The sequence below is a fragment of the Periplaneta americana genome, chromosome 17, assembly GCF_040183065.1.
Source record: "Periplaneta americana isolate PAMFEO1 chromosome 17, P.americana_PAMFEO1_priV1, whole genome shotgun sequence".
Lineage (NCBI taxonomy): Eukaryota > Metazoa > Arthropoda > Insecta > Blattodea > Blattidae > Periplaneta > Periplaneta americana.
This window is the reverse complement of record NC_091133.1, coordinates 12,241,112-12,356,498: the sequence shown is the minus strand read 5'-3', so window position 1 is coordinate 12,356,498 and position 115,387 is coordinate 12,241,112. Positions and strand designations below refer to the sequence as shown.

The 115,387-nt window shown below is 34.3% G+C and overlaps 1 protein-coding gene across 5 annotated transcripts; it reads right to left on the bottom strand.

Moving 5' to 3' along the window:
* Positions 1-34,693: 34,693 nt before the first annotated feature.
* On the bottom strand, positions 34,694-103,585 carry LOC138692779 (zinc finger protein ZFP2-like). Of its 5 annotated transcripts, XM_069815983.1 has the most exons (14): positions 103,480-103,577; positions 94,895-96,396; positions 92,931-93,025; positions 90,917-91,054; positions 85,803-85,934; positions 77,350-77,432; positions 70,504-70,601; positions 68,812-68,949; positions 62,131-64,059; positions 58,283-58,375; positions 48,332-48,429; positions 46,648-46,758; positions 40,648-40,730; positions 34,694-37,310 (listed from the first exon to the last, which is right to left on the bottom strand). In XM_069815983.1, the coding sequence occupies exons 2-7, from the start codon at positions 95,301-95,303 to the stop codon at positions 70,565-70,567; spliced, it is 894 nt and encodes a 297-aa protein (XP_069672084.1). In that variant the 5' UTR covers positions 95,304-96,396; positions 103,480-103,577; the 3' UTR covers positions 34,694-37,310; positions 40,648-40,730; positions 46,648-46,758; positions 48,332-48,429; positions 58,283-58,375; positions 62,131-64,059; positions 68,812-68,949; positions 70,504-70,564. The 5 variants fall into 5 exon arrangements, with proteins under 5 accessions (XP_069672084.1, XP_069672086.1, XP_069672082.1 ...); XM_069815985.1 differs by lacking the exon at positions 94,895-96,396 and having other exon boundaries at positions 34,695-37,310; positions 103,480-103,585; XM_069815984.1 differs by lacking the exons at positions 34,694-37,310; positions 40,648-40,730; positions 46,648-46,758; positions 48,332-48,429; positions 62,131-64,059 and having other exon boundaries at positions 55,518-58,375.
* Between the last annotated feature and the right edge of the window lie 11,802 nt (positions 103,586-115,387).

Sequence of the window (115,387 nt, the reverse complement as noted above, 5' to 3'; positions counted from 1 at the left end):
CAAATAGATGATTAGTTATATTGTGCGATGTAACACAGCATAATATGATCAAAGGCACTTTCCGTTTCAACTCTTATTTTGTTTCGGAGAACTGGAAATCGTTGCTTCATTTGGCTAAAACATCTCTATAATCGCACGTTCTTTTGTTACCGGTATACATTTATTGTAGGCTCTTTCCTGTGGAGTGATGATAAAGTAATCAACCAAGGAGCAATTCTGTGGCTCCAAGGGTAAATGTGGTAGGCCTCTATGCCATTTCTTTCACTTTTCAAGAGCAAGCATGTACAGATATAGTTTGAACAACCATATAAAATCGTAGGAATCATGTTTCATAACAATGGATTAGACAACAAAATAAGAGAGATATACATGTTATCTTTTGTCACAATAAAGGTACGGTACCAGCAGGATGCACAACATACTGCAAAATCTCATTGTCAAAAAAAATTTAAATATTATCTTTTGTCTTGAAACCACAGAATTTCATATTCCATATCACCTAGAAGAAGTGCATTGGCATTATTGCCAATCATTACTCTACAAACATCCGAATTTCTCCATATAGGCTTAATATAAAAATAATTATCCACGCTTGTGAATTCTTCCTTGGCATTGCAGGTAGATCGTACATTAAGGCTGGCAACATTTTTTTTTTTTTTTTTGCTGAAATACTCATAGGCATGTTCATTTTTTAAAATAGAAATATTGGTACAATTCACAGCTTCAATGGCGTCAGGAAATGAGTACTTCCACTTCATTTTTGCTTCCTGTAACTCGTGGACAGTTGTTGGAAATTGAACGCAATTAAATGCTTTTAATTTCAAAGCATCTGCAACTTCCCAGCAGTTAGAATTTGTTTATAAAAGAAAGCTATAAGGATAATGACTGGGGTACATAGAAGGACATCATGTAAAAAAGATATTCCAAAATTTAGAAATCTTTACTGTACATTGTGAGTAGGTCTACACTCTTTCACTGAGTCCACACCTGTGGAGTAATGACTAGCGCGTCTGGCCGCGAAACCAGGTGGCCCGGGTTCGAATCTCGGTCGGGGCAAGTTACCTGGTTGAGGTTTTTTCCGAAGTTTTCCCTCAACCTAACTTGAGCAAATGCTGGGTAACATTCGATGCTGGACCCCGGACTCATTTCACTGGCATTATCACCTTCATCTCATTCAGATGCTGAATAACCTAAGCTGTTGATAAAGCGTCGTAAAATAACCTACTAAAAAACCATCGGAAATATCCATATTCTCTGGAATGCCCATTTGAAAATCTGGATCTCCCACATATGGTAAGAAAATTCTCATTTTTATTTCATTATCGAGAGCTCTTCCTCTTCTTTTGAATCTTGCAAGAAATGCCGCGCTAGCCACTGTACGTTCTCCTTCTTAAATTTGTACAAATCTTCGTAACTGTGTTTACAAGCTTCTCTGTGATGTTTATACCTTTTCTTCTGCGTTATATAACAATAATATAGTCCACACCTGTGGAGTAACGGTCAGCGCGTCTGGCTGCGAAACCAGGTGGCCCGGGTTCGAATCCCGGTCGGGGCAAGTTACCTGGTTGAGGTTTTTTCCGGGGTTTTCCCTCAACCCAATACGAGCAAATGCTGGGTATCTTTCGGTGCTGGACCCCGGCATTATCACCTTCATATCATTCAGACGCTAAATAACCTAGATGTTGATACAGCGTCGTAAAATAACCCAATAAAATAAAATAAAATAAACAATAATATACCTCGTCATTACGATTTAACTTCACTCAACCGCCATGAGTCACCTATTCAGTTAACTCAGAAAGTTGATAGTATAAACTCAATTATATGAGTGAGTAGTGACGTTTATTAATATCGAATAGTGACTTGTCTCTCGTCTGTTGCATCATCAAGAGTTGTTACTCAAGGATCAAAGGTCAGTGCCAGCCTGTGTGAGAGATAAGTATGTTTATTAATACACATGCGAGTTAGAACTCGGAATTGTCGAGTGATTAGTAACAACTCAACATTATTAATATCTCCCATTGGCTTTTAGGGAACCCGGAGGTTCATTGCCGCCCTCACATAAGCCCGCCATTGATCCCTATCCTGAGCAAGATTAATCCAGTCTTTACCATCATATCCCACCTCCCTCAAATCCATTTTAATATTATCTTCCCATCTACGTCTCGGCCTCCCCAAAGGTCTTTTTCCCGCCAGCCTCCCAACTAACACTCTATATGCATTTCTGGATTCGCCCATATGTGCTACATGCCCTCCCCATCTCAAGCGTCTGGATTTAATGTTCCTAATTATGTCAGGTGAAGAATATGATGCGTGCAGCTCTGCATTGTGTAACTTTCTCCATTCTCCTGTAACTTCATCCCTCTTAGCCCCAAATATTTTCCTAAGAACCTTATTCTCAAACACCCTTAATCTCTGTTCCTCTCTCAAAGTGAGAGTCCAAGCTTCACAACTATATAGAACAACCGGTAATATAACTGTTTTATAAATTCTAACTTTCAGAGTTTTTGACAGCAGACTAGATGACAAAAGCTTCTCAACCAAATAATAACAGACATTTCCCATATTTATTCTGCGTTTAATTTCCTCCTGAGTGTCATTTATATTTGTTACTGTTGCTCCAAGATATTTGAATTTTTCCACCTCTTCGAAGGATAAATCTCCAATTTTTATATTTCCATTTCGTACATTATTCTGGTCACGAGACATGATCATATATTTAGTCTTTTCGGGATTTACTTCCAACCCTATCTCTTTACTTGCTTCAAGTAGAATTTCCGTGTTTTCCCTAATCGTTTGTGGATTTTCTCCTAACATATTCACGTCATCCACATAGACAAGAAGCTGATGTAACCCGTTCAATTCCAAACCCTCTGTGTTATCCTGAACTTTCCTAATGGCAGATTCTAGAGCGAAGTTAAAAAGTAAAGGAAATAGTGCATCTCCCTGCTTTAGCCCGCAGTGAATTGGAAAAGCATCAGATAGAAACTGGCCTATACGGACTCTGCTGTAAGTTTCACTAAGACACATTTTAATTAATCGAACTAGTTTCTTGGGAATACCAAATTCAATAAGAATATTATATAAAACTTCTCTCTTAACCGAGTCATACGCCTTTTTGAAATCTATGAATAACTGATGTACTGTACCCTTATACTCCCATTTTTTTCTCAATATCTGTCGAATACAAAAAATCTGATCAATAGTCGATTATTACACCTAAAACCACACTGATGGTCCCCAATAATTTCATCTACATATGGAGTTAATCTTTTCGAAAGGATATTCGACAAAATTTTATACGACGTCAACAAAAGTGATATTCCTCGAAAGTTACTACAGTTAATCTTGTCCCCCTTCTTAAAAATAGGTACGATTATGGACTCCTTCCATTGTTCTGGTACTGTACAATTTCCTTTTCCCAAATTGCAAGTACAAGTTTATAAATTTCGCTAGATAATGCCCTTCCACCCTCTTGTATTAATTCTGCTGGAATTTGATCTATACTTGGAGACTTGTACTTTTTCAGATTTTCTATCGCAATTTCGACTTCAGAAAGTGTGGGTTCCGGTATAAATGGCTCAGCAGTTTGTATTTCAATTTCGTCCCAATCATTTCTATTTGGCCTATGTATATTTAGTAGTTGCCCAAAATAGTTTTTCCATCTGTTGGGGATTGAATGAGAGTCTGCAACACTTAGAAACATTTCCTGCGAATCCTGTGTCTCACGAGCAATACAGAGTAATTTTTGTCACTAAATACAACTTTAGCTGACATTTCACACATTAAATCAGAAATTTCCAATGAAAAAATGCAAGTAAATTAGATAATTTTGAGAAGAAGAAACAAAATTTGATTTTGTAGAATGAATTGCACAAGAGAAAAGGACAGAAGTTTTATAAAGTAAAACGGGCTGCACGTCTAAAATCCAGGAAGTTAGAGTATAAAGAGGCTATCTGCATGAATTTCCAAAAGAATTACCAGTTCCAAACATTTCAACTATTGAGGTCTATTATCGTCGACAGCTGCCCTTTTATTCTTGTAACATATATACACTGTCAACAGGAAAACATATATGACCAAAATATTTAAAGTAAAGACTCTGATGAAGTTTGCTCTAAGTTATGGCACCACTGTATGAATATTGTACCAAGCTGCGTTGGTGAACTCCGTATCTTCTACGATTCTTGTTCCGGACAAAATAGGAACTTTACGGTATTTATATTTTGTCATTATGTAGTACATACTAAGAAGAGATTGATGCCCAGTGGATCACATTTCCCACACTAGGCCACTCGTACCTGGAATGTGACAAAAACATGGGACTTGTCAATCAGAGAACAAGGTGTGAAGTACCCGATGACTGGAGGCAAGAGATTGCGAATCTAGGAGGAAACCAAACCATTCATCATTGTAAACTGTAAACAGCTACAAGGCAAAGTACAAGGAATAACAAATTTTGAAAAATGTTTGTTCTCCAACTGCTAGAGAATATTTCAGTCTTCCTCCCACCAATGACGAGTCACAAGAAGTCCATAACAGTGAATGAGACGATTTTATAGTTCAATATATTCATTCACAATGGAAAATTCAGTGCAATTAGATCAGTGTGTAGATTTGTTTTTCAATAATTGTTTGGAACAATGAACACTCAAAGATAAAAATAATTATAATGGGTCAACAATATTTATAACCTTTAAAAATAATACCCTACACGAAAGTAAACATGTGCTATATTGTTTGAAAATATTATGCCTGATTCTATTTCCAACAAATATTCAATTAAATTGTGACATTGTTCGTTCTTCCCGTTTATAAAAGGTAGCAAAGTAGACTTTTTGCAGTTTTGTATTGTTGTAATTCATAAAATCAAAACAATATTTTGTCACATATTTGCTTTATAATGCTACATTCTTGTGTGATAAAAAATAACGATAAGTTAACAATAAACTATAAGTTTCAAGTCCTCAAACTTTAAATTTCATTTATCTCAAAATTATTCTGAATGGACCTTGTTCGTTATTCCCGTGTACCCTTCAATTGTCTTTCGCTGGCCGCTTATGACTCGTCAAGAGCACAAAGCATTAAGTGAACAGTGAATCTATCCTACAGATGTCAGGTACATCAATGCCTATCGTTTACGTGCTATATCTCGAGAAAATTTAATAAGTCTGTATTTTAGCCTGCAGGTGTCAGCATCTCACTGTCAGAACGTTTACTTTATGTGGATGTGTGCACAGTGCTGCTACGAGAGTGTAGTTAGTGAATTACTATACTTCAGTGTCGGCATATAGCATAGTTTGGCTTTCAAAGACGTGCTGGCTGAATGTGATGGTGGTATGAATTTAAATATCTGTTTGGTGGTGTATATTATTTAAGAATAATATTTACTGGCATGTATTTATAGTAATCAATCTATGCGAATGGGATTACAGTATTGGTATAGGCTGTAGTGTATCAGTGTGTTGTGAATCAAAATACAGTATATTACTGAACACACGCTTTTGTAAATTGTTTTATGTATTAACTTTTAACAGACGTAAACAATGAACTCCGTTCAAGTAATTTTGAAGAGTAAAGAACTGGGTAAACTGGTTTCCCAGGAAAAATTGGAAATAAAAGATTAGGTTTCATTATTATTATTATTATTATTATTATTATTATTATTATTATTATTATTATTATTATATGCTGTTTTGAATTTATATACAGTTTTTTCGACAGTGAAACATTGGAATCATGACATTTCATATTAGGCTAAAAACGTACGATTTCAAATTCTCTTCGATTTTGGAACACAAAATTGTGAACACACAATATTTTATCACGAGCCGCCACTGCATAGAACATAGAGTCTACAAAATGATACAGACTTTCCATAATTTATTCTACATTTATATAAAATTCTCTTGTTTCTAAAATTGTATCGTTTGTAGTATTTCAAATTTGGAGTGATGTGTTAAGAAAAATGTGGAGTTTTTTTACTACAGTCTAGGGGTTTTTTTAAGCTTGTGCAGCGGTAAATGGAGTTCTGAGTTGGCAATACTGGCCACAGGGCACAGTTAAATTATGGTCACACGTCGCTACTTTTGCAGCGCTACTTTTATACTGCAGCTGCAAAAGTACGAGACGATAAAAGTCACCCTCGGCTCTCTTTTTGCGCATGCGCCATCGGTGTAGTATTTCCGCTTCCGGTGTGATGCTGGGCCTCGTTGTAACGAGACGATAAAAGTCACCCTCGGCTCTCTTTTTGCGCATGCGCCATCGGTGTAGTATTTCCGCTTCCGGTGTGATGCTGGGCCTCGTTGTAAACATAAAAATTGTTTTATTCACCGCATTCTAGATTCACCTTCGTCACGATCATACATTATTTACATTTCGGTGATACAAATTACGTAATTATAATAATAGTGCATTGATAGATTTCACAATTATTACTCCAGCTCCTGTTATCCAAGTCAAACGTTATTTTCGTATAATTGTATTCCAGAATATTTCCTCATAAGTCTTGATAGGCTATATGCATTAAGAGTTAATTTCTGGTGGTAGTATTGATATTAAACTTGGCTAACACAATATTCCATCTACAACTTCAGAGGGGCGGCAAGAACTAGCGCAGAGGTAGTTCTGGATATTTCACAGTGGCGTATACTGGTTAAAGGGTTTGGGCTACCGCTGACCCTATTATTACACAAAATATATCTAACAATTACTTTAATTTTAATTACTATGGTAAAACTAATAATACAAAATTATTACATTATGTTATATTATAAACTTTTTCTTTTGTAATTTCCTTGGGCTACCCCCGGTAGCCCGCAAAATATGCCCCTGATATTTCAACTGTAAACCAACTTACGAATCTCGTGATATGCAAATAAATATCACCAAACGTAGGTGCCAACTTCAGAGGGGCTACAAGTCACTTTGTGTCCAAATTTATAAAACCAGGGGCATCACATCCAGTAAAATTAAGAGCGATCTCAACCTTGTTAACAATTCGAAGAGATATTCCTATGTAAATAAAGCGGCGAAACTAGCGCTGAAGTAGTTCTGGTGATTTCGGAAGTGAAAATTGTTGAATTTATAAGGGTTTCTTTTTATGTAGATACAGTTGATCGTATATGCATCATAGACAAATATATGCATGGCGTAACAAAACCTTAAACTAACCAAATCTAACCTGTCACAGATTCGTATATGCAACATGTATATAAGCGGGGAACTACTTCAGCACTAGTTTAGCCAACAATTGAATTAATTTGTTTGAAAGATGAAGTAGGTTATAGGCCAAAGATTATTATTTGAACTCTATAGAGAGTAGTGGTTTGGTTCTACTGGAACATCTCGGAAAAAAGAAGATATATATTTTTTTATTATTACCGGTATAGACCTATATTCATTATTATTTATTATTCCACAGTTGAGTGACAAAATGGACAAGGAACCATCCAAAAGAACAAATCGGGACACCCTTAGAACAATAGCATTTTAAATAGCATGGTAAATTAGGAAACATACCACTAACTTTATGAGTTCCTGTAGGCCCTTTAGTTTTTATCCATCTAAATCACTGATAGAGGAGTCAGCTGTCGAACATGTTAGTAAAGCAATTCACAATGCCGCTATCTTTCCTGAATTTGAGATCGGTGAATCTTCACACATGCAACAGAGTGATTCCACTTCTCTATCCATGATCCACATTTTTGTAGTTCAGTTCAAATCTATGAACTATTGGGATCGAACAGTAATGGTCCTAAGTCTTACCAAGCGGAAATAACACAGAGCTAACAGTTAATTAACAGTGTATGGTAATTATGTAGTAATAATCGGCCAGGCCTCCATATTCTCGCAATAGAGGTCCAGGGCACCTTCGTTATCATATGTATTTTCTTTTATTAAATTTCGTTTGTATATGATTAACTTGTCATCCAGTATCCACTTTACACCCTGGATCTCTGTTGTAGTAAGATGATGGCCTGGCCGATATGACCTGTCGATGGTTTGTTTCTACACAATTATTAAAATATATGTATATACTTGGTAATGTATCTATCCTGGATCTCTATTACGGGAAGATGGCCTGGCTGATGATTACTACTTAATTACCCAAAATTTAAAACTAACCATTATCAACACTCGTTTTCAGGTTGATTTTTTTTTGTTATGATCGTCGTCGTAGGTGTGTGCTCGTTAAATGATTAGCAACGGCTATATAACTACTGATAATGGATAAATGCTTAATAAAGAAAATTGTCCCCACTGAAAGTGCAGTGAACGGGAATACAATGATAAATTGGGTTATATTAATGACAGTGAAACTAATGGCTCATTGTCGGGTGGCGATCAAAACCTTGTAATTCCAAAACTGGAAATTTTACAAGAGAAAGATATAATATTACTGATACGATATTATGTTCACGTGCTCTATTTTATGTACATGTCTTAAATATATGTTTAAATTCGACTGTTTACTAAATATGGTACTGCAATGTTTGCATACCACAGGCATTATTACAGAAGTTTGAAAACTAATCCATCAATCTCGAATGAAAGTAAAAGAAATCCAGTTCACAATTACTGCGGTAAATAAAACATTTTTATGCTTACAACGGGGCTCAGCGTCACACCGGAAGCGGAATTTCTTCACCGATAGCGCATGCGCAATAAAGGGAGCCGAGGGTGACTTTTATCGTCTCGTCTCGTTGTAAGCCAACGAGTTAGATACTATAGAGAGGACAAAGATCTCAGAAAGTTGAAGAAAATTGAACATTGGTCCGCCATGTTTCGGTTAGTCAAAATAAAGGGGCGTGGCTCGGATGTTGTAGGAAATGGCTGTGATGAAGTTAGTATTATTGTGAATTGAGTTACATATTAAGACTATGTTAATAAGTAAAAAGTAAAATACACACAAAACTTTACGTTTTATAACAGCTGTAGGCCTATGTTTTATTACTTTCACTAAATATAGCCCAGATATTAAATGACAAGCTATACTCGATGCAACCAAAGCAAAGCACCTAAAGACGGATGAATTTAATCGGCAGAAGAAAAATAAATAATTTTTTGACTTCGTCACAAATTTAATTACCTTACAGCTAGTCTAACCTAATATGAAATCATGTAATTCAGTGCTCACCAGGTGATTTCAAGAGAGACGACTTATGTAACTAATAGGAGTAAAATATAGTAAAGGTAGTGGCGAAAATTAAAAAAAATATCCAGTAATTAAGTTATTGAGAAAAATTCATTTGAAATTGGAATTAACACAGAGAACTTTTGAAAACTGAAATTATTAAAACTACAAATAATCTCTTAGCATGCAACATAATAATTAAAGAATGACACTAATAGAAAGTTACTCACGATCATATCTCACCACATTTATTGAAACGATAAGATACTTACGATTAACATTGTTATCAGAAACAACAGGACCCACAGCTAGGTACACTTCTTTTCGCGTGATGGAGACATCATGTAGTCTAATATAGTTTGAAACAAATATTGTCGCGTGATGGAGACATCGTGTAGTCTAATATAATTTGAAACAAGCATTGATCTCATACGTGTCTCGCAACTAAGCAGAGACTTTTGCAGAATAAAACTGTTCTTACATTATTTTGAACAATAATGACAAATTGTGTGTGATGCAAGTGCTATCTTTCCTCTTTGATAACAAAAAGAGCCCTAACGCATTAATAAAAAGAAAGTTGGAGTAGGCCCTATAAACACAATAAATACTAAACTCTTCATGGTACAAACTTATTAATACAGATATTTCGCTTATGCTGTCTGTCTTATCTTATAATTCTCTGCGGCAATGGTACCTGTATTGAGAGGGTTTAATTATCCAGCAACGAATATTATGATTTACGGTACATTTCATTTAAATCCGAGGGAATGAGACATTTTTGGAAATTTTAAAGTCTTAATTATTACTTTTTCATTTATAAATCAGCTTTTTACAAAACCTATAGCGAAATGTTTAAATTAAATATTGATGTATCTGAAAAATATAATACATGTACCAACTCGTTACAGTGTGCCTTTGATAAGCACTCCTTGCGGAGGCTGGCGGTACTATAGACGCCATGTTTTTTAGGGAACGATCCATAGTACTGTTGGCCTCCGCAGGGAGCGCTTATCAGAGGTCTTTAGCCTCTCTATAGTATCTAACTCGTTGCTAAAGACCTCTGATAAGCGCTCCCTGCGGAGGCCAACAGTACTATGGATCGTTCCCTAAAAAACATGGCGTCTATAGTACCGCCAGCCTCCGCAAGGAGTGCTTATCAAAGGCACACTGTAACGAGTTGGTACATGTATTATATTTTTCAGATACATCAATATTTAATTTAAACATTTCGCTATAGGTTTTGTAAAAAGCTGATTTATAAATGAAAAAGTAATAATTAAGACTTTAAAATTTCCAAAAATGTCTCATTCCCTCGGATTTAAATGAAATGTACCGTAAATCATAATATTCGTTGCTGGATAATTAAACCCTCTCAATACAGGTACCATTGCCGCAGAGAATTATAAGATAAGACAGACAGCATAAGCGAAATATCTGTATTAATAAGTTTGTACCATGAAGAGTTTAGTATTTATTGTGTTTATAGGGCCTACTCCAACTTTCTTTTTATTAATGCGTTAGGGCTCTTTTTGTTATCAAAGAGGAAAGATAGCACTTGCATCACACACAATTTGTCATTATTGTTCAAAATAATGTAAGAACAGTTTTATTCTGCAAAAGTCTCTGCTTAGTCGCGAGACACGTATGAGATCAATGCTTGTTTCAAATTATATTAGACTACACGATGTCTCCATCACGCGACAATATTTGTTTCAAACTATATTAGACTACATGATGTCTCCATCACGCGAAAAGAAGTGTACCTAGCTGTGGGTCCTGTTGTTTCTGATAACAATGTTAATCGTAAGTATCTTATCGTTTCAATAAATGTGGTGAGATATGATCGTGAGTAACTTTCTATTAGTGTCATTCTTTAATTATTATGTTGCATGCTAAGAGATTATTTGTAGTTTTAATAATTTCAGTTTTCAAAAGTTCTCTGTGTTAATTCCAATTTCAAATGAATTTTTCTCAATAACTTAATTACTGGATATTTTTTTTAATTTTCGCCACTACCTTTACTATATTTTACTCCTATTAGTTACATAAGTCGTCTCTCTTGAAATCACCTGGTGAGCACTGACTTACATGATTTCATATTAGGTTAGACTAGCTGTAAGGTAATTAAATTTGTGACGAAGTCAAAAAATTATTTATTTTTCTTCTGCCGATTAAATTCATCCGTCTTTAGGTGCTTTGCTTTGGTTGCATCGAGTATAGCTTGTCATTTAATATCTGGGCTATATTTAGTGAAAGTAATAAAACATAGGCCTACAGCTGTTATAAAACGTAAAGTTTTGTGTGTATTTTACTTTTTACTTATTAACATAGTCTTAATATGTAACTCAATTCACAATAATACTAACTTCATCACAGCCATTTCCTACAACATCCGAGCCACGCCCCTTTATTTTGACTAACCGAAACATGGCGGACCAATGTTCAATTTTCTTCAACTTTCTGAGATCTTTGTCCTCTCTATAGTATCTAACTCGTTGGTCTTTAGCCTCTCTATAGTATCTAACTCGTTGTTGTAAGCATAAAAATTGTTTTATTCACCGCATTCTAGATTCACCTTCGTCACGATCATATATTATTTACATTTCGGTGATACAAGTTACGCAATTATAATAATAGTGCATTGATAGATTTCACAATTATTACTCCAGACCCTGTTATCCAAGTCAAACGTTATTTTCGTATAATTGTATTCCAGAATATTTCCTCATAAGTCTTGATAGGCTATATGTATTAAGAGTTAATTTCTGGTGGTAGTATTGATATTAAACTTGGCTAACACAATATTCCGTCTACAACTTCAGAGGGGCGGCAAGAACTAGCGCTGAGGTAGTTCTGGATATTTCAACTGTAATCCAACCTACGAATCTCGTGATATGCAAATAAATATCACCAAACGTAGGTGCCAACTTCAGAGGGGCTGCAAGACACTTTGTGTCCAAATTTATAAAACCAGGGGCATCACATCCAGTAAAATTAAGAGTGATCTCAGCCTTGTTAACAATTCGAAGAGATATTCCTATGTAAATAAAGCGGCGAAACTAGCGCTGAAGTAGTTCTGGTGATTTCGGAAGTGAAAATTGTTGAATTTATAAGGGTTTCTTTTTATGTAGATACAGTTGATCGTATATGCATCATAGACAAATATATGCATGGCGTAACAAAACCCTAAACTAACCAAATCTAACCTGTCACAGATTCGTATATGCAACATGTATATAAGCGGGGAACTACTTCAGCACTAGTTTAGCCAAAAATTGAATTAATTTGTTTGAAAGATGAAGTAGGTTATAGGCCAAAGATTATTATTTGAACTCTATAGAGAGTAGTGGCTTGGTTCGACTGGAACATCTCGGAAAAAAGAAGATATATATTTTTTTTATTATTACCGGTATAGACCTATATTCATTATTATTTATTATTCCACAGTTGAGTAACAAAATGGACAAGGAACCATCCAAAAGAACAAATCGGGACACCCTTAGAACAATAGCATTTTAAATATCATGGTAAATTAGAAAATATACCACTAACTTTCTGAGTTCCTGTAGGCCCTAAATGTTTTTATCCATCTAAATCACTGATAGAGGAGGTCAGCTGTCGAACATGTTAGTAAAGCAATTCACAGTGCCGCTATCTTTCCTGAATTTGAGATCGGTGAATCTTCACACATGCAACAGAGTGACTCCACTTCTCTATCCATGATCCACATTTTTGTAGTTCAGTTCAAATCTATGAACTATTGGGATCGAACAGTAATGGTCCTAAGTCTTACCAAGCGGAAATAACACAGAGCTAACAGTTAATTAACAGTGTATGGTAATTATGTAGTAATAATCGGCCAGGCCTCCATATTCCCGCAATAGAGGTCCAGGGCACCGTCGTTATCATATGTATTTTCTTTTATTAAATTTCGTTTGTATATGATTAACTTGTCATCCAGTATCCACTTTACACTCTGGATCTCTGTTGTAGTAAGATGATGGCCTGGCCGATATGACCTGTCGATGGTTTGTTTCTACACAATTATTAAAATATATGTATATACTTGGTAATGTATCTATCCTAGATCTCTATTACGGGAAGATGGCCTGGCTGATGATTACTACTTAATTACCCAAAATTTAAAACTAACCATTATCAACACTCGTTTTTAGGTTGCTTTTTTTTTTTTTTGTTATGATCGTCGTCGTAGGTGTGTGCTCGTTAATTGATTAGCAACGGCTATATAACTAATGATAATGAATAAATGCTTAATAAAGAAAATTGTCCCCACTGAAAGTGCAGTGAACGGGAATACAATGATAAATTGGGTTATATCAATGATAGTGAAACTAATGGCTCATCGTCGGGTGGCGATCAAAACCTTGTAATTCCAAAACTGGAAATTTTACAAGAGAAAGATATAATATTACTGATACGATATCATGTTCACGTGCTCTATTTTATGTACATGTCTTAAATGTCTGTTTAAATTCGACTGTTTACTAAATATGGTACTGCAATGTTTGCATACCACAGGCATTATTACAGAAGTTTGAAAACTAATCCATCAATCTCGAATGAAAGTAAAAGAAATCCAGTTCACAATTAATGCGGTAAATAAAACATTTTTATGCTTACAACGGGGCTCAGCGTCACACCGGAAGCGGAATTTCTTCACCGATAGCGCATGCGCAATAAAGGGAGCCGAGGGTGACTTTTATCGTCTCGTTGCAAAAGTTGCGTGTCGTGTTCACACGCAAGCCAAAAGTAGTGTGCTGCACTCTACTTTTCGTTCTGCGCAACCCGAGTTCTGCAAAAGTTGCAACTGGAGGTTGCGAGTCTGTTCACACACAAGGCGCTACCAGAGCGGGTATTCTACACGCTCTGGCGCTACTTTTGCAGCCGCAGTCATGCTGCAGGTTCCTATCTCCGTGTTGACTTCTCAATATACATTTTGTGGTTATGTTCGCATTATTAAGAAACTCATGCGAAAGCTTCCTTATCTTTTATTTGCTTTTCTGTCGTATCTAGTATGCAGAAATTGACATTATTTTTACTATAAAGCTTTTAAAAACGCCTATATACTTAAATGATAACCAACAGTATATTCACGTAATCAATGTTGGCAACCCTCCTGTTTGGAACTACGCTAAGGAAAATTTAAAAAATGAATTATATCGTCAGCAATTATGCTCAGACTGTGTTGTGTATTTAATAACTGTTACAAATAATTTATTTTCATCACATTTAACATTAAAATATTTCCAAACAATAAAAGTATCATTGGCACATTTGGGTGGTAACACTGGTTGCAACCGCAGCAAAAGTTTCAACAAAACCGATATCAAAAATGCTGCGGCTGCAACCCTGAGAACCCTGTTCACACGTCGCTACTTTTAAGTTGCGCGCAGCATGGAAAAGTAGCGGGCAGCAGGTTCGGCAGCCGCTACTTTTCGGGTTGCACCGTTGTTCACACATCGCAGTACAAGAGTTGCGCAGTTTTTTGTACTGCAGCGCTGCAAAAGTAGCGACGTGTGACCATTAGTGATGGGCGAAGTTGTTCTTTTCCCGGAACAGTTCCGACTGTTTCGGTTCCGGAAAAATATTATGTTCCAAACAACAGTTCCGAAATATTACAGTTAAAAATATACAAGTTGAGATGTGTCTGAATCGTTCACTGATACGAGTTATCTCTTTGACTCTCGCTCCATTTGAGGAGTCGTTCAAAGGGCGGTACAGTACCCTCCCCCTTCCCCAAGCAGCTCGCACATGCGTTGGAGCCTGTTGGAGCACTCATCGCTCGGACTCTTAAAATACGTTATCGGCATGACATCATAGCACACATGCTTCTCAATAGATGACAATCCAATGCACATTCGAATCGGTTTGGAAACTTGCTGTGTATGCGGACAGAAGCTTCAAGCTTCATGTTTATTAGATAAACAGCTGTTGAATACAAGGTCAGAATGCAACACTAATTGGTATATAAAGTCATGTAGATACGGTAACCAACTCAAAAATTTAACATGCCATTTAAAACGTGTAGTATGTAATTTTTGATCTCCGTGTTACGTATTAAAAAAAAATTAAAATCATTAATTTTTCATAATAAAAATATATAACTACTGCATATATTGATATATTAGCATTAGTGAAACCTGAAACCCCACACTTAGTAAAATGTTAGAAACGCTCTATACCAAAGTGTAGTACTTTAAACTTCGCATCGCACCTCGCTCTGTGTCATTATATTACTTATGATCAGATCACACTACAAAGATTTCAATTTCCTTGCTACCTCATCCATCCACGTGAGAGTTCCAAGTTCCAACTTGTTCCAAGTACTACATAAAGAACGAGAACAGTGTAGCCGGAGCTGTCATGGTTCAACGGAACGGGTCCGACTGTTCTCTGTTGTCTCGGAGTCGGAACATGCCTTGCGCGGGCCCGCAACAGCTGGACAAGTGAGCAGCTCGGAGTCGGAACAGTGTTATTTCGGAGCTGGAAGTTCCGGCCTACTGTTCTTTTTTGCAACAGTTCCGAGACCGGAACAGTTCCAAAATAACTGTTGTGTTATTTTTTACCCATCTCTAGTGACCATACCTTCAGTCAGTCGAGCGAAAGGCGCGGAAGCAAGAGGGTTAGAGTTGGAATCTCTATCCACTACTGTTGCGCGGAAGTGTATTGTGTATTTTACGAAGAATACGTAAGTAAAAGACTATCAAACATATTTTTAATGAGTAAGAATATTCGTTTGAAAGATAATACATAGCATAGCTCTTCCTAAAGTTCGGCCAAACTGTCTCTCATCTAATACGGTACCGTATCCAATATTTTTTCGCTGGTACCTGACCAATTGATCAAGCATACGTGTGGAGATCTTTCCATTTAGGCTATTTGATTTTACTTCCTTAGTCAAATTGGAAGAAAACTGTCCAAATAATGTCCTTTTTCTTCCCCTATTTTGGTGATTTCCATTTATTTGATTTTACTTCCTTCGTCAAATTGGAAGAAAATTGTCCAAATTTTTAATTTGAAATCTTAGAAGTAATTACAGTGTATGGAAGTAATTGTTTATTAATTGTGTTTTTTTTTCTTTAAAATATATTGGAAGTAAGAAATACTCTAGATGAAATAAGGGATGCCCAAAATAAGTTTAATTTAATGCTGTTTTCTAAAGATTTTTTGTAGGAGATATACAACTTTTTCGTAAACATAACAGTATTAATTATAATATATTTACAACGGTGTGAGTTTTTTATTAAAATCTTAAGCTAAGTTCTTGTCATTTAAGTGTAATTTATGTCATCCGTGATATTACAGCAACATGAACGGAAAGGATCAGAACACTATATCTAGTAAAACACATTGAATTATAACTTAATATTTCCAAAGGTGGACTAGTGTCCGTATAACATTTCCATGGATTGGAAGAAACTGCTGTTCTACAAGCAGGAAGTTACCACCATATTGTCGTTATTCGAACCGTGCTTTCCAATAATCTCTTAGCTCTGTTGTACAGGAAGCATATTATATTTCTTCGTAAATATGTTTAAACTTTTTTCAATATTTTATATGTTTCAGACATTATTTTTACTACGTTAATTGATTTTAATAATAATTTTAGTAAACGCCTAAAGAAAACATAGGCAGAGTCCATATAGCCCAGTTTCTCTCCGAAGCATTTCCAGTTCACTGCGGGCTAAAGCAAGGAGATGCACTATCACCTTTACTTTTTTATTTTGCACTAGAATATGTCAGAAAAGTCCAGGATAACAGACGGGTCCACATCTGTGGAGTAACAGCACGTCTGGCCGCGAAACCAGGTGGCCCGGGTTGGATTCCCAGTTGGGGCAAGTTACCTGGTTGAGGTTTTTTTCCGGGGTTTTCCTTCAACCCATTACGAGAAAATGCTGGGTAACTATCGGTGCTGGACCCCGGACTCATTTCACTGGCATTATCATCTTCATCTCATTCAGACGCTAAATAGTAAAATAACATACTAAAATAAAAAATAAAATTACAGACGGGGTTTAGAATTGAATGGGTTATATAAACCGCTTGTTTATGTGGATGACGTGGAAAAAAATCCACAAACTATTAGGGAAAACACGAAAATTTTACTTGAAGCAAATACGGAGATAGGTTTGGAAGTAAATCCCAAAAATGCAAAGTATTTGATTATGTCTCGTGACCGGAACGTAGTATGAAATGCAAATATAAAAATTGTAAATTTATGCTTTTAAGAGATGGAAAATTCAAATACCTTGGAGCAACTGAAACAAATATAAATGACAAGCCACTGGTGTAGCTCAGTTGGCTAAGGTGCTTGCCCGCCGATTTGAAGTTGTGCTCGACTGCGGGTTCAATTTCCGCTTGGGCTGATTACCCGATTGGGTTTTCTCCGAGATTTTCCCAAATCGTAAGGCAAATGCCAGGTAATCTTTGGCGAATCTTCAGCCTCATCTCACCAAATATCATCTCACTATCACCAATACCATCGACGCTAAATAATCTCGCAGTTGAGACAGAGTCGTTAAATAACCAAATAAAATAAATGACGCTCGAGAGGAAATCAAACGCAGATTAAATATGGGAAATGCCTGCTATTATTCGGTTAGGAAGCTTTTGTCATCAAGTCTGCTTTAAAAAAATTTGGAAGTCAGACTTCATAAAACTGTTATATTACCAGTTGTTCTGTATAGTTGTGAAACTTGGACTCTCACTTTGAGATAGGAACAAAGGTTAAGGGTGTTTGAGAAAAATATTTGGGGCTAAGAGGGATGAAGTTACTAGAGAATGGGGAAAGTTACACAACGCAAAAATGAACATGTATTCTTCACCTAACATAGGAACATTAAATCGAGATGGGCAGGGCATGTAGCACGTATGGTTGAATCCGGAAATGCATGTAGAGTGTTAGTTGGGAGACCGGAGGGAAAAAAGCTTTGGGGAGGCCGAGATCTAGATGGGAGAATAATATTAAAATTGGTTTGAGGGTGTTGGGATGTGATGGTAGGGATAGGATGAGGTGAATTCCATGTGTGATTTACATGATAATGGGTGCGTATTTTAAGGAACAAAATATGATTCCTTGCTCCTTACGTGTTGATGTGCTTCAATCTTAGCACCGCAGTAGGCCTATTCCTGAATAGTTCCTCTTAATAATCATAAGAGAAAAGAGTGAGAATATATACATTAAAATTGATGGGCTTCTTGTTTATTAAATGTGACTTACATGACACGAAATGGATGAGGTAGAGCAAAGCTGCAAACGATAAAAATTCTGCAACATAATGTTGAACTGTTCTTACTGTTCTCCAACCAGGAGATCAACCGTGAAAGGAATGTGCTTACTATTGGAGCGAAGTAGATAGATAATATTAGAGTTATAACGTCAGTTTAAGAATCATGCGCTCTCCTGCATATGTTATTTCCTGTATGGAGAGATTAAAAAGCCAGGAGATTAACCGTGATCTAATTTTGTTTTTTTTAATTGGGTTATTTTACGACGCTGTATCAACATCTAGGTTATTTAGCGTCTGAATGATATGAAGGTGATAATGCCGGTGAAATGAGTCCGGGGTCCAGCACCGAAAGTTACCTAGCATTTGCTCGTATTGGGTTGAGGGAAAACCCCGGAAAAAACCTCAACCAGGTAACTTGCCCCGACCGGGATTCGAACCCGGGCCACCTGGTTTCGCGGCCAGACGCGCTGACCGTTACTCCACAGGTGTGGACTCTAATTTTGTAACTAGGGTAGTATAAAAATATGTAGGCTATATCAGTGTTATTGTTTGTGCTGTGATAGCTAGCCAATAGAGATACGAGTACCCACGTGTGTGACCTTATGACATCTTATGACATCAACATTCATTCACAGCATCACCCCGCTCCCTTTCATTCCCTGGAGACTTTCTCGTGGTTGGAGTACAGTATTTATTATAACACAAAACAGACTTTATTATTCCACACAGCTTTTATTTGACTCGTACTTGCTGTAAATTGTACAATACTAACTGGAATGTGACTTGCACAACAGCATCTTGTGACTTACACTACAGAATGCATCAAAACAAAAGAAGTTAGCTTATTCTGTGTAACAATTTAGACAATGTTGATTATTTTCTTGAGAATACAGAACAAAAATTGAACATTTAAGCAACATTATTTCAAATTTGGCAGAGGCTTCTTAAGTCTACAGGAAACGAATAATGTACCGGTAACATAATCTTTTTTCAGTTGTTGGTTCAGGAATCTTGAACTTAACCTGATCATTGTCTACATTGTTTATACCTGTGTTGCCAGCTACCTCGATATGCCAATTAAATATTTTAGTAACACTATTATTGCGCAGAAACTGAAGTCTAAGATGTCTATTCTTCACAGACAATCTGGCCAACAATATGGTGTGCTCTCGTATGTGCAACAGCTTCTAAATAGTGATTGCTTAACTGCCCATCAGGAGACTGTAATATTTTGTCTAGAACTTCTAATTTCTGCTACCATATTTTCATCTGAAACATAAATAGTATGTATGTGGGAACACATTATTTGACAGGCTATATCAAAATTCTGTGCACATTTTGGGTCAAGAATTGTGTTTTGGTGGCCTCTCTTCCACAAAGACCATCTGTTGGTCCGTTTCCATATGCAGTTGCTGAGCAAGTCTAATATCTGGCATGTTATGATGTGTGAGTGCACATAGAGAAAATGTTTGCTTAAAATGTTGGGCACTTTCGTCAGACCGGAAATGTAAATTTTTCAATTTAAATTCAGTATGCCCATTCTGGAAAAGTTTGAATACTGCTACAGCATACTTATCATGTTGCATATAATTAGAGAATATACGAGGCGCATCCAAAAAGCCAGTTTCCCGATTTTTCCCCTTGAAAGTAAACGTAATTAGCTGTGTCAATTGCGCATGCGTAACAGATCTATGACGTATCAATCATATGCCAGCCGGACAGGTCCCGCCTGGTGCCAGTAGCGTGGCAGCAGTAGTCCGAAATGGAAGCTCTTATTCCTTCTCCCGCCGCTTGCGAGGTTCGGTCGGTGATAAAGTTCTTTAATGCACAAAGCATTGCGCCAATTGAAATTCATCAGCAGCTCTGTCAGGTCTATGGGCCGAACATCACGAGTAAGCAGATGGTGCGTCGCTGGTGTAGGCAGTTTTCCGAAGGTCGTCAAAGTGTCCATGATGAAGAGCTAGTGGGCAACCGTCCCTCATCAATGATGATCGTGTTGAGCTGGTGTGGCAGTGCATCATGGAGAACCGTCGCTTCACGATTACGGAGCTGAGCAGCTATTTTCCGCAGATATCGCGATCCTTGTTGCATGAGATTGTCACTAAGCACCTGCTGTTCAAAAAAGTGTGTGCCAGGTGGGTGCCGAAAAACCTAACACCCGAAGACAAAATGCAACGTTTAGGAGCAGCACTGACATTTCTGCAACAGTATCACGATGACGGCAATGAGTTCCTCGACAGGATCGTCACGGGCGATGAGACTTGGATTTCGCACTTCACCCCGGAAACCAAGCAGCAGTCAATGCATTGGTGGCGTAGTGGATCTCCGGTCAGGACGAAATTCAAACAGACGCTGTCGGTACGGAAAGTGATGTGCACGGTGTTCTGGAACAGGAAGGGCATTCTGCTCATTGACTTCCTTCCAAGAGGTGAAACAGTGAATGCTGACCGTTACTGTGTAACGCTGCGAAAATTGCGATGTGCCATTCAAAACAAGAGCCGTGGAATGCTTACTGCAGGTGTTGTGCTCCTCCATGACAATGCTCGTCCACATACGGCTCGGCGCACAGCAGCTGTTTTGACGGAATTTGGCTGGGAGTTGTTTGATCATCCACCGTACAGTCCTGATCTTGCTCCCAGCGATTTTCACGTTTTCTTGCACCTCAAGAAATTCCTGTCCTCCGGTGAGCGTTTTGGCAACGACGAAGAGCTGAAGACGTCTGTCACACGCTGGTTCCATTCACAGGCGGCAGAGTTCTACGATAGAGGGATACAAAAGTTGATCCCAGAATACGACAAGTGTCTCAATTCTTATGGTGGCTATGTTGAAAAAATAGCTGAAACATTGCTGTACCTGTTGCCAATAAATGTTTTCCTGAAAGTGTTCTTTTTTTTTTTAAATAGGGAAACTTACTTTCTGGATGCGCCTCGTAACATAGGAAACTGATTGTATGGAATTCTTTCTATCTCTACAGTGTACAGACCTGGAAACAAAATTTGAGCCACCTCAATTTTCTAAGTTCCAGTTATAACATACTGTGCGTTCTCAGGTTTCTGGGTCTATACAAAGAACATGACGAGTTGAGCAAATTGTACTTCATCCTGATATTGAAATGAGTAAATTTCACAAAAATCCAAAATTATGTGTTATAAGCTTTCCTTCAGAAATATTTTCTTTTTGTGATTGAAAATTATCAGCTTGTTTCCTTTTGATAAAGATATGTCTAAAAAAAACTGGTAGTTTTCCTGCAACATATCTAACACAGCCCTGGGCACAAAGGGGAAGGGAAAAGAAAAGGAGATGCCCTTGCCCATGTCTTTTCCGCTTCACTGCTTTAGAAACGAACACATAGTAAAGCATTGTGCATCAGTGATGGATATTTTAGGTGACCAGCTAGAGCCGAAAACTATGATGTATGGCTTTACTCAGCAATGCTTGCCTTCATATTGGTCTGATACATAACTGACTGCCAGGGAATGTGGAGCGAGGAGCTATGAGTAGTCTGCAGTATCTCAATTCTCTTCACTGTCACAACTGCCTTGCATAAAGATGCAGGTCTCCTATATGCTTTTCTTGGAGATGATAAAGTATTATGTTGATTTTGCATTCTCTTAACTTCTTCACGGTACTTCCTGTGTTCGTCTTTTTTTCCCTGTGTTCTTCCTGCTTTTGATTGTCCAGTTTCAACATTTGTTTCTTTGTCGTCTTTTCTTTTGCTTCTTTGTTTCATTTGCCTTGAATTCCTCAAGCTTATTCAAAATTTTCAGCTTTTCTCTCTGTTTTCTCTTTCTTTTGGCTGCTGATTTAGCCATAATTCCTATAAGTCTCATTTATAAATAACTGAACCAATTTCAGAACAGAGTTTCACATACATAATTGTGACTTACACGACAGTGTTTGAAAATCATTTAATTAATAATGTGATAGTGTAATATAAACAAAATTTTGCCTACTTATTACTAATTTTTTATGAAGATACGAGTAATACGGATTTTTTCTACCACAACACCGCCAGGCAAAACGACTAGAAGAAATAAAAGAAGAAAAATTATTATTTCCACTAGGTACAGCTTAACATAACCTATGATAAATTGCAGTATATTTGTTATGATTTGTTACTTTCATATTAATTGCAATTTGTTTAAAATGATATTGACACACCATGATAAAAGATGAACTACCGGTACCGACCTGTTTTAGAACAAGCAAATTGATCCCTCTTATTTCATTCCAATAACTCTTCAAACTTTCAACATAAGTGAATGACCAACATTCTCCATTTTGAATGCTGCAGTGCTGCCAGATATAATGCCAAGTTGACACTGAAATTATCATTTCTTGAAAATACCATTCTTGGTCGATTTGAAAATTTGTATGAAATAGATATATTTTAAAATAAAATTTTGTGCTCTCATGGGTGTGTTCACATGGAAGTAAACATTAATCTTGCTCAGGATAGGGACTGAAGCAGGCTTTTGTGAGGGCAACAATGAATCTCTGGGTTCTCTAAAAGCCATTTGTAAGTACGTAAATCTTAAGTAATAAGTAAGTAAGTAATACCTAAAGGAGACAAGTAGTCGGATGTTGATCTGTGTGCAGAGCATATTACATGTGCAAGTTACTGTCACAGAGCTTATCAAGAGATGTTAGATTTAAATTTGTTTTGTCTTCTTTAAAGACTTCTGTGATTGGACATTATATGCATTGCATCACACACCAGCCTTAAGTATCTGATACAAGATGCATATGGGGGTGTGGTTAAATATAGGCTAGGCCTATAAGAAGTAGCAGTGCCGGTAATACTTTATAGTGCCTATAAATCTGGGCTCTAGTCATACAGGTTTCTTTTCAGTTGGCAGAAAAAAGAAATATATTGAAATTTATCTGAAAATAATATAGAGGCCTATTAGAGTAAATATAGGAAAACTTTTAATAACTGATTTAGGTTTTTTTAGGTCTAAAGTCCAATTAAAGTTTCATTTAGATTCAACGGAATTCATATTTATGACTCTTATGACCATGTTTCGAAAAACTATTGAAGAAACTCTGAATTTATAAGCAAGGGAAAAATTGGTATAAACGTTCCTGATTTCATAAAACGAGAAATAGAATGAAAGGAAATATATAACTTAACTACAAGTACGGTATAGGAAGTTACATTATTGAAAATTGGTAAGACGCAGCCTATTTTAATTTTATAAGCTTTTATTTTTATAGAGCTTTATTTTGTATTATGTAGTGTAACAGAAAGTGCTGTAATAAGCCAGTCTTTGAAAGTGAAATATGTTAGTTTCTTCAAATGTTAATATCTTGAGAAATATATTTATAATGGGCTGCTGAACAACTTAAGTAGTTCGGTTTATCTGGTCTTCCACGAAGAGAACGAAAATCCTCTTTGAAAGGATCTTAAATTCATTAAAACTTTGGCTGTATTTAAGCAATTGATTATTCAAAATCCCTTATATCCACTTTCATGAATTGAAGAATTTTGACAGTAACTGGTAGCAAATATAGGGAATTTTCAACTTAACGCCAAGTTTTAACAAACGTTTTGTTTTAAATTTAGTGGCTTTTTGAATTAAAACCACATAAATCATTTGAATTCATTCTTAGCAAGCAGTATGTGGGCATGACTCAATTATGAACAAAGTGGATTCAGATAAAAAAGTGGATCATTAGTCAGTCTTTCAGGCCTAGTGAAGTCACGATTTTGCAAATATTTATGACTGAAGTGTTTGAAAATTTCCTTTATTTTATATGGTTATGGCTTGCTTGTAGTAAAGTCAGTATTAGAGTACTATTGAATTGTGTCCTGTTCCTCCGTACAGACTGTTGGCGGTGCATTTTTTGAAAATAATATCTTTAACTAGCACTGCACATATTGGCGTGTAACTATTTGTGCCACTGCCTACTTTTTTGGCGATTATGATGCTGAATCGTGTTCTGAGGCTGGACACCCATAGTTTGGATTCCGTTGCCCTGTATGGTAGGTTAATATGAATGTGGAAGTAGCAAGATGAATGAAGATGACAGGAAAATGAATCTAGCATCTGGTGCCGAAAGTTGCTCTGCATTTGCTCTTAATCTGTGGAGGGAAAACCCTAACCAGGCAACTTGTCCCAACTAGGATTCGATCTTGGGCCCTCTAGTTTTCCAGTCCAGTGCTGACCACTACTGTCCAAAGTGATAGACTGAGAACATTTTTGTTTTTGGTTCTTTATTGTTTTTTACTGGTTGCTCTGTATGGTTGTGAAACTTGGACTCAACTTTGAGAGAGGAACGGAAATTAAGAGTATTTGAGAATAAGGTTCTTAGGAAAATATTTTGGACTAAGAGGGATGAAGTTACAGGAGAATGGAGAAAGTTACACAACGCAGAACTGCACGCATTGTATTCTTCACCTGACATAATTAGGAACATTAAATCCAGACGTTTGAGATGGGGAGGGCATGTAGCACGTATGGGCGAATCCAGAAATGCATATAGAGTGTTAGTTGGGAGGCTGGAGGAAGAAAGGCTTTTGGGGAGGCCGAGACGTAGGTGGGAGGATAATATAAAGATAGATTTGAGGAGATTGGATATGATGGTAGAGACTGGATTAATCTTGCTCAGGATAGGGACCGATGCAATGAACCTCAGGATTCTCTAAAAACTATAAGTAAGTGAGCTACTACGGACTTGATTGCTATGTAGTATGCAGCTTCGGATTATGACTTCTGATGTCATATCCGGCTGTTTACTCACATCTAGTTCATTTCAGCTGTAAATGTAGCTTTGGGACACGGCCATCGTCTGTTATATTAACCTTCAGCATTCGTAGATTCTGAAGCAAAGTACTGTATCATCAGCAAAGCATAAAATATCATATTGCGAGTTATATTTTAATTGGTGTTGCATGTATAATAATATTAAATAAAATAGGACTGAATAATGACGCTTGTAGTAGGCCCCATGATGATGTTTACCAAATTTGTGATATAGTTTAATAATAGGTACTATTTGTTATTAAAACAATGATATTTTGGATGATCAAATTTGGAATATTAATCTCCAATAACTTTTGTTGCAGGATATGAAGGTATATATTGTCATATGCAACCTCCATAGTGGCTGTGTTAGCACGATGAACTTGTAAGCTGGAGGCCTGGGTTCAAATTCCAGTCGATCCACCCTTACAAGTTGTCCAGGTGCTCTGGTTCTTCTGTGATATCCCAACAATTCTCAATCATAATCATCATGGAGATTGTGGCTGATATGTACACTGCTGCTCAAAAAGAACGAGCGCTTGTTGAAGTCCCAAATATTCCGCATTGCGCATGCGACGCTTTGTTCACAAGACAACGCTTATATAAGCAGCTTAATTCGCTTATTTGGTTCAGTAGTCTGACATGTGTTACAGATCAGACCGGATAGTGTATGCTGGATCTTCTGAAGAATGTAATATGAATCCAATAGAGATAAGTAACGTCAGTGTGTAATTTGTATATGAATAAGTACACACTGAGTTATCAAAGCTCTCATAGCGTAGATGGGCAAGACAAAAACCACTATAGAAGCTGGACTACATTGGCTTTCAGTCCGAATCCCTTGCAGTACCTTTTTTATAAACAGATTTCTCATAATTTTCACAAAGTTCTAGAATATTATAATAATTTTTTTCTGCAAAAGGCTATCTGTCTTCACATTATATTTAGGATAATGTGAATTTAATGACAGTAAACATGAACCAGGAAAAGTTCACTAGCAGACAATGGTCGATTTGTCACCTGTAAAGAAAAGGAAGGACTATGGTCTGTAACGCCATCCCTGCAGCTGTGCCTATGTAATGAGTAGAAACGAGAATTTCGTGCACTATAAAATCCAAAATATGCATGCATTCATGCGCTATCAAACTATGAAACATGCACGATCAAGCAAAAAATATTATTAAAATATGCACGTTCATTTTTATTCCAAATATCTTATTTCACTTACTTTTTGCATAGTTAACAATCTAACAACATTTCTAAATTGAGGTTCCTACGCTTGTCAGTCAATATGTTTCTGTAGGCAGAGAATGACCTCTCTACATCGCAAGAAGCTACAGGTGCAAACTTGAATGAACATATTTGTGACAGTGTCGGGTCAAATTCTTCATTCAAGTTTTCGCCACAAATAACCTTCTTCACTGAACAAAAGAATCCGTTGTCCGGGTTCGCATTTATGTCCAGTTTGTTTTCCGTCGCTAAACCCACTTCCCCAAAGGCATAACTGCTTGAAATTTTGTAGTACATTTTATCTGAAATTATAATAGACCTTATGGTCCCTAGGTACGATTTTAAAACGGACATCGTAATTTTATTAATTAATTTAAAGAAGTTTTGTATTTTTTACAAAGGACAACTGCCATTGAAAATAGTCGGAAAGAGAATAGTAGTCCTTACCCCTTTACTGCAACAATAGCAGAATATGACAACACCATCTAATCTAATAAAATCTTTTCCTTTAATCCACTGTGCAAAGAGTACACTTTTGGAACCTGTAATTGGAGGCATATTAGAACCACATTAACACACGCAAACAATAAACAAACACATTAACCACTTACGAGGTTCACACACTGCAAACAATAAACAAACACATTAACCACTTACGAGGTTCACACACTGCAAAAAATAAACAAACACATTAACCACTTACGAGGTTTACACACGCAAACAATAAACAAACACATTAACCACTTACGAGGTTCACACACTGCAAACAATAAACAAACACATTAACCACTTACGAGGTTCACACACTGCAAACAATAAACAAACACATTAACCACTTACGAGGTTCACACACTGCAAACAATAAACAAACATATTAACCACTTACGAGGTTCACACACTGCAAACAATAAACAAACACATTAACCACTTACGAGGTTCACACACGCAAACAATAAACAAACACATTAACCACTTACGAGGTTCACACACGCAAACAATAAACAAACACATTAACCACTTACGAGGTTCACACACTGCAAACAACAAACAAACACATTAACCACTTACGAGGTTCACACACTGCAAAAAATAAACAAACACATTAACCACTTACGAGGTTTACACACGCAAACAATAAACAAACACATTAACCAATTACGAGGTTCACACACTGCAAACAATAAACAAACACATTAACCACTTACGAGGTTCACACACTGCAAACAATAAACAAACACATTAACCACTTACGAGGTTCACACACTGCAAACAATAAACAAACATATTAACCACTTACGAGGTTCACACACTGCAAACAATAAACAAACACATTAACCACTTACGAGGTTCACACACGCAAACAATAAACAAACACATTAACCACTTACGAGGTTCACACACGCAAACAATAAACAAACACATTAACCACTTACGAGGTTCACACACGCAAACAATAAACAAACACATTAACCACTTACGAGGTTCACACACTGCAAACAATAAACAAACACATTAACCACTTACGAGGTTCACACACGCAAACAATAAACAAACACATTAACCACTTACGAGGTTCACACACTGCAAACAATAAACAAACACATTAACCACTTACGAGGTTCACACACGCAAACAATAAACAAACACATTAACCACTTACGAGGTTCACACACTGCAAACACAGTTTAGCGAATGGTTTCAGTTTTAGAAGAATCTAAATTTGCTACTAGTATTGGAAAAGGTGCTTTTGACCTATTTGTCGGCAGTTTCGTGAAACCCTCTATATTTTTCTCTACTATTCTCAAAATATGCAACTTAATAAATCCATTTATGACACGCAGTCTGTAGAGGGTCATGGGTAAAATGTTGTAAAAGTGAACTTCCGTCCAGGAAATGTCCTCTAACACCTTATTGTGAAAACTTAACGTTTATTTCATTTTTCAGTTATTTAGTTATTTTCTTTTCCTTCGCCAATCCTGATCCTGAAACTAAAACAAGGGACCTGAAAATCGAGAAACTGAGGTGTCCACTCAAAACCATTGAAACATGCATTTAAACTGAATGTAATGTATATTATATGCATTATTAAGCTAAAATTGGTTAAATATGCATTATGTATGTTTTAATCGTCAAAAAGGCCAAAATAAGCAAATACGCACGGAAAAAGTAGGGGAGACTGTTGTACCTTTAAACACTTTTCATATATATATATTTTAATTTTGGGAAATGAAATTTTTTTAAAGTGAAAAAATGCTTGAAATAATTATGGAAGATTCCTTTGCAACTTCCTGTATGTATTTTACTGTTTTACAGATCTATTAAGGATGGAAAAAATAAAAAAAGAAGGAATAGTAATGTGTTCAAAGGTAGAACAGGTTCACGTACTGTACCTTCTAACATAGCCTCTTGTGCCTTCGAACACATGGCATATAGGTGAGAATATAGCTATAAAAATTGACAATCATAATTATTTAAAATGTATTTGCCATCATAAACCAGAGCAGGCTTCTCTGATTGAGATGTTATTTCCTGCTTCAACAGCTTTCTTTGCGGCATTCGGATCAACTGGGGGCCTCTTAACTCCAGACTTACTTCGTGACATGATCTTAAAATAAAAGAAAGACAAAAACCGATAGCATCGTGTATCTTAGAACATGTTCCATGGTACAAGATGTTTTGTGTTCAAAGGTACAAGAGGGTGCACGTTTAAACAAATACAGACAAATACGGTCTTGGAATGTAAACGGTACAGGTTGTTAAGAAAAGCAGTGAACAGTTACGAAAAAATGAAGCAAAAATGCTTGGAAACTTAAAAATAGGCACTAATGTCGAAATAGGCATTTTTAGGCACTATAAAACCCTTTTATTTATACCTATATTTCCATGTAAATATTAAATCTCAAGCCCGTGTGTATCAAGAAAAAAATAGGTTTTTGCCTAAATTCCGCTCTCTTCATATGACCGTGATTCGGAAAACTATCTAAGCAATTATGAGTTTAGAAGGAAAAAGAGATAAAACCTGTAAATCCGGTCCCTAGTCATCATCATAGCCCGGATGTCCATACAAATCCAGGTTTCTGTATAAGCTTTGTTACAGTTCTCAAACTTACCGATGCCAATAGCTACTTTCTCCTGCATGTTTGCATGTGTTGGGGGTAGATTCATGCCTAATGTTTATTTTGAATGTTTTAAATTCAGTATTTAGACTTTTACATTGGGTATTATGCCTTTTTTTTCTGGGATTAGTGCATATCGTCACTGCGCCTCCAACATCCAGTATGTGACTTTAAAAAGATTTCGCAGTGCAGAAAGCACTGCCATTTCATCTTTTATCTTGTAATGACTGAATTATTATGCCGAAAGTAGCTTTGAAAATCGAGGGAATTAATGGCAATGCTTTTTTTCTTTCTCCTGCAAAATCTTGTTACAAATACAGAGCAGCGACGATATATTATGTTAACTTGCATAATAGTTCTTTTGTGGATGTTGCTTCGTAGAATTTGGTATTTCCACGTTATTTGTCTATTGAGAAAAAAAAAACAATAACTTGAAAGAAAGCTACCGGTAATGTAGTTTCGTGACATCGTATCTTTGAATTTTCCACTAAATTCATCCTTTGTTACACTGGAATTTCCAACCCTCAACTCTCGCTCGTTACAAACTGGAGGTCAAAGTACTAAAAGAAAAGGAGGCAGAAGCAGCTTGCTTGCAAACTGCAGTTATGTATACTTTTGTGTGGAATTTGTGAAGCTCCTCTTAGAACTGCAAGAAGAGATCATGTGTTAAAAATAGATTGAAGGAAAGGAATTTCTGAAGATGGACATCGATGTAGTTTATTGTGATTGTTGTAATAAAGATGTGCCGGAAGTACTTTTATATTTTGGGTGTGCAATAGCGTCGCGGTTAAGGCGTATCGCTGCAAAGTCAGGAGGTCGCAGATTCGATTCCCGATGTGGTCATAGTCATGCGGAAATGCAAAAAACTTGCAATTCAACCTCACTTTATCCCAAATTTCTTTGCTTATATATGCACCTGGCACTTCTTGTGACGTAGGAAGATAATTTTCTGTGTTCGAGAACGTTCTTCAAACACATGAGCTTAAGTGAAGAAAATCTGAGAAATTAATTGTAACACGCTGTTTCAAAATAAAGTTGAAGTGTAACATAATTTAGTGCTCAGTTTTTATAGTGCACATTTGTAATGTTTATTCGCTTCGTCGTGCCTGTTTTGTCATAAATGATAGTACAGGAATGCATGCATGTTTTAAGATTCGATAGTGCATGGAAATCCGGGCTCACTCATCACCATCCTCTTATCGTGGCCTCTTTTCGGAAGGTCGATTCTAAATATACAGAGTGATTTATATAGAACTGACACATTTCTTTCTTTAATTATTCCGTTGGAAATTCATTCAATGACCCAATTTTAGCACCAAATTAAGCAGAATGTTCTGGAGTTTCGATTCCTTGTCACTAGATGCGCAGATGTTTATGTTTTATTCCTATTGTTGGCAGCTGTTTTCGACGTTTTGTGTCAACGTGAAAATGTAGTACACATTAAATCAACGACTCTTCCTTGTGAAGCAATACTGGAATACGAATTCAATTACAGCTACTCAAAGGGCATACCGGAGAGAATTTGGTGTTCGCAATCCTCCCAAAAGAAACACAATACTGGGACTGGTAAACAAATTGGAAACAACTGGATATCTGGTGAGTGAAAAGGGCAAGCATCGTTCATCTAGGCTTCCCACGGTTGTTGTTGACGTAAGAGCACGACTGGAGCAGTCACCCAAAAAATCATTAAGACGTTTGTCGCAGGAGACATGGTACACCTACTCCAGTGGCGGCTCCTGCATATTTCTTAAGAGGAGGAAAGAAGTTAACAGCACGAAATGACACCTTCTTGAATGAACCATGCTACAAATTAGCCTACATGCATACATGTAAGACCAGATAGTGTTGGGGTTGGCCTTCCCTTCTGTATAACAATAATCTGTTCTTGTAAACTGAGTTTCCTAAATTGTCCAAAATATATTATGTTTTCACTTCCATTCATTGTTGAATAATTGCGCAAATTAACAATTACAAGGAAAATTCACAACCTCGTAGCATTTTTCGAGCACACTACAGCATCACACGTGTTGGAAGAGACTAGCTACTAACTCGTAACCGGAACCGTTTTACGGAAATGGGAATGGGAAATGATCTGAGGAAAGCGAGAACACCGCACCCACCCACGTGGTCTGTGTTGCCACATGTACATTTTACAAGTTCAGTATCACATGCTTTTGAAGAATGTCAGTTCTTGTAAAGTCATACTATCATTATTGTTCAAAGCTTCCGGTGGCCGATTAATTTTTTATGTTAAAAATGATGTAGTTTGGAGTACCTACTTTCAGTTTCAAGTATATTTTTACAAAACTGACAACTTGGCTGTTGCCCTGTCTAGTAAACAATGAACAGAAGTGAATTTCAGGGGCCAACTACGTAGAACTACTTCCTCTTTGTTTTACATAAACCTGACTTTTACTTTCAAATATCCACGAAAATTTCAAACCGTGAATAGTATCCTATATAAAGTGCAATGAATAATATTTTTGATTTATAATTAAAAAAAAACGTTTATATGGTGTCTTTCATAGCTTTGCGTTAAAACTGTTTTTGTTGTGTCTCCTCCTAGATGTGTTATAGTCTGGTTGAATGCAGCATCGTTAGATGGCAGCAGTAGCGAGCTTGCTGCACGACCAGTCGGTTTCTATTTCCCGCCCATGACAGATTCAGAGGAGGATCTCCTCCCTCTCCGTTCATTTACTTGCTTTAAAACTCTGCTTCTTTCTCTGGACGCTAGCGCGCTGTTGTCTATGTGTGTTAACTGCAGTAGAGGAGGAATGGAGTGCCTTTCCTCTACACAGACAATCTCGCATCTTTCTCACAGTTTTCTACAGCACATGAGCGCGCGTCGTTTAAAACTCGATCAACCGAGTTTTTCTTATAGCTGTGAACTTAAAAATTATCGAATCTTCCTCGAATTTCAAGGCGCATATTTTATTTGGTATTTACTTTCAAAGAAGAAAATGTGAGGAGGATGTTCCTCCCTTCCCTCCCCCGAGGAATCGCCACTGACCTACTCAATGTGTCAGAGAGCCTAAAGCCATATAGGGTTACGGTTGTTCATCAGCTACAGGAACCAGATAAGGATAAAAGATTGAATTATTGTCGTTGGTTTCAGACGTTCATTGTGCAAAATCCTGCCATATTGTCCATCACATGGTTCACAGATGAAGCATGGTTCCATTTATCCGGTTATGTGACGACCGAATAATTTCCAGGAACCTGTGGCCACCGAGTTCTCCGGATTTGACAACGCCGGACTTCTTTCTATGGGGTTACTTAAAAGACAGGGTTTACGCCACACGTCCCCAGACATTGGACGATCTGAAGCACAACATCACACAGGAGATTCAAGCTAACAACAGAGTCCTCCAATGAGTGGCCAGTAACATGGAACGACGTGTTGAGTTGTGCCTTATGCAGGATGGAGGAATTTTCAACATTTGCTATAGAGGTAAATAATCTCCCAAAATTCTTCTACATTTTAGGTATAATAAGTTGTCGCTAGCACAATTCGGTTTGAAACAATTAATGAAAGAAATGTGTCAGTTGTATATAAATCACTCTGTATCTCCTACTGTCTATGTGTTCTAGAGTTGCTGTATTAAAAACTGAAAATCCGGGACACTTCCTTTCATTTTTTAAAATATGCAAAATAATGGGGGAAAAGTACATCAATTAACGTCTTTATATCAGAGAGTGTAGCGAATATTAAACACCCGGAAAGTTCAGTTAACGTACTTGACAAAGAAGGCATATATGTTGTTATAATTAAATAAATAAAAGCTGTATTATTGAGGCGTTTCTGCTCCATTATTATCACATTGTGTCTGCGTATAGGAATATTTGGCTCAACTGCAGTATTTTTCCCGCTATGCTGTAACATCTGAAGGAGTGCCAACATATTTCTAGCGCTTTTTGCGCTACCAACCTTAACTCATCTGCCTCCACTGTAACGAAAATTGTTACTTATGCCAGATCTTCCTCTCGATAAAAACCTAATGCAGGTCGAGCAGAGAGTACAAGACGCGCAAAGAGTGTGAAATACTGCTGTCTTATTACAAAGATTGTATGAACTGTTCATCTATGGAACCGCCACCATAGGAACCAATTAAAGCCGAATTCGAGCCCCGAAAATATATAATTCATCATTATAGGTATAAAAAATTGCAGAAAAGTCCAAACCCATGTACACGCAATACTCCACTTCCGCGAAATTACAGTCTGTAGTTTGGATTCAGTGACGGCATTATATCCTGGGTTTGAGCACCGAAAATTTATAATTCTTTATTAGAGACATAAAAAATTGCAGGAAAAATCTAAAAACTTGTATAGACAATGCACATCTTCCGCCAAATTAGTCTCTTGTTTGGACAAAGTGACGGCAATATTTCCTGAGTTCGAATACCGAAAGTGTAGGCTATAATTGTTTATTCGAGGCATAAAAATTTCCAGGAAAAATTTAAATACTTGTATACACACACTGCTCGACTTCCGCCAAATTACAGTCTGTAGTTTGGACCCAATGACGGCATTATTTCCTGGGTAAACTTATAATTCTTCATTAGAGACATAATAATTGCAGGAAAAATTTAAAACTTATATACACAATGCACATCTTCCACCAAATTACAGCCTGTAGTTTGAACCCAATGGTATTATTCTCCGAGTTCGAGCCTCGAAAATTTATAATTTTTTATTAAAGGAATAAAAAATTTCAGGAAAAACTAAAACTTGTATACACAATGCAAATCTTCCGCCACATTACAGTCTGTAGTTTTAACCCTGAAAATGTATAATTGCTTATTGTAGTCCGTTAAATATCGGACTGTAGTTTGAACCTAGTGAGCGTGTTATCTCCTTAGTTCGAGCCCCTTAAAATTAAAATTCATTAATGTGGGTATGAAGGATTTACTGGAAAATCTAAATCTAAAAAAAAAAAAAAAAAAAACCTTACATATTGAACCCCTTCCACTAAATTTCAATCATCACTGTCTTCTCAGTCATTGTTTTATTCTCAGTCTTCTCTTTCCGTCATGAACTGAACTTTGAGACGAGACAGAGTGGACAAAGGGAAGGCAAAGGGCAGAGAAGGCACAAAAATGACTGAGTGAACTGAGTGTACAGAGAGTGGACTCAGAGTAGGCCTACAGAGAGTGGAATGAAAGTACAGGCAGTGGACTGAGAGGACAGAGAGTAGGCTGAGAGAATAGATGGAGCACTTTGGGGATAGCGAGGGAACTAAAAGAATAGAGAGGGACCAGAGAGTGGACTGAGAGAAGAGAGAGTGGACAGAGAGCACAGAGTGTGAACACAGAGGACAGAGTGAAGACCTTCGAACATAAAATACTTTAATGCTCGAAGGTGAAGACAGAGAGTGGACTGAGAGAACAGAGAGTGATCTGAGAGAACAGGGAAGGGACAGAGAGTAGACTGAGGTGACAGAGAGTGGTCTTTTGATATTTGTCACTTTATACCTAGGATAATGATGGAATATTGTTGGCACAGCATTTGGTTTTAATCGTCTAATTTTTCCATTAGATAGAATTAAACTCTATTCTTGTATATTGCTTTCTCTACAGTGTAAGCGAATTCAATTCACATTTGTTTCTACGAATGCCTCAAATGGTATTGCAATAACAGATACACTCAATGCAGTGATGATACTGAAGAATGTGTTAAAATCAACTGCCGGTATTTAACTTCGAATGACAGTCAAAATAATAAAAAAAATAATAAATAAAGCACTGTGAAAAATTGGAATGACATGTTGCAGGAAGGAACCAACCCACAAATAAATTTAATGTCTCAATAATTAAATAATTCCAAGGATCCATATTTTTTTAAGTAGGTTATTTTACGACGCTTTATCAACATCTAGGTTATTTAGCGTCTAAATGAGATGGTGATAATTTTTTTTATTTTAGTAGGTTATTTTACGACGCTTTATCAACATCTTAGGTTATTTAGCGTCTGAATGAGATGACGGTGATAATGCTGGTGGAATGAATCCGGGGACCAACACCGAAAGTTACCCAGCATTTGCTCATATTGGGTTGAGGGAAAACCCCGGAAAATACCTCAACCAGGTAACTTGCCCCTATCGGGAATCGAACCCGGGCCACCTGGTTTCGCGGCTAGACGTGCTAACCGTTACTCCACAAAGGATCTATATTCTGAACAAAGATAATGTAGCTACATATATTTATTACCTGTGAATTTATCTCTCCTGTTTAATTCTAAGGTGCATTTTTCTTAGTTTTTAGATATAATGTAGGTTGATTTCTTTCTTAAAAAATGTGGTCAAATTTACGAATATAAAGCAATAGGATAAATATTAATTGTTAATTTGTTATCGATTCACTTTATTTATTTCAATTTAGAGAAAATTTCCCAAAGTATACAGCATTTGAATATATTTTCATTGTTTGTGAGAACATGTATTCTGAGAAATCACAGTTCTGATAGACGTTACACACTGTCATCGAATCTAAATTTCTATCGGCCCGTGTGCGTGCGTACATGTATTGAGAGAGAGTCGCACCGTGAGAAACATTTTCCACAAGTATTGCATTTAAATGACTTTTCCCCAGAATGCGTGCGTAAATGTCTTCGGAGAGAGCTTGATTGTGAGAAAAAATTCCCACAAGTATCGCATTTAAATGGTTTTTCGCCCGTATGTGTACGTACATGAGTTCCGAGATGCGCCAATTTCGAAAAACATTCCCCACAAGCATCGCATGTGAATGGCTTTTCGCCCTTGTGAATGCGTACATGGGCTCTGAGATTTCCCGATTGTGAGAAACTTTTTCCACATACATCGCATTTGAATGGCTTTTCACCCGTGTGCGTACGTACATGCTTTCTGATACAACCCAAATCTGAGAATTGTTTCCCACAGGTATCGCATGTGAATAACTTGTCTCCGGTGTGGGAGCGTATATGTTTTATGAGAGAGCTGGATTCAGAGAAACTTTTACTACATGTATTACATTTGAATGGCTTTTCGCCAGTGTGAGTGCGTACATGGCCTGTCAGAGAGTTAGACTTTAAAAAACCTTTCCCACAGGTACAGCATTTGAACGGCTTTTCACCAGTATGCCAACGTAAATGATTTATCAGGGAGCTCGATCCTGAGAACCTTTTTGCACAGTAATCGCAATTCAAAGGCTTTTCGCCAGTGTGCATACGGACGTGGATTCTGAGAGTACCTCTTTGAGAGAAACACTTTCCACAGGTATCGCATTTGAATGGCTTGTTACCCGTATGGGTACGTACATGACTTTTCAGATAGCTCGAATCTGAGAAACTTTTTCCACAGGTATCGCAATTGAATGATTTTTCGCCGGTGTGCTTCGGTAATTGATTTGTGAGTAAGCTCCTATCCGTGAAACATTCTCCACAGGTACGGCATTTTAATTGATTTTCGCTCTTCTGCCTTTGTTCATGTATTTCGAAATGTCCCGTTTTTGGAAAATGTTTTCCACAGCTATCGCATTTGAATCGATTTTCGTCAGTAGCGTCTGTGCGTGTATGACTTGTGACATTTCCCGATTTTGGGAAACGTTTATCACGAGTATCGCTAACTTGCGTGCATACATGTATTGAGAGAGAGCCCGATCCTGAGAACAGTTTGCCGCAGTCATTACATTTGAATGTCGAATTGTCAGGGTGACTGCAGGACTGAGACAGCATATCGTTCTTTTTTGTACATAAGTTGCTGTAAATCTCTGATTGAGACGTACATTCGGAAAAAGGGTTCCCTGAGGAGACACAATTTTTTGTACTGATGTCTTTCTCATTTGGTGTTTGAATTCCGTCCGTGTCCAAAATCCTGTAATCAAAAAGATCACATTAATGAAAGTTGTGACCATCAAGGCAGGAAAAATAATTAAACTCACAAATTATGAACTGTAGTAAATTCATAAATTATAACCTGATATACAAGGACATCATTTTATTTTTACTTCAATTTTTATTGTACGTGAGTTTTTTAATGTACTTCACTCCCACCCCTCTACCAGTAAACTCCAAGCGTCCTCCACACAGAACCGAGGCCGCGTATGCACTACCGTAAAGAGGGATAACTTTGAACGCCGACGTGACTTTGAACCGTTGCTTACGAGATTATACAAGCTGGCGCATAGAGCTTGAAAAACGAGTCTGAAGTGGTTCCCTCGTAATGCCAATTCCGCCGCTCGGAGCGCTGTTCTGCCCTATATATTCATAGCAGAACACTTAAAAGACATTGACATTTGGGACATTTAAAGGACTCACCATTGCTTATTAAATGCTTCGTACAATATTTTATGGACAATAGACGTAATTTGCAAACTTCTACTCCTCAATTATATTACAATAAAAGACTGTCATTCTTGATATTAAAACATATTACATATAAACTGAGGGACTGTCTGCTCTGTACTTCAGTTCATACACCAAACATTTCCGGAAATAAATTAACTTGACATCTTACATATACGCACTATAGCCTACCCTTTTCACCTAATATTATTAATATTGTTATTAAATAAGATATTGCAACTAATTAAGGTACTGCAAGTTGAATATATACTGTTACTTCATATCCTAACATAAGTAGAGTTGCCACCATAGATGTAACACCTGAAATGAATATAAAATAAATTAATGTATTGGTAATGATACAAGAATAAAAAGAAATTAGGCTAGACATAACCTCACAAAATTACAAACACATTCTAAAACAAAACAAAAAAAAAAAAAAAACTTTACGTATCCGTATATAATAAAACTAGATATTCCAGATATAATTTGTTTCACACGATAACCACCTCAGCCTATTTCGGCAGCAGCCATTATTAGTTACAGTTTGAGGTGCATTACCTAATCTCATACTAACCTTGTTAAGTTCTCTAACCTAATTCACTGATAATTACGTAACAATACACAAGTCTAAAATACAGACAAATACACATTAATTACCTAATAGGTACAGCATGAAGATAATTCATTACTTTTGTCGGTATTTTCTAAAAGAGAAAGGGAAAACAGTAACAACATTATCTTCAATGTTTACATCACGTCGTTCACATTTTCATTAGGCCTATATCAGTAATGCTTGGTAAGTGAAACAATGCATGAAATTATTTTACATTTCGGGTCACATCATTCGAGAGTCGGAAAATGCAATTCGCCACTTTTAACATAGCATTGCTTGTTATATGAGAGAACTTTGACATTTACCTTAACCTATAAAGATACGACCTGTTGGTACCGAGTTCTTCACATAGCAAAACACAGACAATTTTCGAATATAACTTAGCTGAACAAACTTCAAATAACACTGTAATAAGCTTGGCATATTTATAATATTCGTACTCAATCAGTAATGCACAATTAATCGAACTATTTTTACGATGCACAATGCTTTGTAATGGTACTATTCATCATTTCATAGGGTAGAGAGGCGAACCTAGCGGCAGAAATTGTCATGACTCACAGAGACCTACTCTCGATCGTGCTATGCGCCAGCTTGTGTAATCCCGTAAGCAACGCTTTGAACAGTAATTTAGCGCCTTTCTAAATTAAATGCTGTACCCAATTGCGATAAAACTGTTTAAGTTGTCAATAAACTAGTTCAGTTCTTTCGCAATAGGGTACAGCATTTAATATAGAAAGGCGCTAAATTACTGTTCAAAGTCACCTCGGCGTTCAAAGTCACCCCACTTTACGGTACTGAGTTAGTGAGTATAGTGCATTCCAGAAAAATGTTCACGTTTTCCAGAGACGAAAGAACTTTCAATATTGATAAATATTTTCACACAGGTGCTGTCGTCCGTTTGCTTACGTCGCATCCCGATTTCCCCCACCTGCTTCTGTTCGCCCCTCTGTAAAGTCTAGTAGCTGGGCTGTCTTAGCTCTTTTCTGAAAACATTAATTTCCGTTAGGAATTGGACGTCTACGTAATATTATACAACTGTTTAAAATAACTTAAATAAAAGGGTCTTGTTAAGTAATTAACTGTCACGTGATTCCCGCCCCACTTGCTACGACCCTGCGACAAAACCACTTGAACGGACAGTAGATAGCATTTCTGAGTAATTTTATCTTTTCGGATCGGGCAGAAGTGAAGACTGAATGTACAATACATAAGGTACTCTTTTATAGAGTAGGTATAGAATTATTTCAACATGAGTTACTCGTACGAAGGACGAAACTCGTAATTGGAATTAGCCTATAGTGCGATAATATGCACAGTAGAACTGAAGCCTGTATCGAAATGAACGGCCACCATTTTCAAAAATGTGTTTAAATATCCATATTATGATTATTTTTCAATGTAACTTCATTCTTTATATTGTACGCTAATGAGCTGTAGTAGTACAATATACACTGCATAATTTATACGTCCGAATGGATAGCTCAATTCGTGAGTAAAAACACTAATTATTGATACAGTACTGTATTTTGATTAAACAAAAACCTAATGAAAATTATCAAACTCAAAATTGCGATATTTCCTAGTTTACATAAATGGATGAACTATTTTTCTTCCCTCCTATACCTAGTAAAGTGATTTGTATTTTACGCCAGTATCATCGAATTCCAGTCTTGGAAGGGGGAGCAAGCGGTGTTTCCGGTTCTAGACCTTTAATCCAAATATATAGCCAGGTTGATATTAAAAATGTTAGTAAAAATAAAATGATGTCCCTGTATAAGCATTTTGAATAAAATATCAGAGCAAGAATTCCATTCCTCTACTATGTGAAAATATTGCATACCTACAAGAATGCAAGTCAGATCGCAATATTAAAAATACACTTCGGCGAATATGACGTGCTCTTCATCAAACCAATTCTCGTGTTATAATATATTTAAGCGAATTCTTCCCCATCTAAAAGAGTGAAGAAGAACGAAACCTCCTGAAAGGCGGTAAATTTAAATTCTAAATATTTCAATATTTTTATACTGTTGAAAATAATTTTCAATGTTTATTCACAGCATGTTTTGTACTCACAATAACTCTGCAGTTCTCTATTGCATCACGAATGTTTCCACAGCCAACTGAGTAGGAATGATCCACAAAAGGAGACCTCGCTGTTATCTTGCTATACATTGTGGTAACACATTAGATTAAGGCTCTACGTCATCTAAACAGGGACAAAATGAATACATGCACTTATACTCACCTCTCACTCAAGACTTCAGATTTCACTGTCGTTACTTCCAGCATAGACTCCTCTTTTACTGTAGATATGCTAAATGTCTCTTCCTGCAAACAACACAACAATTTTTAACAAAATGATCTGCTCTCAATGAGGGCGACCATAAAGATCTAGAATAAAAGCACGACAGAATAATTTAGAAAGACAAAACGTTTAAATACAAGAATTGTTTAGTAAAACATCCAGAAAAATGCAAACCCAATAGAATCATCAATGGCCAAAATATAAATGGTAATGTAATATTTGGATTGAATCCTTAAAAGAATATCCAATAAAATTGTTTCAATTAAAAAAAAATGGGAGACAGAGTGCTTTTAAAACATTCCATGTGAATTTAGGAAGTGTGCCACACGCACCAAACAAAAGACCAGAGACACTCCACTGACTAGTGGGAAGGTTATATTTCTCACTTAAATATGGGATGCAGGACTCATAAATGGATTTCTTCTCCTCATCAACGTGTTGTGCCTGCAGTGCATCCCTCTCAAACCGGATTGTAGGATCAAGAACTATTCCCTTAGATTGAGTCCTGTGGATGGCTACAATAGAAAAGATGGTAAGAAATAAACGCAACATGTATCCTGAGTTATAGAGATTGAAGTAAAATATACGAGCAGGAATGAGAGCCACAAAATGGATGATAAAGATATGAAGACTTTCTTAAGGAATTATAGTAACAACCGATAATTTACAAAATGTACTTTTATCAGAAAAATGAAAATAATATGTTCAAAACTGGGAAGACTGCTAAGAGAAATAATTCCCTATCAATCACAAGAAAAAAGTTGAATAGGATGTCCCATGAAACAATAAAAGAAAATGCAATATAGTAATGGCAGAGCTTTCTCCAGTTACAAGTCGGAGGATGGGTAGGTTTGGCAACGTTGAGTGGAGGCGAGAGATTCTAAAGTGATATTGATGTAATTGTGGTTCCTCATTGCTGTCGTTGTACGTAACCTGTACTTTTTCAATATTACTTTATGCACAAAGCTTCAGATTCAGAGTACCGACGTAAATTATTACTTACTTATTTACTGGCTTTTAAGGAGCACCAAGGTTCATTGCCGCTCTCACATAAGCTCGCCATTGGTCCCTATCCTGAGCAAGATTAATCCAGTCTCTACTATCATATCACACCTACCTCAAACCCATTTTTATATTATCTTCCCATCTACGTCTCGGCCTCCCCAAAGGTTTTTTTCCCTCCGGCATCCCAACTAACACTCTACATGCATTTCTGGATTCGCCCATACGTGCTACATGCCCTGTTCTCTATTTTGCCAAAGACAAGAATCACAGTATAGACACAACATTTTTGCATTAATTCGTTCATCAACTGTTTTTATAGGGTGACAAGATTTTGTAAAATTCATTAACTCGTCGTTTACATAGCCCCAGAAGATAGTAAGAAGTAACATTTATTCCACTTTCATAAATTGTAAAACCAACGTAAGAATACCTTCTGCTATAAGACAGTAAATGTTATTTCATTCAAGTGTTTATGACTTCCTGTAGGTGAAAAGTCACACATATCGTCCATCAACATCGAATTTAGTTTGAACAACCTTGAATATTTGGACAGCAATATGCATCAACAGGCAAAGTGCCACTGTTTTAAAAATTAAGATTTTGATACCATCTGTCGTACTGGAGGATAAACTAAGTGTACGCACACTTTTGTAGCCCTTCCTTGAAATATGCTCCTTTTATTAAAGGAAAATATACGCGCCATTGCTCATATCCGAGATTGTAATGGCTATGCACCTAAATCTTTATAAATGCTGAATTAATCGGTATGTTCCTGGCGCTTACATTTGTTGATGCAGCTCGGACATACTTTCAATTGTGGAGTTCGTCACTTGGATAAGGTTGTCTAGAAGATCGTCAATCCTTTGTTAATTTTATAAGTACTGAAGTGTGATCAATGGAGTACAAATTTCTAAAGTAAAAATGATAAGCAGAGCACAAAATATTATATAAATGTTAATTAGGAATCTCCCTGGAACTAAAGAAATTCCAACACATTACAAGTATGTAACAATGCAATTATTACGTATAAATTGACATAACTTTCCGTTACGTTAGACACAGAATACGGATTGGGCCTACTTTGTTTACAGAGCAGAATGGGAAATGTGCACTGTTACCTGTGACATCTTATCATAATCGTTAATGCTATCAGTAGCAGATTTTAGGAGTATGTTCTCCCTCTCTAAACAACAAAAGAACTTTCTCTCATTCCACGATATACTATAATAGTTTTTAGCTCGTACATACGCACTGCTATGATAAGCCATGTATATATTTATTCACACTGCAAATGGGTATATATCCGGTGGCAGTGGTAACTAAGGCCGTGTCCCAAAGCTACATTTTCAGCTGAAGTGAACTAACTAAATAGCCGGATGTGACATCAGAAGTTATGATCCAAAGCTACTTAGTGCATAGTAATTCAGTCCGTACTTGTTCACTAAACAAACATGGATACCTCATTAACAATTGGGGTTATGAAATCTGAAAATGCTTTGGAAGTGAAATAAGTTAAATATAATGTAGAATAACACGTTAACTTTGAACATTGGCATTGTTAGTTCCTTCTGTACAATGTTTTAAACATTATTGCAATATATTAAGTCCTTATTTTTTCCACATAATTCGTAATGAAACTGCATTAGGACACTGCCTTCTTAATTTAGTGCCGCACCGTGATGTCATGGTTTTTAGAAAAATAATCTATGAAGAAGGCCGTGTTTCAAGCATACATTTCCAAAGCAAAGAGTTTGTATGTATTACAAACTCTTTGATCCAAAGCTCCCTAGTTTGTAGTTTACAAGTCATCTAGTTGCTAGTCACTAGTGTGTAGTATGGACTTGAGCTTTGAGACACGGCCTAATTACACTCAATAATGACAAATAATAATCACAATTAATAAAAAATACAATTAATAATAATAATAATAATAATAATAATAACAGAGAGAGTCCTAAATTAAATGAAGCACGATAACGTAAAATAACATTTAAAGTAAATCTAATTTGTATCTTAACCCTAAGTTCGAACTAAAACCCACGAGTATGATATGTTCATACCTGCACAAGTACCTTCCAGCACTACACTCATTTCGCTGTCAACTCATTCACTGCACTGGAACTACAACACATTTCACTGATTCTATCCTGATTTCACTAACACTCAAAACATTTCACTGTTCAAATACTTTGCATTGCCACTATAAGCTATAAAACTTCACTGACAGAAACACACTTCTGTTACACAATACACTTCACTGACACAACACACTTCTTTACTGATACAACACTCCAATAACAAAACATCAATTAGACCCTTTAAATAGTGTGTATAATATACTACCGTCTATTAGTAAAGTCCTTAAGCCTATTTTTAAATACATTTTTGGCTATTGGTAAAGCCTTTAGTAAGTCTGCAGGTAAAGCATTCCAGTCCCTGATCGTACAATTAAGAAAAGAAAACTTTCCAGTGTCCGTTCTCTGTCTTTCCCCAATTTATATGATGGTCGTTCCTTGAAGAGTAATTTGGCGGCTGCAACCTATTTTTTATTTCTCTCCAGGAAGACTCACCTTTGTACATTCTGAACACTGCGCATAATCGACTCCGCATTTTCCTGTCCCTAAGTGTGTCCCATTTTAATGTTGAATTAATACAACAATGCTTGAGTGCCCATTTTTTATCTTTTCCAATGTTTTAATATGCTCTAATCTGTAAGGATCCCAACATGCAGCACCATAATCCATTACTGGACGAACTAGTGATTTATATGCAATCTCTTTGGATTTACCAGATCCTTTTCTTAGTACCCTCATCACAAAGTGTAACTCTCTCCATGCTTTTCCCGCTGTGTCAGTAACATGTTCTGCCGACCCGAGATCGCTGCTTAATGTTATTCCTAGGTATTTACATTTGTTAACTTCCGGAATGGTTTCACTCCCTAGTGTAAACGATGTGATACACCAATGATATAATTCTATTCTAATCTGCCCACACCTATTGTTTTATGAGTTGATAAGTAGATAAGGTTAGGAAGGTAAGGAGAATAGAAGCTGATGTTGGATAGTGTGATAAGCTGTGTCAAGGTCCAGGTCATCAAATGACACACCAATGCAATACCCATGGCTGGATGAATACAATAAGAGATAACTGATAAGTCTACAGTAAAAATGAATGAGTTACGAGAGATACATATAACAACATCGTCTTTAGCACAAAATGCAGTCAATAAAATTACTTACGCATAATAAACCAAAATTGGCTCCTCACTGGAAATGTCACTGATGTTAAGATTTCGTGTTATTTAAGGAGTTAGGTACAGCTCACAGCAGTAAAATTTTGGAAATATTCAACATTTTTTTTCTTTATTACTGTATCTTGTACAATAATGAAAATTAGTATGTGTAAAATACTGTCCTGCTATATGATAAAAATATTATTACGACGTAAAAAAAATATATATAAAAAAATATTTTTTTAAAAATTCAAAATGGTGGAAGTTCACTGTGTTGTGATGAAGCGTTTCCCTCATAACTAAAAAAACTATCCAACATTCTTTGATGAAATTTTTTGTGTGTATTTATGCATGTCATATGTACAATATGATGCAAGATCATCCTCTACCTTTGATAGATTGTCTGATAAAAAACAAATTCATTTTAAAAATGGTCAAATATCAGCATTTTCTTCTAACAGGAAAAAAAAAAAAAAATTATTTACTAAGGAATGTAGTTCAAAGAGCACGATATTGTAAACATGAGCTTCAGCAATAAAATAAAAGAGAGAGAACATGAAAAAGTTAACAAGTCTATGAGTTATGAGGGAAACGCTTCATCACTGCACAGTGAACTGCCAGTGCTTTTGAATTTTGAAAAAAAAAAAAAAATAATAATAATAATAATTTTTTCAAATCGTTAAAACATTTTTCTCATATAACAGAAAGACAGTGTTTCACAGATACCAATTTTCATTATTGTACAAGACAAAGTAATGGAGGAAAAATGTGTTGAATATTGCTGTAAGCTGTACCTAACCCTTTAAAATTGATAGCAACACATTCTACTGTGATTATGTTTTGTTTAGTGGAAATGAAGAAAAATAGTGTGTACAGTTCGTTAGAACATAGTGTGGAAGTTGCGGAAAATACTATATCCTAAATTTGTTTATAAAATTGTTCACAATATTGTCTTACCCATATTATTGTTCCAATTACTTTGTATAAAGCTTATTGCACTATTGAAGTGTATTTGGGCATTAATTAATGTATTGTTTGTATACCTAACTATAATGCATCAATCATATACACGCCATTTCTCGACGCTTAAATGACTGATGTGCATCAATATGTGACACAGTAATATGCATCAACAATGTAAGTGCCGTATCTTGGCGCTTAACTGATTTATGCATAACTATAATGCGATCGTTTCTATTTCGACTAAGTGCAATATTGGAATATCGTCTATAACAGTGCGTATAACTCACTTTTATGCACATAGTATGAATCAGTACATGAAACATTATTATATGTGTGGTTATGAAGTCCGCAAGAATTAAATACATGTCTCAGGATTAAAAATGCTTCAAAATCTTCTAATGCGTTTTTTGTCGAAACTACAGAATATCGCATAGCTGGTTGATGCATAACGCCATCCATTTAAAAAATGGTAGAGATAGTAAAAAATAAATGCATATAATTGCTGACTTGGACCTACCTGTTCTTATTACAAGGGATGATGATCAATATGTGGGTGCACATAATTTCTTAGTACCTCATGGGTGTGCATCATATCATAATAAGAAACAAACACTGTGTTAATAATATTGAAGGTTCAATCAAGCACTGTTAAGCTTTGTTAGGATGTTGTTAGAAATAAACAGAACATGAGCTCAATGTCAAGAGAGTTAACAACAGAACAATTAATAAATATCACTCACCTCTGGTTCACACTTTATCACAGGAAACTTAGCTGAATCTGCACTGTCCTCAATTTTGACTTCCCATTTCAAGCAACAGCTGGAGTCCTTGTTCTCCACTGTTGTCCTTTCCTGTGGAATATACAGATATATAAAAAAGTCTAATTCTTACATTTTGTTGGAAGATTTAGTCTGATGCAGCCATTAGCTTAGAGGAGGGCCGGTCAACTAGAGCAAATATGAGCAAAGAGCACTGTGGACTCCAGCGAGTGGCAGTTAGAGTACGATGTTGACTCTGTTACGTCATCAAAGTGCATTCATACTTCTGACTGCAGTACGTACGACAGGACACTGAGATTGAACATAAGGAGATTCATTGCTCCACATAAATAAGAACCTGTTTAAAAGGAAAGACTAAAAAAAATCTTGTGAATCAACCAAATAAATGATATTTTCCAAAGTACTTTGAAAATGACTGATTTCAAATAATGGATGAGAGAATAAATATATTTTCTAATGGAAATTCAGAATATATTTACTGTATTTATTGTCTCTTGACATCCCTATATAAAACTATGTCAAATCCACCGCTTAAAATGTTCATCATCCTGTTTAATACACTCTTTCATCTGCTAGAAATTCTAAAATATCGTACTTTAAAGGAGATTGAGAAAATTTTCCTGGACTTCTACATTTACTGCTTGCTCTCACATATTCAAGGATATATAGGAGTCTTTGTTTGGTGAATACAACGGAATGGAATGCGACCCTTGAGTACCTACAAGACTATTGTATTCAGAGTATGTCCTTCTCGCTGGAAGTTTTAAATCGCACTGTCAATGAAGACTTTACGAAGAGGAAGCGAAAGCAGTAGACATTCCAAATCCTTCTCACAACGAAGCCCTTGCCATACTGTCTGTGATTTTTAGATTCATTAACGTTTCTAGTAGTCAAATTATTGATGTCACTTCCGATTTAAATCGCGTCAAAAATGCAATTATTCATAGTACTGGATCGAGTGCAAGACAGAAAACAACTTTTCACTTTTTTAATTAATTTATAAGATGTGTATTTGTTCTGACATTTTCTCAAATAAAATAAAATAAAATAACTTTTATTCTGCATTATTACACTATTTAATCCTTAAATTTCTCAAGCAAATGTTTATGCTGATTCATACATTTGCATTAAAATTTAAAAATCCAAAAATGACTCACTCTCGCTAACATGCAGTCCTGTTTAATATGCTATTTTTATGTGGTAACTTGAAGAGCGTCTTACTCAGGTTTCACTGTATATTATGTGGCTCAATTGAAGACATAAAGATATTTTGTTAACATCAGTTAAGATAGATTGGAGTAAACCCAGTTTTATGAAAAAGGAATGGCTACATTTTAATAATGAAACTGTATTAACCAATATAGTAAGAACTACAAATGAACAGATAATAAAATCCTGAAGGACATATATTTTGAAAGTCTGAGGTAAGCGAATCAAAGAAATAAACAAGTTAAAGATATGTCAAATAAGTTTCAAAATGTGGGTCATGTAATGTAAATATATATGTAGTAAATTTCACGTTTATAAATGAATGATAGCTAGATGAACGATGATCAACACTGTAACGCAATGTAACTAAATAAATGAAAATAAAAGTAAAATGTACAAATAAGGCAGTAGACAAGGGTGTAAAAAATGGTCTTACATCAGGTGAATGATTTTCCTCTTCTCTAATAACGTCATTGTATGACTGTATTGCTAGAGGATCGACTTTGGGTTCCATCTTGATGGTATCCATTACAACTGAAAGAACAATGTCAGAAAATTATTCGTCTGCTGTTAATATAGCCACCTTCATTATCTGTGAGAATTCTGACAATTTTGCAACTAGTGCCGTTACATAGTGTAAATTATATATAGCCTACACCCACATTAAAAAAGTAAAATGCATATTGTAAAATAAAATTGTGAATCACTGGAATCGAAATTAGATAATTCCCTATTAGAACTACACGAAATGTAAAAACTGATAATATTTACGGGTAAAAACTTATTGAAGATAAAGCGCACACCTGGCACCGAAAGAAATATTACACACTTTTATCACCGCCAATGTGCCAACTTTCAACACTTTTATCACAACCACAACACAGTTCAATTTTTACTCCTCTATATAATATATTATATGGAATTATCATTGCTTTAACACATTGATTAATGCACAAAACATACACTTAGCGAACTAAATGTAAATATGTAATTATGAAGAATGGAGACAGAGTCCTTGCCATCACATTCCACTTGTTTCACACGACCGCTCCTCACACACCATACACCAAGGAGGGCAACATTTGCAAACGAAATGATACTAAATGTGAGGAATGTTACTAGAGGTAGGTATGTAGTATTATGTGACAGGTTAGGTTAGGTTTGGTTAGGGATATCAACTTTCTGTTAGCTGACTCCTGCAAATACTTGAAAATTTACATTTGAGCCTAAATGGAAATACTGAAACGAAATAACCATAGAAGTGTATATACTGATCATCAATTATAATATTTAATAGCCACCTCAACTACAATACAGCAAAATGGAAATTTGAAACACTAGATATATAATAGGTTCATGTGGATGACGTGACTATGTTAGGAGAAAATCCACAAACTATTACGGAAAACACGGGAATTTTACTTGAAGCAAGTAAAGAGATAGATTTAGAAATAAATTCCGAAAAGATTATCTCTCGTGACCAGAATGTTGTACGAAATGTAAATATAAAAATTGGAAATATATCCTTTGAAGAGGTGGAAAAATTAAAATATCTTGAAGCAAAAGTAACAAATATAAATGATACTCGGGAGAAAATTAACCGCGGAATAAATGTGGGAAATGCGTGTCATTATTCGGTTGAGAAGCTTTTATCATCAAGTCTGCTCGCAAAAAAACTTAAAGTTAGAATTTATAAAACAATTACATTACCAGTTCTTATGTATGGTTATAAAACTTGGACTCTCACTTTGAGAGAGGAACAAAAGTTAAGGGTGTTTGAGAATAAGGTGTTTAGGAAAATATTTGGGGATAAGAGGGATGAAGTTACAGAAGAATGGATAAAGTTACATAACGCAGAACTGCATGCATTTTATTCTTCACCTAACATAATTAGGAACATTAAATCCAGACATTTGACATGGGCAGGGCATGTAGCACGAATGGGGGAATCCGGAAATGCATTAGTGTGTTAGTTGTGAGGCCGGAGGGAATAAGACCTTTGGTGGAGGCCGTGACGTAGATGGGAGGATAATATTAAAATGGAGGTGGGATGTGATGGTAGAGACTGGATTGATCTTGCTTAGGATAGGGACTGATGGCGGGCTTATGTGAGGGCAGCAATGAACCTACGAGTTCTTTGAAAACCATAAGTAAGATATATATTCATTTTCAATGAAGAAACAGTGGCAGGGCATGTAGCACGAATGGGCGAATCCGAAATTGCATATAGTGTGTTAGTTGGGAGGCCGGAGGGAATAAGACCTTTGGGGAGGCCGTGACGTAGATGGGAGGATAATATTAAAATGGAGGTGGCATGTCATGGTAGAGACTGGATTGATCTTAGGATAGGATAGGGACTGACGGCGGGCTTATGTGAGGGCAGCAATGAACCGACGAGTTCCTTGAAAGCCATAAGATATATATTAATTTTCAATGAAGAAACATTAGTTGCTCTTAAACCTGTATTTCTTTTCACGTTTTGCTGCAGAAAGGATACTAGGATTATCCTTATGAACCTGGACAATTTCAGAACATGACACTAGAAAGTTAACTTTTACTTGCAACTCGGCCTTGATCACATTTTCAGAGTTTGTTTCAGTTATCGGTCTTGATTGCCCCCGTGGTCAGTTTGTCAGCATGTTGGCTTCCAGATCTGGAGTTTCTGGGTTCGACTCTAAATTTTTCGTTAAGCAGAAAAATTACCTAGGTGTCCAGAGTCTGGAAATTTGTGTGTGCCGGGTTAATATTAACTTGCCAATCATCAAAGATACAATATATCAGGACTGTCGCTGGGCAGTAACCTGAACACATCAAGTTTCAGCGTCACATGGTTGTTCGGGCAGGATTAAAATTTTGCCCGGACCAAAAAAAACCTGAAACCTGGACGTTTGGCAACCCCTGCTTTGGTGTTTAGTATTATGTGAGAGGTTAGATTAGGTGTGAGAGACAGTCAAATCCTCCGGCAAATATCACATGTTTTTCATTCACGCAAGGTATGTATTTGGAGCGGGTTGGTTGGGCATACAGCTCTCTCAGTAATCACGTCCAATTTCCACTACCAGTATCCTATAACAGTAGAAATCCCAGGCATTTTTAAGGTATTTTATTTCTCTAGTGGCTAGGTATCTTACCTCTCTAACGTATTATTAGGAAAATGAAGCAGAATTTATGAAATTTCTCACAAATTCGCCATTCAGAAGGTAGATTAGGCCTATAATAATAGTGAAAAGTGTGTAAGATTAGAATGTAGAATATACGATTCCAGTAATGATACTATTATTGAACTTCTTTCACTATGATCAAGAGGGCCGTGACCACGAAAACCCGTGCGTTTTTTGTTTCTTAAGCGCTTCTATGCAGCGCTGCAGCAAAACACAAAACAAGAGTCGGAAAAAAAAAAAAAAAAAAGAACTCTATCTCCCCGCCAAGTGACTACAAATTTACAAAAATGCTGGAGAATTTACCATTGGCTGCTGATACTGTAGTAATAAATTTAACGTTGACAGAAAGGAACATGTTGAATCCTTTTGATTTCAATGATAATGATATGGAATTATTATTACTGCAAGATTTTAGCAACAATAAACGTTGCAAAAGACCAAAAGTGGATAGTTACGTCGAAAATACAATTTCATCTTATAGTGGATCAGATTTTGAAAGCCATTTCAGATTGAAAAGATCAGCAGAGGTATTATTATTATTGTTATTATTATTATTATTATTATTATTATTATTATTATTACTATTACTATTATTTCATCACTGCATTATTGAATTATTTATTTTTTGTGCAAGGGGTATCTCTTTTTTATGTATTTATTTATCCCGCATGTTTCATTCAGAGTGAATCTGGTTCAATCATGAACTTGAAAAATATAATGTATGCATTTTGAGCTGCTGTACCCACAAATTGAGAGAATAAATCGTGCGAAAAGAATGAGAGTGCAAATATTTTTCTTTTAATTCTTGTTCGCTGAAAGTCGGGATATTTATGCGTTCCGAGAATTATTTTCGGAACACTGGGACATATCTTGATTCCGATATGGTCGTAAAAAATCCTTGATGTGGCAACCCTAGACTATAGCATAATTTTGACCTATTACATACAATTTCATTTTATCTAAGGTCTAACACTCTATTCTTTCTTTATAGAACTTGCTGAACTTGATCTACCCTGTGCTTTCTAAGAAAGATGCAGCAGCCAGAAGGGAACCAGTCTCAGTAGAAAAGACTATGGTGATATCAAATGTATCTTTTCGTGACGTAGCAGACAGGTTTGGATTGGCAAAGGGTAATGCCCACAACAAATTTATGCAGTTCATATCTGAAGAGTTCGCGAGAAAAACGATCTCACATATCTGTTAAGGATTAGATAATGATCTAATTGAGTCTGTAACTGCAAGATGTAGTGCTGTTTCTATAGAAAATAAAGGAAAGGATTACTGTATTCGTGGTGATAATTCTCCTTTTTACCATTTTTCATAAGAAAAACATTAAATTTCGTAGTGATCCATTAAATTGGAGAATGACATCAACCTTAACAAAACTGTGACATTCATCGTTTTTCCCGCGAACTCTTCATCTGCTGTGCAATACCTGGCTCAAGATATATTTCATTTCCAAAAGGAAATAATGCTACAAGAGCAGTTAACAAATTTGAATCATTGAGGCCCAATAAACCATTTCCAGGTGTAATTGGATGCATAGATGGGACTCACATTCCAATACCAGCACCCAAATGTGACAAAGCGAGTTACTACAATGGAAAGGGATTTTATTCAATTCTGTTACAAGTTGTTTGTGATGCAGATAAGAATTTACTGACATTTTTTGTGACTGGTTCGACTAATGATGCCTGGATATGGAAGAGATCACCATTGTATGAAAAATTAAAAAGTGACGACCAGTTCCGTGCCACTGACTACCATTTGTTAGGTGATTGTGCCTACAAAGTGGAGACATTCATCCTCAGTCCATACAAGGATAATGGTCATTTGACACAACAAAAAAAAAAAAAAAGATTTAATTATAGGCTCTCTTGTGTTCGAGTAATTGTAGAGCAAGCTATAGGTCTATTGAAGAATAGATTCAGAAGGCTGAAATATTTAGATATGTCAAAGATGGATGCAATAGGAAAAGTTGTTTATGCGGCCTGTATTCTGCACAATTTTTGCAGAATTAGGTGATGAGCTACCAGAAGAGTCCATAGATCCAAAGGGTAGAAAGCTTTTGAAATTGCAGTTAAAAATATCTTCATACTATATTTTTCTGGTGGTTTAGAAGCCATGTATTGTTGCAATGGTCATCGTCCCCTGAATAGTACTACCGGTAGCTGTTTGTCAACTGTTAGATTGCTCCCTGGAAGATAATGAATACTTTGTATCTCTCATATGTCACAGATGGGTGCCAATTTGTCCTTTTTCCAAGAATTTCGTGAGTTTATACTTAAGAAATTTTGACCTGGAATGCTTGAAACAACATTTTTGCTTTTATCAGCTGAAAAACAGTTTTCCACGGATCCGTGGTTTATGAAAACTAGGTGTCTTTAGGCATGATTCATGGAATAATTGGCAACAATGAGTTCGTGATATCAACATTACTTTAATTAAAAGGGTGACTTTTATATTTGTACATAGTATAAGAAATAATACGAGTGTTGAGGCATAAGTCATGGCAACTATTATTTTTTTGTGATAGTGTGGGTTTGTTCGAGATAATAATAATAGATAGAGTAGGAATCTAACTTCTATGAACGACACAGGATCATGCTACTTGAAAGGACAGGGTATGAGTATATGCTACTTGAAGGGACAGTACAGATGCCTCAAACTAGGAAGCTGCCTGGAGAGGGGAAGTAGTACAGCTAATGGAGGGGGCCCACCTACACTCCGATACCCATGTATAGTCATATTATCTGAAAAGTTGACCTCTTGACAATGTATTCAAGATGCACCCTCCCTATAATATATTGGTCAGTATTTTAATACATAATAATTCGTTTAATGTTATTGGTGTTTATGATTTATTTTCTAATTGCAAAAATATATTCATTAGTATAATACAGTATATGATTGAATTAAATGTTTCATAATTCTTTTAGTTATATATACCCAAATTGTAGATTATAGCGTTGTCATTAAACTTCAATTTTTCACTTTAAATCAAGGAAAACAGATCACTTATCTGCATAATATGAACAAATCAATAAAAGGAAGACACAATTGAGTTTCTATTTAGCCATTCCAAAGGGATCTCCTTTACTCCCGATAAATCTCCATCTGAATCGCTGCTCACTTCTTTTATTTAATTAAGTTTTATATATTTATTTATTTATGTATTTACTGCTAGTAAGTTTCAAATGAATACAAGTTAATACAATGCAAAATAAAACCGAGAGTGATTAAATTAGATTGAAAAGTGTTAAATATCTAAATCCAACTATAAATCCAATACAAATTTGTTTCATTTCGTCTTCTTCTTCTTTAGACTTCCCACAAAAATGATTATTGTAACTGTCCACGGCTTGTTCTATTAGAGAATTATCTGCTTCACATATTCCTCTCCATATTTCACGAATTTTTCACATTTTTTCTTCAAAGATACTTCCGTGATTTCATTATTTTTTTTCCTTGTCACTGCTATGACGTCATCCATTTTGAATGTAGTGTTGTTTGCAACAATCCTAGTTAACGTCATCTTAGAAATTCCTATTGCTGCTGCCACTCTTTCCCGCATCTTCTTAACATCCATGAGAAATATCCCGGCTTCGCTTTCTTTTTTCTTGAATTCCGTCACATTATAAATCATCTCGCGAGTTTGACTATGTAGAACTTTGCCCAATAATGTACCACTCATTATAATAGAAGAAATACTTTATCACAAACGACAGTCACACATAGCCGCGTTCTTATACAGAATACAGCCTTCTCAACTGTTATTAGAACTGAGCTGTACCGTTCTAGTCCACAGTGCACAGCAGTAGGCGGACATTGGTAGGGGAGACGTGCTCTATGCGCCTGCGCGAACGAGACAGCTTGCTAGTTTGAGGCATCTGTATGTACGAAGGGTAAGCTAGTGATCAAACCTCCATAAACGACACAGCATCATGGTACTCATGTTTACATGGTAGTTGGAACAGCATTATGGTACACAAACTTTAAAAACCCATTGGGTAACATTCATTCTGTACAATGGTCGACTCACAACTGCTCTACGTGTTACTAGTTGCATCGCTCTCTGTGTGATAATCATATCACACTGTGATAATCATATCACACTGTGATCCCCATAGTGATGCGACCACATACTATGGATGTTATATGACATCTTGCGATACCCCATACATTGACTTAAGCCCCAACTCTCGTATAATTGATCAAGAATACAGTTTCATGTTAACACACATCACAATTTAATACTTAAACATAATGATCAATAAAAATTTACATTACTTTATATATGTTGCAAGGAATAGAGAAGTGAATTTCATAATCTCTCCTACTCAGTTCCCATCCTCACCTTCCCATGGTGCAACCTGTTTTTAACAACTGAAGCTCTGTGGATCAAGTCAGCTGTATTTCAGCATGCTGTCCTGCCATGGAATGCATAACCCCCCCCCCACCCAATATGTTTTTGTAGGCAGAGAATGACCTCTCTACATTGCAAGAAGTTATAAGTGCAAAGTTGAATAAACATTTTTCTATCATTTAGTTCTTTCTTTCTTTCTTTTCCTTCTTCACTCCTGATTCCTGAAGCCAAAATAAGGGGAATAAAATCGAGAAACTGAGATGTCCACTCAAAATCATTAAGACATGCATTTAAACTGAATATAATGTATATTATATGCATGATTAAGCTAAAAATTGCTTAAATATGCTCTATGGATATTTTTATCCCCAAAAAGACCAAAACATGCAAATATGCACGAAAAAAGTACACGTATTTAGGAGCTGAAAGTAATGAAATGGATAAGTACTAAGTTTGAGCTATGGCCTGTGTTCCTATAAAAACATCCATTTGCATGGAATTCTCGTCTCTATGAATTCCAACAGAAAAATACTAGCTGAAAGAAATGTGCTTTAAGATATTTAATACGAGTTTATTTTATTTTTATTCGCCAATACTTAAATGTTATATTTTGAGCCTTATACTTACATCCAAGCAACAGGTCTATTCTTCTTCAATAAATTGTAACAAAAAACTAAAAAGTATTTTGTTGTAATTCTTTGAATATTACTGTAGGAGATATAAAATACAGGCCATAATTTTTCTTTGCTTCTTGTAACCTATAAACTTACTCATATTAGTTATTTTCACCAAGATTTGTATTAAACTAAAACATTGTGTTATTAGCACAATCACCATCAGATTGTTCACTTTGAGTCATATGATGACTAACGTCACAATTCTCTGCTTCACCATGATCTGATTCCCCACCAATAATTACGTAATCATTTGGTATTTCATTCCTATTCTTGCCATTATTTTCACCACTACCATCATCGTCAGATTGTTCACTTTCAGTCATATGATCACTAAATTCACAGTTCTCTGCTTCATTGTGTCTAATTCTTCAAAAGGAATTACGTCATTATTTGATAAAAGGCCTACTTCATTCAGAAGTGTTCTCATCTTTGTTATTCATTGGACATTATAAAGTTCTGAATAAAATTACAAGTCTTGGAAAAAATCATCCACTTGTGAAAATAGCTCTTCAGCAATTAGATACGTGGCGTGTTAACAGCACTCCAGTCATTCAAATGACGCACTGAGAGTGAACAAGTGGAAATAAAGCTGACTTAACGGTTTCAGTAGCAACAATGATTCTTTTCAAGAAGGTAAGAGGCCCGCCAGCAATATAGACAACATTATTTTCAGAATCACTGATGATTTAGTAGCCGGGATGTTGTGGCCACCCCACACGCCTAGTTAAAGGTTAATGAAACCTGGTTATTTCCCAGATATGGTGTGGCATATAACTCTGAGATACCAGAGGATGGCACTTCTGTCTTGTATTGTGGCTATTTTTCAACAATATATTATATACCGGTAAGTCTATCTACATCAATATATTTTCGCTTGCTTAAGGTAGGACAACGACCTCCTTCCCATCATTTATACTCTTCAAAATATGTGACTGGTTTTCAGTCAATACATTAGTATTAAATTGTAAACTAACATAATTCAATTTAAATCCTGTCCAAACTCAACATCGCAAATTTCAAGTGCAATAATTAACAATAGATCCCTATTAGAAACAACAACAACCAAATTTCTTGGCTTAAAAATCGATAACGTGTTAAACTGGAAAAATCATATTAAAGAAATTACCCTCAAACTAAATTCATCATGTTTTGCTATTAGATCTATGCAAAAGATAATAAATACCAATATCTTAAAATCAATATACTTTGCATACTTCCACTCGGTAATGAGTTTTGGAAGAATAATCTGGGGAAATTCCACAGATAGTAAAAGTATATTCCTACTACAAAAAAAGAGTAATTATAATAACGGTAGGTGCTAAATCTAGGGAATCGTGTAGGATTATTTAAAAAAAAACTACAAATAATGCCCATGGCTTGACAGTATATTTTTTCATTAATAATCTTCCTCGTATGTAATCGTGAAAACTTTGTAACTAATTCAACAGTTCATAGCATAAATACACGTCAAAAAAATTACTTTCATACTCCATCGGCAAGTCTATCGTGCTATCAAAAAGTAGTGCTATATATAGCAGTAAAAATTTTTAATAGCCTCCTTATCGATATAAAAAATGAAACACAAAACAAATGTTTATTTAGGGCCAAATTAAAGAAGCGCCTAATTTCTCACGACTTCTATTCTGTAGGTGAAATCATGACATTCAACAATGCTTCATGAAATTGATACTGAAACTTTGTGTTGTACTAGTAGACTATATTGTAAACTTCGTCTGTATATATTTCATCCAGACTGTGACTATAAATTAATACTTTATAATAGTATTAAGTTTTTTGAGTTGTTCCATATTCTAGCTGTGAAGGTATGAAACCTTGTTAATAAATACTATACTACCGGTACTACGATACTACACTATTTTCTCAACTTGTAACTGCAGCTGCTTCAAATGGAAATTAATTGCAAGAATTATCAATTTCATGTCGTTCTGTTCAAATTTCAACAACTTCTCAGCCTGCAAAGTCTTGGTGTACCTGCCAGCTAACAAATTCTGCTCATCAATGGTTCCAAGTTCCGGAGGTCGATACTCCTGCCTTGCATGGTGCAGAGAGTTATTTTAGCAGTTATTTTCTTCGCTACTTTCATATTAGCTTCACTTGGCAGCAGTTGCAAACTCACTTTCTAAGATGGCAGATACTAGTTCTCAGGAAGTCTTTGGTCTTACCTTCATGTCTGGATACACTCTTTGGCCTGTACTCTTCCGAGCCAGCAGTGTGGTTTGTATGTGCAGATGAGGTTTTGGCGATGGTACGTCCACCTACAAATAGTGATTACTGAATGATATTCATCACGAAAGTCTCAGCACCACACAAGAGTGCACAGTGGTTCAAAAGTAAATCTAGCGGGACAAAATTAATAACTTCTCTCCTATCTTACAGATTTTTATGAAATTTTGTACAGCAGTTAAAGGTAGCATATCTTTTTTGCATACAAAGTCTCATTGTGTTTATATGAAAGAATTACCCCCATTACAAGGGGTGAATTTAGACAAAATTATCATCTTTTCTCCTACCCAACAGATTTTCATCAAACTTTACACAGTAGTTACAGGTAACCAGGGCCTGATTTAGGCAGCAGCCTTTGGTGCCTCTGCTGAGGGCCTCATGATACTGGGGGCTTCAAAATCCAGGAACAAGCCTTTTTTAAAATGAATTATGAAAAATGAAATAAACAACTCTGCCAACTCAAAATCAGAACTGATGAAATAAGTAATTATGTAACGAATTATTATTTTAGAAAACTCATAAAAAATCACTTATTATTTTAAGTTTAGAGTCATAATTATGTTGTGTCAGTAAAGTGTGTTGAGTAAGTCAAACGTGTTCCTGTCAGTGAAGCTTTATAGTTTATAGTGGCAGTGCAAAGTATTTGAACAGTGAAATGTTTTTGAAGTGTTAGTGAAATCAGGATAGAATCAGTGAAATGTGTCGTAGTTCCAGTGCAGTGAGTGAGTTGACAGGGAAATGAGTGTAGTGTTGAAAGGTACTTGTGCAGATATGAACATATCATACTCGTGGGTTTTAGTTCGAACATAGGTTTAAGGTACAAATTTGATTTACTTTAAATCTTATTTTAACTGATCGTGCTGCATTTAATTTAGGATGTTCCCTGTTGTTGTTGTTGTTATTATTATTAATTATTGTTAGTATTAATTATTAGTATTATTATTAATTGTATTTTTTATTAATTGTGTTTATTATTGTCTTTATTGAGTGTAATTAGTTACCACTGCCACCGGGTATATACCCATTGCAGTGTGAATAAATACGTACATAAGTTGATTGCAGAGTTTAACTTGTAAAAGTTGGCTACCATGTACAGTTTATGCAAGTTGTAACAGTAGGCATATTTAAATAATTAATCATGAATTCAGCACCCAAAGTCAACAACACTATCGGTTCTCATTGTGTTGAGTGTTAAATCAAGTGCTTAATGCTTCTGTTGCTTTGCAACTTATCTCATTTCTGTTGGTATAGGACCATTTATTGGTGTGTTTTGGTAGTGCAAAAGTGTTTTTTGGAATGTCTATAATTAAAAACGGAATTCCCAAGCAAATTTGAGTTAGTAGCCAATAAAAGAAAAAAGAAGGCTATTGAAATTCAAGAAGAAGAAAAACAACGCTGATCATTGAGTAAATATGTTAGTTCATGTCACTCTCAGTAACTCATTTACCAAGAGAGACCTCCAGTTTCAAAAAGTGAATGTTTTAACACAGACTAATGATGATTTTGTAATACAGAGACAATAATCCGTCACAGCTACTAATTTGTAGAGAACAAAGGTTTTTTTTTTTTTTTTTGCATTAGCCTAAACCAGAATTTAGGAAAAATGAACATTGCTTTCAAAGTCCTGAATTACTGCACTAAAGGAAACTAGGGATAGTAGGCCTACCAGTACTACAACTGGTGTAATCAGCTCTGACCCTATCATATGGCCACACATATCACTGATACCTTATGGGACCACTTTATTTTTAATCCTTCTCCTCAAAATAGAGAATTAATAAAACCCTCTGTGAAATAAGTACATGATGAAAGGTGACAGAAGTTAAATAAAATAAGATAAGCCTATTTATCATATATGAAAAAAAGAGGCCTCATAAAGAAAATTAAGCTCCGGGCCTCTGAATTTGTAAATCAGGCCCTGCAGGTAACATATTTGTTTTCCATAAAAACTCTCAGTATATTTGTGTACAAGAAACTACCCCATTATAGGGATGAATTTAGAGCAGACTGTGAATATTTCTCCTATCTAACAAAAAAATGTTATGGTTTATTTAACGACACTTGCAACTGCAGAGGTTATATCAGCGTCGCTGGATGTGCCGGAATTTTGTCCTGCAGGAGTTCTTTTACATGCCAGTAAATCAACTGACATGAGCCTGTCGCATTTAAGCACACTTAAATGCCATCGACCTGCCCCCGGGATCAAACCCGCAACCTTGGGCATAGAAGGCTAGCACTATACCAATTCGCCAACCAGGTCGACCCTATCTAACACATTTTCTTCAAATGTTATACAGTAGTTACAGGTAACATATTTCTTTTGTATATAAACCCTCATTACATTTGTGTGAAAGAAACTACTTCATTATAAGGAGTGAATTTAGACAAAATTAACAACTCTTCAACGTTGTAACAGATTTTCATTAAACTTTGTGCAGTAGTTACAGATAAATATTTGTTCTGTATACAAACTCTTATTACGTTTGTGTAAGAGAAACTATTCCACCACAGGGGGTGCATTTGTACAAAGTTAATAACTTGGCTTCTATATAACAGATTTTCATATATTAATGTGTTGTTGTTTATTGATTTCATATTATAATAAAATAACATTACTTGAGGAATATATCGTATTCGCGGCGAACATAATAATAGTAAATAACAATATTGTTTAATATTTATTATGGAAGCATTAAAACCCTGTTGTCAATTTATGGTAAGAAATTTAACTTTTACTGCAGAACTAATTCTGTAAAATCGACGCATAAAATTATTATAAATTAAGTTCAATTGTTTAATTAGTCACTATCTTTAAATTAACATCCTATTTAGTTCTTTTATTGGGGGTTTGGTCCATTTGTGCCTATTTGGTACAAAACCGCCCAATGTTTTCTTTTCGAATAACGCAAGTACTGGTTGCAGATTTTTTTTTTTAAATTAATTGTCTTGGAAGAAATGACAAATATCTTTAAATGGCGCAAGTCGCGCACTTTGCGGTTTAAAGACTCTTATAGGCCATACATTTCTTTGTAATATACTAAATTTTTATCCTTATGTTCCGATATACATTTTTTAAGGGCAGAGGGTTACGAACGTATACAAAAATTATGACAAAACATGTAATAACACTATTGATAATAGCCATACGTAAATTTTACCACTGAATCTTGAAAGAATGCTGAATTGAATGGCTTATAGTTCACTCAATTTAGATTATTAATTTGTCCTTTACAAGTTGTTTAATTGTTGCAACAAATCGAAAATATGCTTAAACATACGATCACATAGGTACATTTTCTTGGCAAACTAATGATGCCATTGGTCCAAAATTTGTACCAGATATTACATATTGCTTTGTGATAATGAAACTAAGTTTTTATTTTTATAACTTGAATATTAGTTTCATAATTTGATACATGCTGAAAAAATTATTTTTTTTTCCAAACTCTGTTTTAAAATACCACAAAACCGACAGTTCGTTTTCAAATGAAGTAAAAAGTGAGTTTCTTATAGTTGTATGTACATGTAAGATCTGACAAATTTTTTTTTTATTAATGGGCTCATTAGTTTACCAGAAATTTGTACCTATGTGACCTTAAGTTTCAGTGTATTTTCGATTTGTTGCAAAATTAAACAAATTATTTATGACAGATCTAAATTAAAATGAGCTCTATGTCGTCATTAAATTCAGCTTTCTTTCTAGATTCCGTATTATTTTAGATTACTGCAGTTTAAAGATCATGATATGGCGGCATATTTGGTGTGATAATGAATCATTTTTACTTACAGTTTCAAGGGTGACCAAAATTATTTTTGTTCCCCTGGATTCGTGTTTGCAACCACTGTGGAGTGTGGCGATTTCTTCGCTGTCTTGTAGACAAAAATTCATAATACATCATTTTGTTATGGCCCTTTTCGTGCACCACTTTACATTAATGGTAAGCGTTCAAACATGTTATTCACTGTTTATGTGTCCAGAAAAAACACTACGGTATATAGACAAGACATTAGATATAAACATTTCTATCCGAACACTTTACGTATACTTACAAGTTTTGATAGTACATTAATAAGTGATCAGTTGACACATGAAGTTTAATTGTAGGAGGAATTTGTGTGATCAATTGCTCCTAAGGAATTGTCCGACATAAAAGAAAAATATTACCATATAATATATTACTTTAGCGGTATCGTACCAGCGTAATGCAGTATAAAAATTATGGATTAGAACAATTTGACACACTTTTCACAAACTTCGCAATTCATGGCTTGTCGACCAGAATACTACCTTGCAGTGTTTTCATATGCTGTCGAGGTAAAAATCACTTTCAAGGAACAATGTATTCCAATAGTTCTTCGCCTGTATGCAAACATTCCTAAATATCTAGTGGCCAGGAAAGTTATTCACGGACATCGCATTTTAAGGCATAAGCAATATGCCTACTACTTCATAGCAAACAGGTTAAAAAAAATTTCAATCATCTTATTTGACTTTCTCGCCGGTGTGCTTCCGGGAATGTTTTCTTAAATGTCCCGATTGCGTGAAACATCTACCACATACATCGCATTTGAAAGGTTTTTCGCCTGTGTGCACTACAGAATGTTTGTTTAGACGTGAAGAAGAAGGGAAACACTTTTGACAGACATTACACTTGAATGGCTTCCCGACCAAGTGCAAGCGCAAATGCTCTTTGAAATGATGCGACCACGAAAAGCACATACCACATATTTCACACGTGAATGGCTTCTCGCCTGTATGAACGCGTGAATGTGTTCTTAAGTCTCCTGATCGCGAGAAACATCTACCACACAATTCGCATTTGAAAGGCTTGTCGCCTGTGTGCACTACAGCATGCCTCTTTAGACGTGAAGTAGACAAGAAACACTTTTGACAAAGACTACACTTGTATGGCTTCTCGCCCGAGTGCACGCGTTTATGATCTTTCAAATGATGCGACCACGAAAAACACATTTCACAGATATCACACCTAAATGGTTTCTCGCCTGTGTGAACGCGTAAATGTTTTTTCAAACTATCCGACCTGGAAAAACACATTTCACATTTTTCGCATTTGAATGGTTTCTCGCCCGTATGTGATCGTGCATGCATTCTGAGATTAGAATTCTGCGAGAAACTCTTTCCACAGATATCGCATTTAAATGTTCTCTCACCTGTATGCGTGGAAACATTTTGATTTAGTTCTGAAGGAATTGAGAAACTATTTTCACAGATGTCCCCCTTAAGTGTTTTCTCAGTAGTGTGTGTGGGAACATGTCGATTTAGTTTCGATAGAGTCGAGAAACTTTTGTCACAGATATCGCATTTGAATATTTTCCCACCTGTATGTGAGGGAACATGTCGATTTAGTTCCGAGTGAGTCGAGAAACTTTTGTCACAGATATCGCAATTAAATATTTTCTCGCCTGTATGTGTGCGATCATGTCGATATAGTTCAGAAGGAGTCGGAAAACACTTTCCACAGATGTCGCATTTAAATGGCTTCTCGCCTGTATGTTTGCGAGCATGTTGATATTCATGTGATGAACTGGAAAAACATTTTTCACAGAAACCGTTTTTCAATGGTCTTTGGCCAGTATGCATATGTAAATGGTTATTGATATCCTGTAACTCCGAGAAACAATTTCCACAGTTAATGCACTTCAATGGTTCCGGTATCATATCATCTTCTAATATGTCCACGTCACAGGAATCTTCCTGCAAACAGGCAAATAAAAGAGATGGCGGATCTGTAGGTGGAAACGTAGAGAACATACTAGTTTCTAAGCTGGAAACCAAACTGAAACTTATTTAAATACATACAGAATACATAGGGGGTTGTTTCATATCTTGAAGTTGGCACTCATGGAATTCTGCTCTTCTTTTCTGGAATTCCATTATTACTGTACTTGTTTCTTTAAAGCTAGACGATTGCACATAGCATAGGAATAATTTACTGTTATAGTTCTGTAATCCTCTACATATTAAGTCAATTCATATCGCACGTACTTCGATGCTCAACTATGAACTCCAAATCATGCAAATTATCTAGGAGTAAATGTGCATGTTTTTTTCATGTGGAAGACTTACTGCTAATCAGGTCAAAAATGACGATTAATTTTCCCAACATCAACGTTCTACATCAGTGTCCCGCAACCTTCTTTTACTCACGGCACACACTAGACAGGCCTAGACTCAACACTGCACACCAAAATGTTAATCCCCTCAAAAATATATGACGTGACTCTCCTAATATAATTACGTAATGTAATCAAATTTACTATTATTATTATTATTATTATTATTATTATTATTATTATTATTATTATTACTACTATTTTCATTATCATTATAAAACAGAAATCGACTCTTGCATTTATTGACAATTTATGAATTTTAATTCACTGTAGAAAGTACACACCTATTACCAATATTAAAGTAAATAACTCTACTCATACTTTCAATGGGATACTTGAACCTGCTTAGCTGCATACAGGTGGCTGATCCGAGGCGGAATTGTTGACAGTGCAAGCCTAATTTCTTCATCGATGGATTTGCATCTATGCCTCTTTAATGTTTTAATTTCGAGAAGCCCAGTTCACACATATATGTAGTTGAAAATGACAGTAACTTTTACTACTTCGTCCATCACAATTTTCAGAGGAGATGGCAAAGACTTAGCAACAATGACTTCGTGGTGAATGAGACAATGGTTGCTCTGTATGTTAGGATATACTTCACGTATCCTTTCATAGAAGCAGCTCCATCTTTAAAACGCTAACGCAATCCTCCGCTGTTAATTAATTACGGACCACATATTCATTAGTTCTGCGAAATATTTCTTCACTGGTTGCTCGCTCGGGCACTTCTTTGCACAAAAAAAAAAAAAAAAAAAAAATACAATTACATCCCCATCAATGTATCAGATGTAGGAAGGAAGTTGTGCGTGACCGCTAATATCGGTAGACTCGTCGATCTGGAGTGACAACTTCTGACTGTTCTCTATTTTCTCCTTCATAATGTCTTCGGTGTCACTGGAAATGTCACTAACTCAGGGGCTAATTGTGTCAGCAGAGAGAGGAATTTAATGTTAATTAATTTTTTTACAATAATATGGAAAAGTTCGCGTCACACCTTTCACCTTGTGGAAGCACACCAGTTGCGGAACACTATTCTACATCACAAATAGCACTGGACTTTCAACCTACACTTCAACATGGAAGTTTTACTTACTTCCTCACAAATGGCTTTTAAGGAACCTGGAGGTTCATTTCCACTCTCACATAAGTCCGCCATCAGTTCCTGTTCTGAGCAAGATTAATCCAGTCTCTACCATCATATCTCACGCCCCTTAAATCCAATTGAATATTATCCTCCGATCTACATCTTAGCCTCCCCAAAGTCTTTTTCCCTCTGGCCTCCCAACTAACACTCTATATTAATTTCTGGATTCGCCCATACGTGCTACATGCCCTGCCCATCTCAAACGTCTGGATTTAATATTCCTAAATATATGAGGAGAAGAATAGAAAGCGCGCAGTTTTATATTGTTTAATTTTCTTAATTCTCCTGTAATTTTATCCCTCTTAGCGCCAAATATTTTCCTAAGGACCTTGTTCTGGATCATTCTTAGTCTCTGTTCCTTTCTCAAAGTGAGAGTCCAAGCTTAACAATCGTAAAGAGGAACTGGTAATATAAATGTTTTATGAATTCTAATTTTCAGGTTTATTGAGAGAAGACTGGATGACAAAAGCTGAACCGAATAATAACAGGCATTTCACATATTTATTTATTCTGTATTTAATTTCCTCCCAAGTGTCATTTATATTTGTTATTGTTGCTCCAAGATATTTGAACTTTTTTACCTTTTCAAAGGTTACTTTTCCAATTTTTATATTTCCATTTTGCACTATGTTCTGGTGATGAGACATAACCATATAGTTTGTTTTTTCTGAGTTTACTTCCAAATCTATCTCTTTATTTGCTTCACTACACATATGGAATTTGATTAATGGTGCAACATGCCAAGTGAAAATTATGTCAGATAATTACATTACACTGTCGTAGTGACAGTGTCTGCCTGTGCCACATCATCTGCTTCATAGTTCATGGCAGACAGATTTAGAATGTTATTTTATGACGCTTTCAATTACAGAAGTTATTCAGCGTCGAAATTCAATCATATCGAGAATGGGAAACGAATTCTGTTCTGTAACTCTAATGTTTTAATGTGTTTCAAAAATAAGATATGTTACACACAGGTTATTGACGTTCTGGAGGATGTCGTACTATGGATTTTACCACCACTAAATATTAAGATGGTACATCAATTTATAGCGTTTTTGTCTCGCGTGTTGGTACTCTAGTTCCTATGAGTTTACTTTTCGATTTTTTATATGAAGTTGAATTGTTGTGCTTTAATTTAAACACTGCAGCATCTCGGCGACAATCACTGCCTGCAGAGGCATTCTAAGATGGACGAAAGGTTATGGGCATAAAAGGAGTGGAAAAATGTATTGATGGATGTAAATTGTATGAACCAATCGGTTGTTGACAAGAGAACGTGGACGAAACAAATTGTAGATAAAAAGTAGTGGACGAAAGGCCCGCAAACCCAATAATCTCATGCATAGTTAAGTTTCCCTGTACTGTATATCACAAAATCTTGAAAATATTTAAAGGTTTTCGAGAGAGTCACAAAATATTAGATACGCTAACCCATGTATGTTATAACTCGTGATTATTACACCATACATTCATATCATAAATTAAAAAAAAATAGTTACTCGAAAGAAGATTTCCAAAACATAACATGAACTCATCAGACTGCAGCATGAAAATTGTAAAATAAAAATTAAAAAATGTCGCTAAGCACTACATCTTCACACTGTTCCCAGAACATACCCTTAAAAAAAATAAATAAATAAGAGGTGAAAGTAATTTTTAAATATAGATATTAACATATCACTATAGTTGAAATATAGAGTTTATGAAAATAAAAGGAGTAAATATTTTTACATAGAAAATACTAAAGGCTCTGTCATATGCTGAAATACCCGTGCGTACAGAATCTTATGACTTATAGCTGTTATGACAGTCATTCCCAACTGGTGATGCGTTACGCAGCCCCATGGAGTATGTCGTGAAATTTTGGAATTGAAAAATACATTATATGCCATCCAGAAAGTCTCTTTACAATGCAATTTTTATTAACAACAAAGTCTTTGATAATTTTATTTTGAGACAGACTTTATGGATGAAACAATGCTCAGTTTAATTTTTTCTGTCTGGTGATAATTCGAATGAAAGTGAACACCTGAAACAATGCTTAGTAATTCGTTTACTCTTCCCACTTAGTAATAAACAAAGTTTAGAATCGTCAGAACATGTTGGTGAGTTTCAGTGTATACACGTGAGCAGGTGATAGTATGATTAGGCTATTTTATCAAAAATGCTCTATTTAGATTTTACCATTGACAAAATTTAATTCGAAAAAGATGATCTGAATCTAATTCTGGATTAGATGACAACAGTTCTAATTCAAATAATGTGAGTGAAAATTCCCTCCGGGGTTCACAAAAAAGCACCGCGTTTTGTAAATATAATGATGAATACTTGCAATATGGTCTTACGTGGCGTGGAGATGAATATAAACAAAATCCTGAGTGTCTTACATGCGGAAATATTTTTGTCAAATCAGTCGATGGTGCCGAATAACCTAAAAATACATTTAGAACTGCCGTTTTCAACATCATACTTGTGTGAATCAGCATTTTCTACTATAAAAATGGTGAAATCTAAACAAAGGAACAGACTGCTGCATCTTGAAGATGATTTACGTGTTGGTCTGTTAATCTTAAGGCCAAGTATAGATAAACTCTGTGCAATCCCTAAAGCACAGACTTCACATAATTTCAAATAGGTGAGTTTTCAAAAACGATAATAATCATTTATCAGTCATTCAGCATCATAGTTTGTGATTTTTGACACATACCTTCGTTTTTTTCTAATGCCACTCAAGTTGCTGCTTGCTTTTTTAGAACTTTCGATTGCGTATTAACATCGACCTATCTACAACACTGAAAGTTCGATGCTACATAGAAGTTAACAGTGCTTTTTTCAGGCGGAACGCGCTAGAACGGCGTTCCGGCACCTATTTGTTGGATTCTTCATCATGTGGGCTTACCCGAAATATGTGTGAATAACTATGTTTTTAATGTAAGTTTTCTTTGAATTCTGCTTAGACCTTGAAAGTCTTAGTTGGAGGAAAAGGAGGTTAAAAACGACAAAATTTCCGTGCAGTGACCAGTAATCATCTCCTCATCCGCTATAAAATATTCTACAAAGAGTTTCATAACCTTTTTCTTCAGAAGAAAAGCACTATTTTTGCTATTAAATAAAAACAAATGTGTTGCGATATCGTGGGCATTCAGTAAAGTGTGTCGTCAGTCGAAAAAGAACTCCACTTACCTCGTCTTTACAGTTTATTGTAACAAAATTAGTTGGCACTGCAGTTTCCTCAACTTTAATATCTGATGTGAGATCACAGTTGTTGTCCTCGCATTTCATTTTTATTCCAGGAACGTAGGGATCCAATAAAAGTCCATCCTGCAGAAGAGACATATAATGTATATATGTAAAACATAACATTAACATATTATGTTTCAGAAAGAGAAATTTTTCTTTTTCTGAAAGTGATTAACATATGCTCATGTATGTAACAGCGTCCAAATGACACTATAAAAGTTAAAAGTTACTTCTACACCGCACCTCTGAATGTTTTCTGTTCTGGATATTGTGAACATATATTAGAGCCATGGGCATGGGAAATATAAACTGTGACATGCGTCATCACATCGTAATCGATAAAGAGGTCAGTGAAAGATTGTTAGGAACGTGCTTGGATAACAAAATACACTGTCTTACAGTAGAAATAGCAAGGAAAAAGGAGTTGATACCATATACAGCGATAAGCGCTGTCAAGATTGCAGCGACATGGTTATAGTCCTAAAATTAAAAACCAATGCATATGGCTGGTATATACAGTATTCGATCACAGAGAAAAAACTATATATATGTACATATTATTAAGTAGGCCTACGTAATAATCGTATCTGTATTATTTTGTGTCATTTAAGGTGCATGATTGAGCAAATTAATTTTTTAATTTTGGAATAAAATATTATTAATTTCAATTAAACTTTATGTTAATTTACTACTTAACGAGTTTCAAGTTGTTTTGTACTATTTACGGTTCCATAATGTGGAATTTTATTTTAAAATTCAGAGATGTCAGTCAGTCACAGAATGAGGTCAGTCAGCAACACATCACTTTTTCGGCCATAACTCCATTATTAGTTGTGGTTTGGAGATCGTTTTCAACTTAAACTAAAGATTAACACTTCCTCTCCGAACAATACTTTGTAAAACTGTACAATGGCATTTCACAAAAATCTGTGGAGAACAATGTTCATCTGAAGAGAGGGTTGACATTTATGTCAGTCAGTTACACACTTTGGACGTAAATAAATAGTAAACGTTTTCTATTATAGATGTTTATTTTTATATGTACCTTAAGTGTACACTTTCCTCTATCAAATCCTGTGGTGACAGTCTAATTTCAACCCATTACACAATTTAGGCTGATATTTTGCTGTCAAAATGTACTGTAAATGTCAGTCAGTCACACGTGGAATTGCTCTATATTGTACAGAAGGTAGGTCCAATTTAAAATGGTGTTCTGTTTCAGTAAGAGATTACAGACACCTTCACAAAGACTCACCTCACTTTGTTATGATTTTGTTACACTGAAGCTGTAACTATACTCAATCGCAGCACAATGTAACTTTTCAATCTTACATACTATTTAATAAAAATAATCCAATAAATTATAAACAAAAGCATTACGTACTAGTAATATTTTAAGAGAGAGAAAAATAAAACAACGTAATACGAAACATGAAGAGAAACTTGGTAAACAACTCCAGATTGAATTTTTATGTCTACATACTGTAAATCTGCTACCTATAAATTAGGATATATATATATATATATATATATATATATATATATATATATATATATATAGGTCTAACCTTATGTCATATATATTGCGATTGAAGTCGAACATAGAAATGAGAGAACCAGTGACTTTCAATTTACCTCTGATAAGGGCTTCTTCTCATCTGTATCAGTGTTATCACTCCAATGTACAGCCAACGGGTCAACCTCGGGTTCCTTTTTGATCACTTCCATCACGACTGAAACAGAAATTTGATTGACACATCTGGACAAAGTAAGCTTAAGAAACAGAGTTATTCAGAGTGATTACAATATATAATATGTAGGCCTATTACAGGAACTTGGACTCTTACTTTGAGAGAGGAACAGAGATTAAGGGTGTATGAGAATAAGATTCTTAGGAAAATATTTGGGGCTAAGAGGGATGAAGTTACAGGAGAATGGAGAAAGTTACACAACACAGAGCTGCACGCATTGTATTCTTCACTTGACACAATTACGAACATTAAATCCAGACGTTTGAGATGGGCAGGGCATGTACCACGTATGGGCGAATCTGGAAATGCATATAAAGTGTTAGTTGGGAGGCCGGAGGGAATAAGACCTTTGAGGAGGGCGAAAAGTAGATGGAAGGATAATATTAAAATGAATTTGAGGGAGGTGGGATAGGATGGTAGGAAGTGGATTAATCTTGCCCAGGATAGGGATCAATGGCGGGCTTATGTGAAGGCGGTAATGAACCTCCAGGTTCCTTAAAAGCCATAAGTAAATAATGACTATTACAGGTAGCCTATATACTATTTCATTGGAAATTTTAAATTTGTTCTGAACTAATTAAATTTAAATTCCATTCAAAATATAGAATTCGTTTAGTATTAGTGAGTATGTCGCTATGAATTCGATTATGCACTTTTCTCATGTACAGAATAAGATCCCAATCTTGTCTAAACTCATTACGCAGATTCTAGTCCAGTCCACCCAGAAGACATTTCACCAGCAATATTCTCAATTTTATTTTCCTAAAATTAGAAACACTTATTATTAATTAAATTAGATAAGCAGACAGGTTTTGAATATAAGATAGAATTACGTCAAGGTTTTTAAAATAATGAAAATTGAAAATAGAGAATTAAGGCAGTTATTAATGTATTCAGATAGCTATATTATTTAGTAAAGGTTCAGAAGATAATTTTGACTTTATAAATTGCTTTACTAATATGTCTTAATTTCAATAATACTGCATTTATAATAAATTTAGTAGGCATTATAATAGTAATGAATTGATAATGAGTACATGAGACACAATAATGAAACTAAATTGAGGTTGATTATGTAAGCAACTTGTCAAGTTTGTTTTTAAGCAGGTATGCTGTAGTCTTCATTGAAGTTACGCAAACGTTTCTGCTGACAAGGAAATATTGTAAGAAATAAAGACAACCTACATATAGAATGTATCGAGTCAGCTAATTCAGGTTCATGACTTACAGTATGTCGACATCTGATCACCTAATTGGAATAATAAGTTATTATTAAAGTAAGACCTAAATAATTACAATTAAATTGTGAAAAGGATCAGATAAAATAAGGTTTAATGTCTTAATGGTTATCACGATTGGTTTAAACATGCACTAAAACCAGACGTAAGTGCAAGTTTGAACCAATAAATTATTGAGATTTGCGATAAAATAATAAGTCTAGGAAATTGTATATTTAGTATGTAGAACTACATTTGTTTATAGATCTTTTGTTATATTATTAAGTTTTGTACTTGTGAACTATATCAATAAATCAATATGTCAAATCTATTCTCAATTTTTGCTAAATTCACCCATTGCTATTCATCCAATGAAAATTCAACCACAGTAAGCTCATCAAGCAAGTCATTATTTCAAAACTGAATATATTGTCCACAGTAAAAGTTATTATGAAGTAGCCCTGCTGTCTGTTTTGTGGAATGCGGTACAGAATTTTGGTATATTAAATAGCGATGTTGTGGGCACAAGCACGCAGGTATTCTAATATCCGTCCCTGGTCTTTGAAGTCGTCGCACTTCGAAGTAATGGTCTGCAGTCTTTGGTTCTGGTTCTTATATTTCCGCTTCTGGAGTTGTGTAACAGTCTGCCAAACATCAAACTCATGGAAAACAACATTTCTGTATCATGCTCCTTCTCTTGAAGACATAATATTAACACAGTCTACTATATACAGTCGCGAAGCTTGAGGTGATTTTTTGCAAATCTCGTGATAAAGCGCTTCAAACGGTTAGCAACTAGAAACAATACACTGTCCATGGTCGACTTTGGACTGTGTCGTATTTCCATCGAATGCTAGCTCGTTGCGTATTTCACATTGATGCTTGTGAAATGTTCGTTATTGGTTGTAATGAAAATGTTAATGGCTAAAATACAATAATTGGAATAATAATATTTTACTAGAGACGTAGAAAAATTAAGTTTGTTTTAATGAAATTTATTGATCATGTTTTATTTTCAGTTCTAGTAGGATTATTATTGCTTAGGCCTACTTTTTTTTTTCAAAGGATATGTTTTTAATTATAGCTGTTAATTTTGTTCTTTTTTATTTGTTACTTTACTAGAGACGTAGAAAAAGTCTGTTACAATAAAATTTATTGATCACGTTTTATTTCCAATTCTGGTGTGATTATTATTGCTTAACCTCATCCCACTTTGTTAACTACGTAAGCCTACACTACACGTACCGGTACACGTAAGTTACTCCATTAATTCATATTTCCATTATTATTGTTGTAAAGGGAAATGCAAATTAATATTTATTGGTTTCATAGTTAATTATCGCTATAATCTTGAATGAGTGAAGCGATTATAGTAAATTTCAGTTCGTTTTGCACAAAAAAAATAATATTAACCTATTTCTTGCAGGTATTTTCGAGTTTATGGTGAAATTTAATATACTTCATTAAAATAATAAATTAACTTTATGCATTTAATATTTCAATAATGGAAGGAAGGTGTTAATTTTTCCAAAAGAACACAACGAAAGTGTAACATATTTTGTCGTCTACTAGGAGAGAGATCTGCGATGATGAGGCGATGGTAGCGATCCTGGTGGTGGGCAACTACCCATGTTTGCATTTTTACTACATATTGAGCTTCGTGACTATATAGTAGACTGTGATATTAACTTGTATAAGGAAGGATGTTTTAGTGACATAATGGTTTGAAACCGATTGTGCCACACTTCTGTAGCATTGTTCGTGTGAGGTTCATTGGATGTGACAGTATGGAATTGATTTCATAGTAGCAGAGGTAACAAGTCCCAACAGGAGGCTTATCCTAACACATGGCTGCACTCCGATCCTTATATATAATAAATTCACTGTTGGCAATCATTCTACTATAGAGAGATCAGTACGAGCTGTGAGGCTTGTGGCAGTAGCCTCTAAAGGCATGTCTACGATCTTGACTCGCAAACTTGAGGCGAGACCGATACACCCTGTATCGATTCACTACATCTCCATACGAAACGAAGGTAGTCTTCCGTTACAATATTACGTCGCTCTATATTGGTGTTGTCTGAAAGTGCCACGTTGTTGAGTTTAGTTTAATCAAAAGTGCATGCTTGTGTGTGTTACATAATAATTCCGCTTAAAATGGCTCATACTGATAGAAGATTGAGGTCTTTATAATAAATTACCCGGGTCAATTAAACACTTAAATGCTGACGGTAAATTAAAAAAAGAATTAAAGAAATTTCTTATGGATGGTTGTTTTTGTTCAGTACAAGAATATCTTGAATGTTAGTATTTACAGTTATTACATGTTAAGTTGTACAAATATATTTATTAATAGTAGATGATAAAGGTTTCATAGATAATTATTAATTCTAGGTTTATTGTGCGAAGATTTGACAATTTTAGTGGTAGTGCTCAATCATTTGTCAGTATTATACACCATGTTATATACAGTATGTAACTATCTTGTTCGTACAGTAATATTGTTATTAAAAACAGACAATTTTGTTAACGAAAATATAATTTATTTTAATACGTTAAATTAAAATATGAAAAAACAATATCTTCTCTTCAGGATGTAAAATAAACTTCATCAAAATTTTCAATTCACTATAGGCCTAAATAAACATACAAAATCAAAAAAATGTGCACATTTTATGCAACTTTTGTGTTCGTACATCTAATCATTTTGTAAATTTCAAAGTCTTAGTTGCCAACTATTACACAAAATTAATATCATGTAACACATCCTTTGGCTTTAATGACCTCCTCACATCTTCTTTTCATTGAAGAGACAAGTTTCTTGCAAACCTCAGGAGTGATATTCTGCCATTCTTCTGCCACTATTCTTCTGAGCTCCGGAATGGATGTTATCTTGCTATTTCGTACCCTTCTTTTCAAAATTGGCCACAAATATTCGATAGGATTTAATGTTCGATAGGATTTAAATCCGCTGATTGAGGTGGCGTTTTGAGTTGATGGGGAACATTCCATATCAGCCAGGTCTTGACGATCCCGGCGGTGTGTTTAGGGTCGTTATCATGTTGAAATATATAATTACCCTGGAAGCCCATTTTTTTTAGCACTTTCTTTTAAATTTGTCATAAGAATATTCTTGTACATCATTTTATCCATAATTCCATCAATGATGTGTATGTTTCCGACTCCAGAGGAAGACATACAAGCCCATATCATGATGGAACCACCTCCGTGTTTTACAGTAGAAATAGTATTTTCTTTCCTGATGGCAGAGTTTGCCTTCCTCCACACTCGGTTGCAACCATCTGAGCCGAAAAGATTTATCTTCGTCTCGTCGGACCATATTACACGATCCCAATAGTCCTCCTCTTTAGAAACGTGTTCGTTTGCAAATAGAAGTCTTTTTATTCTATTTGACTCACTAATAAAAGGTTTCTTACGTGGAACCCTGCCATGATACCCATGTTTCCACAATGCACGACGAATGGTCTGGTTGGACATTTCTTTTCCTATAGTGTCTTGTACTTGTGAACGCAGTTTTTCAACACAACCTAGGGTCATGTCGAATTTGTTGTACAATGTATCTTTCGTCCCTTTCATTTAATTTTTTTTCTTTTGGTTTTCGCCTCAAATTCTTCCAAGACCCTTCATATTTAAATTTGTTTACAAAATGCTGAACTGTTGAATGTGTATGTCCAACAATTTTACTTATTTCCCTTAAAGACTTACCTTTAAGGGCAAGTTGAACAATAACTTTCTTCAGATCTTCTGAAAGCTGCTTTCGCTTCGCCATCTCGTACAGTACTGTCATGCTTGCAAGGTAAAAATGTAAACAAGGGAAGCTACCACTCAGCAATAGCAAGCACGAACCGGTTAGCGTATTTTGAAACAGTGAGATAGGGCAAGACTTGTAAGTGTACGAACAGAAAAGTTGCATATCTAACACAACGAATAATGGAGATTTCTTTTTAAAATAACAACAAATGTTTTAAAGATACATTATAATTAAATATAATAGCGAATATTATGAATAAACTGCACACGGTTATATACGTGAAGAAGAAAACATAATTGTTATCTTATTTTACAGTTAAAACGGACATTATCACAAACATAGGGGCTGTACGAACAAGATTGTTATATACTGTATATTAACATTATTTTGTAAATGTGTATCAGTTTTAGAACTGTTTTTAGTATTAATTTGACGTGTCCAACATCATCCTGTATGATCATTAGGACGAAATAAAATACATACATACATACATACATACATACATTTGTAGAAATAAAAGAGAAACCTTTTTCAGTTTGGACATAAGAAACAAAATGTGCTTACAAAGATAGGAGATTGATGCCACATTTACATATTAAAGTAGTGGATGGAGGAAGACTAAATATAAAGGTTCAATTTTCATGGTATAATATTCTTGGCTAACAGGGTGCTCTAGAACAAATAAGTTACAATGTTTTAAATCTATTCTCTTTGGGGATGAAAATTAGTGATTGTCATCTTCTTGTGGGATCTGTATCACAAAAAAATGTTGAGGGAAAAGCCGACAAGCATCTGCTCTATAAAAAAAATACAAGGTAGGCAGATGTTTTCAGCCTACCCAGTATTTATATCTCAGCTTGGCCACTGGTAACAGTATAGTGAAATTTTTCCTACACTGCAGCCCAAAACTAGCTGTATTCGAACATAGAATTAACTTACGGTACCTCTACGGAATATTGAAATTAAAGTTTCTAAAATTAACTACACTTTAGAGATTTCCTTTCTTCCAGGTACAGATTGTAAGATACATAATTGTAGTGGATGAACAGTTTCCATTACGATCAAGTCGGCCGTGACCTCGGAATCCAATCGAAAAGTATGTAACACACAGAAGCCCAGATAGAAAAAAGGGACAAAATGATAAATTACAATACAAGCGATAGAGGATATATTTCCGATCACTGGATCAATAGGACAGCATTTATTGATTAGTACTTTATTGCTATGAGACTATTTCTTTATTAGGAAATGAATTTTTTTTCTTTAAATTTCGATTTATGTATTTCTTAGTACAGTTCCTCTTTTGCTAACAGCGCCATATCATCAGCAAAGCGTATGCACTTAATTTTTCTTCCCCTTACTATCACCACTGCCATGTTTTGGAAACAGATCTTCACTAAATCCTCCAAGATCATGTTGAACTGGATAGGTGACAAAGGACATTTTTGTCGTACTACTTTACTTTACTCCACTACCCACTGACATCTTCTGCTATAGGGTACGAACTGTCTTATTCTTTCATATAAAAATTACAGAATAGCATTGTCTCTTTTCAATCGACACTATTTTCTTCATGATCTAATATGACTATAGATTTTAGGAACTACTTCTATAATACAATCGATACAATTGCAAGTAATTATCGCCCATCTCCAGTATGAATGACTATGATGTGAATTAATGAGCCGAAATGAGTCTGAGGTCCAACGCCAAAAGTTACAAATCAGCACACTACACTTACCTCTCAGTCGACACCTCATCCTCCTCTGAAGATACTTCCTGTTTCTGCTGTTGCTGTACTTTGTCCAGATCGAAGGCATCTTCCTAAAAGTGATAATTAATGAATGAAGGTTAGTGCACCATCTGGTTTCCTATGTCAGGGACTTGATTTTAAATCCTAATAAGAAAAATAAAAATTTTTAGTAACGTTGTAACAGCTTTCATTCAGTATCGAACTAGGCCTAAGTGCATAATACTGGAGTGGAGGATAATTGGGTAGAAGTGCCAGCTGTTCACATATCCCACTTTTGAACTAATGTTACATCTTGAAAGCATTACTGTTAACTCTGATGGCCAGTTTGTCCAAGTAATGTTTAATTTTGCTTAACGAATGTTAAATTAACAGTCTGTTTATTTTTTTCGCTTTGTTAATTTATTTTCCATTTGTTCAACATAATTTTGTTTAAGATAACCAACACTTAACTATAACGTCTGTTAGCACTATTTTAACTACTCAACAGCAGTTGGTAATGATTCTACACATGTAAGACAAATTAATCTTTAAATTCTATATTATAGAGTGAGTCATGAAACTCGCATAAAATGACAACCTGTTATAGTAGGCCACGCTCCATAAACAAACAGTTGACAAAAGTTGTAGGTGACATGCTGAATAATAATTACAAAGTAAGGTTGTATTTCCTCATTGCTAATATGGATACGAAATACGAAAGAAATAAAATAACAGTCATGTATTTAAACAGTCCAAAGTATTTTTTAAATGTTATATTACCAGTCATATGCTAAACATTCCCTACAGAGAGACACAAAATATTAATTTCGCAACTTCTGTTCGAACAGCTGTGGAGACATCGGCCATATTTAACTAACTGTTAAATGAGTTAACTGCCCGAAATCCTACATTTAAAATTAACAAACTGTTAGCAATCTGTTAAACCAAACTGGTGTTGAAAAAATACAATTTTATTAATTAACAAATTGTTTAGAGTTTAATAGCCGTTAAATTTTCTAACAATACTTGGAAAAACCGGCCATGATACTTTTAGCAATGATTGTTATACATTATGTTGGTTTTTGATGGTTCAGGAATAATATAGAAGGGTTATGGCGAAGGTACATTTGGGGAGGGGGGGGGCTTGCCCTCGCTATAAGCCTCCGACTGTATCGTAAATGCAATGGATACAGTCTTCGCAGGTAGAGGAAGCATTGGCACACAAATATACAGGGTGCACTGCTTAAATGTACCTTAATCTCAATTGCATGTGACTGGTAAACGGTTGAAGATAGAAACCTACAGTACCGTTTGTATGAAAGAAAAATTCTTAAATAAAGTGTTCTACGAGGGGGATCCAGGAAATAACGACCGTTTTGTTGTAATAATTAAAAAAAAAATATTTATTTGAAAAAACAAAGTCTGTTACATAACTGAAGCTTCCTTTACTTCTCTACATAATCACCACCTACATTTAAACATTTGTCGTATCTGTTCACTAGCTTTAGAATTCCCGTGTTATACTCCTCTGCCGCCAGTTCATTAAGCCAGGTGTTCACTGTCTTCTTCAACTCTTCATCACTTCCAAAACGCGTACCACCCAGAAAGTCTTTCAGCTTAGTGAAAAGGTGAAAATCGCTAGGAGCAAGGTCTGGACTATAGGGTGGATGATCAAAGATTTCCCAACCGAATTGATCCAGCAATTCTCGAGTTGAAGCAGCAGTGTGCGAGCGGGCACAGATTTTGTGGTAGCCAAGATGTTGCGACACAATTTCACCAAGCAAAGAACGATAAATGTCAGGAAAGGCAATATGCAATTCGTCGAGTGATGTGCGCCTGTCTTGCAAGATTCTGTCGTTCACTTCAGTCTTCAGGTCTTCTGTGATGAGTGATGGGCGTCCGGGTCGAGTTTCATCGTGGACATTTGTTCGCCCATTGTTGAACATTTCGCACCATTTTCTCACATTTCTTTCATTCATTACAGTATCACCATACACTTCTTTCAATTGCCGGTAAATTTCTGCAGGTTTCAAATGTTGGGCATTGAAAAATCGAATCACACTCCTTACCTCACAGTCGGCGGGATTATCAATCACATCGTTCATTTTGAAGTAACACAAAATGCACAATGGCGACTTATTGCAACCAGTACTCACAACATTATGAGAACACATATTAAGGAAGCCAGTTGACCTTCAAACAAGGAAGGGGAGTCAGCTGCGCGGCAGGTATGCGCGAACGGTCTTATTTCCTGGATCCCCCTCGTATAATGTGAAGTATGTTAATTTTAGTTAATCGTGTTACAGTATTAAATAAGGATTTATAATTAATTATAGGTTGCAAGAAAGATAAAATGACTGAGGAGAATATGAGAGATTGTGTGTGTTGTGTGCTGAGAGACGCTATGCAACACCGTGCCATGTTGCAAGGTAATGCCAACATAGTAAGTGATACTGTAGTGAGTGACCTTAGGGGGACATTAGAAAAGAACACAGAAGTGATCAAGCAGAACATTCCCTCAAAGAAAAAAAGACAGAATAGCTAAATTAGAAGGCCAGGTACTAAAGAAAATAGACGACCTCAAGCAATATCAAAGATGTCAGTGTGTGCGAATTTTTGGTGTGCCTGAGAAAAACGACGATACTGTAAATAAAATAAGTGTCGACCTAAAGCTGGAGAACATTGACAGGAACCACAAGATAGAGGGGAGAATTGATGAAGCTACGCGTATTGTCATAGTTAAGTCTGCTAGCTACAGGAAGTGAAGCGAGGTCTTCAGAAACAAGAGGGGTCTGATGGGCAGTGGTTCGATGATCCGTGAAGACCTCACGTGGATACGATACAACCTGCTGCAACAGTTTGTCACCAGGTATGGCATTACCAATGTGTGGATTATGGACGGTGTAATACACATTTAAAGATAGATTTTTTTCCTATTTAAGTAGGTTATTTTACGACGCTGTGTCAACATCTCAGGTTATTTAGCGTCAGAATGAGATGAAGTTGATAATCCGGGTGAAATGAGTTTCGGGTCCAACACCGAAAGTTACTAAGTATTTGCTCAAATTGGGTTGAGGGAAAACCCGGAAAAAATCAACCAGGTAGCTTGTCTAGACCTCGATTCGAACCCAGGCCACCTGGTTTTTCAGCCAGACGCGCTAACCGTTACTCCACATGTGTGGACTTAAAGATGGAAGATTTAAGAGACACATTACCCGTGTTGGTGATATACTTAAAAGCATGAGTCACTGCCACATAAACTTTGAAAGAGGCATTCTTATTACAACTTATTCTATGATGAAGGTTGGGTAGAAGAGAGAAAAATTCTGTCCGGTACCAGGAATCGAACCCGGATTTTGAGCTCTACGTGCTGATACTTTATCCACTAAGCCACACTGAATTCTAGTTCCGATGACGGATTGAATCCTTCTCAGTTTAAATTATACAGTAAAACCTCGATAAGACGCGCCTGCTTATTACCCTATCCCGTGTAATACGCTTTTTTTTGTCCGGTCCCTGTACATTTCACATATAACGCCTTTATAAAATACCCCGTTTGTTGTGCTCAAGCCCCGCATAATACGCTGTTTTTGTGGAATATTTTCGATGTAATTTTCAGCAATGTACTGTAACAGCAATGAAACATCTTGGTCATTGAACTCACTGGTGCCATTAACCTGAAAAGTATTGGTATTCGACCCTTTACCTGTGCACTTAAACCTTCATACTTCATATCTTAGTATGCCCCACTCTTTTGTTACGCTCTCTTATTCAACTCCTTATCTGTGTGCTTAAAGCCTACATACAGTTACAATACTCCGCCGTCTTGCTAACCCTCTCTCTCAAACAGCATTCCTCACTCGGCCGTAATAAAATTCTGGAAATTTTTGCTGGGCAGTTTGTTGTCATTTTGTGTCTTGAAGTGTCTGTGAATGTGATTACAATGAGTGTTAAACGAAAAGCGCTTTCTGTGTCGGAAAAATTGAAAGTCTTATGAAAGTACGATGAGACCAGTACTCTTACTCAGAAACAACTCTCTGATTCATTAGGAATCCCATCATCGACATTAAGAACGATAATAAAAAATCGCGACTCAATCACTACAGCTGCGACGTCGGGAGGATGTAATCGCAGAAACTGAAGTGTTGTAAACATGAGGACTTGGAGAACACGCACACGGCAAACAACTATAAATGACTTTTTTTTTTCGAAAGAATTAAGTACAGTACATAATGTAAATGTCTTTGATGTAGAGTACAGTAATTACATAATGGAGTAATACAGTATTACCTTTCATTAATCATGTATTTCAATAAAGAAAAATGCTAATAGATACTGTATATAAGTCAAAATTAGTATACCCGCCTAAAACGTGGTTCCGGTTAATACACGTTTCACACCCGGTCCCTTGAACAGCGTCTTATTGGAGTTTTACTGTACCTCTGAGTTTCCCTTTGCTGGCCTACTCTCATATACTGTCTCACAGAATATGTGACTAAGTGGCCAGAATCCAACAGAATGAGCGCCGTCTTGAATCACAAAGTGATTACTTATGCTTATAATATTATTATGACGTATCATACCGAAGTACATATGATATTTCCGTGCAGGAATTCTGCATTACCATATGATGAAGGATGGATAGAACAAAGAAAAATTCTCTCTGGCACCAGGACTCGAACCCAGGTTTTCATCTCTATGTGCTGACGCTTTATTGTCTAAGCCACATTGGTAAAATTAGGTGCTTCATGCTATTTAGCAAAATGTGAAACCTCGCCAAAAATAATTGTATTATCATTGGAAGAATTTTCTTCAAAACTTAAGAGCCATATGGGTCATTCCATATCAAATCAACAAGGCGCTCAACCCGACCAACTCAGATTTCTTTCAAATTTTGAGGGTTTGTTTTACCTGCCGCTCTAACTAAAACTGCCGAGTTTCATATGTCCTGTGCTTTTCGTTTTCTGTCAGTGGCGTTTCAAACATGAAGAAAACTCACATTTTTGTAAGCACGCCACTTCAATTAAAATTATATATCTCAACAATGTCTCCAGATAAATTTACTAAAATTGGGTGATACATTCTTAATATGTGATAGTTTTTATTGCTTATATTGTTTTCTGCATGTATTCAATTACACTAAAAAAACATGGTGAAACAATTTTCATATATTCATATTTAAAAATGCGGGGGTTCTATTTTAAGGAAAAAAAATATATACTACGCCTCAATTAGTGATATAATGAACTGATAAGTTTCAACTTGGAATCATCATAGGTTGCAAAGATAAAAATTATTATGTCACTGCAAGTGTAAGCTAACATTATAAGTCGCGATAATTATGTCCCACACATTCGTTGTATTCAATTATATTTGATCATATTCTTGAATGTCGCTATGTAATTTAACATGTATTACATAATTCGAATTTTTAAAATTGTTACTTGAAATAAATTATTGTCATATGGATTTTGTTAAACCTGAAGTTCTGTAAGAAATGATTACGTTTCATTGCTGAGATGAAATAGCCTGATCATCTTTCCAGACAGGATGATGCGTTGTTTCAGCTGTATTTTAAAACTGCTTAGCAAGTATAATACCCATCCTAAACAGCAGGACTGTATGAAACTTGTGTTCCAGGCACTGCGGTGGATTTTGCAAATCAAAGAGCAAGCATTTTTTCCAGTATAGCTTTTTTCAGTCACATAAACGGTATTAATGTCTGGGAGATGATCCATTGTCCAGTCGTACAATTCCCTAGGTGCAGTTATTTGTTTATCGGATGGTCTCTGTAAATTAGCACATGCCGCAAACCTTTTAAGAGTCCCACCTACATCGCATGCTCTTTTGCCATGCGATATGCAAAAATAATGCAATTCTGTTGGAAATCCAAAATCTTCTTCATGTAATGTGAGGTTCAGGAAATTTTTTCCTATTTTTATACTGAGCAGAGAATCCTTCGGAGAAATACATAATTTTTGTGGTGAATTACAGATGTTAGTTTTAATGACTCCATTAGATATGTTTTAAACAGATGTACAGCTGTAGTGTCATATTTCGGGCAGTGTGAAATTATTACCAGATTTTTAATAGAGACTGTATCGGATGACGATTCGTTATAATATATTACGAAAGTATGAATGGTTGTCTGCACATTAGTCCTATGATATGACTGAATTTCATCTTGGATTACGAAATAATAGTTTTCAGCGAAGTCGCATAACACAACAAGCTGGCATGGCTGTAGAAATGATTTCATATCACGTAGAAACTTACTTTGTTCAGATGATATACATTTTTATTTTTTATTTTTTATCCAATGCCACCAGGTTGTTTTTTCGACATTTCTGGTCTTCTCTCCTGGCCGTGGCTTAGTTGTAACCCAGATATAAATGATAGATGATATAAATGAGTGAGTCAGTAAATCAAGTTTCTCCAAGAGACAGTCGAAAAATTTGTCTGTGTGTTTCATTATGGTCTCAAGCATTGATTGGTCAGTCGTTGTCCACTGCTTGTATGTCACTGATTCACTGAAGTTTTATATGAAACATTTCTCTAAACCCTCTCTTATTTTGAATGGTTCAGGACATTCTGCACATTTCCTGAACAAGCAATTTATATGAGGAGGATTGCACATCATAGTAGCCAAGAAATGTTGATAAGTTGGAAAGTATAAAGAAATATTTTCTAGAAATCCATGTAGACCTGAAACTTTAATAAATTGCTTCCGGCATAAGTTTTACATTCTGATAAGGACACAAACACAGACAGTATAGTTCCACTAACTCCAGCTAGAATACAATTTCTTGGTCAGGGTTAGAATTTTTAAACACTGCATATAATTAATTTCTGCTCATGTGATTTACTCCCTGATTCTTTAATCACAACAAATATTTCTTACCAGGCATCATTCTACTTATCTCGTCAGAACAGAATTCTTTAACTTTACCGGCAACAGCCACGAGCAAGGGTTTTCCAGGTTTCGGATTTAGTGAACACAAAATTCCCTTTCCCTTTGCCACAACTTTTGCTTTCCGAATTATGTATTCAAAAGCTGAAAGAAACTCTTTTTTTTATGTATTATTTACGCTCCAGCTTTTAGGTAGTAGTGTTAAAATGGTGATTTTCTCACTTTTACCTGAATTTTGAAAATTTTCCTGCAACTGAGACAAAATTTCAGAATCAGAAAGGTCCTGGTTCCTCGGCATCTTTAATATCGAAGACTTTATCTTTTACAATATTTTCAAATTTCTGTCTCTTATATTTCTCTTGTTGTAGACTTTCTTGTTTAATAAGGAACATACCTTGGCCAAAAAGACTTGTATTTAATGAACTTACATTTGCTGTAGAGTCGACGTATTCTTCATTACTAGAGTCATTATGAGGTTTCTGCGTAATAGCATCATATTATATTTTTATTTCTTTGCGACACATAGCGTACACTTTTTGTTCCTGTTTTAAATCAGGAAATACATGAAGCATCCACGATATAACACTTCTTAAATTTTTCCTCTAATTACAATGCCCTGATTTCTCGAAGGGATTGCAGCAAACATAGGCCTATAAATTAAAACGCGACTCTATTACATCGCACAAAACTAACACATACTACAAAAACTAACGACACTGCACTTGAAACAGATTGCACGTTTTGTATAAATTGAAGACTGTATAAACTGCCACTCATGGCGGCCTGACAGATCGATGACGCAGCTTATCAGACAAGTACGAACTCGTGCGCATGCAGTGTTGGTGTACGACTGGTTTAAGTGCTACAAACCAATACATTGATATATTTTTTTACTGATATTCCTGAAACGTTTCCAAAATGAAACTTACACCAAGGGGAGAATGCTCTTACCTCTATAACATATATTTTTCGCGAAATAATTTATGTCCCGCATTTATAGATATTCAATGTTAAAATGTGTTTCACGTGACTATTCAATAAAGAATTCATTACTTTGATTCAAACCTATTTTTATTGAAACATATGATCCATTAGCTTTAAAATAAGCCCAAGTTTAAGATTCTACCTCTATTAGAAGAGAAGTTATTAATTATTTTTGTTGACATAGTATGCGACATTTTTACATTTTTTCTTGTATTGACAGAATTGCTGTATGGATATCGTGCATTATTGAGGGCTCAAATTTTACATAATTAATTAACTTAAGGTTCTTTACCATCCCACCAAATTTAATGAAAATCTGAGGTGTTCGGGTTGAAAAGTCCACTTTTTTTGTGTTGATTTGACATGGAATGGCCCATATAGCACTTTAAATTTAGGCTATTCTGCAATACAGAAATAAGCAATAAATAGCAAGCAGACAGATTTACTGTCCTCACTGTAAACCAAAATTTGCAGTCAACACAGTTATACAAAGAAGGCTTCTGTGACGAAAGGAATGCAAGTTAAACATTGGAAAGAAGAACCAGCACACCCAATGAGCTCCACTCACCTCAGCTTCACACTTCACCACATTATTGGGCAATATAATTTCTTCAAATCTTATCTCTGAATTGTGTTCGTAGCTGTCGTCCACGCATTCCTCCTTTATGCTAGTCACATGCAGATCCAATAAATTAACTTCCTGCGGAACACAGAGACATCATGGATGAGTAATATATTACAATCTGATAGATGCTGATCACAAGTGTTACAGGTACACTCCGGGTCTGCATGCCAGTGCTTCAATACTAGGCCTACTTGCAACACAGAAGAGAACTTACGGAAATTATTGAAGGGAAAATACACAACAGATTTCAAAAGCAGCTTATGAAGGAGGAAAGGTAATATCCCACTTGTGAGATTCAATAAATTACAACCAAATCTGTAATGACGTACAGTTCATATTATACGATGGTTTATATACAATGACTGTAATGTTTTCTTATTCCATTTGGCTATGGTTGCCATATGTCCAGGTTTTTCCGAACATGCCATATTTTTTTAGAGTTCAATTTTTCGTTCACGCAGGTTTTTAGATTTTGGCTAATTGTTCGGGAGAAGTTGAAAATAAAAGGTTTCTGCGAATATCATGGATGTAAACTCAACCAGCATTTTATAGCTTATCAAATGTATATACTTACTTACTCATGGCTTACAAGGAACCCAGAGGTTCACTGCCGCCGTCACATAAGTTTGCTATATAAGGGGGAAAAAACAAGAATCTCAACTCCTGGATCTATTACCAAAAGCTGATGTCGAGAACTATAAACTTAATGCTTAGTATGTTGCGCATATGTTTGAAGACAGCAGATACTGGAAGAATAAACTGACAATGGCTATCATAATAATCATTGACGATCTCTCTCCCGAGCAAGGGAAATAAAAAAGATACACTGTTGTAACTCATGAAATAATCCTTCAATAGATGTTTTTTATTCTTGCACGTTTGCCTTTATTTAAAAAAAAGAGTCAGTAAGGCTATGGTACTATAATTCTGACGAAAGTGGATCTCTCGTGGCCATAGACGTGCTCTCGAATCTGCTGTAAGCATTTGTATGATAGCAAGTCCCAAAAGAGTCTCATACAAACGCCTGAAGAGGTAGCATATACAATCTGTCAACATTACCTGAAACTACCTCTACTGCATACAACATTTCTGGCATTACGATATGTGGACCTCCAGAAACAGATCACAATGTTTCATTCCACAGAAAAAAAAAATGTTATGTTTTATTTAACGACGCTCGCAACTGCAGAGGTTATATCAGCGTCGCCGGATGTGTCGGAATTTTGTCCCGCAGGAGTTCTTTTACATGCCAGTAAATCTACTGACATGAGCCTGTCTCATTTAAGCACACTTAAATGCCATCGACCTGGCCCACGATCGAACCCACAATCTTGGGCATAGAAGGCCAGCGCTATACCAACCCGCCAACCAGGTCGACTTCATTCCACAGATGCTACAGGAAAACAACATGGACATGGTGGTCCAGCAGGACTGTGCATCACTTCACAGAGTTAGTCAGTTAGTGGGGTTTAAAAAGAGAGCGTCAGCTACTGTGGCTATTTGCGCCATTATCTAAAATCTCCAGAAAACTGAAACACGATACAATAACCAGAATGCTTAAAAGAACTAAAAAGCATCGCCACTGTTAAAACGAGGTACACAAATGCAGTTTGAACTAGGTAATGCATAAAAATCATAAAAGTGAGCAGTTCTCGCGCCCTAGCTAGTATTTAAAAAGAAACAATAAAATAATAAAACAAATGCCACCCGAAATAAATTATCTGGTGCATTTCTAAAATACTCGGATGTAAAAGGTCTGAATGTCAAGTTTCTTAAAAACATATAGGCCTATTAAGCAACAAATGTAACCTCTGGATGTAAAGGGACCGGAGGATAACTAAAATGGGTCAATAAAAACTAAATCACCCTGTCAAGTCCTGTGTTCGATAAAAATCTCAGAACTGCACTTGTACAATTAAAATCATTTTCAAGAGCGTCACATAGAGTAGGCCAAATTCCATATTGCCGACAGACACAGTCATATTTTGTTCACATATGAGAACCAGACAGCTGTCGGAGAGTAAAAATATACAACTCATCCAATCTTCAGGGCAGTGATAACCAAAAGCTGTGTCGCGAAACATACCCCTGTCTCCACTCAAGCGTAACCATGACATCATATCACCACCCTCTGTTTACAGCCATCACTAAGATATAAGTAAAGACATTTATCAGCAGCGGACGTACGCATGTAATTTTAGAAGTGTGTAGGATTAGTACATTATGCAACGAACCTATAATGATAGTAATTAAGACGCAAGTATGTTTGTTTATGAAACGAGCGCAAGGGAGTTTCATAATTTTCATACGAGCGTCTTAATTACCATTAGAGGCCAGTTTCATACGACTTTTTATGCTCGACCATATTTATAACTTGAAATTATTCAGAAGTATCACTTTATTTGTTTCTGACTCAAGATCGGAAGTGACCTTGCGCATAGCTCGTGTGAGATGTGCGCAGACGCGAAAGTATTGATTTTTTTCGAGGAACAATAACGTCATTGACCTTGATGTAGAGAATAACATGAACTAATTTTGGTATAACCTGGATATTGATTTAGAATTGAAAAACGAGACGACAAATGGAATTTATTTGAATATTATTTACAATTAACGCTAATTATTATAGTAACAGAACATAACCTTCTGCGACAGTATTGGATTTCCAGCCTCCGTGACGTTTCCCTCGTTGTCTTTCCATTGCATATCCGAGAATAATCGAAAACCTGAACTTTAATGAATAGGTGTACTTTAATGAGGTCCATTAAAGGACTGCTACCAGGTGTATAATTACTACATTTCGGCATGGTCGAGCATAAAATATGTTCCGATGTCTTTTCGAAAACAGACAATAAGTAAAAACGTAATTTTAAGGAGCATGGAAGGAAAAGTATATATTTTGTGCAGATGGCAAAAATATGAGATACTTAATTTGTTGTAAAATTTTAAATGAAGTAAAAAAGAACAATGTATGTTGTCATTATTTTTCTTCTTATGAAACCTAGCACTCCCTTACCTGTAACTTGAATAATAAACGAACAATAAAAAGTAACGGCTTATATGTTTTAATCAGGGTAAAATACATCGACGTTTTTTTTTCGACGTATGTAGTGTAATTTGATCATTTCATTAATAAATAAACAATAAAAATATCGGCTTCTATTTTTAATCAGTGTAAAATACTTACACGTTTTTTTCTACATATGTGGTGTAATTTGAACATTTCATTAATAAATAAACAATAAAAAGTATCGGCTTCTATGTTTTAATCAGTGTAAAATACTTACACGATTTTTTTCTACGTATGTGGTGTAATTTGAACATTTCATTAATAAATAAACAATAAAAAGTATTGGCTTCTATGTTTTAATCAGTGCAAAATACTCACACGTTTTTTTTCTACGTATGTGGTGTAATTTGAACATTTCATTAATAAATAAACAATAAAAAGTAACGGCTTCTATGTTTTAATCAGTGTAAAATACTTCCACGTTTTTTTTCTATGTATGTAGTGTAATTTGAATATTTCATTAATAAATAAACAATAAAAAATATCGGCTTCTATGTCTTAAACGGAGTGAAATACTTCAACGTTCTTTTGAAGTATGTAGTGCAATTTACAACTTCGTGACCAGTCTGGTACGTTTTTCTAATTTCAAATATCTGCTGATGTAAAGTACACGCTCTTTCTATGGTAAATAAGAAAATAAATTTATTTTATTTTATTAATAATACAAAAATAATTAATAGGAGGATAAAAAATTAACATGTATAGTTAATAAATAGAAGAATATTATATTGCTTTCGTTTTTGGTCACAGTCCGTCTCTGCACTGTTATTCACTGCATTACCTGAAGAGATACCCACTCCACCCCTCTCCCTGCGATAGTGGTGTGCGGGTTGCAATTCTATTACGTCAGAATTTCGTGGTGTTTGGCAGCCACTGCTTTAGGGTAAAGTCAATAATGGAAACATTTTGTGATAGACATGAGGACATAATCGATACTAGTAGATTACCAGCAAGTACAGTATATGATTCAAATAAACTAACAGGATTAGTAAAATAATTAAGTTAAAAATTGTAAAAGGTAAAAAATATCTCTTTCGATGCAAACAAGATAATTAATATCATTTAGTAATCACTCAGCATCACAGTCTCTATGACAAAAGTGAGGTGAAAAAGAGTCACAAATGACAACAGGACGAAGAAATTGAATGAGAGCAACCAATACATTCGCTGGTCACCTGACTGTAGCAACCACATCATCCAATATTGTATTGTATTGTATTGTATTTATTAACATTCCATGGTATTCATACATGCTTACAGCTAGAATATGGAACAAGTCAAAAAACTTAATACTATTATAAAGTCTTAATTTATAGTCACAGTCTAGATGAAATATATACAGACGAGATTTACAATATAGTCTACTAGTGCAACACGAAGTTTTAGTATCAATTTCATGAAGTGTTATTGAATGTCATGAATTCACCTACAGAATAGAAGGCGTGAGAAATTAGGTACTTCTTTAATTTGGCCCTAAATAATTTCATGTTTTGAGTATGGAGTATGAAAGTCATTTTTTGACGTGTATTTATGCCATGAACTATTGAATTAGTTACAAAGTTTTCACGATTACATATGAGGAAGATTATTAATGAAGATATACTGACAAGCCATGGGCATTATTTATAGTTGTTTGAAAATAGCCCTACACGATTGCCTAGATTTGGCACCTACTATTATTCTAATTACTCTTTTATGTAATAGAAATATCCTGTTACTATCTGTGGAATTTCTCCAGAATATTATTCCAAAACTCATTACCGAGTGCAAGTATGCGAAGTATATTGTTTTTAAGGTATTGATTTTTACTATCTTTTGCATAGATCTAATAGCAAAACAAGCTGAATTTAGTTTGGGGGTAATTTCTTGAATATGATTTTTCCAATTTAACACATTATCGACTTTTAAGCCAAGAAATTTGGTTGTTGTTGTTTCTAAATAAAAGAGAAAGAACTACCGACCAACACACTTCATAAACTGCACTCACCTCAGCTTCACTCTTCAGCATGGGAAAGTCAACTGACGCTGAAGTTTCCTCAAATTGTATCTCTGATTTCACGTCATATCTGTGGTCTATACTTTCAGTTTTTATTTTAGTGACGTCCAAATCTAATAAATTCCCTTCCTGCAAATAAAAAAGAAAATAATTAAACAATACATCACATAAAAAGTTGTACTCGAAAATCCCGAGACTATTTATAAAGTCCGTCCACACTATTATTAATGGTGATGTCAACGAAAGCACGTGTGCCTATTCCAAAACCAATACTACATATGAAAAGCGTCGTAACACAGTACATAAGAGTAAAAGAAAAGATTTATTGCATGATATTTTGTTGGCGGAATGATGACAAGGATTCAAAATACAATATAAAGGTTAATGTTATTCTAAATATGTTATTACTGATTCAGTTTTAAATTATTTAATAGTTCACCTAAAAATCAATGGAAATAAGAAAACGTCCAAGATTTATGTTTATAATTGACTAGTGGCTTGTGCAGCAAATGCTGCAAACTATGTTCATTAGACTTTCAAATAACCATTTTCCAGATTTATTTGCAATGAAGAATGCCAGACATTCTGAAAGTTATTTGCTTCCATAATGATGAAACATACTCCCTCTGAATGGTTTTTTATGCCAAATACTTTTTCTTGAACCTATACACCTTCAGTTTTTGAGTTTCAACGCGGAAACACAAGTAACAATGCCAGGAGGACGATCAGTGGGTTTTTCATGTGGGAGTAAAGCAATAGCTATTTCAGGTCAGTGTGGATTGTAGGTGAAACTAAAAAAATGTCAGGTTTGTTATGCTTTCGAACAATAGACATAGCATCTTGGTATAGCTGCTGCATATTTCATTATCTACCTTGAAATGTAGAGAGTAAAATCATTTTATCCTGCTAAGAGATCTTGCTGAAATGATCGGAAGACTACGAAATCTTGTAGGCCTCTTATTTTATCACTAAGTAATACGTTTTGGTCTTTCCTTAGGAACTTTACTTTTTGCGCTCTCTCTACCAATGCTGACGAGAATCACGCATATAAATACCTACGCCATACCGCCATTGAATATATGAAAAAGATCCAACCCCACTTGATTAATAACTATATAAATATTTGACTTTTAATAAAAATATTATTATCTTACGTAAGTTTTATAGTTTTCAGTAATATAAACTATTATACTAAATAGCCGCAACTCAGTAAATTATAGAAATCAAGATCTAATTTAAGATATTCGTACTTATACAACCCCAAAACGTTTCACTTTCATGTCATCAAAATAGCATTAATATGTATAATTAATGAAAAATAGTCACAGCATGGCACTAGCTATAATAATATTTCATTTCTAAGGGTAATAATGTCATCAAACCACCTCAAGTTTTGTAGTTTTTAATATCCAATACACAGCTGTACTCAGAAAAGATACATCACAGAATCAGCCTGTAAATTATTTTTAGTAACTTCTGAAGTTTTTAATAACCAATTGAATTTGAGCTCTAAATATGTCAGCATTCTTGTAGATCATGGCCTACGAGTAATATTATTTATTGAAGTGTGTGTTTTGTTTTATTCTAAAACGCAGTTAGTTCTCAAAACTGACGACAGATGGATTTTGGAAAACAGGAAAGTGATGTAGGAAAAGTGACATTTCACTGAAAACTACTATTTTTCTGAAAAAAACTCTGAGTTCCAGGCTTCAAAATGAAGGGTCATTTATTAAAATGCGTTCAGCCGTTTTCCCGTAGTTTCCATTACCAGTTCAAATTATATATATAGATTTGCAGAAAATACGTAGTTATATGATTTTGTGAGAATATGTTTTATCTGAAATAAAATTGTGCTTTTACGCTTGAAACGTCACATTCAAAATTTTTAACTTTTCTTATTGTGTTTCATCACGTGCAAGAAAAATATTTAATTACAAATGTATCTGCGCCCTGGCTTTAAATGATACATTTAGAGAATAAGAAGTAATTGCTCTCAATATAGTACCTCAGATAAAGGCTCCTTCTCTTCTATTTCTGCGTTACTTGTGTGTATAGCCAGTGGATCGGACCCAGGTTCCATCTTGTTCACATCCATTACGACTGAAAAAGGAAATTAAGAATATTATATTAATATGCAGAAAGTGAGATATTTAGATAGAATTATTAGCTTGGCAATAATAACTGGATATCTGTGTAGTGTGTGTATTTATGTGGGAATGCGCCAGAAAACAAACAATTACCACAAATACAAACCAATGTGTACACGAGGACAGCTGAGCATGTAATTCTAGATGCTAGTTGGGTTAATTTTTATAGGTTATTTTCTGACGCTTCATCAACATCTCAGGTTATTTAGCGTCTGAATGAGAAGGTAATAATACTGGTGAAATGAGTTCGAGGTCCATCACCGAAAGTTACCCAGCATTTGCTCATATTGGGTAGAGGGAAAATCCCGGAAAAATCCTCAACCAGGTAACTTGCCTCGACAGGGATTCGAGCCTGGGCACCTGGTTTCGCGGTTAAACGCGCTAACCGTTATTCCTTAGGTGTGGACAGTGGGGTTACTATATCTGGGTATATGTATAGGAGGATAACATATCCCTGGAATAATATACAGGCTGTCTGATTTATCTTGTACACCTATTATAATATTATACAAAGGAAAGAAAAGACAGATCCTAAACCTATCAACACTTAAACAAAATACACCCAAAGCTACACTACACATTAGAAATTGAAAACAACAAATCCATAAATTTTCTAGACATCACAATAACAAAAGTAGACAACAAACACACATTCAAAGTATACAGAAAACCCACAACAACAACACACATACACAACACATCCAACCACCCCACACAACACAAACAAGCTGCATTCCGAACAATGGTACACAGACTACTCAACATACCAATGAACCAACAGGATTACAACGAAGAGCTAAACACAATCAAATACATACCACAAGAAAACGGATACAACCCCAACAAAATAGACAACATAATACGTAAGACAAAACAAAACCACAAAAAACAGAAGAATACAACACAAACACAAGAACACAAAAAATACATCACACTAACATACGAAAACAAAAACACACATAAAATTGCAACCTCATTCAAGAAATTAACTACAACATCGCATATAGAACAAATAACACTCTACAAAAACATCTGAACACACAAATACAACCACACAGGCGTATACAAACTCAAATGTAACACCTGCAACAACTTCTACAGAGGACAGACAGGCAGATCATTTCAAACACGTTACAAAGAACACATCACAGGCATAACAAAATTACAAAACACCTCCACATATGCAGAACACGTCACAAATGCCAACCACACCTACAGAGACATCAACACAGACATAGAAATACTGCACATCCAACCAAAAAGCCAGAAACTCAACACACTAGAACAATATGAAACGATATTCTCAACACACAATTCAATTTCAAAACACATACACTCTTTGTCTCTACACTACGAACACACCCACACGGGAAACAAGAGGCGCCAAGAGCAACAACGACCAGTTCCGAAGATGACCGAAAATAGGTCGAAACATGTTACCAAGGTACGTTAAAATCTAACACAAGAAAGTCTTATCATACATATTCCGAAGTGATACATCCTTAAACGTTGTGTAATCAAGATGTGTAATCAAGATGTAGCTATTATAACTTTTTTGTTTGGATAAGTATTGGAATTTTTGTTTTTTAGCGTTATGTAAGAACGAGGGGCTAACATGATTGTGGAGATTTGGTGCATCTAACTACATTATGGTACAAGATACACGTGACGTCTTCAATTTTTCAAATAGCACTACATACTTTAATCATGCTACGAGGCGTGTTCTTAAAGTAAGTTCCAAAAGGGTGTAGAAAGTAAACGGGAAAATATTTACAAACTATTTTTGTAGCATTGTATTCCCCACACTTCAATTACTTCTCACCATAATCTCCACCATTATTGAGGCATTTATCGAGTCGTGGCACAAGTCTTTCTATCCCCTCATTGTAGAATTCACCCTCCTGCGAACCACTCCGCAACATTTGTGGAAAATTCAAAGAAAGCGAAGAAATTGTGAACCTCCTGTCCTCATGAATTTTTTCATCGACAGCACGCAACAAATCGTCATTGATCAAAGATGGCCGACCGGTATGCTGCTCGTCATGCACAGAGATGCGGCCCTCGTTGAACTTTCTAACCCATCTCCTGACCATTCCATCATTAATGGCATCATCACCATACACCTCACAAAGTTGATGATGAATGTCAGCTGGTTTGATGTTTCTCGCATTCAAGAAACGGATAACAGACTGCATCTCACAGTCGGCGTGGTGCTCGATCACTTTAAACATTTCAACTGATCACAACTAACCACACACACGGACTGAAGCTCTGGAACTGCATGCGATTTTCTTGACACTTTTATCAAAGATGTCTGACATTTATATTCTTTATAACGCCTGAATGTAGAAAAAGATATCACAGGTGACGGTGTATAAAATTGTATCTTTTTATTCGAAAATGAGGAAAGATGGCTGATAATTGCAGTCAGAAACTTATCGAACTTGTACAATGTCACCCGTAGGCCTATTTATATGATACACGGGATGAAAACTATAAAAACACGAAACTTAAAGAAGAAATCTGGAGACAAATATCAGATTATCTGAAAATAAATAGGGCTATATTTTATTTTGATGAGATTTAATAGTATTAATTAAACATTTGAAATAATGTATCTATATGTCTTAACAGTTTACATAATTTTAATCAGAACATAGCAAAGAATCCTCTATCATATCATGAATGGCAAAAAACTGAGGTCCATTCAACCTGAAATAACGCCTAAACGTATCATCATTCAAATCGAAACCAGTGTCCAAAACATGCCCTTATTTTCGTAAGATAATATGTGATTTTCAGATATTTCTGGCTTTAATTTTAGGCCTACTTCTTTTCATTAACAAAATATGATCATGTAACTCCATTTCCTCATCATCTGAATACTCAGATTCAACATAGCGTTCGGACGTAATTTGTAAATACGACAATATACTTACAGGTTATATATTTAAGTACGACAATATACGTAAATACATAACCTATAATATTTCCCCCAATCAGTCATTACTATAATCAGAAAAATGCTTTCTGCATGAAGACAGTGCATAGATGATCATAGCGAGGTGTGATCTGTGATAGCGAGAACTCGCCAAGAGTGTGGAGGAAGGCTCTTCTCCTCTTTCTCGCAACACATTTCTCGCTGGCGAAAACTCTTCAAGTGTGTTACGGGCCTAAAACGGCTTCATTACTGCGTATACAGTGCTGGTATGCAAACTCATGAGCAGAGATAACCTGATTATATCGAAGCAGAGTGAGCATGAACCAAGTCCAAATACTGGACAAAGAAAGACGAAAAGCAGATCGAAAGAAAGCTTCCAAAATCTAGAACAGAACAAATAAAAATACAAAACAGAATTAGAATGTGACAGAGTAGATTAGAAAGTCTCACAATAGATACTCGAGAGTGTAAATCAAGGTGGCATTCCTGCTTACAAATCTCGACAAAGTTTGCCTTAAATGTATGTATGTATGTATGTATGTATGTATGTATGTATGTATGTATGTATGTATGTATGTATTTACACTGCAATGGGTATATACCCGGTGGCAGTGGTAAGTAGTTACACTCAATAATGACAATAATAAAGTTATTAATTAAAAATACAATTAATAATAATACTAATGATTAATACTAACAATAATTAATAATAATAATAATAATAATAATAATAATAATACACTTAAAATAACATTTGAAATATTCTAATTTGTATCTTAAAACTAAGATCGAACTAAAACCCACGAGTATATTTGCATATCTGCACAAGTACCTTTCTAATTACACTCATTTCGCTGTCAACTCACTCACTGCACTGGAACTACGACACATTTCACTCATTATATCCTGATTTCACTAACACTTCAAAAACATTTCACTGTTCAAATACTTTGCACTGTCACTATAAACTATAAAACTATAGAAACTATAAAAACATTCTGTTAAAGGAATTGAGTTCCTTTTCGATTTGGCTGCACAAGAATTAAAATATAAAAGACACACTATGCAATATGACTTTAGGACATGACGAGGCGCAAATTGTGTGGAATTTTTTTGCCAGAGCTCATGGTAAAGGAGTAGCTGCTCGCATTCCAAGTCTACTGACGGTCTTCAGACATCCACTTAAAAATTGGCCAAAATTTTGCTGAGAGAGGAAAGAAATTGATGGCTAAAACAAAAGTTTTACATGTCAAGCACTGAAATAGAGATGTACAAGTCTAATTTTGACCATATGGTAAAAGAAATTGTCATCCAAAATTTGAGACAGATTCACTCTGTAAGGCCCGTAACACACTTTCAGAGTTTTCGCCAGCGAGAAATGTGTTGCGAGAAAAGAAAAAATTGATAACATGGATTCAAATGGACGTCCACACACTGGAAGAGACTCTCGTCGGAGGCAAAAACCTCGTGTGAGTTTCTCGCTGGAATCGGTAGCTCAGCGAATTTTCTTGACACATTTATCAAAGATGTTTGACATTTATACTCGTTTTGACGATTGAATGTAGTGAAAGATATCGGAGGTGGCGATGAATTGTATTGTTTTTATTTGAAAATGAGGAAAGATGGCTGATAATTGCAGTCAGGAACTTATCGAACTTGTACGATGTCACCTGTAGGCCTATTTATATGATACTTGGGATGAAAACTATAAAAACACGAAACTTAAAGAAGAAATCTGGAGACAAATATCAGATTATCTGAAAATAAATAGGGCTATATTTTATTTTGATGAGATTTAATAGTATTAATTAAACATTTTAAATAATGTATCTATATGTCGTAACAGTTTACATAATTTTAATCAGAACATAGCAAAGAATCCTCTATCATATCATGAATGGCAAAAAACTGTGGTCCATTCAACCTGAAATAACGCCTAAACGTATCATCGTTCAAATCAAAACCAGTGTCCAAAACTCGCGCTTATTTTCGTAAGATACAATGTGATTTTCAGATATTTTTTGGCTTTAATTTTAGACCTACTTTTTCTTTTCATTAACAAAATATGTTCATATAACTCCATTCCATTTCCTCATCATCTGAATACTCAGATTCAACATAGCGTTTGTAAGTAATTTGTGAAGTACGACAATATACTTACAGGTTATGTATTTAAGTACAGCAATATACGTAAATACATAACCTATAATATTTCCCCCGAGTCATTACTATATTCACAAAAATGCTTTCTGCATGAAGACAGTGCATAGATGATCATAGCGAGGTGTGATCTGTGATAGCGAGAACTCGCCAAGTATGTGGAGGAAGGCTCTTCGCCTCTTTCGCGCAACAGATTTCTCGCTAGCGAAAACTCTTCAAGTGTGTTGCGCCATACATTGGTTAATGTCCAATTACTCCAAAGATGATGAATTCCTGCTCCACTATTTAAAAAGATAGAAACATGCTTTAGCATGACATAATTATTCATGAAAATAGTCAGCTCGGAACTGAAATTAAACTTGACGATTGAATCCTTGTCTCATACAAACTCAAAAGGGTTATGAAGTATTAAGTTAATCAGAATCTATCATGTGACTCACCTTGGTACAGTTCTTCGTTACAATAAAGGTAACAAAACATTAACAGGTTAACTTAGTTTCGTTGGGTTAGTTAGCGTTAGTTAAGGTCAAATTAGGTTAGTTTATGTTAGGTTACAGTGGAAAAATTTCAGTATACGGATTCCTCACTCACAATTATATCTTGAAATACTAAAAAGAGCAGATTTGTCTGTGTTTGTCGAATGCGCATCATCATGGAGGGCAAGCAGATGTTTATCCAGTAACATCAGGTGTGAAACAAGGTTCGAACTTAGGACCACTTCTATTTCTTATCTTTATAAATGATTTACGAGACTGCATTAGCAACTCGCTTAGCTTATTATTCGCTAATGATTTAAAAATTTATAGAAGTATTCATTGTTTAGATGATTGTTTGTCTCTACAGACTGATACAGATATATGTAGGCAATGGTCTTTAGAAAACAAACAGCCTTTCAACATTATCAAGTGTAGCATTATATCATTCACAAGGAAAAAGACTATCACAATTACATGTATTCAATGGGAGGTGCATTACTGAAAAGAGTGGAAGTTGTCAATGATTTGGGTGTTCAATTAGATAGTAAGTTAACATTCACATATCACATAAGTAATATAGTAGTATCAGCGTATAGGTTTTATTATTAGAAATACAATAGGTTTTAAAAACGTCAAGGCATTAACATGTTTATATTCAAATTTTTGTTAGGTCTAAATTAGAATATGCATCAGTTGTTTGGTCTCCCACTACTATTAATTGAAAATATACAAAAAGAAAATTCTTAGGTTACTTTATTATATACAAAATGGCAAATATCCACTACATGAAAATTATGTTCCATATACTATGCTTATGAAAGTGTACAATTATAATGCTTTAAAATTACGTAGGGTTATTTACGACGTCATGTTCCTTCATTCAATTGTAAATGAATGTAATTGTAATCAGTTAATTAATCTAGTCGTATTTGAAGTTCCTAATTATAGTAATAGAATTAATAGAACATTTTTAAGGTGTCCCCGGACAAATTACAGTACAAACAATACCATCTATATAGAAGTTGTTACTATTATAATAAGTATTTTAACAATTGTGATATTAGTTCTAGAAGTACATTTATATCTGCCATAGTACAAAAAGCCCAATCTATATGCAATTTAGTTTAGTTTAATTTGTATAAGATTTTTTAAATAAATAAATAAATAAATAAATAAATAAATAAATAAATAAATAAATAAATAAATAAATAAATAAATAAATAAATAAATAAATAAATAAATAAATAAATAAATAAATAAATAAATAAATAAATAAATAAATAAATAAATAAATAAATAAATAAATAAATAAATAAATAAATAAATAAATAAATAAATAAATAAATAAATAAATAAATAAATAAATAAATAAATAAATAAATAAATAAATAAATAAATAAATAAATAAATAAATAAATAAATAAATAAATAAATAAATAAATAAATAAATAAATAAATAAATAAATAAATAAATAAATAAATAAATAAATAAATAAATAAATAAATAAATAAATAAATAAATAAATAAATAAATAAATAAATAAATAAATAAATAAATAAATAAATAAATAAATAAATAAATAAATAAATAAATAAATAAATAAATAAATAAATAAATAAATAAATAAATAAATAAATAAATAAATAAATAAATAAATAAATAAATAAATAAATAAATAAATAAATAAATAAATAAATAAATAAATAAATAAATAAATAAATAAATAAATAAATAAATAAATAAATAAATAAATAAATAAATAAATAAATAAATAAATAAATAAATAAATAAATAAATAAATAAATAAATAAATAAATAAATAAATAAATAAATAAATAAATAAATAAATAAATAAATAAATAAATAAATAAATAAATAAATAAATAAATAAATAAATAAATAAATAAATAAATAAATAAATAAATAAATAAATAAATAAATAAATAAATAAATAAATAAATAAATAAATAAATAAATAAATAAATAAATAAATAAATAAATAAATAAATAAATAAATAAATAAATAAATAAATAAATAAATAAATAAATAAATAAATAAATAAATAAATAAATAAATAAATAAATAAATAAATAAATAAATAAATAAATAAATAAATAAATAAATAAATAAATAAATAAATAAATAAATAAATAAATAAATAAATAAATAAATAAATAAATAAATAAATAAATAAATAAATAAATAAATAAATAAATAAATAAATAAATAAATAAATAAATAAATAAATAAATAAATAAATAAATAAATAAATAAATAAATAAATAAATAAATAAATAAATAAATAAATAAATAAATAAATAAATAAATAAATAAATAAATAAATAAATAAATAAATAAATAAATAAATAAATAAATAAATAAATAAATAAATAAATAAATAAATAAATAAATAAATAAATAAATAAATAAATAAATAAATAAATAAATAAATAAATAAATAAATAAATAAATAAATAAATAAATAAATAAATAAATAAATAAATAAATAAATAAATAAATAAATAAATAAATAAATAAATAAATAAATAAATAAATAAATAAATAAATAAATAAATAAATAAATAAATAAATAAATAAATAAATAAATAAATAAATAAATAAATAAATAAATAAATAAATAAATAAATAAATAAATAAATAAATAAATAAATAAATAAATAAATAAATAAATAAATAAATAAATAAATAAATAAATAAATAAATAAATAAATAAATAAATAAATAAATAAATAAATAAATAAATAAATAAATAAATAAATAAATAAATAAATAAATAAATAAATAAATAAATAAATAAATAAATAAATAAATAAATAAATAAATAAATAAATAAATAAATAAATAAATAAATAAATAAATAAATAAATAAATAAATAAATAAATAAATAAATAAATAAATAAATAAATAAATAAATAAATAAATAAATAAATAAATAAATAAATAAATAAATAAATAAATAAATAAATAAATAAATAAATAAATAAATAAATAAATAAATAAATAAATAAATAAATAAATAAATAAATAAATAAATAAATAAATAAATAAATAAATAAATAAATAAATAAATAAATAAATAAATAAATAAATAAATAAATAAATAAATAAATAAATAAATAAATAAATAAATAAATAAATAAATAAATAAATAAATAAATAAATAAATAAATAAATAAATAAATAAATAAATAAATAAATAAATAAATAAATAAATAAATAAATAAATAAATAAATAAATAAATAAATAAATAAATAAATAAATAAATAAATAAATAAATAAATAAATAAATAAATAAATAAATAAATAAATAAATAAATAAATAAATAAATAAATAAATAAATAAATAAATAAATAAATAAATAAATAAATAAATAAATAAATAAATAAATAAATAAATAAATAAATAAATAAATAAATAAATAAATAAATAAATAAATAAATAAATAAATAAATAAATAAATAAATAAATAAATAAATAAATAAATAAATAAATAAATAAATAAATAAATAAATAAATAAATAAATAAATAAATAAATAAATAAATAAATAAATAAATAAATAAATAAATAAATAAATAAATAAATAAATAAATAAATAAATAAATAAATAAATAAATAAATAAATAAATAAATAAATAAATAAATAAATAAATAAATAAATAAATAAATAAATAAATAAATAAATAAATAAATAAATAAATAAATAAATAAATAAATAAATAAATAAATAAATAAATAAATAAATAAATAAATAAATAAATAAATAAATAAATAAATAAATAAATAAATAAATAAATAAATAAATAAATAAATAAATAAATAAATAAATAAATAAATAAATAAATAAATAAATAAATAAATAAATAAATAAATAAATAAATAAATAAATAAATAAATAAATAAATAAATAAATAAATAAATAAATAAATAAATAAATAAATAAATAAATAAATAAATAAATAAATAAATAAATAAATAAATAAATAAATAAATAAATAAATAAATAAATAAATAAATAAATAAATAAATAAATAAATAAATAAATAAATAAATAAATAAATAAATAAATAAATAAATAAATAAATAAATAAATAAATAAATAAATAAATAAATAAATAAATAAATAAATAAATAAATAAATAAATAAATAAATAAATAAATAAATAAATAAATAAATAAATAAATAAATAAATAAATAAATAAATAAATAAATAAATAAATAAATAAATAAATAAATAAATAAATAAATAAATAAATAAATAAATAAATAAATAAATAAATAAATAAATAAATAAATAAATAAATAAATAAATAAATAAATAAATAAATAAATAAATAAATAAATAAATAAATAAATAAATAAATAAATAAATAAATAAATAAATAAATAAATAAATAAATAAATAAATAAATAAATAAATAAATAAATAAATAAATAAATAAATAAATAAATAAATAAATAAATAAATAAATAAATAAATCAGTGAGTGAGTGAATAAATCATGCTTACGAAAAGGCACTTTCAGTGCCAATAATTTATTTTGTGCTAATAGCCTACTCTTCGTAGAACGCAATATTCCTGAAGAGAAAAATGACGCCTCCTTTGGTATAGTTTTGTAGAATTACCCAAATGACAATCAACACCGCTCATTACATTATTTTAACAAAACAATCAGGAAACATGAATAACACTGAATGTTCTTAATGATCTCAATATCAATAAGACTTACGTAAATTATAAATCACAAACTGGTGAGCGTGCAATAAAAAGAAAATGGATTAAAGTAATGAAAAAAAATACGTACCGGTATCTTACGGAATAATTTAACGGAGCGCAAATTTATGTAATTGTATTTTCAACGTAAGTGCAAATAAGAGAGCTTTATATCTGTTGACATAGAAGACCGTGACACACAGGTTTCTGGATTAACTAGGCCTAACCATTGTAGCACTTTATTTCGGTGGTCTCAGAATTTAATATAAAACTGCATGTATATACCTAGTTGTATTGCAGAGGTTTTGGCTCTAAATCTTACGGCTTTTATTTTTTCGGTGACAATTTCTTTAAAACTTCAATTTCTTCTAACGAAGGGATTTAGCGACTTTTTCTGTACCTAAGCAACAACAATGAAACTTCCCGTATACAATCTGGCGACTTTGTAAATACTATTAAACAGATTGTGAGCTTTCCTAAAATGTATCTGCTAATATATCATTTTTATTTTTGATATATAATTTTTTTTATTATTACTATTACAATTACTTCGATTCACATTACTGAAACGTAATTGCTTGATTCTTAGAATTACATGTAACTAAACTCTTTTGTTATTATTATTATTATTATTATTATTATTATTATTATTATTATTATTATTTATTGTATATTGTTCCTGTATTTCACTTTTATATTTGCTATTCTTATGGGCCAAAGGTTTTATGGCCTTAACGCTGCCAATATAAATGAATGAATGAATAAATAAAATAAATAAATGTCTATATTTCTGTATCTGTAAAAATCCTTGTCACACACTTATTGATTTAAATAAGGTTTATATAATGTAATATTAATTTTCTTTATACACTCAAATTGCTAAAGCGTATTTTATCCTCACGGCAATCTTCTAATGAGGAAAGTTTCTAATAAAATACAAATATTAATTTCTGACTTACTGTAAGATAAAAAAAAATGTATTAATTATTGGACGTCATCACCTGAGTGGCTCTTTAGAAATTTACAAAGCTCATGTAATACTACGTCTATATCGTCCAAATTGCAAACGAGAAATTAATATCTAACAGAAAAAACTACTGAAATGCAAAGCTTTGTAAGAAAAAACATTTTAAATTTTACCTCCAGACTAGCCGGCCCGGGTTCGATTCCCGGCGGGGTCAGAAATTTCTCTTGTAAAATGTTTACTTTGGGACTAGGAGAGATGGCAGTGCACAACTTCTAATCATTAGATTGTGCACCAATATGCCTGGGTTAAATCCCAGATCTTTCCGCAGTGCACATGAAGAGAAGTCGTCTGTCAGATGGGCACATTAAGCGTGGCGGCCCCCTTGGTGCTATTCGACACGAGTAGACTACGTTCAAGCACCGGGTTTGCCTTTCTCCCTTTTTCACCAGTCAAAAGTTTTCGATTACCTATCACAACTATGGATTTGTGGTTAAAACAGGAATTTCGTTTCGAATATTCTATCATATCATAACGTAGAGACAGAAAATATTTATTTTGTTGGTCTATTTAGTTTTTCCGATGTGTTTGTACATTGAAATAAAGTACATAGTTGTTTTCATAGCTGATCGAAAACTTTTGACCGACAGTGTACTTCGAGAATTTGATGAACAAATTGTTTTCAGAACATGGGAGAGATAAAAATAAGCGGAAGAATAATAAAGTGCATGAGATTTGCTGATGATATGGCGTCGTTAGCAAAAGAGAAGACGATACTAAGGGATATGCTACTGGAGCTAAATGACAGCTGTGAGCATTATGGGATGAAGATAAATGCAAACAAGATGAAAATCATGTTGTCGCAAAAAGAATAAAGAAGGTAAACTCGTGAATTCTAAATGAGACAGTAGAGCAAGTAGACACCTTCAAATACTTGGCATGTACTATAAGGAGTAACATGAACTGCTACCAGGAAGTCAAAAGGAGGAAAGCAATGGCACAGGAAGCTTAGCCAGTAGCATCTTCTGCGGACCCCTGGAAAAAGAACTAAGGAATAGATTAGTGTAGTGCTTTATGTGGAGTGTCGCATTGTATGTGGCAGAAACATGGACATGGAGAAGAATGGAGCATGTGAAGTGGACAGACAGAATAAGAAATGAAACTATGTTGGAAAGAGTGGGTGAGGAAAGAATGATGCTGAAACTGATCAGGAAGAGAAAAAGGATTTGGTTCGGTCACTGGCTCAGAAGAAACTGCCTACTGAAGGATGGAGTGAAATGAATGGTGAAGGGGAGAAAAGTTCGGGTCAGAAGAAGATATCAGATGATAGACGACATTAAGATATGTGAATCATATGCAGAGACTGACGAAGGCAGAAAATAGGAAAGACTGGAAAATGCTGGGTTTGCAGTGAGAGACCTGCCAACGGGCAGAAAACTTATGTATGTAGGTATGTATGTATGTATGTATGTATGTATGTATGTATGTATGTATGTATGTATGTATGTATGTATGTATACAGTATATATGTAAGTATATGGACAATTATATATATATAATAGAGTCATCATTCAGTTGGGTGTTGAAAACAGGGCAACAAAGACAACAGTGAGTTCAACTTAGGTTGAAACTTAGTAGGATTCTCAATTTATCTGTCATTTGTATATTTCAACAATTTCGTTACACTTACTTACTGGCTTTTAAGGAACCCGGAGGTTCATTGCCGCCCTCACATAAGCCCGCTATTGGTCCCTATCCTGCGCAAGATTAATCCAGTCTCTACCATCCTATCTTACCTCCCTCAAATCCATTTTAATATTATCTTCCCATCTACGTCTCGGCCTTCCCAAAGGTCTTTTTCCCTCCGGCCTCCCAACTAACACTCTATATGCATTTCTGGATTCGCACATACGTGCTACATGTCCTGCCCATCTCAAACGTTTGGATTTTATGGTCCTAATTATGTCAGGTGAAGTATACAATACGTGCAGCTCTGCGTTGTGTAACTTTCTCCATTCTCCTGTAACTTCATCCCTCTTAGCCCCAAATATTTTCTTAAGAACCTTATTCTCAAACACCGTTAATCTCTGTTCCTCTCTCAAAGTGAGAGTCCAAGTTTCACAACCATACAGAACAACCGGTAATATAACTGTTTTATAAATTCTAACATTCAGATTTTTTGACAGCAGACTAGATGACAAAAGCTTCTCAACCGAATAATAACAGGCATTTCCCATATTTATTCTGTGTTTAATTTCCTCCCGAGTGTCATTTATGTTTGTTACTGTTGCTCCAAGATAATTGAATTTTTCCACCTCTTCGAAGGATAAATCTCCAATTTTTATAGTTCCATTTCGTACTATATTCTGGTCACGAGACATAATCATAGGCTCAGTCTTTTCGGGATGCTTTACTTGCTTCAACTAGAATTTCCGCGTTTCCCCTAGTCGTTTGTGGATTTTCTCCCAACATATTCACGTCATCCGCATAGACAAGAAGCTGATGTAACCCGTTCAATTCCAAACCCTCTGTGTTATCCTGAAATTTCCTAATGGCATATTCTAGAGCGAAGTTAAATTTCGTTATATCGGTACAAAATTATGGAAAATAAACCATTAAAATTCACATGTCAGAGAATATAATAAATAAAGTGTTATACCTTTATTGTTCAAATATAATGAGTCATGTTACTTAGGTCATTCTACATTTATTCAATTAAACTTATTTGGCCCTATGAGATTTTGTCGATATTCAGTTTATTCGATATTTTTGTTTGAAATATCTCTAAGACTAACCCTTTAAAATTAATGACATTACTTATAGTCTACACTGTATGTATAAAACAAATTCGAAATAAACTTCAATGAGCTTAAAATTTCTAGCCTGGCGATTGCGTAGACTATAGAGCATTTTTTTTTTTTTTTTTTTTTTTTTGCCGACATGCTACTGAATATATTAGAAAATATATTGAGATTGTAGGAAGTTCCTTACATGCATTCGAGGAATAAGCAATGTATATTGTAACTCTTACTATATATGCAAATTGGCCACTGGTATTGCTCAGTCGGCTGAGAAAACAATTGCCTACCGATCTCGAGTTGTGCTCCAACATGGATTCCATTCCCGCTCGGGTTTTTCTGTCGTTTTGCTCAATGCATATGGCTCTGTGTATTGTAGCAAAATAGAATTGAAATATTTTCTATCAAAGTCGATTCATAATATAGAAATTGAATTGCAAACAAAGATATACATATCGGATTTTAAATAATATTTTCACTACTGTATGTAAATAAACAGTCAATGTCAAAGAATTTTATGTCAATATTCCATTTCCTACAAATACAATTTCGAAACTATTTTTTCCACCCATTTATTGTCTGATGTTTTGTTTCCTGCAAAAGAAAACTATAGAAAAAAATTCTTCATTGTTTTATATACACTTTCAACACTTAGGTAATCACTGATTAACTTCTCAACTTCCTTAATGTGTTACCTTCTTAGGTAATTGCCTGGCAAAGTAGTTTCGAAGTGTTGTTCTTCATTTTCCAGAGCTTAGTGAAGATCCCGCGCTGTCTTCTGGTCTTCTGTTGTGATGAGTTTTGTTCATGAACTATGTAATATGGAGAGAGCTATAGCAATGCGTAAGTCTCACACTACAGCGAGAAATATGTAATGCGTCTGTCGAGCTATGGAAAATGCTTTCCTTTAGCACGGACTAACGATCGAAATAAGGCATCAGTGGCGTTGGTCGGGTAGCGATGTTTTAAAACACCACCCCGGTTGGGGCAAGTCACCTGACTGAGATTTTTTTTCCGGGGTTTTCCCTCAACCCAATACGAGCAAATGCTGGGTAACTTTCGGTGCTGGACCCCGGACTCATTTCAATTTCACCGGCATAATGACCTTCATTCATTCAGACGCTAAATAACATAGATGTTGATACAGCGTCGTAAAATAACCCAATAAAATAAAAAAAATAAAACACCATAACCTGTATTCCACACTCTCACAGGTAGCCTATAAAATTTATATTACGTAAATGAAATTGAACAAATAACAGAAAGTCAGATACTCATATTTATGTAACTTTATAACTATAAGCCCATTTCAAACCCAAAGACCTTATATAGTATTATATATAAGGTCTTTGAACAAAATGTCTTCCATACGACGCACAGTGGTTCATTTTCCCAATTTCTTGGCCAAAACCTCTAGAGTTGTTTGCATTAATTTGAACGTAACGAAGTCGAAATATCTCGCTTATTATTGATTTTTGTGAAATATGTTACATAACAAATAATAAATGATTTCCGATAGTTTTATTCTATGCAACATTTTGATAGGACTGATATTTAAGGATATAGAAGACTTAAAATAACAATGCAACACAATTTCACCAACGCCTCGGATTATAGCGTTGCTGTTCTTACATTAACACTATGAAAAATGCAGAAACATACCTTCAACATAATACGTAACAAAACACATCATTACCCATTAAATATGTGCGAATCAGCCTAAACTCAGTAAACTTTAAATCCTGTAAATACGAAGTGAAAAGAAACATGTTTGTAACTAATCTATTATAAAATAAATAATATCAGTAAATAAATCTTGAAAACCAACAAGGTGAGTATATGCACGTACAAATTATACTGTAGCAGACATTCCGAATCTTCAACGAAACTGAATCATTTACGGGATCGCAAAACAGATGTTTACAATGAACTTGAAAATCAACGGCATATCTTTATTGATATAGCAGGCGTGACCCAACAATTTGGCCAAAGGAGTTCGAGGTCCTACGCTGAATTATGCTTCAAATGGCTGAGGGAAGACCCCGGAAAAAGCCCAACCAGGATTTGAACCAGGATCCGTTCATTACGCTGTCCGTCACCCCACGGTGTAGAGTGCAATGCAGTGAACTGAGTACTCTAACTTCCTGCAAATTGTAACCGTTTTGTTCCGCTTTACATTTGCACAGTCAGCTACGTAGACTACTTCTAGATATTTAATCATTTTTCTTAAAGAGCTGTCATTACTGTTGAGGTAATTTTTTTGCTACTAAGGAAGAAGTAGAAACAAAATTAATGAGTTTTTATGATTTATACAGTAAATCTTCTGCAACTATAAATAACTGTTCGTTATAAATAAAAAAGATAATAATTTATGTTTTACAAACAGTTGACATTACTGTGTCGATAATGCTTCAGTGAATGTTGAAAGAATAAAAATGCGTACACTGCTTTCAAGGAACATAATGAAAATATAGTTGCTGCTAGTGCGAAACGAGGGGACAGTAGAGAAGAAAAACTGTTTATAATCTCAGAAAGTGGTGTATTAGTGGGTTCAAATAATAGCATGGATAACTGAAATTGAACTGCGACATTTTTTCAGGGTTATTGAATAATAGTTTTGTTCAAATATTGTTATAAATTATGTGTAACAAATGTGCAAAGCTGCGAGCGCGAATGTGTAGTATAAGAAGTGTTTAATCAGAGTATTTAATAATAGGGTGAATTTTTAGGGAAATAGTCAACGAGGATTATGTGCTCTATATTAAGTAAGGTTAAATGTATTATGTTATTTACAAGACGGCAGTATTTAGTTAGTTATGAGAAAAGGGGAATGAAGTTGAATGTAGGAATAGGACAAGAAATGAATATTAAGTGAAAGTGAAAGGACATGAAGAACAGGCTTCAAGGGTCACATCATCAGTTAAAATTGTAAATAGTGTAATTAAGGAAATGCTGGCCCGAATACAGAAATGTGAAGGGCCAGCAGGACCGAGTATATTGAGAAATATATCATATAGTTGCTGTTAGTTGTCCTAAACATTTGATCAGTAATAATGTCAGACATGGTTGTAATGCTTTTAAACACAAAATAAAGTGTTTTGTAATTAAACCGTGTACTGAGATTACTAGATCAACTAACGAGAAAAATGCCTTTTGAAAATATTTTTTGAGTGACTTGATATGAAATGACTGAAATTATCCGTGGCTTTCTTTGGTTCCAGAAATTGAAAGGCATCTAAGGAATTTTGGAGCTACAAACTCTTATTTTCTGTCACAAGTGAATCAACCTAAAACACACCAGACACTTTTTGAAGAAAAACTTCCTTAATGCTATCTAGAGTTTCTTGTAAATCTTACGAGTAGGCCTATTGCTTCAGCAAACAATTTTAAAACTTTAGTCAGAAAATTGCTTAATTCTAGAGCTATTTTCTATATTATGTAAATGATTTGAGGAGCAGCTTTATGAATTGTAGGAAAGAGCAGTTTTATTGGTCTCTATTGCTGCCTGAATTATTCCCATATCTTGTAATGATCTGCTGTCAACAGTCAAGGAGGAAGCTATTTCTAGAGCTTTTCTAACATTCCAATTTTGATAACCACATTAGTTTTATTAACTTCACATAAAGGAATTGTTTTTTTTGTTTTTTTTTTTTTTTTTTTTTTTCAGCCATAACATATGAACTCTGCCCATACTCATATCACTCTCAAAAACTGGACGTAAATATTAGGTCTGATGAAAAAGGAATGTCCCTCCTTACAAATCTAAAGTCTGGCAACCGTAGTAACAGTTACACATCTTACGGTTAGGTTAGGGACAATTCGCCACAGAAAATTGGCAACAGAGGCAACTCGCCACATAATTAAAATTCGTATCAAATACAATTCGCCACATAATTGAAATTCAAGGCAATACTCAAATTCGCAATAATTTCTAATATATTTTTATGGTAACACAAGACAAATCTAGAAGCTGCAAACTAAATAGGAACTATGGCAGAAGAAATTCGCTTCACAAAATCAGAAAGAGCCTCTGACAAAGTAATATATATCTTGGCTACATGTACACGAGACTTAGAGAAAATAAGAATGGAGTTGTTTGGCGCTGTGACATGAGTGGCGGTGTAATGCAACAGTCACGTTATCAGAAGATGGAAGCAGAGTCGTCAAAGAACCGTCTGAACACAAGAATCATTCTGCAGACTGGGGAAGGATTAAGGCAAAGGAATGTGTAGAGAACATAAAGGCAAGGGCTGGGACTTCCTGAGAATCAATGTCTGTCATTATTCAAAATGAGTTACAGCTTATTGCAAGCGAAGCCAATGTGAATCTACTGAAGAAAACATTTATTAAAAAAACTGTGGGCCGTGCCAGGAAGCTGCACCTACCACCTGAACCAAGGAATATTGACAGATACACTAAGACCGTAGAAGGAGAAAGATGGTTATTGTATTTTGAACCTGAGGACAACGTGAAACTTATCATATTTGCCACTAATTCACATTTAAATAAACTGTTATGGTCCCATTTTTGGATAATGGACAGAATGGCAAATTGTCTATTTGTGGCAAATTGTCTATCTGTGGCAAATTGTCTCTTTGTGGCAAATTGTCTATCTGTGGCGAATTGTCCCTATTAACAATTTTCTGTGGCCAATTGTCCCAGTTACCAATTTTCTGTGGCCAATTGTCTGGAACCGCTTACGGTTATGGGTGGTGGAGACAAGAAATACTTTTACATTTTTGTCCCCTTTCTCTTTTATCTGTTTTTCCCTTTCTCTCTTCATTCTCACGCTCAGTTACTATTCTTACACTTCAGTATCTACTCATATTAATACATTTCAATTTTACTTGTCGTATTTGGACCACCAGAAATGGATCCACGAACCTTCTGCTTGGTTGTCTTGCAACTTAAAACATTAAACATTTGATCATAACATCGTTGAAAGTTCTTTGTTAAAATAATTTAGAAGACATAATTTCGATTATATCTTTGAACTATCGATACAAATTAATTATTGATGTAATACTGAAATTATTTCAAACTTAATTTTGAGAACAACATCCGTGTAGGTTATTATTATGGTTTAAAACTTCTCACTGACATTTAATTCCTTAGACGCGAGTACAGTATAACTGTTGCTACAAGACATTCATGGACTCTATCCAGCATGTGGCAAAATCGGTTTAAAACCATTTTTTATTTATTCATTAACCCATTAATGCCCATGGCAGGTTTTCCTACCAATCAATTTTAAAATTTTTAACAATGTATAAATAATTTTTTTTGTTATGAATACTGCAACAATGGGTTCTAAGATATGCACCGCACGGTATTTTCGAATTTTAACGACGTAAGTTAACTGACTGCATCAGTACATGGGTTCGAAGTCACGATTCAACATCTCTTCAAAAGATGGCTTGCAGCTAGGGAGAAAGTGAGTAAGTAGTACACATTTTTAAAGTAATAAATGCCACCTGATTATGAAAATACATAGTCAATAAATCATACTACTTGAATAATTTTTGATTGACATCATTTCATAATTTATAATATACTTTATTGTAGCCAAAACTTTGATGGCAGGTTTTCCTACCACTGGGATATAACTTAGTCATTTATATTATATCTATAGTGATTTGAATCATTTTTCAGTTCACGGCTGTACACTGTCAATGAAATATGTGATATGATGTAAGTCAGTGGCGTATACTGGTTAAAGGGTTTGGGCTACCGCTGACCCTATTATTACACAAAATATATCTAACAATTACTTTAATTTTAATTACTATGGTAAAACTAATAATACAAAATTATTACATTATGTTATATTATAAACTTTTTCTTTTGTAATTAGCCCCGGTAGCCCGCAAAATACGCCCCTGATGTAAGTATGGGGTAATGAGAATCGCAGACGATTGAATGTTGCCATTCTTCCTCCACGAGAGCAACCTGAGGCCGAAACAGATGAATTTATTTATTTTATTGGGTTATTTTACGACGCTGTATTAACATCTAGGTTATTTAGCGTCTGAATGAAATGAAGGTGATAATGCTGGTGAAATGAGTCCGGGGTCCAGCATCGAAAGTTACGTATTTGCTCCTATTGGGTTGAGGGAAAACCCCGGAGAAAACCTCAACCAGGTAACTTGCCCCGACGGGGATTCGAACCCGGGCCACCTGGTTTTGCAGCCAGACGCGCTGACCGTTACTCTACAGGTGTGGACAAAACAGATGAAGACTCTGTAAAGAGTGATGAACTGATGATAAAGTGGAAAATGATCCTGATCAGAGAGTGATGCTCAATATGATTCTGATTCTGATAACGAAATTAAAGCACTAATACCACCACCACCACTTATATGTTTTATTCCAGAATTGGGGAACATATTTCGGCATTCAAAATTTCATATCATCCCAACCAAATGGATTATTGCAAGGAAACACTAAAAGCACTATTGGATGCATTCCAGCTAATGTATCCGACAGAGTTCATAGACTTGATCGCGGACCAAAGTAGGACCTACTGCATTAAAAAAAATCTATCTACTGACTCTACAACAAAAGAGAATATTTCAGTTTTTCTTGGCATTATTTTAATTTCTGGCCATAATAAACTCCCACACAGGCGACTTTATTGGAGTACATTATCAGATTTACATAACATTTGGACTTCTGATTCAATGAGGTGGAATACTTTTGACGATATTATGAGACGACTGCATTTTGCTGATAATATGGCAATTTCTAATAATCGCTATTACAAGGTTAGGCCAATTTTCGATATACTAAATAACAAATAAGACATTCAAAATCTGTCACATTCCAGCACACCTGAGTATTGATGAAACAATTGTCCCGTATTATGACAGACATTGAACCGAACAGTTCAATCGAGCTAAACCAATAAGGGTTGGTTTGAAGCTCTGGTCTCTTTGTACTGTACTGCAGATAGTTATATGCTGCATGCGGAGCCATATTTTGGCAGTAGTATACGAACTTACCAACTTCAGGGAAAGGACCTGGGTTTGATATTGTTTTTGGACTTCTAAAAAAGGCTGATATCCAAAAGGGCAGTCATTTATTTCTGATAACTATTTCACGTCCATTGATCTTCTGCATGACCTAGCTGCTGAGGTATTGGAGCAATAGGAACAATTTGCGACAACAGGATGTATAGAAACAAATTAAAAATGCAAAAGAAAGAGAGAGGAGCTATGGAGACTGTTGTTGCAGATGTAATTTTATTGCGATGCACAGTGTGTAATTTCAAGCATCTAGCCGGCCAAAAATCAATTTTCACACCCTATCTTTAATGCTAAATTCTTATATAGACGTGTTTATAACACTCCAAAGTATACTATCCAAGTGTAGACAGATGCTTACATCTGGTAGGGGACCCTCACAATAGAGCAAAAGTTGCATGTCTCCGATAAGATCATTTATGCTGCAGAAGCGGGCACGAAGTATGTGTTTGGATGGTGCAAAGTGGTAAAGTTAATACAGTATTTTTTCTAATACAGAGTGTGGATATATTATAAGAAGGTATGTACTTACATATAAGCTAATTCTCGTGACAAAAATTAATATCTTATTGTCTAGATAAACATGTGCAAAGAATTTGTGTTTTACCTTATTATATATTTCGAGTTGACTTTTAAAAGGTGTAGCCCTCTATCATCTCGATAAAATTTTGTAGAGATATTCATTATACTTTTCCTAATACGACGTCGTGATTTTTTTCTGCAAACAGGTGCAGACAGAGTAGCTATTAATTATTTTCAGACACCATGAGCTCCATAATCCGGAGAGCTGTTTTCCATATGTGGAACAAGAGCGAGAGAAAAGTGAAATTCTCAAATATAATTGAACATTTTGGTCTCAAAGATTACTCTGAAGACATTTTACAGTCAATAAAAAATGAATTAAATTTCTATGCTCGGAAATTCGATTACGGTGGGGAAAATACAGCAGAAATGAGATAAATGTCTTAAAATATAATGCGCTATATTTAAACTAATATGCAAAGTCTGAAAATAAAATATATAATATTTTGCCATATACTACAAAACAATTCCAATTTGATTCTGCCAGTACAAGCATTTGAGACGTCCACGTAAACTTTTCGGAGACATAGCGAAAGATCAAAACGGAAAAAAAAGCTAGTCCACATTTTAAAGAAAGATCGCCAGAAGAAAAGCTTTCTGTTGCCCATATGAATTTCAGAACTTCTAGGAAAA

Bases quoted from the DNA above. Each gene is read 5' to 3' on its own strand.
- LOC138692779 (XM_069815981.1), bottom strand. From the start codon at position 48,424: ATGGATACCATCAAGATGGAACCCAAAGTCGATCCTCTAGCAATACAG. The intron at 46,759-48,331 runs GTAAGACCATTT...TATATTCCACAG, and splicing joins AGGAAAATCATTCACCTGAT to GAAAGGACAACAGTGGAGAA. The intron at 40,731-46,647 runs GTGAGTGATATT...TGTTGTTTGCAG, and splicing joins TGATAAAGTGTGAACCAGAG to GAAGAGACATTTAGCATATC.